Below are 118814 nucleotides of genomic sequence, written 5' to 3'. Positions count from 1 at the left end.
CATACAATGTTGTATCTACCTGAAATGAAACCTCTGATCTGGGGTACAATATCACTGATGTCAACATTCCTTTTCCCATCTATTTCCAGGCAGACTGAAAATACCAAAGCAGTGTCTGGAAGAGGGCCAACAAGTTGAAATTTAACCTAGACAAGATGGAAGTGGCCCTGCTGAGTAGAACTATAGATCAGGAAACAAGATTTTGGTTTATTCTGGATGGGGTTATACTCCCCGCAAAGAACCAGATTCACAGTTTAGGGATGCCCCTTGACTCTGCTTTGCTTCTGAATGCTCAGGTGGTGGCTGTGGCAAGGCGTACTTTTGCCCAGCTTAGGCTGGTGCCAATTGTCTTTGTTCCTTGGAAAGGCAGAGCTGGCCATGATGACACATGTTTTAGTTACCTCCACACTGGAGTAATGTGCTGTATGTGGGTGTGCCTTTGAAAGGAGTCTGGAAACTTCAGCTATGCAAAATCCTGCAGCAAAAGGGCTGTGCAGGACTGGTCCTTTGGAATACATGACTCCTTCATTCCAACTGCACTGGCTACCAATACATTTCTGTGGTAAATTCCAAGTGTATGTCATTACCTTTTAAATCTTCTGATCCCAAGCTTTTTAGAGCTTTAAAACTCTTTAAACCTTCTCCCATATGAGGCTACCCCATTTCTGAGGTCCCCTAGAGATGCTTTCCTGCATATCCCACCTTTATCTAACAAATATATAACAGGTGGGCAGCTTGTGGCCCTCCATATGTTTTGCCTACAACTTCCATCAGCCCTAGAAGCATAATGCACCCCACACACACAATCTTTTCACCATCTTAAGACTTTAGTTATGCTACCTCTCCACACCCAGAAAATGGAACACAGAGACGGGCAAAAGGGCACGTTCCAGGGGGCGTGGAGGAGAGGAGATGGGGGTGGCCGTGATACCATGTATCCTATGAATACTCCAGCCTCCTTCCCTACTCCTCTGAGGCACCACCAAGCAAATCACCTGTCTAGCAGAAATGCCAGGCAGCTGGAGCATAGAGGCGAAGACTGCCTCCACTGTCCTCCAGCCTTGCACTGGATACTCTACAGCCTCCAAGTTCAAAGGCTGCCGGCAATCCACATAAGATTGTGCCCTTAGTTAAAATAAAAGGGGTTCACTACATGCCAAGATCTTGCCAAACCCACCTCTGAAGCAGAGCCTTGAACAAATTCTATATTGCCAGATCAAAATACTGCATCGTTAACCAGGTATTAGAACTGGGTATTTAATCAAGGTTTCTATTCCATCACTGCAAACTTGTAAAATACATCATCTTGGAAACACACAAACTGAATGATAAAAATCTACAGGCTAAGCTAGGAACAAAGGCTACTGGTCATATTTGAAAATTAGTGTGTTAGGCTATTTGGCTAATTGACATTTTACACAAAGCAGGACAACTTCATGTACCTATACTTATAAATAAAATATACAGTTTATTTTTGTATTTTACAGAGCAGGAGGCTGATTTTATACATGTTTATGTCTTCTGAATCATCACCTGAAATTTGCCTGCAGAGAAAAGAAAAAAAAAATGTTACAGAATATCCACCTTATCTAGCAGAAGCAACTTCATCTAGTTGAAGAAGTACAGTTACAACAACTTATACTATAATCTCCTATAATATACATCTAACTATATTTAACCAAATCAACTTTCAGTATTAAGGGGATTGGCTCATTTGTTTACATGAAGTATAGTCAGTGTAATCCTATAACTGTCTACTCAGAAATAAGTCCATTGACCCAGTTCGCACAATCAAAATAAGTCACCATGGCTTATCTAAGCCTGGTACATGCCATGGTGGCTTATTGAAATCACAGCACATGCCCGCTGTATGTGAGGCACAATTTCTATAATTTCCGAACCTGGGCAGCATGGCTTGTTGGAGGGGGAAACAAACCTCCAATAACCCATGGGCTGTTGTAGGATTATTGGAAGGTGGTTTCCCTCTCCAACAAGCCATGCCGCCCAGGTTCAGAGGACATGACAAGCTACACCCAGGTGGTGATTATGGAAATCATATCCTGCACATGTCCGGTACACGCTGCAATTTAAATAAGCCATGGTAGTTTATTTTGATCATGTGAACCAGCCCATTGGGTGCGGTAGAGCTTACTCCCAAGAAAATAGGTATGGCACTGCAGCCTGTTTTATCCTCAGTTGAGTAGTCATGCTTTCTGCAGGTCCTAATTTCTTAGACTTACATTTTAGGGTATATAACAGCAAAATTCTATGCATGTATACTCAGAAATAAGTTCCATTGTTTTCAGTGGGCATACTCCTTTGTGTGTTTAGTACCGCAGCCTTAGAGTATAAATTGAAGAGAGGTTTTTGCAACATCAAGCATGTGTGTAGGGTTCAAGCACGTAGGGTTGTCAAACTAGGCTGAAATGTTCAGGACTATAGTCCTGTGCCAGTCCAAATTCAACACAAAGGCTTAACTGCAGTCTCTTGAGTATTGTTAATGAAAAATTCTTAGGTGAAAATGTTTTGCATAAAGGCAGCCCTAAATGACTTGTGGGAGGGTGAAGAATCTCATCACCTACTCCTGCACTCCAAAAGCTGCAATCACACCTGGTTTGGCTGGACAAGAAAAAAAAATCAGAGAAGTTTGGTATGACATCCATTTTAGGGCTCTGGAAAGATCTGTGGGCTCAGAGCAAATCTAGTCCTGTTAGGCTTTCGGATCTCTAGGCAGAAATTAAGACAGCTCAATTGCCACCTCACATATTCTTTCCTACTGAGCTCCCTGATTTTGCTTTAGATAAGTGCTTTTCTGTCCTCAGAACAATATTTTAAGAGCAAGTGGGGTTTTTTGTTTTTATTGTTTTTAATGTTCCTGTTGTTATTGTTGCAGGGTTTTAGTCTTTTAAACTAGTGTAAAGCCCATGTCACCAAAGATGCTAGTAGTCTGAGGGCGAAACATACTGTTCCTTGACTTGGGCTATGTCAGTCCTCCAGAAGATGTATGGAGGTTACTTTTCTTCAACACAACCAAGGACTTTTGGCCCTTGCTTCCTCACACCCATCGCCACTGATATGTGGTTCTTCTCCTCAGGCCTGAAGCCCACCTCCTTCCCTCTTCCTCCACATTTTAAAACCCAGCTTTTCCTAGGGCTGCTTCTTTTCCTCCTCCGCCATTGCCTCAGAGCATTCGCTGCCACCTCCACCACCATCCCTGCTGCCAATAAGGCCACTTGGAGAGCAGGCTCAACTCGCAAAACCCAGGGCCCTCCCTTTGTCCCTGCCATTGTGTTTTTCTCCCTGCACGCCTGCGTGGCGCAGAGCTATGTGGGAGGTGTAGTTCCCCGACAGCCTCAGGCTCCTGGCCAGGGTGTAAAAACATTGTTGTTCAGTCGTTCAGTCGTGTCCGACTCTTCATGACCCCATGGACCATAGCATGCCAGGCCTTCCTGTCCTGCGCTCTCTCCCGGAGTGTGCTCAAGTTCATATTCATTGCATCGGTGATGCTATCTAGCCATCTCATCCTCTGCCGTCCCCTTCTCCTTTTGCCTTCAGTCTTTCCCAGCATCAGGGTCTTTTCCAGAGAGTTTTCTCTTCGCATTAGGTGGCCAAAATATTTCAGCTTCAGCTTCAGGATCTGTCCTTCCAATGAGCACTCAGGGCTGATTTCCTTTAGGATGGACTGGTTTGACCTCCTTGCAGTCCAGGGGACTCGTAAGAGTCTTCTCCAGCACCACAGTTCGAAGGCATCAATTCTTCGGCGCTCAGCCTTCCTTATAGTCCAGCTCTCACAGCCATACGTTACTACTGGGAAAACCATAGCTTTGATTAGACGGACCTTTGTCAGCAAGGTGATGTCTCTGCTTCTTACTATGCTGTCTAGGTTTGCCATAGCTTTCTCCCAAGGAGCAAGTGTCTTTTAATTTCATGGCTACAGTCACCGTCTGCGGTGATCTTGGAGCCCAAGAAAGTAAAATCTGTCACTGCTTCCATTTCTTCCCCTTCTATATGCCAGGAAGTGATAGGGCCAGATGCCATGATCTTAGTTTTCTTAATGTTGAGTTTCAAACCAGCTTTTGCACTCTCCTCTTTCACCCTCAACAAGAGGCTCTTTAGATCCTCTTCGCTTTCTGCCATTAGGGTGGTATCGTCTGCATATCGGAGGTTGTTGATAATTCTCCCAGCAATCTTAATTCCGACCTGTGATTCATCCAACCTGGCGTTTCTCATGATGTACTCTGCATATAAGTTAAATAAGCAGGGCGACAATATGCAGCCTTGTCGTACTCCTTTCCCAATTTTGAACCACTCGGTTGTTCCATGTCTGGTTCTTACTGTTGCTTCTTGACCCTCGTACAGGTTTCTCAGGAGACAGGTAAGGTGGTCTGGTACTCCCATCACTTTAAGAATTTGCCACAGTTTGTTGTGATCCACACAATCAAAGGCTTTAGCGTAGTCAATGAAGGAGAAATAGACATTTTTCTGGAATTCTCTTGCTTTCTCCATGATCTGGCGAATGTTGACGATTTGATCTCTAGTTCCTCTGCCTCTTTGAAACCCAGCTTGTACTTCCGGTAGTTCTCGGTTCGCATACTGCTGAAGCCTAGCTTGTAGGATTTTGAGCATCACCTTGCTGGCATGTGAAATGAGCGCAATTGTACAGTAGATTGAACACTCTTTGGCGTTGCCCTTCTTTGGAATTGGAATGTAAACTGACCTTTTCCAGTCTTGTGGCCACTGTTGAGTGTTCCAAATTTGTTGGCATATTGAGTGCAGCACTTTAACAGCGTCATCTTTTAGGATTTTAAATAGCTCAGCTGGAATACTGTCATCTCCGCTAGCTTTGTTGTTAGTAATGCTTCCTAAGGCCCACTTGACTTCACTCTCTAGGATGTCCAGCTCAAGTTCAGTGACCGCACTATCATGGCTATCAGGGACATTAAGATCTTTCCTGTATAGTTCTTCTGTGTATTCTTGCCACCTCTTCTTAATCTCATCTGCTTCTGTTAGGTCCCTGCCTTCTTTGTCCTTTATCATGCCTGTCTTTGCACAAAACGTTCCCTTGAGATCTCCAATTTTCTTGAAGAGAACTCTAGTCTTTCCCATTCTGTTGTTTTCCTTGATTTCTTTGCATTGTTCATTTAAGAAGGCCTTCTTGTCTCTCCTTGCTATTCTCTGGAACTGTGCATTCAGTTGGATATATCTTCCCCTTTCTCCCTTGCTTTTCGCTTCCCTTCTTTCCTCAGCTACTTGTAAAGCCTCCTCAGACAGCCACTTTGCTTTCTTGCATTTCTTTTTCTTTGGGATGGATTTCGTTGCTGCCTCCTGAACAATGTTATGGACCTCCATCCATAGCTCCTCAGGCACTCTGTCTATATTATTAGTGTAATAAGCCTTACACTACCATATTCCTGTATAAGAAGACTGCCAAATAGCCATCAGGTTAGTGTACAACAGATAAGGTGGTATATAAATGTTAATAATAAATAGTAAATACTAGTTGCTAACAATCAGTCACTTGTCTCATTGATTTCGTATTCTGAGTTATGCTCTGAACAACTGTTTGCTCAAGTGGAAGAGACAGTTAATACATACATATTATATGTATATAATATGTATGTATACAAATATATGTATTCTTAATACAAAGAATACATATACTTCTTTGCTGATACAAAGTATACTTACATGCAGGCATGGTTGAGACTTCAGCTGTCACAATACTCTTTATTCCCAAGTTTGATAACGCACCTCTAATTAATCCACAAGTAAATGCCAAATACTAAAAAATACATTAAATCAGAATAAACAAAATAAGAATCTAATCATTTGTATGTGACATCTCAACAGTTAAGTTCGTGTTGAGGTTAAACATGAACTTATTCACAGAGCAATCCTACCTGGTCTGGGAAGGCAGAGGTCGTGGTGGAGTAATGGCCAAATCCTAGACTCTTGTTGGGGTTGTGCCAGTAGCGTGGCGGGGGGAGCATTTTCTTTTGTCTCTTCCTAGTGTTCCCAAAGGCAGGGAAATAAACTACACCAGTTCCAGGGCTGGTGTTCCCCCACCCCATTCCAAGGGTGTGCCTCCCCAGTCATTTCCTTTTTGCCCTCTCCCCCTGAATGTTGGCAACAGAGCAGCTACAGCAGGTCCTCCAGTGGAGGCTTCTGAGGGCACACCTTCTCTACCTGCAGACCTCCCTCCCCAGGGCCAGGAGATCCCCAAAATCTTATAGTCCCTGCAACATCCTCCCAGGAACCACAGCATTTCGTCCATAGTGCTCTTACATGGAAATCCATATCATGTAGTACAGTAGTCTACTCCGGAGGTTACCAGAACATAGATAACTGTGATCAGGGTATCTGTCCAGGACAGCATGCAGCTGTTGCACCAAGCACACCTGGTGGAAGACGCTCCATGCCACAGAAGCCACTTGGGTCTCACTCCAATGACAAAACAGGAACATCAGCCCAAGCTGGCGACTTTATTCTTTAGGGGGAGTGGGAGCCTTTCCAGAACAGATTGAATACACCTCTGCAGTGCCAGCTCCAAGTTTTTGAGGGCCTTAGGCAAGATACCCTCAGTGGACACCCTCCCTCAGTGAGTCTACCTTCTCGCCTCCATTGTCACCAGCTGCTATTGCTGCTGCTCCTCTTTCTCATCATTGCTACCACTTGCTTGCTTGACAGGTGGAGAGCCAGTGAGCAAGCAGGCAGTGGCATCTCCTGCTCCTCCTCCTCCTCACACCACCATTGTCTGGGCCAGAACAAAAGGCAGGTGAACAAGCAGGTTGCAATGATGAAGAGGAGCAAGTCTGGGGGCTCCTGTCAGTGCTGGGGTGTGTGCCCTCAGCAGGTGCCCATCCATGCCCATCCTTGATGCCAGCCCTGCCTCCACGAAGGGAGTGAGGATAGAGGACCCATAAGCAAAAATCTCTTGATAGTCCTAGAATAATAGCATGCACACAAAGATGTGGATTTGACAACTAGTATACAATTAATTGATAGGAAACTATCCAGAATTTATGCCAAACGTGCTAAAATTCATATCTACACAGAGTAAAAAAAAGCAATAAAGACATCACACTATATACATGAAAAAAACAGAGCTGAAATACAGCCCATAGTCAAGTGCAACTCTGCCCCCTCCTCACAATATGCACAGAGAAGAAAGTGTAAATAAGGCTTAAGTTACAACTCAATGAAGAACCCTTGTTTTGAACCTACTATTATAAACTACATACGATATGATTACATACCTTAGGGGCATGTTCCAGATACTGTTTTCCAGCAGACATCTGAGTCAGGAGACGGAATTTGTTATCCTGAAGCACATAAATGCCCTGCAGAAATGGGTAACAATAATGTGCATAAGCTAGATTCTGTGCACATAGTATGCACTTGATAGGGAAACAAGTGTAGCCCCATCAATTAAACTGTAATCTCGCCAGTCACATTTGGGAAGGAGAGCGAGGTTTAGTGAATGTGCCCCTCTCCCTACAAAGTGAATCCAAACAAACGCATTTTAAAAATAATTGTAGTGGCCCTTTCTTGCACCTAGCCTAAAATTGTAGAGTCCAGCAAATGCTGGGTGTCACAGGACCGGCTACACCCCAATCTGTGTGTGGAATGGAGACCAGGCCAAATAGAGCAGCCCACTTCTATTTGCCCTCCCCTTCCAATGAGCCTTCCACTGTCACCAGGTACAATTCTTTTCCCAGCTCCCTCCACCAAACTGCCTTAAAACCCTCTGAGTCTCTTGTAAACACATTTGAATAGTGTGGGGTTTGGCCTTTAGGCATAGGATTGGTGACCCAACAAGAAAAAAAGACCACAAAGTTTAAACAACAAAATTTTAAATAATGTACTGAAAAGTATTATTAGGAAAAAGGGTTTAACATCTGTATAGTTACAACACCAATACCAACACACACACACACGGGGCCTGTTTGCATGATCAAACAGCCCACTGTGGTTTAAGCCACGGCGGGCTGCAATGTGTGCTGGCGACCATTTTTAATATTCAAGCTGTGACTGTGGATTGTTGTGTTGTCTGAACCCAGCAGGATAGGTTGTGACAGGGTTAAACAACCCTCACAGAACCCATGGCCTGGTTTAGGGTTATGTGAGGGATGTTTAACTTTCGCACAATTCACTTCTGCTGGCTTCGGATGACACAACAAGCCATAGTCATGGCTTCAATACACAGGATGGTGCCTTTGGGCATCACGGCTCATCATGGCTATCATGCAGACCCAGTCATACACATACATACACACACACACACACACACACACACAGCCTTAAGAGCCAAAAGGGTAAGAAAATAACCAGGGTTAAACGCATCCAGCGTTTAGTTATCCAACTATACTGGCTCTATCTTCTCTGAGTTTTTCCCAGCAATATCTTACTATCACAATTTTCCCTAGCAGGTTCTCCCAAAAGCTCTCTGATTTTCTTTCTCTTTTCATTTCTTCTTTCCTTCCAGCCTTCCTCTATAAAAATTATCTCTTTGTCCTCCAGTTTTTTATATGTTAAAATTAGCCTATGCTCTTATAACTTTGACCAATCAGGAGGGCTCACCTTTACCCTAAATTTCTCCTGCTGAGGTCTTTGCAAAACCAAAGCTACTTCTTGGGAAACTACAGATGCTTCAGCACCACAGTACCCTCCTACAGGCTCCTTATCTTTCTGGCCATTTTTTCAACCACTCTCTTTTCCTCCTCTCCTTTTGTAGACACCTGCAGGGAGGCCTGAACTTTTGACCTTTTGGTTCAGCACTCATGCAAAGGCAATTAACCCCATAACATCCAAAAAATTATATAAAAGAAACATGGAAGACAGTTCTGTTCCTTCACACTGGGCTACATGATTCTGCTGACAACCTATCTCAGCTCTGGGTGTTAATTATCTTAATTCAGGTTCAGAGTTGATATTAATATATTTATCTTTGAAGCTCAATAAAGTAGATATACTTGCAGCTTTCTTCTATGCCAACTTAGTAATGATGTGCAATATTGTTGACTGCTCTACAAATTCATTATACCTGATGGTTGGTCCTGAGGTTATCAATTTGTTTTTTGAACACAGTAGTCCAAAAATCTTTGCAGATAAACTTCATTATATCTAATTCATCCTTGAATCTGGCAGTATCTTTAGTAAACCTAAGAAAAAGCAGTCCAAAGTAGTAGTAGAATTTGATTATCTTCACATAAGTTAAAGTACAGTAATGCATTTAAGTAACAAATTACATGCAAAAATGTTTAATACATAGGATGCTTCCAGATGAGGCTTTTATTGTGCAGTTGCCCTTCCTCAAACACAGAATTTTACAGGGGGAGGGATTCTAGAAGTCATTGTCTTCCATTTGTAACCCTCCCAAGGTTTTCTGCCACTTCTTCCATCTTTTTTTCTTACCACAGAAATTCCGTTAAGAAGGGAAAGACAGAATAGCTATATGATGTCTTTTGATTGGTAGCACTCCATCTGGAAGCACCAATACTTAGTTATGGGTTAAAGAGCCAGAAAAGTAAAAAGCATGGGCACACTCCAGCCAGCCTTATAAACCCACCCAGTGATTTTAATATGAGAGAGTTAGGGAGCAATCCTATCCAGATAGGTGGCCGCCTCCGAACTCGGAGTCGACCGCCTATCCAAAGCAGGGCAGGAGAAGAACGGAGGGGATTGTTCCTACCATGCTTTTCTTGCCCTGCTTTTTTGGCTAGACAGCCGATTGCGGCTGTCTAGCAGCGGGGAGGGCTGCGCGGGGGAGGAGGCTGCTGTACGATGTGTCGTACAGGCATTTCCATCCTCCCCGCCCTGGAACGCCCCCAGCCACGCCCCTTTTTGGCCGCTCCGCACTCCTCTTGCGAGTGCAGAGGATGGGGCTGTTCCACGCTGCCTCTGAGGCAGCACAGAAGTGGAGGGAGGTCAATTGTCCAGGAACTGACCTCGAAGCACAGGCTCCGAGGTCGGTTCCCAGAAAACAACATATCCTATGGCCGTCTAGCCGCTGCCTAGTGGCCATAGGATTGCTCCCTTAATGGACTTTTGAGGAGGGACCATAGCTCAATGACAGAGCACATGCTTTGCATGCAGAAGGTCCCACGTTGAATTCCTGGCTCTAGTTCAAAAAAAGAGAGATCAGATAATGGGAAAGCCCTATCTTGAAGACCCTGGAGAGCAACTGCCAGAAGTAGACAGAACTGGACAGACTAATAGTCTGCCCTGATATAAGGCAATTTCGTATTTTCCCACGACTTAAAACAGCCATGTCACATTTATGTTTCTTACTAGTATACAACATAACTAACTGCATGCATCTTTTTCTCAAAATCAAAAGTTCCGCTATATTACTTAAAGCAATTTTTTCATTCTTGTATGTTTCTTTGACTGTCTAATGTTAATAAATATGCATACCACTCTATGGGATTTCAAATAGTAATGAAATGATATGTCTTAAGCTGCAGTCACAAAAATAAAGGTCTTGGAGTTTTTCAGTACACTATGAACCAAACAAAACATATATGTTCCTGAACAGGAAAGGAATCAGAATGGCAAAACACAATTATGGTCACATTAAGAGCCATGAGTGATTTCAGAGAACCTGCACAAAATTAAAACACTGAATTAAGATTAAGTATATTGGACAGTATTTTTCAAGCTTTTCAGACCAAGGACCCACTTTTATCCCAGAATTTGAACATGGGACAATTTTTTTTTTTTTTTAACCACATCTGTCTCTATTTCACTGCCATCCTTTTCTCTCTCTTTAAAAACACAAATAAAAGAAAATGGCATTAGTGCTGCAGAGTGAAGCCAATTCTGACACAAGCCATTTGAGTGTCACAACTCACAACCTACCCAGCTAATACATTCTTCAAGTCGATGGTCTATTCCTTCTGAAAAACCATAAACGTTCCCTCCAGGCTGCAGACAACCAACACTTCTCACACTCAATCTTTTCTTCTACTCTTTGTGTAAATGTAGAACAGCCTTCCCAAACCTGGTGCCCTCCAGATGTGTTAGACTACAACTCCCATAATTGCCAGTCATCATGATGAATGGTGACCATGGCCTGGAATGATGGGAATTGTCATCCAACATGTCTGGAGGGCACCAAGTTGGGGAAGGCTGATGTAGAGCAAGTATGAAGCAAAGTCCATTAGCAAATTTCTGATTGACTGAATTTGCATGGTGTTCCTAGAAGGACATTAGGAAACCTGCTAGAATATTTGCTACTCTAAGGACAAGGAATATGCCATGAGAGAAGCTATGCATTCATTTCACTCACCTTTCTATTAATCCCTGTCCTACTCTAAACCCCATATTTTCCAGTTTTGTGATGCATCGTCCATTTTCCTGTAAAGTACAAAATGACAATCTTGTAGCAAGCGTGTGTACAAAAAACATCCAACAAAACCCAATAACTTATACACATCCATTTTAAAATTATTGGTTAAGTGTTCTTCCACACTTCTCCCTTGCCTCATCAATTTTAAAGTTTAACCCAAAGGATGTTGTCTGTGACACCTGACATGGGAGAATAGTGGATTTGGGGCAACAAACAGAAACATGTCTGTATTCCCTTTACCATGCTAATAAGTACAGCAATAGTCATGTTAGTTTGTTGTAGCAAAAACAACATAGAGTCATGAGGCATCTGAACGACTAACAGGTTTATTAGGGCATAAGCTTCCATGGACCAGAGTAGACTTCAGATGAAGTGGATTGCAGTCCATGAAAGCTTATGCCGTAATAAATGTGTTAGCCTTTCAGATACCTCATGACTCTCTGCTGTTCTAATAGTGTTACACTTTGAAGGCCTGAAATCTGACCACACCATACATGCCACACTGAAGACCTACATATTTAAAAACCATGTTAACATGATCTCCAACCCCCTGGGCAGTGTAGGATTCTCTAAAACCCCTAGAACAGGTAGTTTATGTCATTCAGATTACAGTCTGCCCCTAGCAGAGAAGAAGGGCAATCATGGTGTATTATAGGAGGGAAGCTTAGAACACAATTCATCAGTCTGCCATGTCGCTTCATTTCACCAATGCGGCGATAAGGATATGTACCAATACAAAAGGAGGGTCCTAAAATAATAAAACCAGAAACCAATCTGTTCAGTTAAACTGCAATCAGAAGAGATGTCTCAGAGAAACCAATGAGCCTGATTTCTAACCTCATCAAGGATGCTTCCGGAGGAGGCTTTTATGGCGCCATCGCCCTGCCTCATTCATGGAATTTTACAGGGGTCCAGACAACACTACCTTCAACTCAACCCCCCCCCCCATGTTTTCCCAGCATTTCTTCCATCTTTTCTCTTACCACAAAAAAACACAACTGTAACGCTAGAAGCCCTCCGTCCGGAACCACCCCAAGTCTTACTTCCATAATCCAGTGTTACTATGTGAGACTCACTGTCCATCTCTGCTGCCACAGAAGTGGGGGACAGGAAACCTTGGTCATCACTGGACATGCCCCAAATGGGCCCTAAACCTGGACACCAAGCGTGGCGTCTTACTCTTGACCAACCTGTTCAGCCACCAAAGCCTAGAAACACCTGGGCAAGGCCATAAACTAGAACTCCAAGACAACGGATACCACGCAGCGAGGGTGAGCGGTGGCACCTTAGGGTGAACACTTTCCGAAATGAGAGGCGCCCACTACGCTCTATGGCGGGGTGCTGCTGGTAGGGAAGCTTCGTTAAAGGGACCCGCAGGCCACCGCGTACTTTAAGTGTTGTCACTGCAGTCCCCAGGCTCCGCCTCTCTCCCCTACCGGGGGAAGCGCCAGGCTCCTGCCCGGAACAGCAACGCTCACTCACCCCGTCGCCTTGCTCCGCGGCGCGGTACAGCCCAGACACCATCTCGTTGTGCAACAACAGGAAGAGCGCCTCGTCCGCCATCTCTGACTTGTTCATGCCGGGCTGCTCCCAGCTAAAGGGGAGACGCAAGGCCCGCCGGCCCACTCGCTCTTCTCCCGGCCAGGGCCACCCCGAGTCCCTCCTTAACAGCCGAGGCGGAGCTGTCAAGGCAACCGGCGGCGGAGGCTTCTGGGGTGGGGCTCCTGGAAGTTCCCGCCTCGGCTATTCAGTCCTCCCGAAATAGGGGCGGGGCGCTCAGAAGTAAATGCGGGCCGAGGAGTGCGGGTGCGGTTCTCTGCAGATTTACCTGGGAATCAGTCCCACGCAGCACCTTGGGGCCGCTGACCTCCGAGTCGACACGCAGCAGACTGGGCTGCGTGTCGTGGCATTCAGGCTGAGCTAGTTTGGGATGCAAACTGAAGTCGTCTCTCTTGCAGGTCGATACTATCTATGCTTGTCCGCTCGGAGAAGCGCCGTCAGTTCAGTGCATGGGATTGCAGCCTAAGGGACGCCTAAAAGCATTTGGGATTTGGGAGGCGAGCTTTCGGCTCGTGAGCTGGAGGAGCACAGGGGCTAAAACTGTGGGGCTACAAATTCAGAAATCCCAAATGACCTGTGCCAAGGACTAACCATTCTGAGCCTCAGCCCTGCTATTTTCAATATAGGGGATGACAATACTGTGCTATCTTACAGAGTTCTTGTAAGGATTATTGTGGTGGTGGTGGTGGTGATGGTGATGATGATGAAAAGCATGTTTCCTGTTTCCACACCGGGACCTATTACAATGATGTGAAAGCTTACCTCAAGGAAATATTTTCCAGAAGGGTAGCTGAGTTAGTCCATTCAAGCAACAACAACAAATGTGTCTTGTGGCACATTAAAGACTAACAAATGTGTTATGGCTTATGTCCTAGGCTCTGGTCCCCAAAATCTTGTACCACAATAAATTTGTTAGGGAAACCCCACCATGGGAGTTTCCCCCTGCAGGCCTCTGGCCATATGCACACGCATATACACACACACAGACACACACACATACAGTATTCTGGAAGCGCCAACTAGCATGCATTAGGTGCCAATTAAAGACCCATTTCTTTACTGAGGCCTTCCTTGAGTGAGTGAGCTGCCCCATTTGTGTTTGTAATTACGGTGTTGTATTGGTTCTAATTGGTTTTAATATTCTACATAAATTTTAGGAATTACTATGTATTTAACTGTATTTTAATGTATTCAGTTTTCTTGTAAATCGCCTAAAGATATTTTTAAATATGGTCAGTGGTATATAAATCTATTAAATAAATAAATGAATCTGCTTCAAAGGGCCCCCCAACTTTCTGGAGCGGATTTCAGTACGATGCAGTAGGGAAGGATAATCCATTCCACCAGCAGGGTCTCTACCCCTGGCAGATGGACACAACTGGATAAAACCCTTAGTATTTAAAGTGCCGGAAGTACAAGCTGGGTTTCGAAGAGGCAGAGGAGCTAGAGATCAAATCGCCAACATTCGCTGGATCATGGAGAAAGCAAGAGAATTCCAGAAAAAGTCTATTTCTGCTTCATTGACTACGCTAAAGCCTTTGATTGTGTGGATCACAACAAACTCTGGCAAATTCTTAAAGACATGGGAGTACCAGACTTTACCTGTCTCCTGAGAAACCTGTACGAGGGTCAAGAAGCAACAGTAAGAACCAGACATGGAACAACCAATTGGTTCAAAATTGGGAAAGGAGTACGACAAGGCTGCATATTGTCGCCCTGCTTATTTAACTTATATGCAGAGTACATCATGAGAAACGCCAGGTTGGATGAATCACAGGTCGGAATTAAGATTGCCGGGAGAATGATCAACAACCTCAGGTACGCAGACGATACCACCCTAATGGCAGAAAGCGAAGAGGATCTAAAGAGCCTCTTGTTGAGGGTGAAAGTGGAGAGTGCAAAAGCTGGTTTGAAACTCAACATTAAAAAAACGAAGATCATGGCATCTGGCCCCATCACTTCCTGGCATATGGAAGGGGAAGAAATGGAAGCAGTGACAGATTTTATTTTCTTGGGCTCCAAGATCACCACAGACGGTGACTGTAGCCATGAAATTAAAAGACGGTTGCTCCTTGGGAGGAAAGCTATGCCAAACCTAGACAGCATAGTAAGAAGCAGAGACATTACCTTGCCGACAAAGGTCCGTATAATCAAAGCTATGGTTCTCCCAGTAGTAATGTATGGCTGTGAGAGCTGGACTATAAGGAAGGCTGAGCGCCGAAGAATTGATGCTTTCGAACTGTGGTGCTGGAGAAGACTCTTACGAGTCCCCTAGAATGCAAGGAGGTCAAATCAGTCAATCCTAAAGGAAATCAACCCTGACTGCTCATTGGAAGGACAGATACTGAAGCTGAAGCTCAAATATTTTGGCCACCTAATGTGAAGAGAAAACTCCCTGGAAAAGACCCTGATGCTGGGAAAGATTGAAGGCAAAAGGAGAAGGGGACGGCAGAGGATGAGATGGCTAGATAGCATCATTGATGCAATGAATATGAACTTGAGCACACTCCGGGAGAGAGCAGAGGACAGGAAGGCCTGGCGTGCTATGGTCCATGGGATCATGAAGAGTCGGACACAACCTAATGACTGAACAACAACAAATTTAAAGTGCCACAGACTCTTTGTTGACAAGTAAATAAAAAATACATCCTATTTGTTTGATGCAATAATGCATCCCTTCCTCCAAGTAGGTCAGCTCAGATTAACCTCCCAGTAACCATGTAAGATAGGTTAAGTTGAGAAAACCCCACTGAAGGGCACATCCATCTGAGTATCAGATCAGGATCTTAATACACGGTACATAGCATTGCAGGCAGGATTTACTGATAACTATCCATTATTGCTGTAAACATATAATTGCTTACAAAATCAGGTTCCTAGGTTGCAATCCTATACTCACTTACCTGAGAGAAAGGTCTATTGAACTCCGTGGGACTCAAGTTATTTATAAGACTGCATGGTTGAACTCATATGAGTAGTCAATTAACAGTGCAATTCTATGTATGTCTACTCAGAGGTAAGTCCCATTGAATTCAATTCAGTGGGACTTACGCCCAAGTAAGTGTGTAAAGAATTGCAGCCGAAAAAGTCTTTCATTAAGTTGTATCTCTATTGGAAACATTTTCTAAGGGAACAGTCCCATGGTACGTATTAGTCATACTTTTTAATAGTTCCATGGGTTAGATACCCTATCGTTGTTGAAATATTAATTTTAAACATTGTGTCAGACTAAAATTTTGTAGTTTTCCCCAAGGTAAGACTATGTCTGGAGAATTTTCTCTTTGAGTTTGTGTGACTTCCCAGCACCAAGTAATAAGTAGAAAGGATCACTGTGTAATTATAAATGATCTTCTTTTCCTTAATACAGTCGTTGTTGTTGTTCAGTCGTTCAGTCATGTCCGACTCTTCATGACCCCATGGACCATAGCACGCCAGGCCTTCCTGTCTTGCGCTCTCTATTGGACACCTTCCGACCTGAGGGGCTCATCTTCCGGCGTCATATCTTTTAGCCTTGTGATACGTTCCATGGGGTTTTCTTGGCAAGAATACTGGAGTAGGTTGCCATTTCCTTCTCCAGTGGACCACATTTTGTCAGAACTCTCTGCCATGACCTGTTCATCTTGGGTGGCTTCACAGCCTAGCTTATGGCTTCACTGAGTTACGCAAGCCCCTTCGCCACAACAAGGCAGCAATCCATGAAGGGGACCACTGCTAAATGCCACGAGAATAGAGTAGAACCACACATAAGTCTCCTTGTATTCACACAATCCACATAAAGAGCAAAGACAACCATGCTGGTTCTATATAATCTGTGTTGGACCTTATGGCTACAACATCTATTTACTATTATTGCTCTCTTTCATTTTTTTCTTCTCCTCCCCAACTTTGCATAACATTCAGCCTGATGAAGGGTTTTGGAGAATTCAACAGCTTGCTCACTATTTTGTGAAATTTTGGTTGATCCAAGTAAAGGTATACCCCAACTGTAGATTTTGGAGTTTCACATAATGCAAGTAAGTTAAGACACAATCCTAAGCGTGTTTAGACAGAAAAAAAGGCCTACAGTTCCCAACATGGCTGTCTAGGACATGCTAGGACATGCTAGGAGCTGTAGGCCTTTTTTCTGCCTTTGTTGTTTATTCGTTCAGTCGCTTCCGACTCTTCATGACTTCATGGACCAGCCCACGCCAGAGCTTCCTGTCGGCCATCGCCACCCCCAGCTCCCCCAAGGTCGAGCCCGTCACCTCCAGAATATCATCCATCCTTCTTGCCCTTGGTCAGCCCCTCTTCCTTTTGCCTTCCACTTTTCCTAGCATCAGCATCTTCTCCAGGGTCTCCTGTCTTCTCATTATGTGGCCAAAATACTTCCGTTTTGCCTTTAATATCATTCCCTCAAGTGAGCAGTCTGGCTTTATTTCCTGGAGTATGGACTGGTTTGATCTTCTTGCAGTCCAAGGCACGCTCAGAATTTTCCTCCAGCACCACAGTTCAAAAGCATCTATCCTCCTTCGCTCAGCCTTCCTTATGGTCCAGCTCTCGCAGCCATAGGTTACTACGGGAAAGACCATTGCTTTAACTATGCAGACCTTTGTTGTTAGTGTGATGTCTCTGCTCTTCACTATTTTATCAAGATTTGTCATTGCTCTCCTCCCAAGAAGTAAACGTCTTCTGATTTCCTGGCTGCAGTCAGCGTCTGCAGTAATCTTCGCGCCTAGAAAGACAAAGTCTGTCACTGCCTCCACGTTTTCTCCCTCTATTTGCCAGTTATCAATCAAGCTGGTTGCCATAATCTTGGTTTTTTTTAGGTTTAACTGCAACCCAGCTTTTGCACTTTCTTCTTTCACCTTCGTCAGAAGGTTCCTCAGCTCCTCCTCGCTTTCAGCCATCAAAGTGGTATCATCTGCATATCTGAGATAGTTAATGTTTCTCCCAGCGATTTTAACTCCAGCCTTGGCTTCATCAAGCCCAGCACGTCACATGATGTGTTCTGCGTACAGGTTGAATAGGTAGGGTGAGAGTATACAACCCTGCCGTACTCCTTTCCCAATCTTAAACCAGTCGGTTGTTCCGTGGTCTGTTCTTACCGTTGCTACTTGGTCGTTATACAGATTCCTCAGGAGGCAGACAAGATGACTTGGTATCCCCATACCACCAAGAACTTGCCACAATTTGTGATGATCCACACAGTCAAAGGCTTTAGAATAGTCAATAAAACAGAAATAGATCTTTTTCTGAAACTCCCTGGCTTTCTCCATTATCCAGCGGATATTGGCAATTTGGTCTCTAGTTCCTCTGCCTTTTCGAAACTCAGCTTATACATCTGGCAATTCTCGTTCCATGAATTGCTGGAGGCTACCTTGCAAGATCTTGAGCATTACCTTACTGGCATGTGAAATAAGTGCCACTGTTCAATAGTTTGAACATTCTTTGGTGCTTCCCTTTTTTGGTATAGGGATATAAATTGATTTTTTCCAATCTGTTAGCCATTCTTGTGTTTTCCAAATTTGCTGGTATATGGCATGCATCACCTTGACAGCATCATCTTGCAAGATTTTAAACAGTTCAGCTGGGATACCGTCATCTCCTGCTGCCTTGTTATTAGCGATGCTTCTTAAGGCCCATTCAACCTCACTCTTCAGGATATCTGGCTCTAGCTCACTGACCACACCGTCAAATCTATCCCCGGTATTATTATCCTTCCTATACAGATCTTCCGTATATTCTTGCCACCTTTTCTTGATCTCTTCTGCTTCTGTTAGGTCCTTGCCATCTTTGTTTTTGATCATACCCATTTTTGCCTGGAATTTACCTCCGATGTTTCTAATTTCCTGGAAGATGTCTCTTGTCCTTCCTGTTCTATTATCTTCTTCCGCTTCCGTGCATTGCTTGTTTAAAAATAATTCCTTATCTCTTCTGGCTAACCTCTGGAATTTTGCATTTAATTGGGCATATCTCCCCCTATCACTGTTGCCTTTTGATTTCCTTCTTTCTTGGGCTGCTTCCAGTGTCTCAGCAGACAGCCATCTTGCCTTCTTGGTTTTCTTTGGGACGTTTTTTGTGGCCGCCTCCTGAACAATGTTGCAAACTTCTGTCCATAATTCTTCCGGGACCCTATCTACTAAATCTAGTCCCTTAAATCTATTCTTCACCTCCACTGCATATTCATTAGGAATATTAGTGAGCTCATATCTAACTGATCTGTGGGTCTTCCCTATTCTCTTTAGCCTGATTCTAAATTGTGCAATAAGAAGTTCATGATCTGAACTACAATCAGCTCTAGGTCTTGTTTTTACCGACTGCATAGATGTCCACCACCTTTGGCTACAAAGGATGTAGTCAATCTGATTTCGGTGTCGATCGTCTGGTGAAGTCCATGTAGGACTCTTAGGTTGTTGGAAGAGAGTGTTTGTTATGCACAGTGATTTGTCTTGGCAAAATTCTATCAGCCTATGTCCTGCTTCATTTTGTTCTCCCAGACCATGCTTGCCTGTAATTCCAGGTGTCGTTCGACTACCCACCTTAGCATTCCAGTCTCCTGTAATGAAAATAACATCTTCTTTTGGCGTACTATCCAGTAGGTGCTGCGGATCCTCATAGAACTGTTCTACTTCTGCTTCTTCAGCATCTGTGGTTGGGGCGTATATTTGGATCACTGTGATGTTAAATGGCTTACCCTGAATTCAAATTGAGATCATTCTATCATTTTTTGGATTGTATCCAAGCACTGCTTTAGCCACTTTATTATTAATTATGAAGGCTACTCCATTTCTTCTGTTGTCCTCTTGTCCACAGTAGTAGCTCTGGTGGTCATTTGATGTGAAGTGGCCCATTCCAGTCCACTGACACCCAAAATGTCTATATTTAATCTTGACATCTCCCCAATAACCACATCCAATTTGCCCTGGCTCAGAGATCTTACATCCCAGGTTGCTATGGTGTGTTGATCTTTAGAACAGCAGATTCGTCATTCACCACCAGCACCATCGGCTGCTAGCTGTCCTTTCGGCTTTGAGCTAGCTGCGTCATCACATCTGGGGCTAGTTGAACTTATCCTCTGTTCCTCCCCAGTAGCATTTTGACCATCTTCCGACCTGGGAGTCCCATCCTCTGATGGCATACCGACATATCTCTGGTTGTACTGATCCATTTATTTTTCATGGCAAGAATACTGGGGTGGGTTGCCATTTCCTTCCCCAGTGATCGTATTTAGTCTGACCTCTCTGCCATGACCTTCCCGTCTTGGGTGTCCCTTCATGGTTTAGCTCACGACGTCATTGAGGTGCTCAAGCTCCAGCACCACGACAAGGTACCAATCTCCTTTGCTGGAGTTTTTCTGTCTAAACATTTATAAGTTTGTGCCCTTAATGTATAGCAATCACACACTAGACACAGACTAGGGTGTTTAGGCTATACAGCTGTATCAACCCAGTTGCACTTGCATCACTGTCTCTCATGCAAAACAAAAATTGTTGGAGAAGCCCGCAGGATGGGGAAGAGATGGAGGAATTGACTGTTTATGTGGCATTCTATATACTCTCCCATAACTGGGATGGATTCTTGCGCTGGCACAATTCTGCATACTCAAATCATGAGCGTTGGTAGAAATCACACCACTGTAACCCAATGCACAGCCCCAGGGATATGTGGGTTCTGCCTATGGAGTCGCTATGGGTGTTGTCCATGGATGATGCCATGGTTAGTGGAATAGCTGTACAATCGATATGGATTCTTTGGAATCAGTTGCTTATCACTATTCCTGGATTGATTATTCTTTCTACATTGTTTATGTCTTGTTGAATTGCTGTTACATTAGGATATTAAACTTCTCACAGCAACGCAGGACTACAGGATCAGTTTGCACTGCAGTCAGACACAATCGTAAAAACAAAGGATGTTTAAAAGGTTTGCACTGTTCTGTAAAGTGATTTGGAATTGTAATGGTCTTATGTGTTTTTTTATGAGACTGCGATAATCTGTATTTACGGCTAAATCGTCACGTGGGGCATTGCTGGCCTGGGCCCAAATCTATTTCCCAGGACCCCAGATCTATTCCCCAGAGCCTTGACTGTCCAATGGTGCCAGTGGAAGATTTTTTTTTTTGGCTTAATTGCTATTCAGGGGACAATTTTCAAGGGGGATTGCAGCTGGGAAGAGAAAGGTCAACTCTGTTACCACTGTTCCTGAATGTATACTTCTTGTTCTTTATTCACCAGTTAGATCATCACTTTGCCAGGACATAGATTTCAGGAGCCCCATCCCTGGAGAATGGATCTTACTGGACTGCAGAATCTCTGTGGAATTTTTCAAGTCTTGTTAGTGGCCTTGTCACTGACCTGGCCCTTGTGGATCACTGGAATATGCAACTGATCACGGCCTTCAACAGGACTGGTCATGCTGGTTCGGGATGATAGGAGTTGTAGTCCAGCATATCTGGAGGGCAGCATGTTGGGGAAGGCTCAAAGCTGGTCTATTCTGTGGCTCTGAGATCAGCAAAGCAACAGTCATACTGTTCCCACATCTATTTGGTGACCCAGTGATCCCACTACTTACATTTTTGGCTCTGTAGCCAGATAAATAGATAATACAGCAGGTACAAAGAAGGCAAGGGCACTAATTACTGGGGACACATTTATTAATAGTTACAGTCCATCATACCAATTCTGGTTTATGCTATTTAACTCCGCTCGCTTTTTGCATCCTGATCCTGCGGTTGTTGACAGAAGTAAATGCCAGAGTTCCATGGAGTTACTCCAGGCATGTAAGAGTGCATGGGATTGCAGCCTTATAAAATCTAGACATCACTCGCCCTTAGAAGTCTGTTTAGTCCTGCTCCTTGCACTTCGAAGAACCTAATGACTCGAGCGCGCGAAAATAAGTAGGTCTGGTCATGCGGTAGGGCGGGAAGAATAAAAGAATCTACCTCCGATCCCTGATTGGTTTACTTGAAAGGCTAATTTACCACTTGGTTGGTTGGTTAGATGTCATTCTGCTCTGGCAAGTAGGGATTGGCCGGAGAGAAGCAAGACGATTGTCGAGTGGTTGGGAGCAACGTCGCTCCATCGATATGGGTTCCTCACTGGCTAAGAAGAGAACTGCTGATTGGAGCAACCTGGTCGCATTTAATCTTACAAGGTGGCGATTGGTTTGGGATTGCTCGTGCCTGTTGGGTAGAGACGTTGTCGCTCTAAATCTTGAGCAGCGATTGGTGGATTGCTTGGCGGAGCCACGTTACGTGAGGGTGGGCTGACTCCCCCACCCGCCTTTGCCCCCGCCGTGCTTTCTGCCGAGACCTGGCTGGCTAGGCCGCGCTTGTGGTGGCTGGGATGGCGGTGGCTGTGCGGGCGCTACAGGAGCAGCTCGAGAAGGCTAAGGAAAGCCTCAAGCACGTCGATGAGAATATCCGCAAGCTCACTGGCCGGGACCCCAATGATGTGCGGTGAGGCCGCAGGAGAGGAAGGGGGGCTGGTTCCGAAGATAAATGGGGGGGGGGAGGCGGTTAAGGTTGTTCCCACCGATTATGCCGGCGGTGAGCGGGAAGCAGAAAGGAGGCGTCTGAGGCGGGGAGAGGGTTGCCTGGAAGGAATGGGGAGAGCCTGCACCGAGGGAGGCCTGCTAGTGAATCCGTTGGTGGTGCCCGCGAGAGTTGGGAGGTGGCGGCTGCGCTCTAAACACGAGGTCTCTAGCGCCGTTCCTTGGATTGAAGGGTTGGTGCGGGGGTTTCTCTGCCTCCCCCCCCCCCGGCTGTTATACTTTATTTGTGCGTGTGTGTGTGTTTTTCTCTCCAGGCCCGCTCAAGGTAGATTACTGACCATCACAGGCCCTGGTGGAGGTAGGGGGCGAGGAAGTATATTGCTGAGGTAAGAACCTATGGACGGGAAAATGACGCCAATTATGTTTGCTGCTGCTGCTGCTGCAGGCAGCTCCTATGCTTTGTGAAATGCTGGCTTCCGTTTCGACTATTCAGCCATGGCTCATGGAGAAGTCGATATGCATTTAAGGGCTAGAACTTCCAGAAGCTTAAGTATTGTGTTAATTTCTAATTTAATATTTTTAGAGTCTGTGCTCAACTGCTATAGCTGTGCTGGGGGTATAGAGGGAGAAGATCTGCTCACAGCCTCAAGCATCATACTCTTGGGCAGCCATGCAAATAACTGGGATGCTTAACCCATTGGTTGCACTGCTTCTGGTTCTCTCTGCCATTGCTGCCCTAAAGTTGGGTGCCACGGTACTTCTGTTTATTCTAACCATAGAATAACCCATTTCAAATCAGGAGAGAGAAAGTGTGTAGTTGCCTTAATGTTGGATTGGCAGACTGCTGTGGAACCTGTGTAAATGGCTCTCTGCGGAGAGTCTAGCATAGGACGTGTGAAATGTGCCATTTGGGCTCATCTTTGGACCATTGTTACTGCCCAAGGATAGGTAAGCTACTAGCAATTTCAAGGCTGCTCTAAGAGCTACAGGTCTTCTGCAGTGTTGCAGCCAAATAGAGCATGGTATGTCAACTGGGTATGCCTTTCTTGGTTCACATGGGATGGTTCATAGCTCTAGTTTTGGAGATGATCAGGCTGTGATCTTAATTTTTAATACTGGGAAGTTTAAATTGCTGCATTTATTCACTTATTAAAGTATCTGTTGAAGGCTGGTAAAGCCAGGAATAGGACCGCGGTGGCTTAGTGGTTAAGACGCTGAACTGCAGACCGGAGGGTTGGCAGGATAGCAGTTCAAGACCCAAGTGCCGCATGACAGAGTGAGTCCCAGCTCCTGCCAACCTAGCAGTTCAAAAGCAAGAAATTGCAAGTAGATAAATAAATACCGCTTCAGCGGGAAAGGTAACAGCGTTCCGTGCACCTCGGTGTTCAGCCATGCCGGCCGCATGATCACGGAAGCGTTTTCGGGCAGCGCTGACTCTTTGGCTTAGAAATAGAGATGAGCACCACCCCCTAGATTCAGACACGCCTGGCTGGGGACACCTTTACCTTTTTAAAGCTAGGGATAAACTTTTGAGCTAGTGGCATCATATGACTTAACAAGCAGTCTTCTAAGTTTTTCAGCTACTATTGATAATTTTATATACAGTACTTATAGGATCCCAGTATAAGTAATACATAAGAATTTAGTGGCTACTGCTTTCAGCTGTCCCTTTGCTGCCATGACATAATTCTGAGTGCCTCTCCCAGCCGAAAACTGGCACTGGGAATAGAGCAAAGTGCATAGCCACCAGAGTGCAAGTCTATAGTGGCTGAACATTTGGTTCCTGATGTCTGTCTGTCTCATAAGGGCTACATGTTTGAAATCTTGATGTGAGGTGTGTGTCCTGGTAGTACTTCATTACTTTAAATGCTATTGCATTCTGGAGGCTACACGCGCAATTCTATCCCTCTTACATAGGCAGCTGTTTCTCACCTCAGCTGAAACAATTGTATGGCTGTTCTAAAGTTTGTTACATGCAAAGCAAGACATTCAGCTCTGTAAAGTATTATGGGTTCTTGGCTTTAAAGTTGTTTGGGGCATGCTCATCTGATCTGTTTGGTTTCAGGCGTGGATTCTCGGATAGCGGAGGAGGACCCCCAGCTAAACAGAGGGATTTGGAAGGGGCGACCAATAGGTGAGTAGAGAGTGAAATAGGCTTAAGAATGGGGTAACTGAAAAACTACAGACGCAAATGGCGTAGTTTGCGACTGTATAGCCCGTAGTTTGGCTGCATTTAGCTTAATCTAAGAGCTTTAGGGCCGCAAATGGCGTAGTGGACGCCATTTGCATCCGGAGTCAGCCTCAGCCAGCGATACGGCACAGCAATGGTGGCCGTATCGCTGATGCTCCGAAGCCGACGGTGGGGAGGATTCTGCAGGGAGGCGGAGGTAAGGGATCCTTTCCACCACGGACTCCAGAGGCCGGATTCTTTTGAATCCGGCCTCATTGGGGTCCATGGAGGATTTCTCTGACATCCCTACTTTTGACACTTTGTCTTAAATTTAGGTTGGCTGGGGAACGTCGGACAAGGAGAGAATCGCGCCATGAAAGCGACGCAGAGGAGGATGATGTTAAAAAAGTAAAGCATACCTAAAAGTTTGTTTGGCGTTCGGGGGGGGGGAACATGAAGAAGTTTTAATTAATCTAGCTTTTCCCTATCCTTGCAGCCAGCATTGCAGTCTTCTGTTGTTGCTACCTCCAAAGAGCGAACACGTCGAGACCTTATTCAGGATCAAAATATGGATGAAAAGGGGAAACAAAGGTATCGTACATTCTTTCACGTGACAGGAATGTTTTCAAATTCTAAGGACACTGTTTGATACATGAAGAAGCATAGGATACAGGAAAAGTCAGAATCTCTCCCCACCCATTTTTTAAAGAGAGACAGCCTGTTCTTGTCTCGTTCTTTTTGAAAGGGGGATGTGGAATGCTGGCTATTTCTGAATGCTGTGCTTGTTCATGTATCAAACATTGGCAATTAGTTCACACTGTCTTTGCCTGTTTTTTTTTTTTAAGATTTGTGTGTGCTCCACCAGGCAACTCATTTGAGATTGGTGTTTGAAAGATAGCTAAACCCTGCATGTGTCAAATCTGGGCCACAGCTACTGGAATATTGTCTTCATGTTGCCTTGCACAGTTCACATTGCCTGTTCATATGCAAGACAAAATAAAACTTTGATAAAGATACTGACACTCTGATCTCAGACTATTGTTTGTATATATTTAAAAGCCATTTTAGGGATTTATATCCCACTTCTTTGGGGTGGGCAGGCAATATACAAAGCGGCATACAGAATTTCTAAAAATATAAATATGCTCCTGTTCAGATTTGGCCTGTGGGAGTTCCATTGCCCTATCATATTCTTGTTTGTTTGGCTTCTCTTGCAAGGAAGTCTATGACCTGGCTCACACATAATGCTAACCCATGGTTTGTCCTGTCTAACGTTTGTCTGGCAGATGGTCGAACAAACTGTGATTTGTTTTCTCAGTCCCTGGATAGTTGATTTCCTTCATCCTTCACCTGCTCCCTTCCTGTATCCCAGATGCCTTTGGATGACTGTGGTACCGGCACGTAGAGCAGCTGGGTTAACACTTTTGCCTGCTGCCTCTGTAGCTTGGCCAAATAACCCAACAGTAAATCATGAGCTCTCTTTCTGGGTTGTCTGTGGTTAGGAAACCATGGTTTGTTAGCATGGCTGTGTTCACACATTACAACAACTCTGAATTCAACAATCCATGGATTAGCATTAATGTGTGAACCACGTTTGTTTATTTATGTATTTATTAGCCACCCATCTGGCCAGTTACCCAGCCATTCTAGGCAGCATATGGTACAAATAACACAAAATACAACAAATTTACATAATCAACTAAACAGAATAACATTACTGTAAAAAAACTTACATGTCCTGACCTTGATGTCTAGCAATGAAACCTAATATCTTGAGTTGTCTTGAGCTATTTTTGCATCAATTTTAGATTTGTAGTTTGTGGGAAAGTAGTCTAATAACTTGGATAACCTCGTAAACTAATCCAAGCATCTTTAAGTGTTGCGGGCGGTGAGAGAGAATTGAATGCTGTGAATTATTTTGCTCCTTTATGCTTCTATCAGATTTGGGCTAATGAAGGAGGAATTTCCAGTATAAGCCAGGAATGTGGGTCTATGATACCAGTATCTAATCGCTCAAGCTGTTCAAACAAAATGGGTTGCTCAAACAAATCTGTTTATTTTTATAAAGAAAAGCAGCATATACATTTCTAAAAAATGATTTAATCCAACCTAGGATTGTAACCAGAAGGTGATATAATCCTATCTCATTTCAGAGTATGAGTTACTTTGTACATATATATGCAAGAACACTGAACAAAGCAATTTGCCATCCAATCCTACAAATGTTTTTTCAGAAATCTCCACTGAGTTCAGTGGGACTTTTAGTAAGTGTGCAAAGGATTGTAGCCTTATTTTACGAAGCCAAAGCTGGTATTTACTGGTGTCTTTACATGAGATGGAAAATCATATTCATGGGACCTTCATGTTTTGTAAAACCATAGGTATTTATAGCTGAGAGCGATAAGCAAAATTCAGAGCTTAAACAGGTAGATGGTGTGAAAAAGAGCATGCAGTCCCTCAGATGGTCTTGGTGGATTATCTTCATAATATACACAGTGATGGTTCCCAGAGCCTGGGGCTGGATCTCTGTGACTTTGCAGTTCTGGGCCCCCAGTATGTGAGACTAACAACAGCAACATGACCTATTGTACTATGCTGATATATTTGATCTCACAAGCCAGATGTTTTTGTTAATTTGTTTTTTATTTTTAGTTTATTAACATTTTTTTCTCATTTTTTTAAAACAAATTATTTGTCTTGTTACACACACTTCCATACCAGTGGGACTCTGTTTTTAACCTGCAATGAGTAGAGGACCAGGCACTACTCTTGAACAACCAGAAAGCTAGACACAAAAAGGGAAAAGAGACTATGGAAGGACAAGACTCCAGTGGTGGTGACCTGCAAGGTGTGTGCCATGTTTGTTTTCTTGCTTGAGAACAACGTGGCCTACCCACGCAACAAGTTGATCACAGATCACACTACTGGAAGAAAGAGGACTGGACCGGAATAAGAGAACACGAAGAGTTCTTGGACAGAACGGTGGAACTACAGCAGCAAAGCAAAATATAAGAGGTAGAAGAGCAACAGCAAGCTGAGGCAGAAGAGGAAACTGCTGAGGTGAGGAAAAATGAAGGAGAGGATACAGGAACAGAAGAACTAGAAGACACTTGGCACCAGTGGAGGCAGTGGAACTAGGGAACCATTTCCAGGTACTTGAAGATGAGGTTGGAGGACAGCCTGCAGAGGAAGAATTACAGGGGAACCTGCATGAGAGTGAGCAAGAGGCTGAAGGTACGCCAAGCAGAGGCGATGAAACCAAAGCCTACAACAACAAGAGAAGAGTTGTAGTAGCAGGAGACTCCTTGCTGTGTGGGATTGAAACCCCAGTATGTCATGAAGACCTGTGGACTCGCCAGATATGCTGTCTCCCGGGAGGATGGATTAGAGACGTGACGAAGGGTTGCCTGCACTCATAAAGCCCACTGACAGGTATCCCTTCTCATCCATGTGGGAACAAATGATACCGCCAAGCAGAGCTATGAAGAAATCACATCAGACTTTGAAGCTTTGGGAAGGAAACTCAAGAACTTTGAGGCCCAGATAGTTTTCTCATCCATCCTTCCAGTAGTTAGAAGAGGGATAGAAAGGGAAAGGAAAATACTCTGGCTGAATGACTGGCTATGAAGGTGGTGCTGCCGAGAGAGATTTGGATTCTGGGACCACGGGCTATACTTCCTGGAAGATAAACTGTTGGCAAGGGCTGGGAAGAATGTGTTTGGCCACAGCATGAAGAACTTTATCAGGAGGGCTTTAAAGTGAATTCTGCGGGGAAGGGAGATGTAATGTTGGGGGTAACAATGGACGAAGGCTCATGCACCGCAACAGAGAGAACAGCTCTAATAGCGCCCAATAATAGTCTTCAGACACATGTAGGAAGAAAGCCAGACCATGAAGCACATGGTCTTCGATGTCTATATACTAATGCCCAGAGTATGGGAAACAAACAGAATGAACTTGAACTCTTAATTACAGGAGGCAAATTATGACTTGATAGGTATAACTGAGACTTGGTGGGATGACTCTCATGACTGGAATACAGCAATTGAAGGATATAACTTGTTCAAAAAGAACAGGAGGAACAGAAAGAGAGGTGGGGTTGCACTATATGTGAAAAATACATATCTGCACAGAAATACAGAAGATGAGCTTGGTAGCCCCATCGAGAGTATGTGGGTTAAAAAAATTGGTGCAAAGAATAAAAGGAACCTGGTGGTCAGAGTCTACTACCAGCCACCCAATCAAGGAGAAGACGAGGATTAAACTTTTGAAAAGCAAATTGCCAGTGTTTCAAGGAAGCATGATGTAGTAGTAATGGGGGACTTCAATTTCCCTGATATTTGTTGGGAGACAAATTCTGCAAAACATGGCCCTTCTAGGAAATTCCTGATTTGTGTGGTGGATAACTTCCTCCTACAGAAAGTAGAGGAAAAAACTAGAGGATCGGCTATCCTTGACCTGATCCTAACCAACAGAGATGACTTAGTAAGTAAAGTAGCAGTTACAGGAACTCTGGGGGAAAGCGACCATGTTGTACTTGAGTTCTTGGTTCTAAGGGAAGCAAAAGCTGAGTGTAGCCAAACTCGTACCCTGGATTTTAGGAAAGCTGATTTTAATAAACTCAGAACAATGATAAGTAAGGTCCCATGGCAAGAGACTCTAATGAGAAAAGGAGTCCAAGATGGGTGGGAATTTTTGAAAAAGGAAACTCTCAAGGCAAAATTACAAACAATTCCAACAAGAAAAAAGGGTGGAAGACAACAGAAGAAGCCAGTGTGGCTTCACAAAAAGCTTAGAGATGACCTGAAAACAAAAAAATACACATATAGGAAGTAGAAGGAAGGCCAAGCAACAAAGGAAGACTACAGGCAGGTAGCACGGAATCGCAGGGATGGCATCAGGAAGGCTAAAGCTGAGAACGAGCTGAGGTTAGCGAGAGACACTAAAAGCAACATACATAGTAAAAGACAGGAAAGAAATGGTGGTTCAACTATTAAATAAGGATGGCAAAATGATAACAGATGACAAAGAAAAGGCAGAAGTGCTCAATTCCTACTTTGGCTCAGTCTTCTCCCGAAAGAGGGAATATGATCCCCCTGGCAAAGGCGAAGTATAGGCTCAAGGGGCAGGATTGCAGCTTGAGATCGATAGGCATATAGTCAAGGAACACCTAATTACTTTGAATGATTTCACATCTCCAGGGCCAGATGAACTGCATCCTAGAGTAATAAAGGAACTGGCAGAAGAATTCTCAGAACCACTGTCTGTGATCTTTTGAGAAATCATGGAGGTTGGGGGGAGTGCCAGATGACTGGAGGAGGGCTAATGTCCCTGTCTTCAGAAAGGGTAAAAAGGAGGAACCTGGGAACTGCAGACCAGTCAGTCTGATATCAATCCCTGGGAAAATTCTGGAGCAGATGATAAAGCAATCCATCTGTAAGCACCTTGAAAACAATGCGGTGATGACTTGAAGCCAAGATGGATTTGTCAAGAACAAATCCTGCCAGACAAATCTGATCTCATTTTTTGATCAAGTAACCTTCCTTGTAGACTGTGGGAATGCTGTGGACATAGATGTCAGGGTGGATATTGAGCCCATAGAGCCCCAGACTAGTTCTGATTCTGAGGAGGACCAACTACCCGTGGGAGAGGAGCTCGCTCATCTCTCACAGGCACAGCAGCAGGGAGAGATTCCTCCTGCCTGCATTCCTGAGACAGAGAGTGCCCCTAGCAGTGAGAGAGCAGGGGATGGGATCTTGCTGGATGCTCGGAGGGAGTGGCGCCTGATGGAGGGCACTGAGAGGCGGTGCTCTGCCCGCTTGGCGCTAAAACAGCGGTTGCGTCCCGAGGATCCCCAGGTAAGAGGGAGGACCTCTCCATAGCCCATAAGTTCAGAGTTTTCCCGCTCTTCCCCTTCAAACGGGGACCAACTGCCTTACCTGGAGCTTAGGCTACTCTGCTAAATACCCCAGTGCGTTTCCTTGCTTAGTCGCTGGTGATTAGCATCTGAAAGAGTCATTAAATTGTAAAGGAATAAAGCCTTGGAAAGAATCCCTTTAGTCTGTGTCGTGAGTTGGCTATTGGAGGGGACTTAAAGAGGCAGCTAGGGTGCTCTGACAATATACCTCGACTTCAGCAAAGCTTTCAACAAAGTGCCCCATGATACCCTGATGAGCAAACTAGCTCAAAGTGGGCTAGATGAAACAACAATCAGGTGGATCCACAGCTGGCTACAGAATCGGACTCAAAGAGTGCTTACCAATGGGATCTTCTCAAACTGGGGAGAGGTAACAAGTGAGGTACCACAGGGCTCAGTCCTGGGCCCAGTGCTCTTCAACATTTTTATTATAATGACTTGGAGGAGGAGGTGCAGGGAATGCCAATCAAATTTGCAGATGACACAAAATTGGGCGGGATAGCTAATACTTTGGAAGACAGAAAATTCAAAGTGATCTTGATAGACTGGCACACTGGGCAGAAAACAACAGAACGAAATTGAATAGGGATAAATGCCAAGTTCTGCACCTAGGAAAAAGAAACCAAATGCACAGTTACAAGATGGGGGATACGTGGCTCAACAACACTACAAGCGAGAAGGATCTTGGAATTGTTGTCGATCACAAGCTGAATATGAGCCAACAATGTGATGTGGCTGCAAAAAAGGCCAATGCTGTTTTGGGCTGCATTACTAGAAGCATAGCTTCCAAATCCCAGGAAGTACTAGTCCCCCTCTACTCAGCACTGGTTAGGCCTCATCTGGAGTACTGTGTCCAGTTCTGGGCACCACACTTTAAGAAGGATGCAGACAAACTGGAGAGGGTTTAGAGGAGGGCAATAAAGATGATCAGGGGACTGGAAACAAAGCCCTATGAAGAGAGACTGAAAGAACTGGGCATGTTTAGCCTTGGGAAGAGAAGACTGAGGGGAGATATGATAGCGCTCTTCAAGTACTTGATAGGTTGTCACAGAAAGGAAGGCCAGGATCTCTTCTCGATCATCCCAGAGTGCAGGACACGGAATAATGGGCTCAAGTTACAGGAAGCCAGATTCCAGCTGAACATCAGGAAAAACGTCCTGACTGTTAGAGCAATACGACAATGGAACCGATTACCTAGGGAAGTGTGGGCTCTCCCACACTGGAGGCATTCAAGATGAGGCATCTGTCAGGGATGCTCTGACTTGGATTCCTGCATTGAGCAGGGGGTTGGACCTGATGGTCTTGTAGGCCCCTTCCAATAAATCATTATTCTATGATTCTATGTCTTTTCTCTGGCTTATTTTTATGCAGAAATGCTGTCTAACTCAATGTGCCTAAATACTGAGTTTTGACTGTTTTCTGCAGTTGCAGAAAAGTTGTAGGATTCACCTAGTTCCTCTCAAAGGACATGTATGTGTTGGAATTTAACTCTGGCAAAGGTAATCCAGTGCAGTCATGATTTCCAATGAAATTGTTGTAGTGAGAGGCAGACATTTGAATGTATTAATGTTGGGACCAATTTCTTTCCCAGCATAGTACACCCCTGCTGCCTATTTACAAGTATGTTGTCTGAGCCAAGGTTCTCAGATTTCTACAGCTAGCCATCAACGAAGACTTCAGTAAAAGGTGGCTGTAGGCATCTTTGTACTGAAAATGTAAATTGGTTTAACCTCTATGGCTTGCTGTCATTCCTGAACATTTTGGGGATATCAGAGATTGATTAGGGATTCTGGCTGAGTTTATTATTTATTCAGAATATTTTTGAATTGCTACTCCACTCAAATGAGCACTCAAGGATGTACAATAAAAAGAATAAAATGTGTCTCACCAAATTACATTCTTGTGACTTTCCACAAAGAATCCCAACAGATGTATTGTTTTTAGTGAAATAGATCTCTTGCATGTATCATCTTCAGCTTTAGGAAAATGTCCAGGCTGCATTGCTAGAAGTATAACCAGAGTTATTTATCAATAAATGTCAGGTGGGATGGATTTAAATCACCAAGAAAAAACATCCCCCATTTGCTGATTCCCTGCTCCTTTTGAAGCCCCTAGCATCACTTCCCCCATTAATCCAGAGGGGCCCCCAACCTTCCAGGGTAGCTTTTCAGGATGGATAGGAGACTGCAGGGGGAGGGGGGAATGAGTAAAGATTGCTTCCTCCCTTGTTAGCCAGCAGAAAAGCTCTGCTGGATCAAAAGTCTCGTACCGATGGAAGGCACCCATCCATGTGTAGGAGGCTTTTGCTGGATCCAGCCTAAGATATTTCAGCATCATGAACCAACAACTTTATAGAATGTTAACATTGTGTAGTAAATGATAGGTTTTTGTTGAGAATGCTGTCTGCTCACCATCTCCAGTTACCTTCCCGTGTTACTGTGGAAACTTACACCATCTAGTGGCTATGTTGATTTTATAAAAATAGTGTTCTCTAGTATTAACTGCCAGAAGCCCTGGAAGATTTTGAAAAGTTTTATTTTGTTTCTAATAAAACTTATGAAAATTTGCAGTATAATCATTCTTTTCCCTTTTTCTGTCAGGAATCGGCGTATATTTGGTCTGTTGATGGGTACTCTTCAGAAGTTCAAACAAGAATCAACGGTTGCTACTGAGAGGGTATTAACTTAATACCTAGTAAATTGTTTGAGAGGGAAAATGTAACGGTTTCATACAATTGACATTTCTATACTGTCTTTTGAGAAGAATTTTACTTCTACTGGCCTAATGGCTTTCTAGCCATGTATGTTGCCTCACTTTTGAAAGTGTTAAGACTTTCAAAAGGTCGTGTGTGTGTGTGTGTGTGTGTGTAAAGGCAAGCAGGGAGAGCTCCTAAACATGATTTCTTAGAAATTAGTCCTGTTAAGTTTAATAAAATGTAATTGATCTACAGCTACAGTCCCAAGTAGTCACCGTAAACTTAATTCTGGCAATCAGCAGAAAAAACTTCTAACATACTTGCCAATATTACCCATTACTCCTCCACTTGAAATTGCCTTGCTCGACACGCGAGGAGCACCTGTACTTCTGTGGAGTAGGAAGTGAGAAAGCGAAGCCTCACGAGCCACTAAAAGCAATAGTTGGTTACTATCTCCAGCCAGCCAGAATGTGAGGACCTCTGGACTTTCTAGTAAGAATTAGGATTCCACCTTAGGTAAAACTTATTGTATCAGGACTTCAGTGCTGACTTGAATTCAGGATCACAGGGATCAGAACAAGTTATGCAGTACATGGATTGTATCTATCTATGTCATCTGCTAGCGGACGGAGCTCCTTCTCACAGAAAGAATCTCCACCCAGTCTTCAGGAATCCCTTTTCCCTCTCAGCTTCCTGCGTGCCATAGGAGGCAGAGGCACCAGGGAAATTGTAATTACTGACCAGATATTGTTAGGAAACTGTTGCTTTTGCCTGTAGTATGTGCTTATGCCATAAAATATTTGGAATTAATAGTTTTATTTGACTTTAAAAATTGAATTTGTTACGTTTGCATGTTGTGATAATCATACTGTTATTCTGTAAACCACTCTCGGGGCGGTTTACAGAAGTTAAAACATTAAAAGACAATATACAGAGTGTAAAAGCCATTTACATAAATGGCTTTTAAACTCATATTAGTAATAATGGTATTACTGAATTAACCTTAAACAAATCTGAAACTGTTTCTCCACCTCAGCAAAAAAGACGGCAAGAAATTGAACAGAAACTTGAAGTCCAGGCAGAGGAAGAGAGAAAGCAAGTCGAAAATGAGAGGCGAGAACTCTTTGAGGAAAGACGTGCTAAACAAACAGAGCTGCGGCTATTAGAACAAAAAGTTGAACTTGCTCAGTTGGTGAGTGTGCATTCAGCAGCTGCCATCTGTTTGTGTTTTGGATGATAGTGAAGAAACAAATTTTCTTTTTGTTTACCAGCAAGAAGAATGGAATGAACACAATGCCAAAATAATTAAATACATAAGAACAAAGACAAAGCCTCACCTGTTTTACATACCTGGCAGAATGTGTCCTGCTACACAGAAGATGTTTGATGATTCTCAAAAAAAATTAAACGGTATGTTGTGGCTGGTAGAGTAGATGTATTCTTCTCCAATCTCTAGTTGCCCTGCATTTGCAGCTAGATAACTGATTTCGGCTGTCTAGTTGCAGGACTTTGGAGTGGGGGTGGGGGGATGCTGGACGACGCATAGGAAGCGTCATACTGGCACTTACGCCCTCCATGCCCCCTTTTGCCCCGCTCTGCGCTGCTCATCCGAGCATGGAGCCCAGGGATGATCCACACCACCTACGAAGGGGCAGGAGGCAGTTTTCTGGGAACAGACCTCAGAGTGTGGGCTCCAAAATCAGTTCCAGGAAACAGAACAATCATATGGCCGTCTAGCCCCTGTCCAACAGCCATAGGATTGCGTCCTAAGTTGCTTTATGTAGAGGTAAACAAGTTTTCAATGTAAAGAGCATATTTTAGCTTTTAATTCTTACTGCTGGGTAACTAACGTATAGCTTGTAACTTGTACATTTGTAGTGTGGGTAATGGGTTTTTGCAACAAGTCCACATGACAGACATATATGTGCTTGTCACATGATACTGAATTGCAGGTTCATAAACTTTTTGCATGGATTATCATTTTTCTGAAACTTTCCTTGTGTGAAGTGGCTCAGATGGTCTTTAAGTGAATCAGAACTCTGTTAATTATCTATGCCAAGCTTACTGTGTTCTCTCTTTCTTCAGCACTGTTTGAAAGTAGGCGCATTGAATTTGCTGAGCAAATTAACAAAATGGAAGCCAGGCCCAGACGACAGTCTGTGAAGGAAAAAGAACACCAGGAGGTGCAGAAAGAAGAAAAGAAGGAAGACCAGAACAAGGAGCAGGAAGAGGGTAAGGCGGTTCAGCAGGTGGAAGAGATGGAGACAGGTAATCAGAGCAATGATGTAGAAATAGAAGATGTAGGGGAAGAAAAGGAGGTAGGTGCTAGTCACAGTGATGGGGAGATAGAGCAGGAGGAGGATGAACAGAAAGAGGAAATGGAGGTTAAGGTAGAAGAGGGAGCTGCGGTTAAAGAGAATGACAGGCAGCAGGAAAATCAGGAGGAGGAAGTTGTGTTAGTAAAAGAAAGTGAAAGTATTCTGCCAATAGATGGAGAGCAGGATGTGATGGAAACTAATGAGGCAGATCATGAAGAGCCACTAGAAAATGAGAATAGTAAAGAAATGGAACCAGAAGTGGAGTGTAATGCTCAACCAGAACAGGAGGGGCCTATTGCTGCCCTGGAGAAAGAGGAAGCCAGCAAGCCAGAAGTTGAAGCTGAACCAGAGGAGGCAGAAGAGAAGGAGCTTGAATCCACTCCAGTATCAGAGGCTGAGGCCCAGCCTCAGTCAGAGGCTGTGCTTCGGCCACAGCCTCCACCACTGTTGGAATCCGCTCAGGATCAAGAGCCTCAGGTAGACAAAGAAGAATCTGTAGTGCCTGAAAAGCTGCCTGAGATTCAGGCAGACCAAGTCCAGGCAGTAACTGTAGAAACCAAGAACAAAATTAGGAGCAGAAGCAGGGGTAGAGCAAGGAACAAAACCAGCAAGAGTCGAAGTCGGAGTACTAGTAGTAGCACTAGTAGTACTAGCTCTACAAGTAGTAGTAGTGGCAGCAGTTCTAGCAGTGGCACCAGTAGTAGTCGGAGTAGTTCCAGCAGCAGTAGCAGCACTAGTGGAACTAGCAGTCGAGAGAGTAGTAGTAGTTCTAGTACTAGTGAGAGTAGAAGTCGAAGCAGAGGGCGTGGTGGGCACAATAGGGATAGAAAGCGTAGAAGGAGTTTGGATCGGAAGCGAAGGGATAATTCAGGAGTAGACAGGAGTCACAAGTCTTCAAAAGGTAGCAGCAGAGATGCAAAAGGATCGAAGGATAAAAGTTCAAGGTCGGACAGAAAGAGGTCTATATCAGAAAGTAGTCGGTCAGGCAAAAGAACTTCGCGGAGTGAAAGAGACCGTAAATCAGACAGGAAAGACAAAAGGCGTTGACAGAAGAGACCAGGCTCCCTAGCCTAATCTTTGCAGCAGAAGATTACTTGAGTGAAAGGATTCCATGTGAGGAAGAAAAGGCTGCCTTAATTGCATGCTGTATAAAATCTTTTGGAGAAATGCAGACTGTTTACCAGGCAATTCTTGTGCTTTTTACATGATTTTGTAAAAGGTTATCAAATTATGTGAAGATGCAGATGTGTACAAATAAAAGAATTGACAACCCCTCCATCTTTTTAAATATGATCTACTTAGGAGTTTCTGTATATTTTAATAGATTCACCATTACATTTGTGAGATTTCAATTCTGTATCATAAGTCTTTTTGGTAGAAATAAATGTGCATTTTACAGAGGTTTGAGAGAGCCTGTTGCCACTTCATCTTGCATAGAAATCTTTCTCGCTTTATTGGCATACTTCATGCAGAACACTATTATTCTAGTCAGTAATCCCCTCACATTGCAAATAAAGTAAATTCCCAATCCTTATGAAGGGGCACACACCTGTGCATAATTCAGGTTTTCTTTTCTGTGCTTTCACTATACAGTGATTTTAGCTTTTACTAATGTTCCTTGATGAGCTAACTGTCCATATATATATCAGAGCAAAATAGGTACATCAGGCCAATTCTAGTTTAGACATCTAAAATCTGTTTAGAAATTCCTGTAGGTATTCCCAAAGCCTTGGTTTTCCCCTAGTGCTAGGGTAATGCTTGGAACATTTTTTTAAACTTCTGTGCTTTGCTGTATAGTGGAGGAAGGCTACAGGTAACCTTCAAAACTAAATTATTGTTGGCCACAGACTAACCCTTCAAAGGCCAATAAATTAATTGGAGACTTACATGTATGTTGTGTTTTAAGAATACCTGTTGAATGGAGAAACTGGACTCAAACTTGGAATTTCTGTAACAGCTAAAGCAAATAGATGGCAATATAGCTGCTGTAAAGAGGTGACTTACTGTTTTTAAACTTTCTATAAAATTACAGTGTATTCATTGGCCTGTTCTGTAAAGTCCAAATAAAGGTAGCTTTATATACTATTGGCTGTATTCTGCATTTACTGATAATAAAAAGTGCTTTATACCTGTTAGTCACCTGTCCATACGAAATGCTGACACAGATTAGAATTCTCACTCCCAATCATAAACGCGCATTAAAAGGACAGCAGAAAATCTTACTTTGTATGTAATAGCCCACACTGTAAGTATGAGGTAGATTACAACTAGTCAGTATATTAACATATGATCTGTAATCCTGAATGACGCTGGGAAAGGGGTTGCAGGATAGAAAGTGGTTTAAAGGTGAGATATTTTAACTGGTTTCTAGTGAGGTGTTTTTTGAAGAATGCCTTTTGAAAGCATTTATAGGTAGGCCTCCACTCTAGCTGGAAATCTTTTAATGGAGTAAAACTGATCAACCATAGCAAGCTGCCATTGGTCCATCTAGTTCATTGTTTTCTACATTGGCTAGCAGCAGCTCTCTAGGGCTTCTTTCAGATGGGTCTTTCCTAGCCCTACTTGGAGATTCTGGAGACTGATCCTTTGCCGTTCTGCATCTAAAGCATATGCTGTACTGCTGAACCTACAGCCCTTCCCCTATCAAATCTGCATGTGGGTGAAAACTATTTCCATTGGATATTGAAATCTCCTATTTAAGCAATTTTATTTGTTTACCTGAATTTTGTCCTGTACTTCAGCAACCATTTTGTCTTATCACTGTGTCTGAAAGATTTTGGTTAACATTTAACATACAAAATAGAAGCAGCAATAATCCAATTCCAGTTAAACGGTGAATATATTCAGAAAGCTAAGAGATCTTAAAAGCTTGGCAAAATGTTATTTCCTAGTGCCTAAGAGGTGTGAACATAGGTGCCAGGTTGGACTCCCTGGGTAGGCCATTCCAAAGGTGAGGAAGAGCCACCACTAAAAAGGCTTTCACTGGTTGACTCAGGGCAGTCGCACCTTAGGTGGCAGGGGCGCTTGGACAAAGGCCTTAGATGACAACTTCAGTGGACAGGAGGATTGATCCAAGAGTAGTCCACCTAGTAATGACTGAGTTGATACTTTTAATAAGGGTCTTCACAACATGCACTTAATCACTATGCTAGTTTGTTCTACATCTGTTCTGCCTTTCCTTGAAAGTAGTCCCTATCCCATTGTTCCTCCCAGACCAATTTGTCACCGTAGCCTTCGTTTTCCCATGAGTGACTCACACGCTGTTCAATAGTGACTGAATATCAAACTAAGACTGATGCAGACCACGTAAGCACTTCCAGCATCCATGTAAGTTTGGCACATTAAAGCTTCCAGTGGTCCCAGCCACAGGGAAGTAGTAATCTGTATACTGAAGGAAGTTCCTAGAGCTTATGTGTATTGGTGATTTACTAGTTTGGTGAGGTAGACAGTAGATGGGAAGAAGATATACTGGATTAGGTTAGTCAGCTGTTCTCCAGAGATGAGAACATGAATGGAGAGGCCAAATGGAGGAAGTGAGGCAGAGGTTGGGATGTGAAGGTTTGTGTGGAGAGATAAATGTCAATAGCTAAGAACTAGGATGAATGGGGAGGATGAAAGGAGTAAAACAGGAATGGGCAATTCATGTCCCTCTAGGTGTTTTGGCCTAAAACTCCCCATCAGCCCTAGACAGGAGGGATGATGGGAGTTGTATGTCATAACATCTGGGGGAGGGGCATAATTTGGCAACCCCCAGTCTAAGGAGTAGATGGAAGTGACAAGAGGAAGAGATGATGCTTTTGAGAATATTGGAACTGCAGGTCACAGAAGGAGCAAGAAGCAGAATGTTGAGAGGTGAGCGCCACACAGTGTCCGCTGAACTCAGTAACACCGGTGAGAGAACAGGAAGTAGATGTTTTGAAGTTCACCATCCAGCATTCCTGACTATTAGTTATGCTTATAGAGACTTCTGGGATTTTTAAATCCAAAACATCTAGAGGTCTATCTTCTGCCCATCCTTGTCCTAGGCAGTCTATGGGAGTGTGTAAAGCTGGAGGTTTGGGAGGCTGGGTCAGAAGGATTATCAACATGTTGATCTCACCAAGGAGCAAAGTGGGGGTGTTGTCGGAAAAGATATGCCACTTGAGAGGGAGCCAAAGAAGTGATTGTTGTTCAGTCGTGTCCGACTCTTCATGACCCCATGGACCATAGCACGCCAAGCCTTCCTGTCCTGCGCTGTCTCCCGGAGTGTGCTCAAGTTCATATTCATTGCATTGGTGATGCTATCTAGCCATCTCATCCTTTGCCATCCCCTTCTTTTGCCTTCAATCTTTCCCAGCAACAGGGTCTTTTCCAGTGACTTTTCTCTTCGCATTAGGTGGCCAAAATATTTGAGCTTCAGCTTCAGTATCTGTCCTTCCAATGAGCACTCAGGGCTGATTTCCTTTAGGATTGACTGATTTGACCTCCTTGCAGTCCAGGGGACTTGTACATCTTCTCCAGCACCACAGTTTGAAACCATTGATTCTTCGGCGCTCAGCCTTCCTTATAGTCCAGCTCGCACAGCCATACATTACTACTGAGAAAACCATAGCTTTGATTATACGGACCTTTGTCGGCAAGGTGATGTCTCTGCTTCTTCCTATGCTGTCTAGGTTTGCCATAGCTTTCTCCCAGGGAGCAAGCGTCTTTTAATTTCATGGCTACAGTCACCGTCTGCGGTGATCTTGGAGCCCAAGAAAATAAAATCTGTCACTGCTTCCATTTCTTCCCCTTCTATATGCCAGGAAGTGATGGGGCCAGATGCCATGATCTTCGTTTTTTTAATGTTGAGTTTCAAACCAGCTTTTGCACTCTCCACTTTCACCCTCAACAAGAGGCTCTTTAGATCCTCTTCGCTTTCTGCCATTAGGGTGGTATTGTCTGCGTATCTGAGGTTGTTGATAATTCTCCCGGCAATCTTAATTCCAACCTGTGATTCATCCAACCTGGCATTTCTCATGATGAACTCTGCATATAAATTAAATAAGCAGGGCGACAATATACAGCCTTGTCATACTGCTTTCCCAATTTTGAACCAATCGGTTGTTCCATGCCCGGTTCTTACTGTTGCTTCTTGTCCCTCATACAGGTTTCTCAGGAGACAGGTAAGCTGGTCTGGTGCTCCCATCTGTTTTAAGAATTTGCCACAGTTTGTTGTGATCCACACAATCAAAGGCTTTAGTGTATTCAATGAAGCAGAAATAGACGTTTTTCTGGAATTCTCTTGCTTTCTCCATGATCCAGCGAATGTTGACGATTTGATCTCTAGTTCCTCTGCCTCTTCGAAACCCAGCTTGTACTTCCAGAAGTTCTTCTCGGTTCACATACTGCTGAAGCCTAGCTTGTAGGATTTTGAGCATGACCTTGCTGGCATGTGAAATGAGCACAATTGTACGGTAGTTTGAACACTCTTTGGCATTGCCCTTCTTTGGAACTGGAATGTAAACTGACCTTTTCCAGTCTTGTGGCCACTGTTGAGTGTTCCAAATTTGTTGGCATATTGAGTGCAGCACTTTAACAGCATCATCTTTTAGGATTTTAAACAGCTCAGCTGGGAGACTGTCATCTCCGCTAGCTTTGTTGTTAGTAATGCTTCCTAAGGCCCACTTGACTTCACCCTCGAGGATGTCCGGCTCAAGTCCAGTGACCGCACTATCATGGCTATCAGGGACATTAAGATCTTTCCTGTATAGTTCTTCTGTGTATTCTTTCCACCTCTTCTTAATCTCATCTGCTTCTGTTAGGTCCCTGCCTTCTTTGTCCTTTATCATGCCCATCTTTGCACAAAACATTTTTAAATGTAGGAAAGCAGAGGGATGGGGGTGCAAGGACTGGAACCAGAAGTTGGAAAGATGGCCAATACCATTCTTCACCATCTCTAGCTTCTGCATTTCAATTCCCTCTATACAATTCCATACACACTCCGAAGCAGTATGGAAATCTGCCATCTGATGAAGTGGGCAGTGTACATGAAGCTTATGCCATCATAGTAAATTTATTAGTCTTTAAGGGGCCACAACACACTGTTTTTGCTGCAAGATTATCACAGCTATCCCCCTGAAAATGTTTTCTTACTGTGGCTCCCTTTTAGATTGGAAGTCTAAGGGCAGAGAAATGTTTAGGTGCTTCATAAGTAATAGTAATGTTCAAGGCAAATGGTGTGAGAAAAGGAGACGGCAGCTAAGACAATGTCTGAGGGAGGGAGCCAAGTTTCAGTGAGGCCAAGAAGCTGGAGGCACGGGAGAGGAAAAGTTAATGGAATGAGGATGCTTTCTGGATAAGGGAGTGACAATTATAAAGGAAAGGCAACTAACAGAATTCAAAGAAGGGGTGATCTCACCTTGCTGTAAGGGGCTCCTTGGAGGCCTCTCTCAGTCTAATCCAGTAGCCAAGTCCAGACAGACAAAGGGATTCCTTTCAAAGCTTTATTCTTTTATAACTTAACAACTATACCGTTTGCAACTAGATCTGAGCAGCACAGTACTTATGCCCTAAGTTGGAACAGTTGGTCCCCGTTCGAAAGGGAATTACTGGCAGACCCCTGAACTTAAGGACTAGGGAGAGTCCCTCCCCTTTTCCCTTGGATCCTCTGGGCACAGCCGTTGTTTGCGCACCAACCGGGCACTACGCCTCCTTTCCGCGCCCTCCATCTGGCGCCGCTCTCTGCGTCGGCGTTGCGCATCCACCAAGTCTGCTATCTGTGCTCGGTCACTCCCTGGACTGCTTTCTAAGCTAGGAATGCTGGTGGGAGGAATCTCCGTCAGCTGTTGGCCCTGGGAAAGAGGAGCGCGCTCCTCTCCCAGGAGCGACTGCTCTTCCTCAGAATCAGAACTACTCTGGGACTCCATGGGCTCAGTGTCCACCCTGACACTTGCTTTCTTTCTGGCACCATATCAAAATAATTTTTGATATGATGCCCAAGCATTTTAAGTTTTAAATGTTCTTTTAGTTGATTTTTTTCCTTGCTAGTTGAATAGTTTTTATACTTAGTATTTTCTAAGTGTACTGTAATGTTGCACTTGTCTTTTTATAATGTTATGTACACTGCTCTGGGATACCTTGTGGATGAAGGGTGGTTTATAAAATTTAAAAATAAGTAATAAAAGAAATAACAAGCACTAGGAGGCTGGGAAAAACATATTCTGCTTTAAAAATGTCTATTCCACTTCATTGCCCCAAGAGGCTCGAAGCACCTTACAAAAATTTCTCACAATAAAGTCCCAGAAAAATCTAGTGTTGAATGTCCCACGAGTCAAACAGAGAAGAGAGGTGTTCTCTTGAAGCGTCTTTCTTTTGGTGGGTCTGGAGTGGCCATTGCCTGGATGGTGGGTGCTCTACTCTTTTCTGGAGCTAGAACTCTGTTTAATGCCCAGAATCCAGATGCTCTTTTGGTTGTATATATGTCACACAACTAAAACATAGCCTTGAAGGAAGACATGTGGAGAAATGGGAAATAAATGTACATTTATTATGCACAAAGGACCTTGGTTATCTTAATACCCTGTTTTGTTTCAGTGTTGAGATAACCTAAAAAAAGGGAAAATACACGATGATGGCAGGCACAGAAAGGAAGACAATTATGCTCTGAAATGTAAAGGAAGGGAATCAGGAAGGGATTATGCTCTGAAATGTGGAGGAACAGATTATTAGCCTGTCCTGCCCAAGGCAGAGAGTCTGTAACAATATTTTTTTGCTAAAAGCATTCTAAAACAGAATTATAGTCATATCTGTCCCTCATAAATTGCATGAACATCCACTGAAGTCAAGCCAAATGAAAAGAATTCCACTCCTTTTGGAAGATACTTGGACTTTGATTTGTCTCCAACAGAAGGAGTTTTTCAGCTTTGAGGATGTCCCTAAGAATATCTCTATGTTCTGTTTATCAGACGGCACCATTACAAATACTAGGGAGGCTAAAGTTAAACAATCAAGATAAATAACAGGAAGAAAATGAAGTTTAACTAGGACCAATGAGAAATATTGCAAAGAAAATGAAACAAACACTCTTGTGTGTAAGGTGGCAGACTAATTTAGTCTTTCTTTTGTTTTTTATGTAAAAAATTGAGGAAGGGCAGCACCAAAAATGGCCCCAAAAAGGGAGGAGAGATTAAAAAATAATAATTTACTAATATAGTATAGAGCAATCCTACATACCTGGTGGGGGAGGGGAGAGATCCACAGTGGCTGCATCCAAAGCCCTGCCAGCTTGCTGTGGCCAGGGCAGGAGGTAGGGGGTGGTCTTCTGTTTCCATTCTGGTTTGGGTTTTTTCTGAATTAATTACACCCGTTCCTGAATAAAACTGACGAGGTTTCCGGGTATAGATCTCCCTCTCCAGGGGTGAAAAGAGCAGTCCTCAGTATCCTGAGCCAACCTCCTAGGGATTTCTCCCTAACAATGCAATCCTATACATGTCTATTTAGAAGTTGAATTCAACGGAACTTACTCTCAGGTAAGTGTATAAAGGATTTCAGCTAAATAACCTAACATGTTTCATCAAGGGCCCATTGAGGTGGAAGTTGCAGGTTCTTCTATATCACAAAGATGCTCCCCAAGTTAGATGACACAGCATGTGCCTCAAGAACAACCGAGTACAAAGCAGTGCTTTTCAGAGCTATTTCAGAGTTATAGTGGATTCTAAACTGTACCTGAAACAGCAATGTAATGCCTGGAGCAAGTAACATTTTACTTTTTTCTCTATCAACTGTTGTAATCGCCTATTTTGAGACAGTTATCTGAAATTTGGAACTTTGGAGTTGACCAATGAGAGGGCAGATTTGAATGGGAGTGGAAAAGAATCTTGGATAAAGAGGAGTTGGAAAAAGACAGTTGAGGAGAGAAGACTCGACAGGTAACAGGAAAGAGAAGATGAAGCAGAGCTGTCTGGGGAAACCAAAGGCATGTGAGCTGAGCCACGTACCACGTTAAAGCTGTAAGCTTATGCATGCCACAGACTTGAGACTTAGGCCCATTAGAGACAGGTTAACTTCCAATCCATGCATAGGACCAGGCTGTAAAATATAACGGGAAATATAAATTGGATAGTGTGTTGGACCTGCACTGGATAGAGCTGGGTTCAAATCACTACTCAGTTCATTGGGTGACCTTGGCAATACCACTAGTTTTCACCTAATTTACCTCACTGGATTGTGATGATAAAATGACATGACTCCATCTACACCATTGTGAGCTCCTTGAACGAAGGGTGCAATACAAATGCGAGAAATCTGTGTAAGGCATTTTTACATATCCAGCACCACAGAAGCCTCATGCAACCTATTTAAAGCAGATAATTTATAAGGTGAACTGAAACTGGGACCTCCAACTGTTCATTCATTAATCTTCAGAGCATATATTTTGTGGAGACAAAACTGATCTGTGAACCAGCCCAATGACTACTACTACTGATATAATAATAATGATGATGACGATAACAATAATAATGCAGCCCCTGTCTCAGGCTTATAATCTAAAAGACAAGACAAAATGGACTGGGAAGGAGGAGAAAAAAAACAAACCCAGGCACTAATTTAGGGTAACGATATGACACTGCCCCCTGTGTGGATGGACTTCTTGCCAAGGGCTACTCACAGTTCAAAAACAGCCTTGGCAGGCCTCCAAGAAATGGCTTTGCGTCCTGGAAGAGGCTGTAATACGGGTGGACATTGCTAGCATTACAGGGTGGGGCTTTCTGGGGCCTTGCTGGAATTTGCTGTTGTCTCATCACTCCTACTATAGCAGGAAAGATTGGGGAAGCCTAGACAATACCATCCACTCCAAGAGAATATGGTCTTCTAGGGTGGCCAAGTGTGCTACTTTACAGAGGACAGTCCTCTATTTGAAGGACTGTCCAGTCCAAATCAGGTTTAAAGATAATGAACCATAAGAAGGAAGAGCAGGGAGGGGCCTTGAAGTGGCCTATCAGCAGGCACTTAGGTTGCCTGATCTTCCCCACTGTGTCTTCCCAGCTATAGTGAGATTTATTGTATTTCTATTTAAATTATAATAATTATTTCTAAATGCGCATCTATACATATAAACTAGGATATGCAATTTTTGTGCATCCTGTGCCCTCTTTTGTACTTTATTTTGTGGCACTGCGTGTCCTCTTTTTTTGGTGATGTGATTGTCCAACTTACTTCCTCACAAAAAAGTGGTCAGACAGTCAGATCTTTCTGTCAGAGTACGTAAGTATTAAGACAGCTGTGTAGGCATCCTCTGCTTCATTTGCAGTTCAGCTGCCAATGTACAAGACAAAAGAGTAAATAGCTGATTCCTCAGCCACCATCAATTATGAGGAAAAGAGATTTCCCCCATCCAACATTCCTCAGCCCTGCTTCCAACCAAACTTAAGTGTTATTGTATGCAAATAAACACAGCATCGCATACCAAATTACTTGCTAAACATTTTTGAAAAATTATTTGAACAGCCAAAACAAAAATAAAATTAATAATTGGAAATAACATATTTTCTTTAGTATTTCCTGTTAATCAACGTTGTATCCTTTTCTGTACAATGTTTCATAAAGCATACCAATAACTTGTTTATACAAATGAGTTTATTGGAATATCTGAATTCTACAGTTTGACTGAAATCAGGTTTTTTATTTCAGAACACTGGTCTGTGTTATCAAACACAGTTAATCATTAAGCCACTTAATCGGGACATTTGACTCGGCAGATTGTTGAAAGGGCATTTCTGTGAGCAGAGTTTGAAGAGAGAAGGAAAATGGAATTGGAAAGATTTATAAAATTGGATACTAACTAAATAAGGGAATGAATAATGTCAGCTACGTCTCTTGACAAAACACAATTAAATCTGTTTTTGGGGTTGTTAAAAAAGTATTTCAGGATTAACTCCTTTCATTTTTAGGATGTTGGAGATTTTAGACATCAGAATTTTGCTTTTAATTCTTTCATTGCTAACAAACATCAAGAGTACAAAGATGTTGTCAGGCCAGAAAAAATGTGGTGATCCAGAGTGCGAAAGTAAGTACAAAGGTCTTTATTTTAAGTAAGCCTTTTCAAAACTAATTTAAATACAATGCAAAACTATAGAACAAAGTCCTGCAAGAAATTAATTTGAAAACACAGTATATAATCTTAAGAAATGCTTGTAAAAATATTAGCCTTACAAGAGATTGATCTGTGTGTTTTTAACGCAAGGAATTGTTTCTGGGAAACCATTCAGTAGGATTGTGGTGTAGCATATGTGAAAGGGCAAAGTTCAGTAGAAAAGCTTGTTAGCAAATCTTGGGACTAGAACCTCAGATTTATCCCAGTATTTACAAATCTCAAACCTTCCGACAAGGAGTTATTAATATTTATGATATTTAATTAATTTTATTTATATGGGAGAATTGCTTGTGTCCATCAAATTAGGACCTCTTTGGCTGTCTGATTTTCTTTCTTAGTACCTTATCTAGCTTTCTTTTGGTACCTTGTCTAACAACTCTGCTATTAAGGCTGCAATCCTATACACACTTACCTGATCGTAAGTCTAACTGAGTGCAATGGGGCTTATGTTTGAGTAAACATGTATAGGATTGCTCTATGCACGTGCAGGACTAATATACTAGTGAAATCCCCATCAATACGACTGTGGGGGGAGGGTGACTTTGTATATTACAATGGCCTATGCACTTGGTGTACAGAGACACGTTGCCTATATACGTACCTCAGGGTCTCTGTCAGTGGAAAATGAGTGTGTCAGGGGTGAGTGGTGCACAGGTGTGTTTTTTATCCCTACCTGTACCATGCCCTCCAGCATTTCACAGTTAAAAATAGGGCACTTCTGCACTGGGGCAGAGACAGTCCAGGGAGTGGGGCCTTGCAGATAACTCTAGGTCAGGAGGTGGTGCCAACATAATCCAGTCTATAAATGTGCCACAAGCAGAAGCTAATACATTTCCAAATAACTTCAGATGACAGAAGCAGACGAGCTAAATCACACATTACATTATGTAACTACAGGGTAAGTTAAAAAAGTAAATAATGTATGTATATACCTGTATATTACAGTATATATACAGTATATATACAGTAGCTATATATAACAAGCATTTCTGCTACTGGAGGTAATCTAGAAGACATTGATCCAATTTTACACATGGTGAATACTGGGGTTTACAAATAAATGACTTGTCAAGACCACCCAGGAGTGTCCATGGCAAAGACTTCTCAGGCAGAAACAATGGCATTACTGTATGTACGCCAGTGATATTTCACTCATTTAAGTGTTACTTAGACTGCAAGGAGTAAACCCCACTCAACATAGTGGTCCTTACTTTAAAATAAACATACACAGAATTGTGTTTCAGTTGTACATGGTAATAAGGTTTGGGGAAAGTGGATGATGTATACTGCAGTGCCAAATATGTTGTTGTTGTTCAGCCGTTAAGTCGTGTCCGACTCTTCATGACCCCGTGGACCATAGCATGCCAGGCCTTCCTGTCCTCCGCTCTCTCCCGGAGTGTGCTCAAGTTAGTGCCACATATACACCATCCTAATGGACAAACTGATATCTGATAACTGCAAATAAATAATGTAAGCCATGTGCCAGTATCAGGGAATGTATTGTGATTTTTACATATGGCAGGATGTTAATGTAAAAGAGAGTAGATAATTCAAGACAGGATTTTAAACAATTGGATTGTCTATTGCCATATACACAAGATTGGTATTATTTTTAACTATTGTTTAATGCATTTCTTAGCTGCCTTTGAAGACTGCAATCCTCTGCAAGGCATCTTACAATATAAAAGATACAATTATATCAATATAACAAGTTCATAAAATAATTAATTTTAAAACCTGCTTAACATGAACAAGAGGAAGGAGCCATAGCCCAGTGAAGGAGAGCCCCTGCTTTGCATGCAGAAGGTCCCAGGTTCTATTCCTGGCATCTCCAGGTAGGGCTAGGTAGGAATCCTGCCTGAAACCTTGGAGAGCTGCTGCCAGTCAGTGCTGACAATACCTAGGTGGCCCAAGGATCTGACTCAGTATAAGGCAGCTTCCTACATTCCTGTGTTCTCAGGCAACAAAGGATTACACTTGTATTCTGCAATAATCTCAAGCTACTTCCACATCCTGGTTCCATACTCATAATCATCAAAGAGTATTAGTTGGCATTCCAACTTCATCCATAAGCATTAAATGAAAGGATAGGTTGGGGAAAATCCACCCTCTAAGCATTTTGTTGAGACTGATAGGGTGGTTAAAGAGGGAATAACTATTCCACTAGATGGAGTAATCCTGTGTCCCCTAATCAGCATCTGGGGGACATAAGATTTTTCAGTTTCTGGGCTCCAAGGTTGGAACCAAGGCCCTGACCTCAGAGCCCAGAAACCACGCTCCCCTCTCCCACCCCCTCATAGCCAGCACAGTTCTCTCTGCACCGGCTGTTTCCGCTCTTGGAAATGGAGTGCAGAGACAGGGAAAAGGGGGTTGTCCCGGGGGCGGGGAGGGGAGGAGACCATGGAAGCCATGTTATGCAGCTTCCTATGTGCTGCGCGGCCTCCCCCCCTCCCGCTCCAAAGCGCCCCAGCTAGACAAGTGAAATCGCTTGTCTATCCAAAAATGCAGGGCGCCCAGAGCACAGAGGCAAGGATCACCTCTGTGCTCCAGCTGCCCTGCATTGGATAGTCGTCAGCCTTGAAGTTCAGAGACTGACTACTATTGCCATAGAATTGCGCCCTAAGTCAGTTACCTCTGACTCTATAACTATTTTATGCAAATGATGTAAAGAAGATACAGAGAAGCCATAAAGGTAAGAAAGAGAGTGGAAAAGGAATAAGGGAGTTTGGGGTGACATAGGTGATAGTAAGAGAGACAGAAAAGCAAATAAGGAAGAAAGAGAAAAGATGATGCAAAGCAGCCAAGAGGTAGTTCAGAGTGGCCAAGGGAAGTAGCAGAGAAATAAAAGCAACAAAGGAGCTTGAAGAGGTGGAGGAGAGAGCAAAAATATAGCAGGAGTATTGTAAGCAACAAAAAGACTATTAAACAGGCACACATCCTCCAGTATTTCACAGATGAAAATGGGGTCAGTCTATCTGTGTCTGTATGCAATATCAGCACACACCAGAGCCTGTCACCATAGGGCACAATTCCCTGGTATGATCATGTTACACATGCACACACCAGCAGCTGAGTTTAAATGTGACACAGAACACATTGAGCTCTGCACGGATAAATTTTGTTAATATACTCAGGGTCAGGCTAGTTTGTCTTGGAAATGCAAGATTTAGTGCTTGTGTGAACAGGAGCTTTAAAAACTAGAGCTGTGCACAAATGGCCTCTTGAAATTCTCCACCTTATGTATAGGCAGAGAAATTTGGGAGGCAATTTCATCAAATTTCTCCAGCGGGAGGAGAAATTCTCAACCATTTCTCATAGATAGGACTTCCCATTTGTAGGGCTTGTAGCACAGCTTCTTTCTGTTTTGGTTGGGTTTTTTTGTGCTGCCACAGCATCAACTGTCTTGGCAGGCTGGCCCCCAATTTGCATCCACCACAATGCAGGTGGGGGCACTGTTGTGTCTGATTTCAGGGATGAGGTGCTCTGTCAAAATCTGTCTTCCAATTTCCTGAAAGTTTTCTTTCCCCATGAAAGTGGCTTCCATTGTTCTGCCTCATTCAGGATCATTTATGTTTGCGGTGTTTTTGAGCTTACCTAATCACAGCTAGCCTCCCAGGCTGCCTGCACATCCTGATCTGAAAAACGTCCTGTGGGAGGAATTATCTCATGGTGCCTTAAACTGGGCTTTAATTGAAGTGTAGGAAGCTGAGAAGACTACAGACTGCCAGAGAGATGATTGTACAATGAAAGACTGGACACTTGTGCTCACTCCTTGGGCTGACCTCCTAAATGAAATAAATTAAAATTTCAGCACAGTACTATTAAAAACTCTGTGCTCTCCCTCTCCAGCACTGCAGTACAAATCTGCTCTGGTTTGGGGAAATGATGTATGCTCTCCTGTATGATGTATGAAATGTATGCTCTCCTTCACAGCAATGCTGTCCCCCATCTCATGCCATTATTTCTGAACTTGATATTGCATGACTATTTTTGAATCAGAGACTATTGCAAAATGGTTGGAGTACATGTTCACTGACTAGATAAATCTTTGCTTCTGTTAACTTGGTTCTGTTCAATTAATTTGTTTTGCACATCTTGATTAATAATATCACAATGCTCTTCAAATGTTGCCTCTGTTTGTTTTTACATATATCCAGCTTCAATGAGCAGAGTGCTTGCCATTAAAGACTATACAGGGCCTGACTGCCGCTATCTGAACTTCAAAACTGGGGAAGAGATAATGGTGTACTTCAAACTTTCCAGGAAAAGGGAGGATTTATGGGCAGGAAGTGTAAGTATTTTAAAAGGCAACGTTTTCTTTATGAGCAATCCGAATTCAGTTATATCTACACTTTTTTTTTTAACTAAAGCTACAATCCTATACATTCTAACCTAGGAGAAAGTCCCAGTGAACACAGTGGGACTTACTTCTAAGTGTATAGGATTGCACTCCACAAGTGGGGTTCTTGATATCATGCATCCACGGGCACCGCAAGGTTGGTGAGTGGGTGTACCTTATGTTGTATCTGCCTTAAAGAAATAGTAGATATGTATCTCTATGTTCTTAGATGTCACATACATCAGAGGGTGTTGCACTCCCTCTGAAAGATCAGGTTCGTAGTCTGGGGGTACTCCTAGTTCCATCATTGTCGCTGGAGGCCCAAGTGGCCCAAGTGGCTCAGAGTGCCTTTTACCAGCTTCGGCTGGTTTGCCAGCTACAGCCTCTCCTGGACAGGGATAGCTTGGCCACAGTGGTACAGGCATTAGTAACCTCCAGGCTGGATTACTACAATGCACTCTATGTCGGGCTGCCCTTGAGGCTGGTCCGGAAGCTGGAGCTAGTGCAGAATGCAGCAGCTCAGCTGTTGTCAGAAGCTGCCCCTTTCCAGCATGTAACTCCTTTGCTGAGGCAACTGCACTGGCTGCCTATTTGCTACTGGGCCAGGTTTAAGGTATTAGTACTAGTGTACAAAGCCCTAAACAACTTGGGACCAGGATACCTGAGAGAGTGCCTTCTTCTTTACCAACCTGTTCAGTCACTGAGGTCATTGGAGGGCTTGTTCCTGGTGGTTCCATATAGACCTATGGCCTGGTTGGAGTCCATCAGGAAGAGAGCCTTCAGCATAGTGGCCCCCTTCCTGTGGAATTCCCTGCCTTTGGAGGTCAGGCAGGTGCCAACGTTGTGTTGCTTTCGGTGCCTCCTGAAGACGTTATTATTTCTATAGGCTTTCCCTGAGTGACCAGCCGTGGTTTATTATGTTCAGAATCGGTTCTTTGAAAATTTTCTTTGAAAACGTTTTAATTGTTTTAATTATGGGACTTTATTCTTTTATCTTGCTTTTCACTTTGATGTGGCGCGGTATATAAATATTGTAAATAAATGTTTTAATGTTCTGTATATTTTAAATTGTTTTATTGTGGGCTGTTTGGTTTTAATTTTTGTGAACCGCCCAGAGAGCTTCGGCTATTGGGCGGTATGGAAATGAAATAAATAAAATAAAAATAAATAAATAAAATAAATATATGCAAACAGATCGAAGTAATGCTGCTAGCCTGTTGTGACTGCTTTAGAGTACTTAGAGTACTGCCACACTCATAATTTATGGGTGGTCTGCGCTCAGAATCAGAGCAGCTATCATCTGCAGACCACATGTTCGGTCAAGGACAGAGTCGGACTCTCCTTACAATAAGTCTTCGTTCACATTAACTCACAGGATCAGCATGTGCAGAACACATGTGATATGCTTTATCTCTTGAACCTGTGGACCACTGTGTCATTGCAGCCAGTGGCTCATCGCAGGGAGCCATTAACAGTGTTACTGGTGCTCACAATCTTTTGTCCTTAATACCATGCAATAATGTAAAATGTAATTGTCCAGGGGAGCCGTAACTTTTTTCATGCGTGGATAGTGTGGCAGACAGTGACATCCTTTTAAATCCCCTTTACATTGACTGTAATATTTTCTGATAAAATTCCACATCAGAAATGTAATTTAACATTGAGAGTGTGCACCCAGGATTACATTACTTTGATCTATGTGAACTAGTATATTTCTATGCCATTTTATGTCATATCCCTATTTCTAGTTATAGTAAACAGAATTTTTACCAGAACCACTGTGGAGCATGATAAGACCATTATTATATACAGTAGTGCTCAAATGATAGTTAAAAGTTTGTTACAAACGTTATTAAATATTATTTTTATTGATCTGTTTTTAAGGGTGCAATCCTGTCTAGATAGGCGGCTGCCTCCAAACTCGGAGGCAACCGCCTATCCAAAGCAAGGCAGGAGAAGCACGGGGGGATCATTCCCTCCACGCCTCTCCTGCCCTGCTTTCTCTGCTAGACAGCCGATTGCAGCTGTCTAGCCACGGGGGGTGGGGGCAAGCAGGAGAGGAGGCTGCTGTAGGACACATAGGATGTGTTGTACACGCAGTTCTGCTCTCCCCGCCCAAAACGCCCCTAGCCACACCCTTTTTCAGCCTCTCTGCGCTCCTCTTGTGAGCGCAGAGGATGGGGCTTCTCCGCATGGGGAATGGGGCTTCTCCAAGGCAGCGCAGAAGTGGAGGTAGGTCAGTTCCCAGAAAACAGCATATCCTATGGCCATCTAGCCGCTGTCTAGTGGCCATAGGATTGCTCCCTAATTTATGGATTGTTATGTTTTAATTATTATTTTGTATTTTATCTGTAGTTTATTACTGTTAGCCAGCTTGAGCAGTATTGTTAGTGGAAAGTAGGATATAGATTTGATCAATAAAAATATCATAACATGCAAGAGTAATTTTAATAATATGTAGAGCAATACAAATGTAAAGTTCTACCAGTGTACTTTTAAGAAGAGAGAGAGAAAAATTTTCTGAGGCTAGATAAGAGTTTTTATTACAAATGCAGAGGTTCTTATAATTGTGTCACCATTTTCAAATGCAAAAGCACAGTGCTTTTAATATATAATAAAAAGTGGAATGTTCAATTCTTATAGAAAGGCACAGATTTTGGATATTTCCCAATGGATGCTGTCAAGACCGAAGACATTTTTATTACAAAAGAAGTAGAAGTGCCAACTAAGGTAAAGTAATATATGACTATCAACATCTTATGTTCTTGGTAGGTGCTACAAATAGAAGAAACGCGAGTGTGTTTTTGGCTTGTTTTTCTGTTCTTATTATACCTTCTTTTTTCCATTTGAGCACCACCTTGGTGAGTTTCAGAACGGTGGTACGGAAATACCTTAAATCAGGAGTGAGCAACTTGTGGCCCTCCAGATACTGTTGGACCACAACTCCCATCGGCCCTAGCCAGCATGGCCAATGGTGAGAGATTATGAGAGTTAAGAACACAAGAAGCTGCCTTGCACTGAGTCAGACTATTAGTCTATCTAGCCCAATACTGTTTGACACTGACTGGCAGCGGCTCTCCAGGGTTTCAGGCAGGATTCCTTCCTAGCCCTACCTGGAGATGCCAAGGATTGAACCTGGGACCTTCTGCATGCCAAGCTTGTGCTCTACCACTGAGTTACAATGCCCTCCCTAGTTGCAGTCCAACAATATTTGGCAGGCCACAAGTTGCCCACTCCTGCCTGAAATAAATAAATATAAGTAAGACTAGCTGCACTGAAGGAATGTGGCACTCTCCTTTCCTGAGCACGATCTAGCTAGGCCTGGTGTGATCTGATCCTTCAGGCCTGCCTTGCACAGAGGGCTTGGTCAGGCTAGGCCAAGGAAAGGAGAATGCCCCCTTCCCTGAGCACAGCCTGGACTTCACTGTAAAGGGGCTGCTGCCATCCATATGCCATTAGTGGTGGAGAATAAACAGATAGGGTGCAGGAGAGTTAGGATTTTTTTGAAGATGTGGAGCATGGCTAGGAACAACACAAATTGAAGCTCTGCTTATAATGTTTCTAACGTCATCAGAACGTAGTGATTTATGAGTATCTGTATAGATATGCATTCACAGACTATTCCTAAGCCTATATAAACACCACTGAATTAAATGGGATTTACATCCTGGCAGGTTTTATTTGATTTTTCAGTGTTTTAATCCCATTTTCTTTCCTAAAGCAAAATAACAGCGGCAAACTTCAAAACACATACACATTACACTAAGAATCATAATAATGTACAAGGGGTCAGCAACTGGTGCCCCCTGAACCAAATCTGGCATACCAAGTAAAGCCATCTGGCCCCCTAATTGCCAACCATATGAGGGTAAGCAGCATACACGAAAACAGGACTCGACAGCAGACAATTTTGCCCTCCAGAAAAACTGGTTATTAACTAGTGACATACGAAAAATAACTGTATATGTAAATAAATCTGGCTCAAATCAACTAAATAAAATCAGATTAAAGTAAATACCTGCTTAGGAGCATAAGAAGAGCCATGCTGGATCAGACAGAAAGCCCCCAAGCAAGACATGAGCACAATAGCATCCTTCTGCTCATCTTCTCTAACTCTAACTCTGAACTCAGACTTACTTCTGAATAAAATAACATAGGACTAAGCTGTAAATGACATCCTAATATTTTGCATGACATTTGTGGTTCTAATTCTCAGATTATGGTATAGGTTTATGTATTACTAACAATACATGCTAATGCTATACATATGTGTAAAATATGCTTTAAAGTTCCCTTTCATATGCATGAACTACCCAACTTTGTCTCATAAAAACAGTAAAGTTGCTCAGATTCAAGTACTACCTAAGTGCTTATTTGTAATGAGAATGTACATCTCACAAAGTACTTACTTGCTGTACAATCCTGTGCATGTCTACTCAGAAGTAAGTCCCACTGAGTTCAGTGGGGCTTACTCCCTGGTAAGTGTGTACGGGATTGCAGCCTTACTAACTTCCCTTTTTTAACATTTGCATACTTTTTGAAATGATTAATGATTTTATGTTAAGAACTTGAAGAGAAATAGGACTGGAGACCCTACTGCAGCTATCTATAAAATCTTACATGTGTAGTGGTAATTTCACTTCATGCATGTTCTTATTTTTAGGAAACGGATTTCCTTTGTTTTGATGGAGAGGAATATGTCTTTGAAAATGAGGACAGCATACTTAATTATCATGATGAAGAAAATGAATATATGTCTCTTCACAGAGATGAACAAGCCTCAGAATTTAAAATTTCTGAAGATGAGGTCCTAAAACCTCCAGGTATTTCTTTCCAAAAGGCATATAAAGAACCATTTCTTGACAATTATGAATTTGACAGCAAATCCAAAGACCTGAATACTCTGGAAACTACAAGCCATGGTGATTCAGGAACTGGAGATAGCAAGATTAAACAAGGTGAGACTATTAAGCAAGAAGACCAGATTAGTCAGACTCTGAAACCAGCTCCAGCTAAGTCTACTGGGATTGTTTCTGGTATTGCAGGTTGGCTTGGTTTGGAAAGCAAAGAAAATGAGGAGGCTGCTAGAAAAATCTCACAGACTACAGAAGAAATTACATTCAGGCGCAGAAAAATAGCAATAACTGATGATAGTGACTTAAAAAAACTAAATGAAGAGGGTAAAATTGAGACAACAACCTCTAGCTGGTTTCAAAGTACTTTGACAGATTTGCTGCATTTTGGAAGTGAAAAATCAGGAGTTGGTTTGCTGTACAAAGAAGATTATCCAGAAATCCATGACAGCTCCACCACTGCTGGGAATGCTGACCATCATGGCAGTACTACAGTATCAGAAACAAAAAAGGAAGGGGATAGTTATCCTGAACAATCTAAATCAAGTTGGTTTGATCTGGAGTTACGTGATGTTTTAACTTTTGGGTATACAAAAGAAAATGAAATCAAAGAAAAGTTTGCAGGTGGAGAAGAAGCAGATCAAAATGAAGAACTACCACCTCCAAGTGCACAGTCAACTTTAATGGACGAAGGCTTAAGAAAACAAACAGATGAATCAAAGCTCTATGAAAAACAAGATAAATATGATAAAGAAACTCCAAAGCAAATAGTCAAATCAACATTCCATGAAGAACAACACAAAGAAAAATATGATCAAGAAATCCCTGGCACAGATGTTAAAAAAGCAAAGGAACATACAGATTTCAATGCAGCAGCTTCCTCTTTCTCCACTGAGCTTGTTGATGAAATATTCAAGTCTCCCTATGCAGAACAGGATTCAGTATCAGGTGATAAAGTTATGGAAAATGTTAACATTAAAGCTATAATGGAGTTAGAAAGAACAAATGACCAGTCAGGTTGGTATGAAAGTGTGTTTAGCAGCATAATTGATTTTAATAGGGTCACATCAGGTAATCAACCAGGGCATGAGTCTGTAGCTACTCAGAGCTCACAGGAATCAGTTGTAGATCAGCTTACACCATCTCATAGTATAGGTCAAGGTTTTGATCCAATAGATAGCCAAACTACAAGGGAAGAAAACCCGGAGAGTACTCAGTCCTTCTTCTCTATTAGTTATTTTACAAATGTACTGAATTTTCAGGGGGTTATATCTAAAGGAAACACAAATGTACAAGATGCACAAAAGGATGTAAAGTCTATTGAGGAAACCATCAAATCTAAAAAGGGTGATGAAATATTACATATAGATAAAGAAAGTAAAGAACAGTTACTATTAAATCCAAATGGTATTGAAAAGGTGTCAGAAAACAGGCATATTGATTCTTCTCAGGAAAATGTTTTGCTTTCTTCTTTAGCAGCTAAAAGTAATGAAGGAAGTAGAGAAACAACTCAGGATAGTGAATTAACCAAAGGTAATACACCACATATTCCATCAGTAAAATCTAAGTTAGAACACAGACACTCTTACAATCAGTGTATACAAATAACTAAGTATATAAAGCCTAAGGACTATACCTCAGAGAGTTTGGAAATACAGGGTCATTCCCATATAGAAGATAAAAATATCGTTCGTTTTCTGGAGGCCAAACAACCTGCATCTTTAGAGCTAGTTGATTCACTAGAGCAAAAAGATTATACTAGTGAAGTCATCTATTCCCATGAAAAACCTGCCCTAATACCATATGATGAGAAAGCAATTAGACCAGATAAAATTGAACAAGTAAAGAATTCACTTTTGCAGGCCTCAGAAATGTATCTAGAGAGGAAATCAAAAGGAGAAATGACTGAAAGAATGGAAGATGAAGAAGAAGAAAGTAGCCTGGTAACACATAAAAAGGTACTGAAAGAATATTCAGATAATTTTTCACAGTCAAGTGACAATCCAGGTGAAGATGAAATCATTCTTGATGTATCAGATGGAACTAATCCAGTTATACAAGGGACAAGAGAACAAATGTTATCAGAAAAATCCCAGCTAATGGAAAACAATGAAGTAGAAGAGATGGTTAGGAAGCCAGATGGCAAAAATAGCCAGATAGACTTTAATAAACATTCCTCCACTGATATCACAGATGTTAAAGCAAATCTTTTTCATAATCAAAAAAAGGAGGAAGAAGGAGTTTCTCAAGATGTCCAGAATGCAGATCAGTTCCCATTTTCTTCCAGCTCCTCTCAAGACATAGACTTAACACCAACCTGGGCCATGCTGGCTGGGGATTATGGGAGCTGGAGTCCAATGCATATGGAGGGCACCAGGTTGGGGAAGGGTGACTTAAAAGATGCCACTAATTCTGAAGAAAAGCCCAGCAAGTTTGAAGAGCCCCAGTGCCTCCTTTCCTTTAGCCATTATAAACATCTGCTTAGCTTTCAAAGTTTTACAGATGAAAATAAGAATTATTTGCAAAGATTGAGCTCCAAGGATGAAAATAGCCAATCTACAAGTAGTGTTGAATTACTACTGAGAATCAAAGAAGTAGGAGAGAAAAAACAGTCCCATCAGAAAAAGGACAAAGAAGCAACTGTGAAGGAAGATTTTTCCAACAAAGACATTTTGTTACCTTCATCAACAATGCAAAACAATAGAGACAGTGAAAATGTAATAAAAGATGCTCAGTTATTAACAAATACATCTCCAGCTTCATCTGAAGAATATTCATCAGAGCGCATCATAGATTCCTTGTTCAGGAATCAAAAGCCCAAGGAAAAAAGTACTGAGGAGAACAAAGAAGAATTTACTAATACAAAAGATAACAAATCATTTTTATTGGAACAACAACATGAAGCACCAGAATTAAAATTTAATGTACAACAGTCATCAGAACAGTACAAGATGGTTAACAGAGATTCCAGATCTAGCAAACAGAATGCTAATGAAAATAAGTATTTAATCTCAAAAGTTTTGGATGGGAGTAGACATACACCTGTCATAGATTACAATGACGTTATGAAGAGGGTTCAGATTTCAGATCCATTGTGTTCTTTTAAATTACCTTCAGAAACACATATAAACAACGTTATACAGGAAGATGATGTTATAGATTCTTACAAAGAAAATGAACTTGCCGATGTGAAACGTATAGAAAGTGTGTCACCTGATGTCATCAAATATTATTTTCCTATAAACAACGATGATGAGTTGAACAAAAGTGTAATCGCTAAGGAAGGTATAAATCACTTTGCTCAAGAAAGAAGAGCAAAAGAACAAATGCATTTTTCACAACATGTTTCAGAACCTAGTGAGGGGAAACAAGGAAGTGATAAGCAAGATACAGACAATAAATCAAACAAACAAACAAATGAAAAGGTTCCAAATATATTAAAAACCCAAGGACTATCTCCGGTGGCTGCATCTCCAGAAGTGTTTCAAAGTGAAAAGGAGTTTTCTGGGCATGCCAGACATATAATGAGTTATGAGTCTGTCACCAATGATATGCAAATAGAAGACTCTCAGGACCCACAAGATGAACAAAGTACTGAAAAGGAACACAGTTCAAAAACAGTTGAAGAACATTTTGATCATGCTCACGTTAGTGATCCTTCATTAACAGCAAAGTTTACTTATGATCATGGTCTGCAAGAACAAACTCTCTTATCTTATCCTAGCTCTGGCACTTTTGCTAAGAAAAGTATGCATTCACCTCAAATCCTTGTAGGTTTGACATATCAGAAGGAAGATAAACAAGAGTTAAAAGATGAACACGAAATCTCATCTTCCCAGCCTAAGCTGTCTGAGGGTGAAGATAGCAATATCATAAGTTTAGGGCCTGATAAAAAGTGCATAAATCAGATGGTATGTGATACAAAAAAACATTTAAGAGCTGATTTAGAAGAGAAGAAATTTAGAATCTCAGCTAAACATAAACAAATAGATGGCATTCTAAATACTGAAGATACTAAATCTGAATATCAGCAAACAGTAGTGTATGCAACACCAAAATTACCTGGGCTAACCGCTCAGAAAAGAACTGAAGATAGTTTAGTGAAAACTACCTATAGTAGTTTAATTCAGAAACAGCATGATGTAGTTGAAAGTACTCCTAATGAAAATTCAGCACTGCACATAGAAGTGCAAAGTAAGATATTTGATACAGACCATAATGATAATCCTAGCAAACTTTTCTCACATGATATTCCCCATCATCTTGAGGCTGTGGATCATCATATGGACCACATACCTCTACATACTAAAGATGGCTTGGACACACACCATTTAGCTTTAGATCCTGATGATGAAACATTTGCCCAAGACGAAATTGCTCTTCTTCCTAAAAATCTAAACCATGTAGAAAAAATAACTTATTCTGGGCATGCAAGAGATAGCCAACAACCTCCCCGCAAAGATCTAGAGAGTGAGAAAGAAACAGAACACAAGAACATAGATGGCAGAAGGGACAAGACCGGGGAAGGAGGTGTTGTGAGTAATATTTTTTATAAAACATCGTGGTTACTTGGGGAGCTATTTCAAAATAAATATACAGAAGACTCTACAAAAAATAGTCAAAATATTATTGTAACCCAGATTAAGACCAAGAAGTGGGAGGCTGATGTAGTGGGAAGTGACTCTAAACAAGACAAAGGTGAAGTTCAGAGCACAAAAATTATTCATTATTTAGATAATGTTAAAATGATGGAACAGGAGCCTCAGGGGGAAATATATAGCCACTTCCAGGAAAAATCTATTACTGCAGACTCAAGAAATGACAACCAAAAAGATGATACACCTGTCACTCAGGAGGCAGAGTCTGTTTTCCATGAAACAGTTCATAATGGTAAAGTGATAAATGATACAGAGCTGGACTTGAAAGAAACCAGTGTCTTCAGAGGATTCCGGAAACATTATTTAAAGCTAGTTGAGGAATCAAGAAGGATTCTTCAAGGAAATATGTGTGAACAACATGAACAACTGGAGCACAAGTTTGAAAAGCTTCATGATGACATCACAACTTTTCCATGTGAAGACATTTACAGGGAAAGGAAGCAAGCAGACACTTCAATGGAACATGCAAATAAATTAAACATTGGGCGAGAGAAGTGTTTGAAGGACAAAACGAATTTACTTCCAGAGCTACAAGGCGTTGTGCTGGACCTCAGAAATATATGTGAAGTCCAAAAGGCAGAATCAGGTACTAGACCACTGTTTTGGTAATAAAAGTTGACAAAGCAAGAACAATACTTTGCTTAAAAAAAAACAAAAACGAAACATCTGACAGATGAGATACTGGGGGGGGGGGGTCAATAAAATGTGGGAAGAAACTGATGCCTCTTCTAAGCTTACAGAACAGCAAGATAATACCCCACTCAGAAGTGTAATATTAATATCATATTGCATCATGCTGTGTCTAGGTTGCAGGCAACATGATTTAGAAAAGAAAATACAAATGGAGAATATATATTTTTAATTGGTATAATAATTACATGGGTACTGGGAAAATGCAGTATCCCCACAACAAAAGCTCAGTTTCAGCAGGTACACAAGCAGGGATATCAACCAATTAAAAGCTTTTCACAGCACAACCCTATGTATTAGGAGGCTTACTCAGTGGTAAAGTGTGTATAGGATTGTAGCTTAAGAGCACAATCCCTTGAATGTTTAGACAGAAAAAGTCCTACATCTCCCAGCATTCCCCAGCCAGCATGGCTGGTTGGGGAATGCTGGGAGTTGTAGGACTTTTTCTGTCTAAACCTGCATTCGATTGCGTCCTATGATGCTTAATTATCTAGATTTTAATCAATTACAGTTTACTAAATATGTAGATCAGATTATATGGAAAGGTCATATTTAATTCTTTATCAGTTTGGGAATCTGGAATATAACATATTCCTTGTCATAGTAACACACTGGAGATAAAAAGGCTTACAAAACTGAACAGGTTTAGATTCCATCAACATTACAGAATTAATTCCACTATACTGATAATCCTTTCTTATTTTTGTTTGTATTATTTATTACTTGTTTCTTTTAAGAGCCATGCTGACTCTTCTTGTAATAGAGAATAATCAGTATTTCACACTCACAAAACTGAGTGGTAGCTATTGTCTATTAAATTAATCACACACTTAGGAGAAAGGGCTCCTATTTTTTAGGATCCTCATAAAGGCCACTCCACTGATTGTGGCTTGGATCCTAAGAACCATGAACGATGTTGCACCTATAGCCCAGGGCTTTCCTGCCCCCTCCTTCCTGCTGCAGCCCCCACTGGCCATAAAAAACTGATCCTAAGGCTCTTGGGACCTTCAGGAATGGTGGTATTTTTGATATGTTGTTTCTTTTTAGCCTAATTACAGCCTTTGGGGCCAAACTAGACATTATCTTGGCAGACATGTGGCCCCAACATCACTTCTGCAGAGATAATGGGGAACTGGACAACAGGTGGAGGGCAGGGCACTTGCAGAGTATGTTCACCTGGCAGTAAGGAGGGGTGCTTAACTTCTCCTATACTTGCTCACCCTACCTGCTCTTCCCAATGGCTACCCAAAGCAGTTTCTCTCCAGCAGGACTTAGCTCTTTTGGTGGAAAATTCCAAAGGCTGGGAGGGCAGCATTTGCAGGGGAGAATCAGAGGACAGAGGAAAAAGATAGGTATCCTTTTCCACTCACCAATTCTTCCCTGCAAAGCTGTCCCCTCCCCGTCCTTTCATTAGTGTTATGAAGGAAATTCCACATTTCCCGCATCACACCTAGTTTGGCCCTACGTCTTGCCATTAACAACTACTCAATTTCACTAAAATGTATATTTTTCCAATACCACAAAACATTACTCCACCCTCTTATCATATCCCATGTGGTTTACTGCAAAATTAGTTGTCTGCACTCCCTTGTTCAGTCGTTAAGTCGTGTCCAACTCTTTGTGACCCCATGGACCATAGCACGCCAGGCCTTCCTGTCCTCCACTCTCTCCCAGAGTGTGCTCAAGTTCATATTCCTTGCATCGGTGATGCTATCTAGCCGTCTCATCCTCTACCGTCCCCTTCTCCTTTTGCCTTCAGTCTTTCCCAGCAACAGGGTCTTTTCCAGGGAGTTTTCTCTTCACATTAGGTGGCCACAATATTTGAGCTTCAGCTTCAGTATCTGTCCTTCCAATGAGCACTCAGGGCTGATTTCCTTTAGGATGGACTGATTTGACCTCCTTGCAGTCCAGGGGTCTCGTAAGAGTCTTCTCCAGCACTACAGTTCGAAAGCATCAATTCTTTGGCGCTCAGCCTTCCTTATAGTCCAGCTCTCACAGCCATACATTACTACTGGGAAAACCATAGCTTTGATTATATGGACCTTTGTTGGCAAGGTGATGTCTCTGCTTCTTCCTATGCTGTCTAGGTTTGGCATAGCTTTCCTCCCAAGGAGCAACCGTCTTTTAATTTCGTGACTACGGTCACCGTCTGCGGTGATCTTGGAGCCCAAGAAAATAAAATCTGTCACTGCTTCCATTTCTTCCCCTTCTATATGCCAGGAAGTGATGGGGCCAGATGCCATGATCTTCGTTTTTTTAATGTTGAGTTTCAAACCAGCTTTTGCACTCTCCACTTTCACCCTCAACAAGAGGCTCTTGAGATCCTCTTCGCTTTCTGCCATTAGGGCGGTATTGTCTGCGTATCTGAGGTTGTTGATAATTCTCCCGGCAATCTTAATTCCAACCTGTGATTCATCCATCCTGGCATTTCTCATGATGTACTCTGCATATGAGTTAAATAAGCAGGGCAACAATATAAAGCCTGGTTGTACTCCTTTCCCAATTTTGAACCACTCGGTTGTTCCATGTCTGCTTCTTACTGTTGCTTCTTGACCCTTGTACAGGTTTCTCAGGAGACAGGTAAGGTGGTCTGGTACTCCCATCTCTTTAAGAATTTGCCACAGTTTGTTGTGATCTACACAATCAAAGGCTTTAGCGTGGTCAATGAAGCAGAAATAGACGTTTTTTCTGGAATTCTCTTGCTTTCTCCATGATCCAGCAAATGTTGGCGATTTGATCTTTAGTTCCTCTGCCTCTTTGAAACCCAGCTTGTACTTCTGGTAGTTCTCGGTTCACATGCCGCTGAAGCCTAGCTTGTAGGATTTTGAGCATAACCTTGCTGGCATGTGAAATGAGCGTACGGTAGTTTGAACACTCTTTGGCATTGCCCTTCTTTGGAATTGGAATGTAAACTGACTTTTTCCAGTCTTGTGGCCACTGTTGAGTGTTCCAAATTTGTTGGCATATTGAGTGCAGCACTTCAACAGCATCATCTTTTAGGATTTTAAACAGCTCAGCTGGAATACTGTCATCTCCGCTAGCTTTGTTGTTAGTAATGCTTCCTAAGGCCCACTTGACTTCACCCTCGAGGATGTCCGGCTCAAGTCCAGTGACCGCACTATCATGGCTATCAGGGACATTCAGATCTTTCCTGTATAGTTCTTCTGTGTATTCTTGCCACCTCTTCTTAATCTCATCTGCTTCTGTGAGGTCCCTGCCTTCTTTGTCCTTTATCATGCCCGTCTTTGCACAAAACGTTCCCTTGAGATCTCCGATTTTCTTGAAAAGATCTCTAGTCTTTCCCATTCTATTGTTTTCCTTGATTTCTTTGCATTGTTCATTTAAGAAGGCCTTCTTGTCTCTCCTTGCTATTCTCTGGAACTCTGCATTCAGTTAGATATATCTTCCCCTTTCCCCCTTGCTTTTCGCTTCCCTTCTTTCCTCAGCTACTTGTAAAGCCTCATCAGACAGCCACTTGGCTTTCTTGCATTTCTTTTTCTTTGGGATGGATTGAGTTGCTGCCTCCTGAACAATGTTACGGAACTCTGTCCATAGTTCCTCAGGCACTCTGTCTATCAGGTCTAATCCCTTAAATCTATTCCTCACCTCTACTGTATATTCATAAGGGATATGATTTAGGTCATACCTGAATGGTTTAGTGGTTTTCCCTACATTCTTCAATTTAAGCCGAAATTTTGCAACAAGCAGCTCATGATCTGAGCCACAGTCAGCTCCAGATCTTGTTTTTACTGACTGTATAGAGCTTCTCCATCTTTGGCTGCAAAGGACATAATCAATCTGATTTCGATATTGACCATCTGGTGATGTCCATGTGTAGCGTCGCCTCTTATGCTGTTGGAAAAGAGTGTTTGCTGTGATCAGTGTGTTCTCTTGGCAAAACTCTATTAGCCTTTGTCCTGCTTCATTTTGTACACCAAGGCCATGCCTGCCTGTTATCCCGGTGATTTCTTGACTTCCTACTTTAGCATTCCAATCCCCTATGATGAAGAGGACATCTTTTTTTGGTGTTAGTTCTAGAAGGTGTTGTTGGTCTTCATAGAACCGATCAACCTCAGCTTCTTCGGCCTCAGTGGTTGTAGCATAGACTTGAATTACTGTGATGTTGAATGGTTTGCCTTGGATTCGTACTGAGATCATTCTATCGTTTTTGAGATTGTACCCCAGTACTGCTTTTCCCACCCTTCTATTGACTATGAGTGCTACTCCATTTCTTCTAAGGGATTCTTGCCCGCAGTAGTAGATATAATGGTCACCTGAATTAAATTCGCCCATGCTTGTCCATTTTAGTTCACTGATTCCCAAGATGTCGATGTTCAATCTTGCCATCTCATGTTTGACCACCTCCAGCTTACCTTGATTCATTGACCTTATATTCCAGGTTCCTAAACAATATTGTTCTTTACAGCATCGGATTTTCTTTTCACCACCAGACACATCCATAACTGAGTGTCCTTTCGGCTTTGGCCCAGCCGCTTCACTCTTTCTGGCGCTACTTGGAAATACCCTCTGCTCTTCCCCAGTAGTATATTGGACACCTTCCAACCTGAGGGACTCATCTTCCAGTGTCATCTCTTTTAGCCTTGTGATACGTTCCATGGGGTTTTCTTGGCAAGAATACTGGAGTGGGTTGCCATTTCCTTCTCCAGTGGACCACATTTTGTCAGAACTCTCCGCCATGACCTGTCCGTCTTGGGTGGCCCTGCACAGCATAGCTTATGGCTTCACTGAGTTACGCAAGCCCCTTCGCCACAAGGCAGTGATCCATGAAGGGGCTGCACTCCCTTACCTCTTATCTATCTACTCTCTTTTCATGTATCTTCTTATGCTCTTTGTTTCTCTAGCACTGGACGTTTTCTGAAAAATACAGGATAGCACCATGTCTTGCCTCTGCACTTTCACACTTGCCACCTCCTATGACTCAACTCACAAGTTGAATATGAGCCAACAATGTGATGTGGCTGCAAAAAAGGCAAATGCTATTTTAGGCTGCATTAATAGAAGTATAGCTTCCAACTCTCATGAAGTACTAGTTCTCCTCTACTCAGCACTGGTTAGGCCTCGTCTTGAGTACTGTGTCCGGTTCTGGGCACCACACTTTAAGAAGGATGCAGACAAACTGGAGAGGGTTCAGAGGAGGGCAACAAAGATGATCAGGGGACTGGAAACAAAGCCCTATGAGGAGAGACTGAAAGAACTGGGCATGTTTAGCCTTGAGAAGAGAAGGCTGAGGGGAGATAGGATAGCACTCTTCAAGTACTTGAAAGGTTGTCCCAGAGAGGAAGGCCAGGATCTCTTCTCGATCACCCCAGAGTGCAGGACACGGAATCATGGGCTCAAGTTACAGGAAGCCAGATTCCGGCTGAACATTGGGAAAAACTTCCTGACTGTTAGAGCAATATGACAATGGAACCAATTACCTAGGAAGGCAGTGGGCTCTCTGACACTGGAGGCATTCAAGCTGGACAGCCATCTGTCAGGGATGCTTTGACTTAAATTCCTGTATTGAGCAAGGGTTTGGACTCGATGGTCTTATAGGCCCCTTCCAACCCTACTTTTCTATGATTCTATGATTCTAATTCAAATTACTATTCAAAGGTGTATCCTGTCCAATCTTGCCAACCCCTTCTCTTATGTCTTTCTCCATTTTCTGTGTGTTTCTTATTATTTAAATTTGAATTTGTCTGATGTCAGGTCCTGTTCTTGTTATTTTTTCCTGTGTACAGCAACCAACCAACTTTAGCTGTGATGCTGATGTGAATATATTAAACGTCAAACTAATTAAAGATTAAAGAATCTTTAATAAGTTGACATCCCTAGTAAATAATAAATAATAATGAACTTATTGCCATATGACAGTGCAGCCCTGTACACATCTACTTAGAAGAAGTAAGCCCCATTGAGTTCTTACCCATAGATAAGTGTATATAGCAGCCTTCCCAATTTGGTGCCCTCCAGATGTTTTGGATGACAACTCCCAGCATTCCTGATAATTGGCCATGCTGGCTGGGGCTGATGGGAGTTGAAGTCGAAAACATATGGAGGACACCATGTTGGCAAAGTCATTCTGTGTTACTTGTGGATGTTTCAGTGGATAATACCTTACAGTGCAATGCTATGCACGTTTACTCAGAAGTAAATCCCATTGTGCTCAATGGGCCCTATTCTCACATAGGATTCCAGCATTAATGTGTAATTTGGTAATTTGTTCAAGAAGGTTTTTTCCCATCTTACACAGATTTTAAAAGTAACACTTTTTTTCAAATGTTCTTACTAGCTGTATGTTGGGAAATCGAATAGGAGAACTTTATGGCTAAAAGACAATGAGAGATATGGATTGTGATACTGGAAACAATCTGCTAAAACCTCAGAAGCAAAGAGTAGTTGATGAGACAATTAAATATGATACCACTTTACAATTATTTGTAGATCTAACCAATAAGAGAAAATTACCTGACAATGCTCCAGAAGAAAAACTTCCTTTGAATTCAGATAAGGAACTTAACAGTGACCAACATTCAGAAACAAACAATATGCCTCCAGTAAATACTGAGGAAAAAATACAGATACCCGTGACGAATGATCAACATCAGCTGGATTTGAAAGAAAAATTAACAGGGGACCATCTAATGCTTCAAAACTATACTATCAGTAATGGTAAGCAATATGTTTAATCTAAAAGATTACCTATTTTAAAGCATGAATTTATCAGTAAACAAAAGAAATGGTAACACCCAGTCTCTCTTTTCCTCCACTTTTATATGACACAGAAAAAGAATGGCTATTTCAGATAATCCTTCATTTGAATGACTTCTGTACCCTTATAACATCTGGATTTTCAGCAATGACATCTACTAGCATAAAGGTGAGTTTCTTTACTTTGGCTTTCTACCGCAAGCAGGGCTTTATCATGGTAATAATTAAAATGCAGTAGTTACACCTTTAGAAAGGTATCTTCAACAGCCTTTCTTTGGCATATGCAAAATACCTTTTAAGTTTGCATTTTCTAGGAATTTTATGGGCCGTTCAGACATCTTCCATTCCTAACCCTCCTGTATTTTCCCACCATTTCTTCCATCTTTTTTCTTATCACACATACACAAAAAGTTAAGAAGAGAAAGATGGAATAGCTGCACAATGCCTTTTGATTGGTAGCACTAGAAAATGACCGTCTCGTCTGGAAGCACTTTGTGTTAGAGTTGAATTTGCTGTTATACACATATATAATTTCAGTTGCAAACCTGGAAAGAACCAAGGCTCAGTCTCGGGCTGAGGGAGCTGTTGTGTGCTCTCTTCAACATTAGTGCTGAGATTAACATGATTTTTGTGGTTCATCCTCGTTCATATGGGCATGTTATAACTTCTGTGTATACACATATAATGACCAGCACAAGTTTAAGGGGGCCTTTAACCAAAGGTGTGGATTTATGCATTATGCTCTTACTAAAATGGGCAATAGTTAATAGCAGAAATTAGCTCAAATACCGTTTCAAAATCCAAAACCACAGACTGTCACATGGGCCAGTATACCACTTCTAACAGGCCTAACTAGGAAAGGTAGATAAAGACAAAGATTGAGAAAATTAGTGTTTACCACATAAGGAGGGGAAGCAGGTACTATGGAAATAGCAGAGCAGACGATTTGGTCTGGGGGGCCATAGGATACTTCAGATTCCTGGATCCAAGCTCGGAGTCAACACTCTGATTTCGGATCTAGGAGTCCGAGCTTCCTGCCCCCTCCCCCACCTCCTCACAGCTGGTGCAGAGAGAACTGCACTGGCTGCCTCTACGAAATCGCATATGCAACCTTGGAGGGAAAGGAAAGGGGGCGTGCTGGTGGGCGGGGAGGGCAGGAGACTGGGGAGGCTGGCTGATGCCGTATCCAGAGGCCGCCCCAGCCTCCTTCCCTCCCCCTCCCTGATGCCTCAGCTAGATGGGCAAAAACACCTGTCTAGCTAAAATGCGGAGTGGGGGGAGTGCGGAGGTGAAGATCATCTCCACACTGCTCCTGCTCTGCATTGGATTCCCATCAGCCTTCAAGTTTGGAGGCTGAGAGGAATTGTGATAGGATTGTGCCTGAGTAGGCTTGGGAGCTTCTGAAAACAGTGGGCTCTGGGGGTAGAAATGGATAGGAGGAAAGGAAAAGAAATAGAGCAGGACTGGCTATAATTACTTATAATTATAAGTATGTGTATATGTATATGTGTGTGTATGTATGTGTGTGTGTGTGTGTGTGTGTATGTGTATGTGTATATATATATATATATATATATATATATGAGGCCTCAGAGCATGGGGAACCTAAAGGAATTCACTTTCTGGTTGGTTGCCAAAAATTAGAAAAGTGCTATGGGCATGGACCACCCTTGCGTTTCTTGGCTTTAGGTCCAAATTAAAAACTGGGGCAATAGCCCAAGCTGCTTTGGTCTTGTTGACAATGAGCTACACCATGTTGGTGGGCTGGAACCCTACATTGCACAGCAAACCAGCCTTTGTTTGGGCAACAACAATAAAGCAAAGAAAACCTGCCCACCATCCAGCACATTTTCCCATTCCTATTTTTGCTTGAGACATGCTGCCCACACTGGGAACTGCTACCATGCTTTGCAGATCAGTGCCATGCTGAGCAACCTGAAATCTCACATACACAGTATGTGTACAAGAGAGCACAAGGTCTCATACCTTGTATGGAGGCCATTGATTTTTGTACGTGTGCAAGAATTCTCATATGTCGCAGCATGCAAGCTGTAAGTAACTTAGCCTGTATAACAGGTTTGTAGGAAGTAAAAACATGAACAACCAGCTAAGAGAAGGACAAGAACATGATAGTCCCATATTCAGTTAAATTTAAGTGCAGAAATTCCACTAGTACCCCATGTTTATCCCTGCAGTACAAGGTAGAAACTACTGTGGAAGTTACTTTTATAATTGAAATCACCTTTTCAATGAAAAAGTGACATTGATTAGAATGTACAATTAATGTTTAAATGGTTCTCTTCTGCTTTTTGTCTTGCTTTAATTATTTTCACACGTGATGCATTCCAGAGTTTAAGGCAATCTCAGGGAGTAAGCCTAGCTGAATTCAATGCAGCTTACTTTTGAGTAGGACTGCGCTGTTCTTATCAGTTGTGAACATGCACTGTGGGAGGTTTTTAACATTACCAAAAGCATGAAAAGAGGAAGTGTGAATGAGCTGTGCTTCCTTTTTTACCAACGTCCAGTAACGTGCAGAGCAACCTTGAGGGGCATTATACACAGGGGAACAGGCAGGACGGTTGGAAAGGAAGTGGTGGACTTTGGGGCAAGGAAAATAGAGATCCCTTTTTAGACTATGGGTTTTGTATTTGGCACTGTGGTTTTATTAATCAGGTATGAATTTATTTATTTATGTATACATGTATTTATTAAGGGATTCTAAATAAAAATAATCCCAGGGTGTGTTCACAAACACACAAAATCAAAATGCAATTTAAAAAAAGTAGTCAGCATCAGCAATATAAAAATGAACACAATAAAAAAACAATATAAAGAACCAACTCAGCAAAAGAAGCAGTAGAAAACTAACTCCATCAAGGACTGAGAATGAACTAAAATGCCTGGGTAAATAAAAATGAAACTGAAAAGGTAACAAAACAGTCACCAGGCGAACCAACAGGGGACAGCATTTTCCCACTGCAGAGAAGTCCCACTCTCTCAGTATCTTCTGCCTCTATGGCTGGATTAACCATTAGCCTACGGGGGGAAGTAGCCCCCCAGCCCGCCATCTCAGGGGGGCCACTAGCTAGCCCAGATTCCCAGCTTTAAAATAAAAAAGCAAGTCTCTAGCCTTTGTAGAAGCCAAGACGTGAGACAAAATCTTCGGACACAATTCTGTCCAAGCATTTTGTGAGAAATGAGCCTGTTACCACCTATAATTGACATTTGGCCATGGAGTGACCACTTGTCTGCAGGAGGGGCTTCCTGGTTCATTTTGACCTGACCACCCATAGAAAACAATTGGTAAATCCAGAATTTTAGTGTAGCAGTGATTGGGCAGTGACATATCCAGTCCCAAACAATGGACAGCAGGAATAACAGGAGTTCATGCCAAAAAAGCCTTTTTTAAAAAAACTTCTTTTTCAACCATTAAAACCAAACCAAACCAAACAACCCTTGCCAATGTAAATAGTCTGTCATTATACCCATATTATGTGTGTGCATGGGGGGGGGGGGCTCTGTGATTGAGCATGGGTTATGTCAGCCCTGCAAAGTAGTCCATGATTATTATACCCATATTGCTGGGAACTGGAAGGAGAGTAGTGTATGACACCACTGCAGTGTAGTCCAGAATTGTTATCTAGTCTGTTAGTGGTTTGGTTGTTTTTAAACGAGAAATGCAGTTGAGAGAGGGGTTTTCTAGTTGAGGGCTAGGAGAATGCTTGCATAAAGTTAAGAAACTGCACATCTATATATATCAAGTAAGATAAGGATGCTCCATTCAGCTTAATTGGCCTTCGTCCCAGTAAGAGGGTACAGGATATATCCTCTTACCTGGGAGTAAGCCTCATTAAGCTCAGGGACTTACTTCTCTGAGCAGACATGTAGAGACTGGGCTCTTTTTGCTCCCTGTTTGTTCCCTCTGAGCTCAGCTCAACTGTCCTCCCCTAAGAGTATTCTCTGGCTATTCTTTGCTCCCCCCCCCCCGCCCCCATTACTAGCAACCAGTCTAGAGGCCTGCCTACATGGGAGGTTTCCTCCAATGCTGCTGTGGCTTAAAGTCATTAGGGACCCATGATGTCGTAGCCAATCCACAGCCAACCAGCTGCATCCCTCTTGAAAAGCCGCATGTTGTGAAAGTCCTTTCACTCCGTATTTTTAACTTAAAGCGGCTTCCAGGTGGTTCCCCTGCACTATGCCCCGTCCCTCTGCATTAAATCCTGGGCATGCCTCTGTGACCTGGCTGTGACATGGCAGTGAAGTGGTCAAGGGGTGAGGCCACCACCACCCCATTCCCTCTTTTTCCCCATTTACTATAGGGCTGCTTTCACAATAAGTAGCCTCCTTTTCCCATTGAGAATATCAGTAGCCCTGTTTCATTAACAACAGTACCCAGTTTACATATAGTACACAATAAAGAATAGACAGAGCAGGAGGAGGAGAAAGAGCAGCCAGCTGCTTTTTTGCAGTTGTGTGATACACCTACAAATAAGGAATACACAGAGGAGGGAGGAGAAAGGGCAGCTAGCCACTATTTCGCAGTGGCAATACACCTGGAACTTCGCAGTTGCGCGATACACCTGCAACTAAAAAATAGACAGTACTTCCCCAGTAAGAAGTAAATCTTGCTCCCCTGCAGTCTCAAGCAGGAGGGTAAGCCCCATTGAGTTCAATGGGGCTTACTTTCAAGTACGCCGTTGTGGGAATCATGCCACAAGGTTTGCTTTTTCTCCAGATACAGGGCAGGGATTCACCCCAATGCTGGGGTATGTCCATGAGCAATTTACTCTGAGCTGGCTGTGTTGGGAGATCATTAGGAATACATGACGTCGTGGTTATCCAGCAGCCACCCCGGACCTTATCAGGGCAAAACATGATTTCCTGAGGCTGCTTAAAGTCCAGTTATTTTCCTTAAGTCAGGTTCTCAGCGGTATAGTTGTTGTGTGCCCCAACCCCCACATTTACCTCGGGTATGCTAGCCCTGCCCAAGGGTGTACCTTTTACCGTGACCCCAGTCAAGGGGTGTTTCCTGTCCTTGTGTTTCCCAGCACAAACCAATTAGTGTCTACTCAGAACTCCCACTGTGGTCAATAAGGCTTGTCCCCCTGAATGTGCACTCCAGAGATTCCCCCCCAATTGAAATAACACATTTTAAAGCACGAATCTCCTAAAGGCTGTAAAGTGCTTTCCCCAAGCTGCGATTCTCCCTTATTTAGTTTATTGCCTTCGGAAGTAACTAATTCAGACCTTCATTCATGCACAGCATTGGGTTAGAAAGGGGGCTGGTTTCCCCTTCCTTTGTTTCTCCTCCCTGTCTTTCCCAGAACAAACATATGTGTGTCTACTCAGGAGTAACTCCCACTGTGGTCAATGAGGCTTGTTCTCAAAATGTGTGCCAAGATTCCCATGATTTGAAATAATGCATTTAGAAAGCCTTGATGTCGAAGCTTCAATTGATCACAGCAGGGCAGCTAGAATACTGTGTTCTGGAAAGGCCTGTTTATTTAAGGAAGTAAGGGGAAGGGGAGAGAGAGAGAGAGGGAAGGAGTTTGTTCCTTCCCCCTATGTTTCCCAACACAAACCAGTTAGTGTCTATTCAGAAGTAACTCCCATTGTGGTCAATGAGGCTTGTCCCCTGAATGTGGGGTTCTCTTATTCTCAAGGGAGAAAGGGGGGGAGCCTCTCTTATTGGTTGAGCAGCCCCTGCCAGTCAGATTACATTCACTCCAACATGTGCCCCCTCCTTGGAAGTATGTTCTGTGAAGTGACTTTTACTGGTGGGATACACTCGCTTGTGAAGCCCTGCGCAGAGCGAAGCTGGCTCCTTGAAAAATCTGGGTAAGCCATGATTGGCTTCTCCTTCCATCTCCTTCTGTTGTCATGGAGACACCCCCCTGGATGAGAGGGGAGAGGTGTGGGGTCAACTACAGGGGCTTACTTCAGGACTACCAGTAAACTTCCCTGAGCAAGGGAATGTGGACAGGGGTGGGGAACAACTCTCTCATTCACTCAGCAGCACCTACGGAGTTGATGATGTTTTTCAGGAAATCAGCTTTGGCCCATCAGGGGCACACAAAGCAAGAAAAGCAGAGGGTTCAGTAGTGCATACTTGGCTTTTCCTGCTTCATCTGCTGCTGACGGACCAAAGCCAATTTAATAAAAATCCAGATACTACTCCAATGTGCTTCTCATTCCATTGTCATGAACATCCCCTCTGGGTTTCTCATTGGCCTTTCAGCTGTGCCATCCCTTCCCAGGAAACTGGGTGTGAGTACACACGGGGAATTTGAAATTGTGGTCTTTGTGAGCTTTTTGCTATTGATAATGGCAAAGGTGTTCCCCTGCCCAGTCAGCTCCCCTCTCCCACTCATTGCAGCAGGAAAACTGACACACCTGCTCCCCAGTAAGTAAGGGTGTTCAGCATTTAAATCCAAGTCCTTTTATCCATTGAGTTCTTTCTGTGCCTTACAATAACCTGAAGAAAGGAAAGCGGGGGCGGGGAGAGAAGAGGGCTTTAGGCTACACTAGGCAGAATCCACTAGTGGAGCTGGGCACCAATTCTGGTCCACATGCAGCCAGCCCCGCCAGTTACATTCTGTTCCTGCCCCCGGAAGCGCTAAATCATTGCTCTGCAAGCAGTAGGGGCTGCTTCCGGACTAGAAGTGGCAGGCAGCTTTGTAGTAGATGGGCAGCATTGGATTCTGTCCAATTCTATGCACACTTACCTGGGAGTAAATGCCACTGAACATAATAGTACTTCTGAGTATTATGTATTTACAGCATTTTTACCCCGCTCTTCAGCCAAAAAAGGCTCCCAGGGCGGCTTACAAAGATTCATAATAAGATAGTCCCTGCCCTCAGGCTTACAATCTAAAAGACATGGCACAAAAGCAAAAGGGATTGAGAAGGGGAGGAAAAAAGCTGAACTCAGCCCCAATTCTTAGTTTCAAAGTTCTTATATACATCCTTTCTGGCAGGGCAGGGAGAAAAAGGCTCCCTGCAGCTTTTGTTTCTCTGGCAGATGTATGGGGCTAGGTCAGTCTTCTCCTACTGTGATGTTTATCCTGGGAGTGCACATGTATAGAGTTGCACTGTTAATAAAGTTTATTTGAGTTGATGTTCATGCATGAGATAGAGGCCTATGGGTGGGGCATATGAGAAGCAGGAGGATGTTTTTCAAATTTTGAATGTTTAATATGAGTTATAAGGTTGGTGTTAGTGTTCAGGCTCCCTCCCTAGGGTCTCTCTAAGATCAATTTCCAAATGAGGTACTGGATGCATTTTGTCTCTATTGCACAGGAATATAAATGAGTGCACACCATAAGGCAGCATGCAATGCACATTTGGCCATCTTCCATGCTAGTGAGGCTTACTATGAACACAGTGTAAGGTAGCTGTATTTTTCTAGTATCGAATTATTTATTTTATTTCATTTCATTTAGCCTTTCCTCCAGGAGTGTGAGTTAGGTTAGGCTGAGGTAGTGACTGGGCCCAAGGTCATCCAGTGAGAAATGAAAGGCATTTGCTGGTCATCCTCAGGCAGCAAAATGTCCTGGGGTAGCCCTGGCTGCACACATGTGTGTGCGTGTTTGTCCTACTCAGCTGTCATGTCTGGCTGAGTTAGGGCACAGTCCTATGCATGTTTAGACAGAAAGGCATCCTACAACTGGCTGGGAAACATTGGGAGTTGTAGGATGCTTTTCTGTCTAAACAGGCATAGGATTGCACCCTTAGTGAGTCAGTCTGTGCCTCTTACTTGAGCGTGTGTGAGAGAGATTCAGTGTGTGTTTATGTTTATGTGTCTGTATGCTGTAAAATGGGAAGCTTGTGTTTGTATTTGAGTTCTCTGCCATGGACAGGATACAGTCTTTTGCTATGACTGGGTTTCAGAATGGGACTAGTAAATTCTGGGTATAAGGAAAGGTCACTCCAAGATTCATGTGCATCTAAGGGCCAATTTAAATATAACCATAGAAATTTGAAAGTTGCATTTACCCATGAAGGAACTCCATGTGGCTGGCAAAGAATTTTATCTCCTGTACTTAAGCACATATGTGCAGTGTATCACTCAGGAGGATGCTATGTTGGTGTGCTAACATTGGTGTATACATATAAGTCAGTGCATGGGATAAGAAGACACTATGGTCCAGCTGCATGACACTATGGTGTATACATATAAGTCAGTGCATGGGATAAGAAGACACTGTGGTCCAGCTGTATGAGTAAGCGATTTTTGCATGGTCACCATCACTTTAAATGCATTCTGAGCCATTGACACATTAAATTCTTTGTATAGGTCACCTAGCTAAAACGTTGGTAACCTCTTGCAGTACATGACATGAGGGAGTGATGTGCATCATGCATTTTACTTCCTCAACTCAGTCCTTTACTTTGGAGGAGTGATGGGTTTGGATGGGAGAAGCCAGGCGGAAATCCCTGCTTAACTCTGAAGCGTACTGAGATGGCCTTGAGCAACTTAAGGCACAATCCTATGCATGTTGAAAAAGAAAAAAGACCTACAGTTCCCAGCATTCCCCAGCCATGTTTTCTGTCTAAACATGCATAGGATTGTGCCCTTACTGTCTTTCAATCTGGCCTACCTCACAGAGTTGTTGTGAGGATCAAATGAAACAAGAATATATTGTAGCCTGCCCGGTGTCATTGGGACAAGATGAAAAAGAAATGTAAACAAATACAAACCAATTCAAATATACTCAGTAAAATGCACAATCTTTAACTGCCCAATAGAAATAAGAAGGCTCTAAAATTTCAGAATCTTTCTAGTTGCAACAGCTTCCCTATACAGCCCTGATCCAGGGTTCCTTAAATAGTAACCCTAAGAGATGCAATGTATATGGAATGTTCTGAAGGAAGAATGACTGATAGCCCGAATTTAAACATGTTTATTTGGAAATTAGACCCAGGTTGAATGGAAATAACTTCTTATAAAGTATGCTTAGGATTGCATATTGCAATATTTAGATAATTTAAATTGCCCTAACGAATTGAGGTGGGTAAGTAGGAATAAAGTTTTTAAAAATTACATTCTAAAAGAGAATAAAAAACTAGCATTGCCATGTGGGTAGGATATATGTATTATCATTCCACGCTAGCTTCGGCAGTTTGTGAATATGATACAATAGTTTTTCCAACTGAGTCAAGGTGTCTACCTGTTTCACTTTACATGTTGGTAAAACAAACAAACAAACAAACAAACAACAGTGTTATCTAAACCTCTGCTAGCAATGCCTTTTGAAATACTTGTTGCAAGTATTAAACCAAATATTTAGATTATGGGAATACTTTACTTTAAGAAAGTCGTTTGTCATTAACCTCCCTTTTGCACCCACCTTCCTTTAAATGCATAAATGTCAAAACAAGATCTCTTTTCCATTTGGAAACATACCCCACAGAAGCTGTTACTATCTGGATCAGGATTTCACTAAGGAACTAGAGTTAATTTAATCTTATAGATGTTTTAAAAGTTCTTTATATAATTATGGTTCTTGGTCCACAAATGGAGACAACAGAGGAAGAGGTAGGCTTTTCTAAAAGTAGTTAAACTTTAACTATAGTGAAACATGGAATTTTGTATCTACAGAGTGCCAAACGGCTCAGCTGCCACATAGACACTGTACTGCGACCTATACAGCTGTTTATTTTTCTGTTGGTTTGTAGTTTTTCTTTTGGTGTTTTGCATGATACCACTTGTAAGGATTGACAGCTGAGAATGGGATGGACTGTTTATATGTTGAGGGATAAATAACCTATACCAACTGAATATAAGAATCTGCAGCAGAAATTGTCATTAGAGTTAATTACATTATGTTCTCTCTCTGTTATTTGTATTGAAAACTCCCAGGCATAAATATAATTTTCCAGAGTCGGATATTCACCCTTTTTTCCTTGCCCCTCCCCCATCTCACAGGCTATTTATCATTATTGATTTCCCCTCATGGTTTAATAGTTTACTGTCTTTTCCTGCCTTCAGTATTTCTGCTCCTGTACACAAGCTAATGAGAACAACATGTACTACAAGGAACATTAACCCAAGTATTCTAGGATCCATAACAAAAGAGGATGTGTTTTTGTCCCTCTAAGTACAAAAACAACAACATGGCCCTTGTTTTGCTTCTTTGCAGCACTTAACTTTGAAAGGGGGATCTGTGCCTGGGGTCACGTGCCTAGCATCCTCTAACCTTGAAGCCCCTTCTCCTAATTCCTCAGTGTGCAAAAGTGGCTGTAGTTATTAAGTGATGAGAAGAAGACATTATGCACATGCTCCAAGGCTCCAGACCTCTGAACTTGGAGTCGGGAACATGTCAGCCATGGATGGCTCAGTTCAAGTTCAGGGTGACTTATACATTCAGAGTGGCTTTCAGGGACAGGAACTGTGTAGCCCTCCAGATGTTGTTGGACTGCAACTCCCATCAGCCCTCAGAAAACTGACCTTCAAACATTACAAAGAAAGGCAGGGAACAAGAAGCACAAGTTGGTTGGGCTTTCTTTCCTTTCCATGTTATGTCAGAAGCTATTCTGATTGCAGGTCTTTCTGATCTTCCTGTTAGGATAAATAGATAATATATATCTTGAAAATGGCAGTCAACCAAATTATTGTTTCAGATCTGTGAGATTGAACAAGCCTCATAGGCACTCACATTCTCATGAAATAAACTTCTAGTTACTAACAGCACAGTCCTGTGCATATGTATTCTGAAATAAGACCCATGGACTTAAATGGGATTTACTTCAAGGTAAGCGTGTCTAGAATTGCATCCTAAAAATACACAATCATACTGTGAATAGTTTAAACCCCATCCTAAACACATTACTTGGAAGTAAATTCTGTAGAAATAGAATTAATTGAATTGCCAAGACCAATTTAATTATGTTCCCCTCCTCCACCTGTAACCTTTATTGCTCAAGGAAAGGCTTGTGTTACAGTAATGACAATGGTTTCCTGTTCAAAGGAAGCAGGGAAGGGTTTTATCCCATTTGTACTAAATGGATGAGGAAATCTCCAGCTGATCTTACTCTCTGCTAGCTTTGAGAACATGGAGCCATGAAAGAGAAGGTTCATCTAGCAAGAATCTTGCCCCACTTTCCATTCCTTTCTGCTCTGAAAAAAACTCTTTGTGTGGTACCTCTGTGCAGCAGAGGAGGATTTCCCCTAACACCAGACAGCAGCACAGTCAAAGACTGCTTCTGTACAGGTGGTGGAGCCAGTTTCCAGCAAGAGAGCAAGAACACAAGGATCTTGCCTACTATGCTTTATGCTACTTCTGTGCGACACTACTTAGGAGTACGTCTGCATGTACTGAGAAGTTCAATGTGGTATAGAATTATGGTCTCAATGTATTTAGACAAAAACAGCTGGTGAATTAAAAAGTAATAAGGCCAGATCTCAAATATAATTTTCTACAGGGACACATGACTTGGAGCAAGGACTGGTTACACAGGTTGCATACTCTGTCATACGCCTGTTATGATAATACTGCTATTATGCTTGGCTGCTGCTAAAACATAGTTGCTCAATTGGCATTTAAAGGAGACAGTGATTAACAATTTGTCAGAAGTCTGAGAAGCGGAGCCACATGTTTAAAATGACTTATTCTGACTTCATAAAAATAAAATAAGTGTACTCTTTAAGAACTAGTACAGAATTATAATTGTAGCCAAGCACATAAAACTGACTTGCACATAAGTTCCCTAAATGACACTACTTTTAAAATACCAACAATCCTAGAGTGGCCTGTCCCTCAGGGCCAGAATGTTCTGTTGAGGAGGTTATGGTTTCAGCCCTGATCTTATCCTGTAGTGGGGTAGTTACATTTTTGGTCCCTGCCCCCATCAAGATTTTATCCCATGAGTCCTAAGATGTGCAGAATGATCCTATGCATACTTAGCACTGAGTTCAATGGAATATACTCCCTGCTGTGGTGAAGGTTTCAGCCTTAGGTCAGTCTTTTTAGTAGGGAATGTTTGAAGTTGCAAGCTAAGATACAGGCAGTGAAACAGCATATATTATTCCTTGGAAATGCAGGTGCATGCATTCAGTGGAGGTTGGTGGCTCCAATGTCAGTGGGGTGGTGATTCCACGTTGGGTTTCAATCAGAACCTGTCAGAACTCTAAAGGGGCTATCCAAGGTGTGACATTGGAGCTAGCAGCTTCCACTGCATGCATTAGTCAGTTTGATACAGAACAATAGCAACATGCATATATGTTATGGCAGGCAAGTTCTTTCCAGAGTGGAGGAGGGACAGTTTTAGGGATCTAGGACAGAATAGTGAGTGTCTAAAGATAGAGCAGGGCAGGCTTAGGCTCACCTTGTGGGTGTCCAGTGCAGCCAAGCCAGTCTTCCTCTATTGGTCACAACCTCTGATCATGGATCTTTCTCTGAATCCAGGGGGTCCTCTGAGTGTATTCTCTGTGGTGGTCACTGGCATCTCTGTTGGCATGGTGGGATTAGGTGTGCAGACATGGTACATACAATGGCCTCCAAAGTGCAAGGTTACATAACAAATGAAAAGTAGAAAGAAAAATGATATGCTGTGGATAAGTAGGAGGTAGGATGCTTTGGAAACATCTGGTACACAATTTCTTCTCCAGGGTTAACTGTTGGTAGTGTGAGAGAATTCATTTGGTATAGAGTCCAGTGTGGACTGTTTGTGGGGAGCAGGACGGGGTCTAGCCTCAATTTTGTTGGCAGTGGCAGTGTCTTGGAGCTGTCTGGCTTCTCAGTTGTCTCAGGGTCTCCAAGAAGGGAAAACTTCCACCTGGGAAAACTTGCTGGGCTTGTCCGCAGTATGGGGTTGCCTCCAGCTTCCACCTTGCACTGAGACTCCCAACCCCCTTGGGTAGGGAAGCAGTTTGTGGTTCTCCCCCCTCTGTGCATAACAGTCCATATCTTCCAAGCTTTCAGAGATTAAAGAAGGGGTTGGAACACCCCTCTTCTCATCCAAGGATCACTTTGCAAGCCCTGCCTCCTCCACTATGAAACATTGTTGAAAGCTCTTCACTCCTTTTCATAGGCTGTATTCGTGCACTGTCCTCCACTGATTTAAAGCCAAGAAGCTGATTTGTCTTTGGCAGGGGCAGGCAACATGTGGCCCTCCAGATGTTTTTGGCCGACAACTCCCCTCATCCCTTACCATTGGCTATTCTGGCTAGGGCTAATAGGAGACGTAGGCCAAAACATCTGGAGGGCCACAAATTGCCCATAACTGCCCTGCAAGATGTTATCAATAGTTCAAAATATACCTCTGCAGCTGCAGTGTGGGAACATGCCCAAATAGCCCTTAGGATTCTTAGCATGCTATGCAATGCATGGTGCCTTTGTGTTCATGTACATGTATTTACATGCACATGCACCAGAGACAAGAAGCATCCATTCCCTCAGAAATTCGATTTCTAGAATCCCTGGGGGTGGGAGGGAGCTGAACCATGAAGAATAACAATGCTAACAACTCACACTTGCAAGGTTAAGTAAGCATCCCGCAAAGGACAAAGTAGGACAGCGGTTTGACAGGGGCATGTTAACCCCCATTCAGAACAATATGAACAGATACAGAAGATGGCTGCTATACTGATTGCTCTACAGGGATTGTTTGCTGTACCTCAGTCAGGTGCTTGGTTTGCAGCTTCCTTGGGGCAAGGACTGTTTTATCCCATACGTACGTGCATACGTAAGAAACAATAACATGACAGTTATTATTATATTAACCTATAATCAGCTATTATTGCCGTACAATGGGACAACTGAAAAGGCATATGAGCCGCCTCCTGCCCAAGCACTGTCTGCTTCTCTTGCAGTATTGCCTTCTCTTCCACGCATCATATATTTGTTTGTTTTGGCGACGGTGGTGCTGGCGTCTTAGCAACTGTCCGCTCTCTTTCGCTCCCCCCCCCCCGCAGCTATGGTTTCTCCCTGTCTCCCCCTCTCCGTGACCGTTACTGGTACGTCCCGTTGGTTGGGCAGCAGTCCAGGACAGGAAGAGGCGGTGCTGCCGGCTGCCGCTGGGGCTCCCGAGCTGAGTCGCAGTTGCTGCAGTAAGATGGCTGCTGCCGGCAATGCAGCTGTTGCCGGGGGCACCCCGGAGGACGCCGGGGAGGCCGTCGCCGGAGGATTCGGGCTGGATTGGTGGGAGGGCGCTCAGCGCTACTGCGGGCTGGTCTTGGAGAGCGCTCGGAGCGTGAGTGCGGGGAAAGAAAGGGGGCCGCCCGCGGTGGGGGGTGGGGGAGGGCGTGGAGCCATCGGCCTTTGCCGGGGGTTGTCCTTGCTTTGGAGCCGACTCCTTCTCCCTGCTTAGTTTCCAGAACGAGAGGTACCCGAGCCTCCTTGCGGGTTGTATCTCTTGTCCTGGAACATCACGCTGTCGCAGACCCAAATACTTGGGGATGGCTGCTGTGGTGGCCCAAGTGATGAGGGAGTTGAACTCTGCATGTGCTCAAAGGCGTATTCTTACTGCTTCACCTGTCCTTGGTATTGAAAATAATTTCTAGGGCAAACCACTGGTTAAAGAGAAGTTTATAGGTTGTCTCCACGGAGATGGTGAAATCCTTCCAGGCAGGGATGAAATCTCCCAGGTGCTGGCTGGGTGGGCGTGCTGCTGTTAGCAATTTAACCCCTAAATTAATTTTATTTATTACATTCATATACTGCCTTGCAAGGAACTTAAGGCAGCTTACATGATCCTCCTCCCCATTTTATTCTCACAGCAACCCTGTGTGGTAGGTTAGGCTGAGAGTCGGTGACTGGCCCAAAGTCACCCAGTGAGTTTCATCCCTCGAGTTCCAGTCCAACACTCTAACCACTACACCACACTGGCTCTCACTAAAGCAAGTAGGGTTGCCACCTTTTTTGTGGCAGGCTTACTGTGCTGTTAACAGCTGAGATAGCAATAGATTCAAGTGAAGCTTTCTCCATCATTCTGTGCCCTGAAAAGTTGCCTTGCATTTGCCCTGGGGTGCTGTTAAAGAGATAGGAAGCCTACCAGGCAGAAGAAAAAAGGTATCCCCTCTAAAAGTCAGAGTGGTTCTTTGACTTGGTGGCTCGCCTGCATATTTTTTCCTCCTCTTCTGTGTGAATTACATAGTGTGAATTCTGATGTGCATGTTTAGCATTCTGTGACTTGGCTCTTTGAAACACCTGCTTCAAATCAGACACTACGGCTCGACCTTCCCCAATAATTGGCTCAAACACCATACTTTATGTGGAAGGCAATTCACACAAGATATTCTGTGATGATGAGACTTGTGTGTGCGAATCAGCTCATGGAGTGGATTCTGAGAGGTTGAGGCCCAGGTGCCAGACCTGTATCCTGCTTGGCCAGCTCACTGTCTCTCAGGCTAACTTTCCTCTTAGGCTTGTTGTGAGGACAAATGAGGTAAGATTTACAATGTACTTGCCCAGAGAAGAGTGCTGTAGTAATTATTACTATTAGAAAGGTAAGGGAATATTGCTATTTCTATTTGCTATTTCTTTAACAGTTGCATGTAAGAGGAGTTTTGCCAGTTGGGGCTTCTGCTGTCATTGCAGCATTGTGACCAGGCAACCTGGTTTGCATGTAGCTCTGGCAAATTGTGGGTTAATTAATCGGCCCAGTTGTGGGTTGAATATTCAAAAAGGCCATGATGCAGCAAATTGTAGGTTAATTAACATGATTTGCTGTACTTATGTGTGAACAGTCTCATAATGTGAGAAAGCAGGGGCTGAATTTCACCTGTTGGTTTCAGCTCCAAATCTTTTGATGCTTCCAGATGAGGCGTTTATTATGAAATCGCAGCCCCTCATTAATGGGATTTTAGGGGGGTCCAGATGTTCTCATTTTCCACTCACAATCCTTTCATATTTTCATATTGCTTCTTCTGCCTTTCTTAATAGAAAAAAATCTATTAAGAAAAAATGAAATCACTGCATCATGCCTTTTGATTCTTAGTGCTTGGAGCCCTCTGTCTGGAAGCACCCTTTGGCTTCAGGCTTCTAGTAGAATTTTATTTCTTGTTATTTGCTGTGTTGCCTTTCGGGATAGGACCACTATAAACATGAGGATCTACAGTGTGCCAGTTTTCATGATTGAGCAGTCCACCATGGCTTATTATTTTTTTCTTGTTTAAGCCATGGTGAGCTTTGGTGTGCGCTGGTAGTCATTTTGAATATTCAAATTGTGGTTGCAGCTTATCGTGTTGGCTGAACCTGGGGACTGTGGGTTATGTGAGGGTTAAACAACCCTCACATAACCCAACAACAGACCTTGTTTAACCCTCGCATAATCCATGGTGCCTGGGTTCGGACAATATGAAAAGCTGCGGCCACAGCTTGAATATTCAAAAACCACCCGGTATGCGCCACAGCTCACCACAGCAACGTGATCATGCAAACTGGGTTGGTGTTGGTCATCTTGTTAATAGGTGTTCATAGTTCTATAATTTCCCCCATCCTTTATATTGTTGTGTCTTCTCAGTATCATTATTTCTGGTGGCAGTTTTGAAGTGGACTAACAGTTTAATCTGATGCATATTTTCTTGGGGATTAACCCATTCATTTTAGTGGGATTTATTTGCCAGTACGTTTGTTTAGGATTGCAGTTTAGGGCCAGAGCCTTTTGCACACTTACTTGGGAGCAAGCTTCATTAAAATAATGGGACTTACTTTGGTGTAAACAAGCATTGTATCAGACACTATTTGCCTTGTTTAGGAGTATGGTTAGTAGCAAGGTAATAACTCTTGTCTTCTCTTGAACAATAACAGTTAAATAAAATCTCCAAAACAAATACAGAGTGTCTGATAACTATATATCACTTTTTAAAAAGTAAATATACAAGACTGGCTGAATCACTAAACTGTAGAGTTTGCTTTGCTGATAGTGCTCAGCATTTATATGTACAATTGCTTATCATAAGGTAACCCATTCCTTTTCTCTCCAACTTTTCAGTAGTATTGATGTATAGCTTGATTTTTTTAGTCACTTGTTTTCTGGAATAATCTTGAGTTAATATGATCAAAGACATAATTGATCTTAAGACTGCTGTCAAATGTTGGAGGGAAAAACTTCTTGTCTTTCTGTTTTAAAGGTTGTTGCAGCTTTGCCTGAAAATATGAGACCTGGTCCAGATCTTTATGGCTTTCCATGGGAAACAGTGATTTGTGGCGCTGTTATTGCCATTTTTACTATCTTACTGCTAATATGTAGGAGCTATCAGTCAGTAAGTATGCAGTTTTGACCATGCAGAGTTGTACCAGACTGTGTTACAATGCTTTACAAATATTAGTACTAGGCTTCTAGCTAGAGTTGTATAGCCCAGTCCCATCCATGTATATTTGGAAATATGGCCCATTCAGTGTGGTGGGGCTTATGGTTGCAGCTGTAGAATTATACAAAAAACTATGCTGGGTGATGTTCTAATGTTTATGTTTATCTAAACATAAAAGAAAGTCTCATACCTTGTTTGTATTTTGGCCACTTAATATTTCAACTTTGTATGTGAAATGTGTTAAAAAGTAAATTGAGGAAAACCCACTTAAGTGTTTTATTGCATTCATTAAATTATCAAAACCAGTTTCTATTTATTTTAATAATAAATTGCCTTTGATTTGAAACTCTCAAGGCACTATAGGTTAAAAATTACAAGATTATATTTATTGGTACAAACTGCTACTCCTAATTACGTAACTATCTAATTTCCTCAAACTAGCATTTTTATCTCTATCTTGAAGCATCTCTTTCCAATCCAACAGTCTAGCTACCGTTTTCTTACCGCACCTTATATAAATATAGTCTGAAGAATTGTGCAAACTTGAGATTGTGTGTTTCACCAACAAGATGATACAACAAATAACATTTATATTTTTATTATGCTTGGGATACCTTTGTTTTGTGGCTACGTTTTTGTGCTTTGAGGTACTTCACCATATACACTCAAGGTATATCTAAGATAATACCTTTCCTATCCTATTTCAATGACTATGACAAATTACTATAGTTCTGCTTTAATTAGACACGCAGAAGTTTTTAGTTTTTTATGCTTCTCAAATGACCATTGCTGGAATATTGTATTGTCCATATCAGTCTGAAGCTATAAATCAAGAGTTTTGGTGGGAATGATAATGACAGTGATGGAAAAAGGTAGAAGGCAGAAATAATCTCTGGTGTGTATAAGTTGTGTGTGGGGGTTTACAGATGGGAGGTTATGTGGATGAGTAGCAGGGAGTGCAGAGAGGAAGCAAAGGGGAAAACATACATGTCAGAGCTGTTTACAGTGTGTATTCACAAGGTATTTGCCATTGAGTCAGAGTTAGACATAATGACTGGGAGTGGACTGTAGGATTTCATGCACCCTCTCTAGAACCATGTGTCTTAACCTCAGTTAAGGGATATGATTGCAGCAACATCCACTGTGATTAAGGCTAACCAAGTTTCTTGCTCAAGCAGGGTTATTAACCTGCCCCATACGCCATTCATAATCCTGTTGAAGTGAGTGAACCTGTGGTTAGTGTCAGCTAACCTGTGGTTAATGTCAGCAGATGTGTCCTTTAACTTTTATTAAAGGGGAGGCATTTTGGGGAGGAGATGTGTGATCTTGCAAGCTGTTTTTGACCTCTTACCTGAATCAAGAGGACCCTGATGTTATGTTTCCCATGACCCTGGGAATCTACTTGTTATTGACTATGCTACTCTAATCTTTCCTTAAGATTTAAGTTTGAAAACTGAGTTTCAGTGCTATCTAACGCTGTAAACAAACTGCAATATTTCCTCTTCTTTTGCAGATTAGAAGTAGACTTTATGTAGGTAAGTTGAATTTTTGTCTGTGGGTTGAGGTAGCTGAAGAATTGAGTTGAAACCATTTTCTCTCTGTTAAAGGTTACCACATATAGCTCTTCCTCTTTTTAGGAAGAGAGAAACAGCTTGCCAGTAAAGTCACTGAACTAGTTGAAGACAAATGTAAAGTACTGGAGAAACTCAGTCTCTGCAAAAAAGAGGTAACTTTGATTACTGTAGTGCTTAAATTTTCAGATGATTCATTATTGTTTCCACTGAAGTTTTTAAAGTAGTAGAATATGGCCTTTCATGTTTAATTTTCAGATTATTTGAATTATCTCTTTTGTCTTGTATTTGTGCAGCTCAATCCTATGCATATTTACTAGGAAGTAAATTTCTTTGTGTTCAGTTGGGCTTACTTTGGGATACGTGTGTATAGCTTAACACTGCAGTCCTATGGGAAGTGAATGCTCCCTACTATCATTTTTTTCTGCACAGGAAAATGAATAGAAATACATCAGCAAAACTTATCCATAAAAATGCATTCACACTGCAAGGCCAATGATGTAGTTTTCTATAAATACTTCATAAATAATCACGCATGCCAATGACTTTAAATGATACTGAATTATTACTTGTAATGGCCTTGCAATTATTTTAAATTTGATGAATGTTGTGGTTTTACTCTGGGCCAAACACATAGGCCAAACTCAGTGTGGTTTTGAGAAATCTATGAGGGTTTTTTTTTTTTTGTTAAAGGCTAAAAGAAGCTGCTGTAGTGGGGAGTGGGATTGGGGGATCCCAGTGATGGAAGAGGGGGAAATAGCACCCTTCCCTCATGCCATTTTTCTAACCTGAAATGTGCCTCTGACACTGTGTTTTGCCTCGGGAAACATACAGGTCACCTTCTTAAAAAGTGCAGGAGACTTGACCATGGATCTTCCAAACTCATGTTTAATTTGGCCGTTAAACTCTTATCACAGTGGTCATGTTTTTAGGGCACAGCCTGCTTCACCTCAGTGAGACTTTGTAGAAACAGCACATATTGAATTGTGTCTGGGAGGCCAATCCTATGGTCCCACTACATCAGTACGTGCTAATAAATTAAGATCAAAATGGTTGTTTGGCGCACTTTTGTGTCTCTGGGCTGGGTACAAATGAAACGAAATTGGTGAGGCCTAGCTGTATTTATTATTAAGGACTGAGAGTGAAGGGTCCCAAAGAAGTGTAATCTTTGTGGTAGGGCCCATCCCTTTCTTAATCAACACAAGTTTACACACTCTGCACGACAATGCCACTGCCATTGTAACATGTCTCTGTGATTTGTGTCTTTACCTAATCCATGTCCATACCCATGGACACACCCTGCTTCCTTACCCTTCCAGGAGAAAGAAGAAAAAACCTCCCAAATGCACTTTTTAAAATTAAGTCCAATATGTTTTAAACAGTTGGTCTTCATCCATTGGGATTTTTGCTGCTAGAAATACTGCGACTGCTGTGCAGTTAGGAATTGAGACTCTGTCGTAACCCACTAATAATTTAAGCAGTCTGCTTAGCCTGGTTTAACCAGTCTGATCATTAAAAAAACTGAAATGGCAGGTGTTTTCACTAGTGGAACAATATGAGGAGTGCTGACATAGGTTTTCTTATTTCTTTTTGATCCTAAAATGGAGTTTTTGTTTCAGTATGAAGAGTTAGAAAATTCCCTGAAAGATGCCAGCCTTCGGCAAGGGTCAACCACTGCATCAGATGTCAAGGTAAAACCTGAATGGAAAAAAGTATTTGCATAATATTTACTTTTATGAAACAGGTTGTGCTTTATAGCCTCACCCGATGCATGTTTTTTGAGAAGACTCACTGTGTTCGGGGGTGGCGGCATTTAATACCAAATAAGTATGCATTGCATTGCAACCCTCAGTAGGTTTTAAATTGTTCTTTATAAACCAAACATTTACTAAACTCATTGCTCGTTGTTAAGGTCCTGTGATATATTCAGTAGTCAGGGCTGGCTCTCTCATGAGCCACGTGGTTCAGGCAGTGGATCAGGAAGGTCAGTGGATTGTGCGCCCACCATCTGCTGCTTGGAGGGGTGCCTGCCACATCCGCATTTCATCAGTTGGTTGTGGCTGCTGCTGCTGCTTCCACACCCACCTGCTGTGCAGCGCCACTACTTGCTGTTACGGCATTTGCTACATCAAGAAAGTGACTGGTGGGACTCTCTAGAGTGCCCACCTCATGCCTCACTCTGAGGGGTCTTTCCTCAAAACGATGCATTGTGGGTGACATGACCACAGGGATCCCTTGTGCTGTCGCCACTTTATCATGACAGTGGGAAGTACTGTTTTTAAGTCACTTTAAACAGTATTTGCTGCTATTGTGGCAAAGAACTGGAAGCGCGGGAGGTCTCAGTGGCTACCTCCTCCGCAATGCGTTGCCCTAACAAAGGACCACTCAGAGTGAGGCATGCGAGGGCAAAGCTGAGGGGGCAGTGGTCTTCCTGTTTCAGACAGATAGCTTCCACCAGCCTTGACAATAGTCAGGTTGCAATTTTACTGCCCAAATGTGGGATGTAGAATTGTGGTGATCACAGTTGTCGTTTATTGTTTTTAAATGAAGGTTTCAACCCTAGTCTGTGTAAATAAGCTTAATAAAATGTAGGAAATGTCTGGTGAAACTCCAAAAGAAATGGAGAAGGCCTGAGCAAATTGTATGAGTGTTCAGAAAGTGGGATGTCAGTACTCTGCATAGGCTATTCTATTTCAGCATGGTAGTAGAAGTAAAATCAGTTATTCAAAATGAAGCAGAGTATGCACACTTTAATTTGCATGATTTCTTCAGGTTGCAGAATTTGATTTTGGATATCTTTATCCTAGGCACTGGATTTTTTAGGCCATGTAATATGCAGTCTTGAGATGTAAATAATTTAAAAATTGATATAATGAATACATCCTAATGCAGCCTCATCTGTGGAGCTGCTCCTAATGCTTTTGTAGTACATAATTAAAATTAAAAGTGTTCTGTTAACTACTACTATGTTTTAGATTGCATTTTGTAGTTATATAAGTCCACAGGTTATTTTTCAAAACTTGGTTATTTCAGACAGCATATGAAGAATTGAGCAACTCAAACTCTGCACTCAAGAATGAAATAGAATGTTTAGAAAAAGAACTAAAAGAAGAGAAGTCTAAACGATCAGAACAGGATAACTTGGTATGTCTTTTATTTAAAGCAGTTGTTCTCAGGCAGAAGGTATGACAGTATAATTTCTGTAATACATTAAGGTTAGTGTTCTGTCCTCGATCTTGCTCTCTTTTTAAAAAGCAGATAACAGGTTATAGGGAGACATTTTTCTTGCTCTCTCATAATTGGTTGGTGGTTAAGATGAATGTGCAAGAGTAATGAATCTTTCAGTATGAAAAGGCTAATGACGTTGTGGGTTTACTTGACCAGCATACATAGAATCTTTTCATAGTGAACATCTGTCTTTTGAAGGCAGTAGAGCCAAATGATTTTCAGAGGTTACTTGATCAAGCCTTTAAAGCATATTTTAGAATAGCTACAATTTTAAAGGTATCTCCAATATTCTAAAGATGGTACTCACCCCTCCTGACAAATTGGCTCACAAAATATTTTATTAGTCTGCCCACATGGCCATGTTGTACCTAGGTATCACAAGGTGGCTTGAACAGTGGGGTCTGGCCAGCTACATACTTGGAAGAAATTATTCCTTGTCCCAGGCAAATGGGTGAGTGGCTATCTGCAAAGCCAGTTTTGCTTTATTATAATATTTAAAGGAGTATAAAATAAGAGAATGCAAGAAGAAGTCAAGAGTGTGACTCTCCCTTTCATGCAACCTATATGTTGTCCTAACAATAATAATTGACAGTAAAATAATTTAAAAGATACCCTGCAAAGATGATTCTTTGAAAAATATTTAAATATATTTCACTACAATGTTAGTCTACAGTTATTTTGGTTAGGCAGTATCAACCACACTTAAGGGCGTGTTTATATAAAATTATTCTTACTATCTTTGTAGATGGTTGAAATACAGAGAAGAATGGAATCTTTAGAGAATGAAGCAAAATCTATCCAGTTGCAAGTAGCTGAAGTAAGCCAATATTTAGATATTGACGTAAATGTCTTAGCATCATAGTTTCAACATGCACTGTAGCAAAATCTTGGAACTTGTTATCAACATTTTTAATTGGTTTAGGCATGTCTGTTATGTCCTACTCAATGTAGACACATCTCTTTTGTGCTCAAATTAGATGTCCTTGATTGCCATTGAAGGTAGCTCTCTTGTTTTGACAGTAATTTGGCATTTTAGGAGAGTCCATAACTTCTTATTGATATTTTGATATATGATTCAGTACTGCAAATAATTCAGGGTAGGCCTTCTTCTGGTACATTCTCCAGAAATGCCTCTCTCTCTCATCCAAAGACGGGGAGATGCCTTAGCACTGCATCATGAAAATATAGTGCTGTGTTAAATCATCTTCTCTTGCTTGGACGGAAGAAAGTTTTGTGCACAGCCTTTTTACTGTAGTTCCATAGCTCTTCTAGAGGAAAAAGAAGAATGAGAGAGCCACATGGGCAGTGCTTTGGAGGCTGAGTGCAGTTCTTATTCCTGTAGCAGTGGGGGCTCACCTGGAGGTAACTTTTATTTGTCATAGGCCAGGTATGGACAACTTCTGGCCCTCCAGATGTTTTGGCCTACAACTCCCATCAGCCCTAGCCAGCATATCCAGTGGTGAGGGATGATGGGAGTTGTAGGCCAAAAGGTCTGGAGGGCCCCAAGTTGCTGAGTCCTGGCATAGGCGATCAGATGATTAGCTGATTATGAGCCAGTAGTACTGAATTTCCATGGCTGTTATTTAGACCTAGGTGCACGCTTAGGACTGCTGTTAACAGTTTGGCAGGTGGAGTTCTGTATGTAGATGAGGTACCTTCCGCAGTCATGTTTATCAGTGGACAAGCCCTGCTTGTTTAATTAAAAAAAAAAAATCAACATGTACAGATAAATTACTCAATTGCAGTTTGGTGGTCCAGTCCATCAAAGAGTTTCTTTGTACAGATCACATGCCTATAACCTATGCAGTTACTGCTGCTGAAGAAGGTAAATCTCCCATTCGGGATTGCATGCATTGATTCCCCAGATACACAGAGCTGCAAGTTGAGCAGAAGGCTATGCACCTGTTGCTATTCTTGCAGACTGTCACCTGTTTAGCAGGGGGAAGGTGGGCTCCATGACCACAGCTGTATTTTGTGGGTGGGTACATAAATGTATTACCAAGCAAGTATCACTCAACAATATAATTTTGCTGTATTGGGATTAGGGCTGTATTGTAACAAGGCTAATGCCTAAAGGCAATCAACAGTATCCTGAGAGAATAGGAGCACCAGCTAAAATAATAGATTGAAATAACCAAGAATGTATAAGTGGTTCTATATATCTTTGTATATAGTAACGATATAAGCAGCTTCACTATGTTCCATTTCACTTAGGCCAAGACTACATTAAAAGTATATGAGATTAACAGACAGAGACTGAAGACGTCTGTGCAAGATGCACTAGAGGAAAACAGCCATCTTCATGAAAGTGAAAAACAGGTATGTTCTTTCCATGGTGTAACTTTGTAGAGTGATTTAAAAAAATAAGGGTCTTAGCTATAAATAATTTATATGATTTTGAATTCTTTTAATGCAGTGGTGCTCCTGTTTAAACTATTAGATAGCATAATGAAAATCAGAGGCACAGCATGCTGAAGCTGTTCAGCTTTGTGACCATGGGACAAATCCGTTCAACACTTAATCCTCTATGGCAGAGTTGGGCAACCTGCAGCCCTTGGCCTAATTTCACGTGGTCCTCAGCTTAATTTCAAAAGCTCTCTCCAAGTGATCAGTACAGAACTCTGATAAGAATGATCTGTCCCTCACTCAGCAGTCTGTTGGGCAGGGAGGAAGGGAGAGAGAAAAAGAGGTGGCAGAAAAAGAAAAGGAGTGGCACTGCTCAGCTTTGGCCTTCCCCATCACCAGCATGCAGCCCCCAACAGATTATCCCTGAGGGAATGTGGTCCTCAACAGAATAAAAAAGTTCCCCACTACGCTCTGTAGGCAACCTGATGCTCCAACCTTCATGGAATAGCAGTGGGATTTTCTTATTCCCAGCATGACTGCTTTTCCTGTATCAATGTTAATTGTATTTTATTAGTACTTTGTCTTAGGCCCTTCGGTTGCTTATTTGCTGTCAGCAGCAGTTGGACATGTTTGTCTTTGTTGGTTCTTTGTCCTTCAGATTTCTTCTTTTTTTTCCTGTCTGTCTTCCCTACAGAGGTTTTTCTAAACTGACATGTCTGGGACCAGGCCAGGATAATATCCCTGAGTGACTTGCTCAGCTTTTAATAATTGTCTCACTAGTTGGGACCCCCTTCATAGTTACAGCTTTCGGGTGATTAATCATAGGCTGGACTATATCCTGCTAACATGTAGGCTGTACTTCTTGCCACCAGTCAGTTTTTTTGCTCTAAATTACTAACTTTATATTGCCCCGAATAGTCTGTTCCCGGCTTTTTTTAAAAGTTCAGTATACTTTGTTTGAAATGCCATGTGTAACAAGTTTGTGTAGAGGAGCTTCAACAGTTAGAAGGAAAAACATACAGTGACACTGTTTGCACGTAACAGCTAGCCATTATTTGTTGTTGGGTTGAAACTCTGGGTTGTTTCTCCCTCAACAAACCAGAATGTCGGGCTGGCGAGCTGGAAAGCAAGTGGAAATGGTGGGCATGCAGGAGGCAGCTCACTCGCTTGCTCCAGTGTGGCCATGGCTAACTATGGGTTGTTTAGCCCATAGTTAGCCATTACGTGCAAACTGAGTCAGTATATCAGTAAAATGTTAAATGGTTGAGTCTGTCAGGTTTTGCTGTATCATTGACCCAGTGTTAAGAAACTTAGGGTAAAGTTCAGATCTTTTAGAGTTAAATATTGTTTAAGTGTAATAAATCTTTGTTATAGATTAAGTATTGATCTGGCAAACTTTTACTTTCAGCTCTTGCAAGAAGCTGAAGGATGGGATGAACGTTTTAGTGAACTAAATGAACAAACAAAAATGTTTGAATCCTCTAAAGCAGATATGGAGGAAGCTCTTAAAAACAAGGGAAGTCAAGTCAAGGTAAAAGTCCTGTGATTTAGTAATGAGTTGTGTAGTGCAGTAAAAGTGGAAAGAGGCTATTCAGGTTGGTGTAACTTCTTCCAGTAGTTCATTCTGAGTGACAGCCAAAGTTGCATGAGTGGACATCCTCTCCTTCCTCTGTACCTCCTGCATGTCCCCCAAATCTGCTCTGGAGGGTGCCCTAACCCTCAGGAGCAGACTTAGGGGGCAGCAGAGGGAAAGGGAATCAGTTCCACCAATAGTGTCTCTTCTGCTGGTGTATGGACAGCATTGGATTTTACTCTGTTATCTGTGTACTAATAAAGAATTGCCAGGTTCTGTGTGATGTATTATTAAAGTGCTTAGCAGTGTTAAAATCAATAGCTGGGGCAATATTTGCTGTCATGGTTCACAAATGGCCAAAGGTTCCCCGCTATGGCTGACAGAATTGCTGTGGCTCTCGCTTTGCTTAGTTCAGATAGGTATATGTGCATTCAGTGCATGTCCAGTATGACTTGGGACACAGTAAACAAAATTATCTTCATTGTTATATAGCCACGCATGTGCACCATGAAGAGGGGGCTACAGAACATTTAAAAATGGCAGGGAGGGTTCCTGAATTCTGGGAAGGGGGTGCTGGGTGTGCTCCTTTTTCCTCTTAGTTGTGTGCCCAATTCCTGCCACCCAGCATCCACAGCTCACACTGCTCTCTTTGGGGATCTTTGGAAAGATTTTGATGTCTCCCACAGGGACTGATGAAACGTCCTGACACTGTGTTTGCCTTGTAGCTTCATTGATTCCTAAGGAAGCCACCTGTGCCAAGTCCAAAGCTCTGAAAAGGAGTATGGCAGGCTTGGCAAGAAGCTGGGGTCTTTTTAATCAGCTGAGCAGCGGGGCTCCCTGCTTAAACTTGGTGGAGTCTTCACTTTTCCCCTTTTAAAACATTGCATAGCGTAAATGACTTACTTACGAGGAGATTAAAATTCCTGGCAAACAATTAGGGCTGAGAAATGTCATTGATTTCTTAAGGAATCTATTAGCACCCCCTTCCAAGGTTCTCAAATCCATACATTCTCAAGTTTATACATGTTCCAGCAAGTTTTAGTGGAGGTGAAAGTGTCTTTTTCAGAGATCAAGGAAGCTACTGTTCAAATACATATTCAGACCGCTGAAAAATATGCCTGCAGTTATATTGGGGTTCTGCTTGAATGAATGAAAAATGGCTGATCTAGGTGTGCTATGAGTTCTGCAAATCCACATTTTCTGACTTCGCAAGAGGTCTAACTACCACAATAGTGTGTGCAATTCTAAAAAGTTTTTTCACTCGGGGAAGTTGTTCATATGGAGCAGGCAACATTCCTGTAAAATGATATGAATATAGATTTGAATGTTAAGTAGGTTAATTTGATATATTAAATGAATAAAATCTCAATTTTTTGTGTGTGGAGAGAAAAGGTTCATTCCTGGTTTGTTTTTTAAATATTGTACAGTCATTGACTGAGTGCTTGTTGAAGATGAAAGACTGGAGCTGTGCAGTAGGGGAGAACGCTGCTGCTGAGAACAACCACTGGGATAATGATATCAAGAGTGAGACAGAAAATGGGGAGCATTTAGGTAAATGGTTTCTCTCCTATGTAAGGGGGGGGGGGGAAGGACAGATAATTTTATTTTCAAATTCCAGAAGCGTAGCCTGCTTTCATTGTAACCATGTCTTTACCAACAAAGAGGAACCAAAAACAAGTGTGTGGCAGCCTTCCGCAATCTAGTACCCTCCAGGTGCTTTGGACTTCAACTCCCATTAGCTCTAGCCAATCTGGTCAGTGGTCAGGGCTGATGGGAGTTGTCTAAAAGGTCTGGAGGGCACCAACCTGGGAAAGGCTGGTTTGTGGAATGAGCATTTGGAAACAGCAGCCTATTTCATTCAGTGCATAAAGTGGATTTTCACCAGAGCTTTAACTTGATGTATGCTGGATTTCTCAATTAGACATGGTACTAAGATTGGTTGAAAATGGATGTTCTCAGGTCTCCCATTTAGAAACAACAAACCCAAGTCTTTGTATCCTTCGCTTCCTCTCGGCTGCATACCTTATCAAAATACAAACTGTTCCTTCTGAGAATCCTCCTAGCCTGAGGATAAGAAGCCCACCCAAAAGATCAGGGCCATTAATCCTGAGGAGTATGTCTGTTGTATTGAACTGATTAAGGGAGCAATCCTATGTAGAGAGGCAGCTGCCTCTGAAGTTGGAGGCGACTGCCTATCCAATGCATGGTGGGAGGGGTGCGGAGGGGATCATCTCCTCCGCACTCTAGCTGCCCTGCATTTGTGGCTAGACGGCCATTTTCAGCTGTCTAGCCATGGGCCATCGGAGCAGGGAGGGGTTGCTGGGGGGGCGGACAATGCATAGGAAGCGTGTACCGGCACTTACGCACTCCCTTCCCCTTGGACCGCTCCCTTTGGACCGCTCCTATGAGGTGGCGGGGAGGCAATTCCCAGAAACCAACCAATCCTATGGCCATCTAGCCACTGACTAGTAGCCATAGGATTGCGCCCTAAGCATATCAAACGTGTTTCCGAATGCTACTGCTCTTCTGAAGCTTAGTCAGATGAATAATGTCCCTATCTTCACACCTCTACTTCTTAAAAAAAAGAAACAATTTGGGGGGTGTGTGCAAAAGGATTCTTTAGTATTCAAAGTGATAAATGTCTTTTATAAAATCCAGAATGTTTTTTCTGTGATTGGCTGTTTTTTCTTCCCTCAAACAGATGATGAGGAAAAACGAACTGTAAGGAAGCTGATTTATGCTGCAAAGGTAGCTAATGTAGTAATATTGTGATGTTAAAAATTATAAAACCTGTAGTGAAGATAAGCAGAAGAGAACGGTCAGGGTATGCAGTCTTAATCGTGTGCATATCTTATTGCAATGACAGAAGTTATAAGAACATATTAGCAATTTGTACATTTTGTTAGTCACCTTGGAAATGTTTTACATTGAAGTGCAGGGTATAAGGTTCATAAAATAAATATTTTTAACATAATTAACTTTGTTGTATAGGCCACTTTTCAAAAGTTATGAGTTGGATCCAGAGTAGCCCTTCTGCGAATGGAAAGACTCCTTCCATTCATGGAAGGGACTGAGATCTAGCAGAGGTTCTGACTGGGAGGAAGGGAGAGGTGATTTTCACCTATTTCCTCCCCTTCCCACATGCCACCTCAGAACTGTTCTGGAGGGTCCTCAACTCTGAGGAGCAACTTTTCAGGGGGTTGTTGGGGGGAAGGAGGAATTGCCAAAAATGACCTCCCCGCTCTTCCTCCAACATGAACATCCCTGCTAAAATTTTGCTCACAGGAACTCCTGATCTAAGCCAGTGAATTTCTAATGATGTGTGTGTCTACTAGGAAAAAAAAAAAAGCCTGAGTGGAGTCCTTCTCACATTTAAGTATAGAATGCTGCCTGGCTTTGCCTTGGCATTAATTAGTTACTGTTGCAGTCAGAAAATGACCCAGAAGTAAATGGTAATGTATGTTCGCACATCTACATTACATTAGTAGTCTCTCCTTCAATTGCAATCATAAATTATTTATCTTTTTTTCTTTAATATAGCTAAATGCTTGTCTAAAATCCTTGGAAACAGAAAGAAATCAAATATATTCAAAACTAACTGATGAAAACAAAGCAAAAGAAGAGCTTGCAGGTAATCACAGATCATAGATTTAAAATGTTTTAAGAAAATGAATAAGGAAAGCTACATAGACTGTTTTTATTCATTGAGATTTTAGGAAAATATACACTATCTTGGCTTCATTCATTTGATAGGAAATCTATTAAAGGAGCTAGTATTATTCACTGGAGTGAGATGTCTTGAGAAAGTTGTTAGCTCACATAGGAACAAAGAATCTGAATTTTTACATCTGAGCTGGATGAATTTATTAAATCAATATCCTTCATTAATTTAACCCAAGTACCTCAGGAATGTGTTTTCTGGGCCAGTATCCAGTGTTGCCCATGTGCTAGCTGGACTCACTGCTAGTTTATCAGGAAGCTAGCAGATCCTGTAGTGACTGAAAATGAGAGAAATGCTCTTTTCCAAAATGGGGCAGGTCAGTGGAGCTTCCAGAAGGGAGCTCTGCTGACCTGTCCCATTGCAGAAATTAAGAGTTTCAGTGATTAGTGTTGGAAGCACTATTTCCTGTTGGGCAAGAGGAGAGTCTGCTAGTTCAACAGAAACGGTGAGAGTGCAGTGGCAACATTAAATAGTGTCCTCTGTCTCCTAAACCATGATTTGTGCTAATTACAGTTTGGTGTGATGTCCAAATTTATAACTCATGATTATGCTGTCATTCCACCTCCAGAGGATGAGGCCCCATGGAAATGGGACTGAGTTCGTGAACACTGAAGCATTAAAGCAGGTGTTTGGATTTTTCCATCTATTCTGTCTCCCCACCCCACCCCAAAAACCAAAAACAGGGATAATAAAAAGTGCTTGAATTTTGTTGGTGGTCATTTCTGCGTAGGAAACAGAAGATTAAAAAAAAACCTGGATGTGCATGCATTGTCATAGCCATTGTCCTTATGGATTGATATGTTGAGCGTGTTAGTTGGAATACCCTTGCTGCTGTTTCGTGTGGCATCAGTCTTAAAAATGACAAGTCTGTGTCACCGTGATAAAGCTGGTGTGTGTTTCTTTCCTTCTGCCCCCCCCCTCCCCCCCGGTAGCTCAAACATATTGCGTCTATGAGAGAGACAAAAGCAAAATTTGGTCTACACATCTGTGTGGGTAGTAAGCATTTTATTTATCATCTTTGTGGGATTTCCAAGGATTTTTCAGTTATTAATATACAAACAAATGAGTTTAGTAAATAAAACACAAAAAACAAAAAGCTCTCTGGAGTCATGGTACAGGAACATCATTGGTTTTTTAAGTTTACTGTGAACATTTTCAGAAATCTGTTTTCACCATTAGAATAAGATACTATGTTCACTTTTCAACATGACTTTCTTCATTGTATGGCTTTAAAGTATCAGTTACTTGTAATTCACTCTCTAATTGTGACAGAACGCATTGAAAATCTGCAAAAGGAGCATGTCGTGTTGCAATCGGAAAATACAAACTTTGAAAGTGAAGTTCAAAAGCTTCAGCAAAAGCTTAAAGTCATGACAGAGCTATACCAGGAAAATGAAATGAACCTTCACAGGTATTTGTAATAGTGGACTAATTGTTTAATGAATGTTATTTTCCGTTGGGCTGGTTCGTATGTCATGATAAACCACTGTGGATTAATACACCTGCGGGGCTCTGGGATGTGCATTGGCCACCATTGTGAATACGCAACCTGTGGTGGTGGGGAGGGGGTGCTGCAAGCCATAATTGAATCTTTCTGTTTAGTCATTACTGTTTAGACATTAAGTTATATGTAGCTTGGGTCTGCCAGATTACTTCACTACTTGTGTTGGTACTGGGACCTTACTACCAAATCTTCCTGTTATTTTCCCATAAGATATTTCCAAGAGAGAGATAATATACATTTTCAAATGTTTACTTCCTATAATTTATATTTGGTTTCTTGAAAATCGTTTTAGTATGAAATAGCATCCATTCTCAAAATAAATAAATCTGGTGGCTAAAGGATTGAACTTGGGCCTGGTAGTTCTGTAACCAAATTGTAGCTGAGCTTGAACATACTGATCCAGTTTGCACGTCAAAAACAGCCCACTGGGCCAGTTCACACATAATGACAGCCCATGGGCTAAATAGCCCATGGGCCTTCAGAGACGAGCAAGAGAGAGCAGACACTTTTAACCTGCAGACCATGGGTTAGCCACGGGGTTGTTTAGCCTCGAACAACCCAGTGTTCTGGGTTCACACATCACGCTCAACAGCCTATGAACTGGCTGATCGTAGGTTGTTGAATGAAAGCAGAAGTGGTGGCTATGCAGGAGGTAGTGCACTTGCTCTCTTCCACTTGTACACGATAGCCCATGCATTGTTTAAACCATGGGCTGTCGTTACGTGCAAAACAGATCACTGTTTAACTCTGCATTGTTACAGTGAAGTGGGAGCAAGAGAGTGTACTGACACTTGACTGCTCCCACCAAGTTAAACTATGCAGGGACACTCTATCCCTGGACTGGTTTCCTGATTTTTGAAGCTAGAATTGGAAGTTGTTGGGGGAAGAACAACCTAGACATGTTTGTTCTCGGGTTTCAAGTCTGGGTTGTTTTTCCCCTAACAACCTCCAATTCTGAGTTCAGACGTCACAAAAACAACCCAGTGACACTGTGTCTTTGGGTTGTTTAACACAGTGGGAGCCATCAGTCAGGAGCCAGCTCACTCGTTCCTCCTTGTTAATGGCTACCCATAGCTTGTTTAAACTGGATAGCTATGACATGTGAACTGGGCCACCGTGTGGCCTTGAGTGAATAACCTTGATCCACAGGTCTTTGTAATCAGCAGTTATCTGTATGCATACGCCCCCCTCCCCACAGATGGCTTGTGCAGTCAAGTTCCTATAGTGCCAGTTGCTTCTTGGATGCAAGGAGAGCAAGTGATGGTTGCTCTGGATTCAGTCCCGGTCACCATTGTTAGTGAATGTGTATATAAACCTGTGCCAGCAAAGTTCTTCACAAATAAACTATTTTTCAGAGTCATTATTTGAGTAATGCATTCTTCAAGGAAGGTATTCCACAAGTTCTTTACAGCCCTGTCTTATACCTGTTTACTCAGAAGCGCCACTGAGTTTAGTGGGGCTGGCTCCCAAATAAGGTGGACAGGATTTAATGCATGGATGTTAATGGTTGCTCGCTCTGTATGCAGTTAATGATCAGACTATATGAATAAATATAAAATATTACAAATGTCAGTGTTGGTTTTGTAAAAATACCTTTAGGTTTTTCTGATGATGGTTTCTTTAAGAAAACTGGAAAGCGATTGATTTGTGGCTAATAAAAGGCTTTTTTTTAAAAAAGGAAGTTAACTGTCGAAGAAAAAGAGCGTTTGCAGAAAGAAGAAAAGCTTTCCAAAGTTGATGAGAAGATTAACCATGCTGCTGAAGAACTGAATGCGTATCGGTAATGGTGATAAATGTTGGCAATTTCCTCTATTGAATCCAGGAAATTCAACAGAGGATTATGCTGAACAACTTGAAACTTGTGAGAAATCGCAGAGGATGGGATAAAGAGTACTTGGCGCGTATCCCCAATCAGCAAGCCAGTGTAGCCCCAACTGAAGCCCCTTTCAGTAGTGTTATGAGAGGGGTAGGGGATACTCACCCAAGGAGCAATGACATTGCCCAGTAAATTTTTTATTTATTTTATTTATTTATTATTAAATTTATTAATCGCCCATCTGGCTGGTCACCCAGCCACTCTGGGCGATGTACAACATACAATAAAACAGTTTAAAACAATAAAATTCAACAATAAAAACATTTTCTAAAATACCCTAACCCACCCCAAATGCCTGCCTGAACAACCACGTTTTTAATGCACGATGGAAGCTCATTAAAGAGGGGGCATGACGGAGTTCCCTAGGGAGGGAGTTCCACAGAGTGGGGGCCACCACAGAAAAGGCCCTCTCCCTCGTCCCCACCAGTCTAGCTGTCCTGGCTGATAGGGCAGAGAGAAGGCCATCCGAGGCTGATCTTGTTAAGCGGCCTGTCTGGTGCTGCTGGAGGCGCTCCTTAAGATAGGCTGGGCCGGAACCATATAGGGTTTTAAAGGTCAAAACCAACACCTTGAATTTGGCCCGGAAAACAACTGGTAACCAGTGCAACTCCTTCAGCACTGGAGTGATGTGATCTCGCCGGCGGCTGCCTTTAATCAGGCGAGCCGCCGCGTTCTGTACCAGCTGCAGCTTCCGAACCGTCTTCAAGGGTAACCCCACGTAGAGCGCATTACAGTAGTCTAAACGAGAGGAGACCAGGGCATGTACTACCGATGGGAGCAGATGGTCAGGAAGGAAGGGGCGCAGCCGCCGTATCAGATGGAGTTGATTCAGCGCTGTCCGGCTCACAGCTGACACCTGAGCCTCCATGGACAGCTGGGAGTCCAAAGTGACCCCCAGGCTGCGGACCTGGTCTTTCAAGGGTAGCCGTACCCCATTCAACACCAGGTCAACATCCCCCAGCCTCCTCTTGTCTCCCACCAAATGTACCTCGGTCTTGTCAGGGTTCAGCTTCAGCCTATTCCTCCCCATCCAGCCACTCACGGTCTCCAGACATTTGGACAGGGATTCTACGGCCAACCTTGGTGAAGATTTGAATGAGAGGTAGAGCTGCGTGTCATCCGCATATTGATGACACCGCACCCCAGACCTCCTGATGATAGCCCCCAGTGGCTTCACATAGATGTTAAATAGCATCGGGGAGAGGATGGAACCCTGTGGCACCCCACAAGTGAGTGGCCACGGGTCTGAAACCTCCTCTCCCAGTGCTACCCTCTGGTACCTGCCGGAGAGGAAGGACTGGAACCACCGCAGTACGGTGTCCCCAATGCCCAACCCCTCCAGGCGGTCTAGGAGGATACCGTGGTCAACGGTATCAAAAGCCACTGAGAGGTCGAGAAGAACAAGGAAGGAGCATTCACCCCTATCCAGAGCCCTCCTCATATCATCTACCAAGGCGACCAAGGCCGTTTCTGTCCCATGCTCAAGCCTGAAGCCCAACTGAAATGGGTCTAGATAATCAGTTTCTTCCAAGTGTGCCTTCAACTGCACCGCCACCACCCGCTCAATCACCTTGCCCAAAAATGGCAGATTTGAGACTGGGCGAAAGTTGTTCAGAACTTGAGGATCCAAGGAGGGCTTCTTTAAGAGCGGTCTTATCACTGCCTCCTTGAGGGCTGATGGCATCACTCCCTCCTCAAGGGAGGCGTTCACCACTGCCCTGATCCCCTCACCCAGTCTCTCTCTGCAGCCCATAATGAGCCAAGATGGGCAAGGATCAAGTAAGCAGGTGGTCGGCCGTACCGATGAAAGCACCTTGTCCACTTCATCAGAAGGAAGAAGCTGGAACCGATCCCACAAAACCGGTTTGCCACAGGCCGCCTCTTGCTCACTAACTGTATCCACAGCGTGCAGAGTAACACACCTAATCTGATCAATTTTATCTGCAAAGTGCCTTGCCAAGGCCTCACAGGAGGCCTTAGAATGCTCCAGTAGTTCCGGAGCCACAGGACCAACCAGGCTCCGGACCACTTGGAACAGCCTCCTGGAACAGCACTCTGCAGACGTGATAGAGGCAGCATAATATTCCTTTTTTGCTGCCTTCACCGCCACGTGATAGGCTGAAGATACAGCTCTAGCCCGTGTCTGATCGTCATTGTAAACAAAGTGGTTTGGATCCAAAGGTTTCTTGTGTAAGTGGTAAGGCACTTCTGCTCATGCACAGCAGCCTCCCCATCCCCAAATTCTGGTGATTTTTCCTCATCCTGCTGCAGCCCCTTGTGTCACATCACACGCCATTCTAATGAGTCCCTCAACCCTAAGGAGCAGCTGGGGGGTGTGTGCAAGGAGCTGCGGTTGGGAGGAGGAGCCAGTAAAGCCCTGAGATGTGGATGGAGTTCCACTCAGACTTCTCTGACCCCAGAACCTCCCCTGAGAAGCAGGGAAGCTTAGCATCTTGTGGGTTTTGACTGTCTGCAGATAGGCTGGGTATGTTGTCCCCTTTTGAATGTGCTAGATACTAGAGTGTCCCTTCTCCCTCGGTGAGGAGGCATCCTGAGATGGGTCGTTACTCTCACTTGCTCCACAGGCAGGGGTAGGTCAGTCAAAGCAGCCTCTTAAGCTTTCATTGAAGGAGACCCCATCCAGTTCCAGTCCTGTCTCATCACAGCAATAGGGTTTTGAAGGCAGGCTCACAAATAGAAAGGGATTGCAGGAGACAGGTTTTAATCCACATCAGTTGATCCCTCATATGTCTGGTGTGCTCTGCCTTCTACTTCAGTAAGCCTTGATATTAAATTAGATTATTTAGAAAATTAACTGACTTACTGTTGAAGTTGCTTGATAATCCTTGGTGATAATACCTGTTTGTGCAAAATTATCCTCAATGTGTAATAATTCCATTACAGACAGCGGGCTAAAGATCTAGAAAAAGAACTGGAAAGAACTGTTCGCTCTTACCAGAATCAGGTATATAGATATATAGATATATATTGTTTTCTTAATTGGTACTTCATGTACCATGGGATGTTACACTTGATTTGCAACTTTGGAAAAGTTGCCAGTTTGAAATTACGCTGCTGTACTGTGTAGACTCCTGGTGATTTTGGTTGGATTTACTTCAAAGTATGCACGCTTACGTATTATAGGCAATCTGGAGTGTGTATTCAGTCTGTTTCAGTGGTGTGAATTGCTGGGAAAGAAAAAGCCTTGTGTGCTGTTATTTAACTCAGCAAAGAAGAATAGAGATAAGGGCAGGGTGAAGAAACAAACAGCAAAAATATGGTGGGGGAGTGAGAGAGAAGTAGGAACATTATGGGACACAAGGGAAAAAGGGGGCAACGTGGAATGCAGAGACCCATGGGGTGAGGGAAAAGAAAAAAAGTGGGGGGTAACAGATGGAGGTTTATACAGTGGGGTGCAGTAGAGGTAGGGCTATGGAGTGGAAACACAGGGAGATTAACAGAAAGACGTACAGAGACAAGAGTGAAATGGCCCTGGGATTTTTTTAAATGCAGGGTGGGATATAAATGGAAATAATAAATAAATAATGTGACACTTTTCACATTTAACATACCAGTGTGACCCTCTTGAGTTTAAAAAATATTCATGTCCATCAGATTGACTTGATTCTGTGTCCCTGAACTAATGAGTAGTTCTCTCTAATAGATCATGTCACATGAGAAGAAAGCTCATGATAATTGGGTAAGTTGCAAACACTAAAACTCTTCTATCAGTCTGAAACGTATAATGTTTACTACTGTAAGCTGCGCTCAAGAGGGGAAAGTGCACATCTGTGTGAGCAGTATCTGGATTTTTCTGACGTGTACTGCACCTGTCCCAAAACAGCTCTCGAACCATTTCTTTAAACTCCATGTTTAGCTCTTATGCCAAAGGAACTGAGAAGTGGTTTTGAAATCAGGCTGTGGAAGCTGCTGCAAATTCAAGTGTGCACATGGATGCTGCTGACCTCTCTAGATGGTGATCTTAATCGTTTGCCAAAGCCATTAGAGATTGCTTTATTTACAGAAACACTTCTAACTTGCTGTTTTCAAAGAAGCATATCTCAATTTCTTTCATCTGATAAAACTCTCTGTAAAAGTCTGGTGCTTTTGCTGTACTGTACTTGGGTAGCAGGGCTTAGGATTGGCTGCAGGGCTCTATGTACTATTCAGTGGCGCTTCAGAAGGAACTCTTCCAGGACAGAGCGAGACTGGAGATTGGAATAAGGCTTCCTGCAGCCCTTAGTGCAAAACAGTTGGAGAGCCAGTGTGGTGTAGTGGCAAGAGTGTTGGACTAGGAGCTGGAAGATCCGGGTTCTAGTCCCCACTCGGCCATGGAATCTCAGTGGGTGACTTTGGGCCAGTCACAGAATCTCAGCCCAACCCATCTCACAGGGTTGTTGTTGTGAGGATAAAATGGAGAGGAGGAGGATAATGTAAGCCGCCTTGAGTTCCTTGCAAGAGGAAAAAAGGCGGGGTATAAATGCAATAAATAAAAATAAAATAAATAAAACTGTAGGGCTGTAAGATTGGTCCTATTAATTTAGTGCCAGTACAAATTTTCCCAGACCAGAAAAGGTATATCTAGACAACTCTACCTCAAAACTTCATCACACAGCGCATAGTTAAACTATAGAATTCGCTACCACAAGATGTAGTGATGGCCACCAATTTGGATGGCTTTAAAAGGGGTTTGGACAAATACATGGAGGAGAAGGCTATCAGTGGCTACCAGTCCTGATGGCTATATGCTACCTCCAGTTTCAGAGGCAGTATGCCTATGTACACTAGTTGCTGGGGAACATGGGCAGGAGGGTGCTGTTGCACTCATGTTCTGCTTGTGGATTTCCCATAGGCAGGTGGTTGGCCACTGTGTGAACAGAATGCTGGACTAGATGGTCTGATCCCACCCGGCCCTTATGCTCTTAGAAGAGTTGAGGCTTATGGCAGGAGGCAGGCTCAAAATCAGTATGTGCCCATAGATTCTGTGCAGCACCCTTGCCGAACCTCGCCCCTTCCAGATGTGTTGGACTGCAACTGCCATTATTCCCGGCCAACACGGCCACTGGCCATGCTGACTGGAAATTATGGGAGTTGCCGTGTAACTCGGCTAGAGGGCACAAGGTTGGGTAAGGCTGCTATACACATCCCCCTCTGAATCACGTCTTTCAGAATCATTCTTTCAGAGTAACAGTCCGTGTTGTTGTTCAGTCGTTAAGTCGTGTCCGACTCTTCGTGACCCCATGGACCATAGCACGCCAGGCCTTCCTGTCCTCCGCTCTCTCCCGGAGTGTGCTCAAGTTCATATTCATTGCATCAGTGATGCTATCTAGCCATCTCATCCTCTGCCGTCCCCTTCTCCTTTTGCCGTCAATCTTTCCCAGCATCAGGGTCTTTTCCAGGGAGTTTTCTCTTCGCATTAGGTGGCCAAAATATTTCAGCTTCAGCTTCAGGATCTGTCCTTCCATTGAACACTCAGGGTTGATTTCCTTTAGGATGGACTGATTTGACCTCCTTGCAGTCCAGGGGACTCGTAAGAGTCTTCTCCAGCATCACAGTTCGAAAGCATCAATTCTTTGGCGCTCAGCCTTCCTTATAGTCCAGCTCTCACAGCCATACGTTACTACTGGGAAAACCATAGCTTTGATTATACAGACCTTTGTCGGCAAGGTGATGTCTCTGCTTCTTACTGTGCTGTCTAGGTTTGGCATAGCTTTTCTCCCAAGGATCAAGTGTCTTTTAATTTCATGGCTACAGTCGCCATCTGCGGTGATTTTGGAGCCCAAGAAAATAAAATCTGTCACTGCTTCCATTTCTTCCCCTTCTATATGCCAGAAAGTGATGGGGCCAGATGCCATGATCTTCGTTTTTTTAATGTTGAGTTTCAAACCAGCTTTTGCACTCTCCACTTTCACCCTCAACAAGAGGCTCTTGAGATCCTCTTCGCTTTCTGCCATTAGGGTGGTATAGTCTGCGTATCTGAGGTTGTTGATAATTCTCCCAGCAATCTTAATTCTGAACTGTGATTCATCCAACCTGGCGTTTCTCATGCTGTACTCTGCATATAAGTTAAACAAGCAGGGCGACAATATGCAGCCTTGTCATACTCCTTTCCCAATTTTGAACCAATTGGTTGTTCCATGTCTGGGTCTTACTGTTGCTTCTTGACCCTCGTACAGGTTTCTCAGGAGACAGGTAAGGTGGTCTGGTACTCCCATCTCTTTAAGAATTTGCAACAGTTTGTTGTGATCCACACAATCAAAGGCTTTAGCGTAGTCAATGAAGCAGAAATAGACGTTTTTCTGGAATTCTCTTGCTTTCTCCATGATCCAGCAAATGTTGGCGATTTGATCTCTAGTTCCTCTGCCTCTTTGAAACCCAGCTTGTACTTCTGGTAGTTCTCGGTTCACATACTGCTGAAGCCTAGCTTGTAGGATTTTGAGCATCACCTTGCTGGCATGTGAAATGAGCGTAATTGTACAGTAGTTTGAGCACTCTTTGGCATTGCCCTTCTTTGGAATTGGAATGACCTTTTCCAGTCTTGTGGCCACTGTGGAGTGTTCCAAATTTGTTGGCGTATTGACTTTAACAGCATCATCTTTTAGGATCTTAAATAGCTCAGCTTGAATACTGTCATTTCCGCTAGCTTTGTTGTTAGTAATGCTTCCTAAGGCCCACTTGACTTCACTCTCAAGGATGTCCGGCTCAAGTTCAGTGACCGCATTATCAGGCTATCAGGGACATTAAGTTCTTTCCTGTATAGTTCTTCTGTGTATTCTTGCCACCTCTTCTTAATCTCATCTGCTTCTGTTAGGTCCGTGCCTTCTTTGTCCTTTATCATGCCCTCTTTGCACAAAACGTTCCCTTGAGATCTCCGATTTTCTTGAAAAGATCTCTAGTCTTTCCCATTCTATTGTTTTCCTCGATTTCTTTGCATTGTTCATTTAAGAAGGCCTTCTTGTCTCTCCTTGCTATTCTCTGGAACTCTGCATTCAGTTAGATATATCTTCCCCTTTCCCCCTTGCTTTTCGCTTCCCTTCTTTCCTCAGCTACTTGTAAAGCCTCATCAGACAGCCACTTGGCTTTCTTGCATTTCTTTTTCTTTTGGATGGATTGAGTTGCTGCCTCCTGAACAATGTTACGGACCTCCATCCATAGTTCCTCAGGCACTCTGTCTATCAGGTCTAATCCCTTAAATCTATTCCTCACCTCCACTGTATATTCATAAGGGATATGATTTAGGTCACACCTGAATGGGTTAGTTGTTTTCCCTTTGTTTTAAATTTAAGCCGAAATTTTGCAACAAGCAGCTCATGATCTGAGCCACAGTCAGCTCCAGATCTTGTTTTTACTGACTGTATAGCGCTTCTCCATCTTTGGCTGCAAAGTACATAATCAATCTGATTTTGACATTGACCATCTGGTGATGTCCATGTGTAGAGTCACCTCTTGTTCTGTTGGAAAAGAGTGTTTGCTATGATCAGCATGTTCTCCTAGCAAAACTCTTAGCCTTTGTCCTGCTTCATTTTGTACACCAAGGCCATGCTTGCCTGTTATCCCGGTGATTTCTTGACTTCCTACTTTAGCATTCCAATCCCCTATGATGAAGAGGACATCTTTTTTTGGTGTTAGTTCTAGGAGGTGTTGTAGGTCTTCATAGAACTGATCAACCTCAGCTTCTTCAGCCTCAGTGGTTGGGGCATAGACTTGAATTACTGTGATGTTGAATGGTTTGCCTTGGATTCGTACTGAGATCATTCTGTTGTTTTTGAGATTGTACCCCAGTACTGCTTTTCCCACCCTTTTGTTGACTATGAGTGCTACTCCATTTCTTCTAAGGGATTCTTGCCCACAGTAGTAGATACAATGGTCACCTGAATTAAATTCGCCCATGCTTGTCCGTTTTAGTTCGCTGATTCCCAAGATGTCGATGTTCAGTCTTGCCATCTCATGTTTGACCACCTCCAGCTTACCTTGATTCATTGATCTTACATTCCAGGTTCCTAAACAATCCGTGCCTTCTTGTAAAAAATAAATCCTTTAAGCCAGATGTCCTCTTAAAATGTTTGGCTTCACAAACCTGTCCTGGCCTTGTTTCAGTGCTATTTTAATAAATGTTTTGGCTGTTCTCTGCTGCCTTTATCTAACAGTAAAACAGTCTGTCCTGTGATAACATTCTGCCAGCAGAACAAAACATCATTGGTTTTGCGATCTTTCCTTTATGACAAAAAAACAGAACCCTCTCATCCCATTATTATAGGGCACTCCGCTTATATCAAGGGATTCACACAAATGCAATCTAAAGGCTTCCTCCCACAGATAAATTAGCATGGTAGTGTTAAACCAGAAGGTAAAATGTCCCAACTAGCACCGACAGCTTCCCAAATAATCACTGTTTTGGACTGTGCCTCCTCTATGAATCCTGGACAAACCACTGTTTATTATTTTCACCCGCAACAACAGAGCTAACACCGTGTAACTTGTGGGTGTTGGGGATGCTGGCATTTAGTAGCTACACCATCAGGGAGCACTCTAATTAAAATCCAGGGTTTTTTTCCTAGTCCATTTATCATTTGCTAAATCTGCTGGCAAATATGAATGTATTTACATCTTTAACCTTAAAAACCATAACGAAATTTGACTTCAGTTTTACTGCCAAGGGCAGACCTAATGTTATGTTGTAAAGATCATTGCCTTGATCCAGAGATCAGCGTATATATAATTGCGTTGAATAATCACCTGCCTGTGCAGGCTGTCCTACTTATTTAAGTGCATGGCCTCTTAGCTATGCCTGAATATTCCATCAAAACGAATGGGGAAGCTCTTACTGGCAGGGGAACTTGCATCAGTTTTTCAGAGCTCCCTTGTCGTCTGTCAGTAATAACTGGATGTGATTATTTGTGATTAAGGAGGCAAACAACAAGTAACTAAAGGCCAGAGTTAAGCCTTGACCCTAAATGTAGTCATGGTGGTCCAGCACTCCAGCATGTATTGGATTCTGCAGAGCTTTGGAATATGGCCATTACTCATAATCCAGTTACATGTGTGAGCTGGTTGTGTGTACTTCACTTTTAGGGTCATGTAATTAATGTATTGGCCTTCTATTAGACTGCTGTTCTAGGATGCAAGTTAAAAGCTTACAAACTTTCATCTGGAAATGTTTTTTGTATTTTAAGGAATGGTAATATTTGATTATATATATATATTTTTATTTATTTATATAGCTGACAGCCCGGGCAGCTGAAAGACAACTTAATGATAAAAGAAAAGAAAATTTGGACAGTAGACAAAAGTAAGTATAAACATCTTCATGCTGAAAAAAACATGATTTTATTGATGTGCTAAATAATCATTCAGTCTATATGGCATCAGGACTCAGGTTTACCACTTATGTGTTATCCTTATGACTTTTTTGGCCATCTTAGAACCAGCACAATTATGCTTTGTACACTTGAATAATAATAATGGGTTCTGATGGAATTTCAACTGGCAAGTAGCGCTGCAGGATGGGCTTACTTGACCAGGGATGCCACGTGAGCTGCATCAGAACCACCCACTCTGTGTGTCAGTTGCAAGTACACTGACCAGAATCACTGAATCAAGTTACATGTGGCTTTAAAAATGTGCTGCCAACTGCTATATTGAGCACAGTTAATGTGAAAATACATTAGTTCTATTGAAGTCATTGAGACCAGTCTCCTTGTAAATGTGATTAGTTTAGAGGGTAGCTTACTTAGGTTTTTGTAAAACTTTAAATAAAGTTCCTCTCATTTAATTGAAGTTCGTAGTAACCAAACATTGACTATTCAGATGCTAGCGTATGAATTGAATTCCACTTTTTTAAGGGCCATACTAAACATATACTCCTGAGTATCTGAATGTAGATAGAATGGCTGGGACCAAGAGGGTCCTTTATACAAGTGGCAACGACTTTCCTTTGCACTAGCTCATCTCTCCCTCCCCCCAATTTCCACTAATTTCTCCCCTTGTGATGCAGCCTTCCACACACTGTTCAGGAGGGTCCCCTGGCCTTCAGGAACAGCTTGGGGGATGGTGTGTGCAAGGGGCTGCAGCAGGAGGAAAGACCCATTGCATGTACTGCTGGTGCTTCTCTGGATCTAAGCTATTTACATAATAGTTTGAGATGTTGTGGCAGTAATTCAATTCTAAGTGCTTATTTTTTTGACACTGTAACCTTTTGGATCAGACTACTTGTATTTTATTTAAATAGACCCTTCTGACACTTGTAATCTGTTAGATTAACTGATTTTAAATTTTGCATCAGCTGAAAAATTGAGTTATAGAAAAATATATAGAGGTTGATAATGTTTACTTCTTTCTTTTAGATTAACAGAAGCAGAATTTAAATATGATCTTTTGGAAAAAGATCCTTACGCCCTTGATATTCCAGTTGGAGCATTTGGCAGAGGTACATTATTAAATGTGCATCTTACTGTAATATGAAGAGATCCTGACTAAATTTACAGAAATATTTATAGAAACATAGCTGGCATTTTATGCATGCAGACATCATTTGCATTTAATTGAATTGCACCACCAACTGCATATTTTGTTTTTTATTCCCAGTGTAATCTATATTCTCAAACAAAAATCTGAAGCATCGTTGGAAGATTCCTAAAAATGGCTTCTTTAGCTCTTTTATGCCAGGGCTGATAGTAAAATCAACAGATGGATTTTTCTTGTGTCCCAAGTTAGTTTTAAACTTAGAACCTGAGTTGAGAAGCAAACTGTTATTCTATATATACACCCATTAACTCTAACCTTGTGAATTTTAGCATTTTGTTTCAACTGTTCCAGAGCAATCCCCATATGGACCCTCACCAATGGGCAGACCTTCATCAGAAACAAGAGCTTTTCTTTCCCCCCCAACCTTATTGGAGGGTCCCTTAAGACTTTCACCTGTGCTTCCAGGTGGAGGAGGAAGAGGTACAATTCTTAAATTTGAAAACTTAATTATTATGAATTCTCTCTCCTCTTAGTCTATCCCTCCTTTCTTGGTGATGGATCTGTGAAAATATACTAAAAAGAACCCTTCTAAGCTTATGCTTAAATTATCCACTGCTCTCTGGCATATAGTTTAGGGCAGCAGTAGCAGTTACGACTACAGGATTTTATGTACTAAAAGTTATTTGTACTAAACAGTGGGCTCAATTCAAAAGTGTCTTTCTCCATGCAAAAGAAGTCCTCTGCTCATGGAAGGACTCCTTTATGCCTCCCCCTAAAGCATTTTGAGAAAATTGGAACTAAGACTACGCTTCCATTAGCACTTGTACAATCATTCATGGAACTGTGCTTTTGCTATTTGTTCTTTGTTCACAGTTCTTTTGAACCAACCTTAGATGAGCAGACAAGCTGCTTTGGACTGTTTTCTAATTTGATAGATATCTGAGGGCCAGTATGTAAGGGTTGTTTTTTTTTGCTAGCTAGATGGTTCTGCATTACATTGTTTGGGTATTGAGGTGGGTGCCCAAGCCAAAAAACATAAAACCAAAATTTGTTTGATTAAAAAAAACACCTAATTTACTTTAAAATTAATACTGCCTATTCATTTGACTAATAAAAGTGAACCGAGTGGCACCTTTCAAAACTAGGAAAGTGAGATGAAAGGAAGAGTAGGTCTTTCATAACACTTTGTAGCAAGAATGTATGAGTCTATTTGCATTTTAGGCTGTTTGCAACAGAAGAGACAACGAAGGATTTTGTTTTTAACTGATAAAAATTGACAGCATGTGGTGAATTAGGAGTGGTTTCATTTTTGTTCTGGCTTTTGTTGGAGAGGATGGAGGAAACATGTCAACTTGCTGGCGTTAAAGTTTAACTGTACCCTGAAATTGCTGGTGTTCAGTCTGACCTAGTACAAGTACAACAGAATAGGTGACTGACCAACACAAACCACTACTTGGAAGCCAGAAAATAAACCATACTTCAAAAGCATGTCAACAGCCTGAATCGTTAATTAGAAATGGAAAACATTGTAACGTGATTTGAATTATTGCCCTACTTGATTAAAGTGGGGCGTTTTCTTATTCTTCTAAATGAAAAACAACCTTCCTCTAATCTCTTTCAGCTGTCTTCTTACTTTAAAGGTAAATAACGTGATTTAAGAAAAAAATTGCATATGATGGGGTCTCTCCATGCTGGGGTGGACGGACAGGATTGGCCCTGAGGAAAAAATGTCTTTGCCAAGATGTTGCCAACACTGATTAGGCTGATGAAAAAGCTTTAACATTCTTTCTTTCTTTGCTCAGTGAGAAGAATCTGAATATAATGTAGACTTTGTTTCAGAGTGCATGTTTTTTCTTTCTCAAAGGAGCTTAGTGCTTATTGTACTTGTGACTGACTGAGCAGTTGTACCCGTACTGGAAAGAGCACAAGACTGCAAATTGCTAAAGGGTGGGACTTCTGAGGGCCATGCGTGGTGTTCTACAACCTCTCTTAATGGGCTAGTTCAAATGTCATAATAAGCCATGATTTGCTTCCATTTTTTATTAGTTGTAGCTTGTTTTGTTTGAGCCCAACAAACTGTGGTTAATCTTTACTATGGTTTGTTGCATGGATTATGAAGATGGCCTCTTACAACAAACCATAGTAAAGATTAACCAACATTTGTTGGGTTCAGACAGAACAAGCTGCTGTTAATGAAAAACATGTGAAAGCTTCCAGTCTTCTTGCAGCTACACCAGGAAAGGAAGCACTTGAGCCCAAGGTTCACTGCAGCTCATTCCCATCATGATAAGATATGGTTTATTCTGACATCTGAACTGGTTCAGTGTTTTGGGATATCATGGTTTTGGTGCTTGTGGGTTTGATGAGAACTGCTCCAGTGGAGATCTAAAGTGATTGAATCCATTGTACCTTGTTCAATTAGGATCAAGAGGACCAGGAAACACTGGTGCCTATGAAGTTGGTAATGAAAGAGGAGAGATGAATTCTGATAGGTTATCTGATCCCCGCAGACCACCATCTGACACTGGATCTTTGTCACCTCCATGGGACAGAGATCACAGGATAATTCCCCCTCATGCAGGTAACTAAACCTAGTGCATCATTCTTTGGAGAACATACATTTTATTGCTTAAACGGCAATTGCAAAATGAAATATTGCTGGGCTCCATTTTACAGTGGACCTTGCTGCAACATCTGGAGAGATAAGAGCCTCTGCACCAGGAGTTTTGGGTTCAAGTGTTTATGGTATACTTCAGAATAGCACAATAGGTATATTATAATGATTTTAATAACTGTGCTTCAAGATTTCAGCACCATATTGATGGTAGAAGACTTCCATACAGAGTAGTTAGATGTCAGGTTTCTGTTAACTAATTAATGGGAGTTATTGCCCCTTATGCTTTAACTTGCATATTCTATAAGGAATACATGATAAAATTGGCTGGCAGGCATTGCTGAGTAATTCTAAATAAATTGCACCTTTTATTGAATGGTAGGTCAGCTGTACAATGAGCAATCTCTTCCTCCTCGACGACCAGAAAGATTTTATTCCAATCCCCCAAATTCTGGAAGGCTTTCAGGACCAGCAGACCTAAGGAGTTATAACATGCATTCATTTGATAAAACAGGTAGGAATTGCTGCCTTTGTGTGCCTGAATGAAGGAGTTTATTATGAAATTGGCTGCAGAAGTAATCCTTAGAATTGCCAAGGCTTAAAACTCAGAGAGCTGTCAAAACCCAAACCCTCAGAGACTTCAGCACTTTCTTTTCTCTTGTTAGTAACATATCAAATAATGCCAATAATGACTGTCATATTTTGACATTAATGGTCTTTGCCCTCTGTAATACCCACTGTAATCCATGTTTATGATACCAAAAAAAGGCAATGCTGGAAGTTAGGAAATGCCTGTGCATTTCCTATTTTGATCAGACTATTATGCTTTGCTTAACAAAGGTAACATCATGGCTTTATCCTCACAACAGGTGTGATTACACCGGGTAGAGAGTGGATGTATTCAGTAGTTGCACAGGCAGAAGGCAGCTCGTTCAATCAAACGTTCTCTTCCCTTCCTGCCCCTCTGCAGCATCTGTACCCCCTGAAAAGCTTCTTCAGAAAGTTGGGGGGTCCTCCTGAAAACCATGGGGTGTGTTGTGTGGGATTGCAATGGCAATTGCCTGAAATCAGGCGGAGGAACCTGGATAGACTTTTTGAGGGGTGCAGGGTCTGCAGCAGGGGAGGAGTGAAATAGATCAGTTGCACAAGAGGAATTGGATACAACCTAATAAATTTGACCTGAGTTGATGTTTAAAAATCTGTTCATCCAAGATATTTAACCTGAGATGGCAAAAACATTGATTCAGGCTTTGAAACAAATCAACATGAATGGTACTTGTTCTCTGCAGCCAGCATAAGCATTTAAACAATGTTCTTGGTGCTTACACAGAAACTGTTTTGAAATGTTTGCCTGGTAAATGTTCTCTGCAGTAGCCTTAAGATTTTGTTAGCTTCAGCTGGGAAACTGCAGCTCAAAATGAGTGTGAGCAGGGATGACATCATGTTTTAAAGCGTATAGAAGCATTAGTACATTCTCACTTGGCAGTAGTGTTCAATAAATGTGTGCAAACATTATGTTGGACAATGTCTACACCCATCTGTTCTTGGGAGGAAATCTGTTTGGGAGGCTGTTTAATGCTAAAATTCATATTGGGTATTTCCCCACACCCAGATGGACAAGCATCTGAAAATAACTCAAGAGTGGACTTGAGTGGAAATGGAATGAAAGATCATCCCAATGACAGTGTAAGTAATAGACCAAAAGACTGGCAATATGTCATATTGAATCCCATTTGGCACAATTTTGTTTTCCACGTTCTTGCTGAAATTGGCAATTATTAAACTGATTTTGCACAACTTTTTGTATAGCTTTATCACCTTGTGGACATTTCCACAGACTGAGTAAATGTTAACTAAGCTAATGGCTCCATGACTGAATGAATTTACAACCTAAAAGAGCAAGAAAGATAAAAATGCACAAAAGCAATAGATAATTAAAATGGCTAGGCTAGATTTTTGGCTGAGGAATGACACTGGCTTGGATCCTGACTAACACTCCGGTGGGAGTGTCCCCTTAGTGGAGTTGAGTTCAACTCACAGGATGCTCCTGCCAGTGGAAGAGAGTGGAGGACAATTTTGCCCATTCCCCATATTCCCTGCAGCCCTTTACATGCACTGAAAATATGCTCCAGAGGGTTGGGGGACCCTCTGGAATAGTTGGGTGGCGCAGAGGGGAGAGGAAATCTGTAAAGCCTCCCTCCACTTCCTCTAGCAGAAGCCTCCACTGGATTTGAGTCTCTTCTGTAGATGGGAGGAGCTCTTCCATTTTCAGAAGAGAACTCGTGATCCAGCCCATAGGGCAGCATCCAACACTGTTGGTCCACTTACATAAGAGAACTCTAGCGGTGTGCCAATAGCTTAAGCTGGCATGACAAGTTTTTTGGGGAAACCAGTCACACCAACTTCTGCTACTGGCATACCACTGGAGGTCGCCTACGCTAGAGATAGTCAGTAGCGTAAGTGGACTGGCAGTATTGGATATTGCCCATAGTGTCTTGCTTTAATTAACTTATTTCCATTTGTAACCTTTGAATTTGGTTCCATTACATTTCAGTTAGCTCATGTTTCTGATTTGGATTGGGCTTCTGCTTTGACCTTCCCTCTTCCGTGCATAAGCCACTTCCAATTTATGTAAACAACCTCCAGTTGCCCCAGTCAGTTGTGAATGTGAAGTGCAGAGCCAGACCCCTGGGTTGTTTAGGGCCTAAACAATTAACACAACAACAAACCATGGGCTAATTGCTACGCTGTTCAGCCCCTAAACAAACCATCAGTCCAGCATTGCACATCACGTTCACAACCTTCAGTTAGGCCCATCGGAGGATGTTTATAGAACTTGGAAGTGGCTCGCAGATGGCACACGTCCCTGCAAAATGTGGGTGAAATAACCCGCAATTTGCCACCTTGACATGCAAACTCAGTCAGCTTCTTTCCAAAGATTAACTTGCCCAGTTTCCTTTTCACACAGACAATGCTCAATATGTTGGATCAGTCCTTTGCACCTGAAAATGAAACCGTTGGACCGGGAGTTGTACCTCCACCACTGTCCTTATTTAGAGCTCCTCTAATGTCAGTGGAACCAAGAGGACCTTATATGAGACGAGGCCCCCCATTTCCACCAGTGCCTCCTAGTGCTGTGTATGGACCCCGTGAATATTTTCCAAGAGATTTTGCTGGTCTGCCACGTCCTCTACTGCCAAGTATGTACTTGTTCTTCTTACGCTATATTTCTTAAATATGTTCATAGGACAATGTTTGGAAACCACAATAACCTGAGGCACAATTTAGGAAAAGTTATGTGCGTCTTAAGTTCCACTGAAAATACTGGGCTTAAGCTAATAAAGGCTAAGCCATTCTATTGCTTTCAGTTAGACTGAGTAGCAACTAACCCATTCTGCCTAAGTACTATTAACATACAATTTTTCCAAGTTTAAAACAGTTTGAGGAGGTTACAACCATTTTTAGTGCAGGATACAGTTAAATTTTAGCTCAAATGTATATCAGTTTATGGGCATAAAAGACATTCTTAATTTTAAAGGAAGTTTCTGGGTATCAATCATTCAGGGAATTCTGTGGTCTGTCTGCTATTCTACGACCCTTGCCACGTGAAGGAGCAATATTTCCAAGCTTTCCAAGACCCTCCACAGTAAAATGTTCATGAGTGAAGCACAGTGGTATAGCTTTAGAGCAGCCTCCCCCAACTTCTGCCCTCCAATATGCATGCTGGCTGGAGGTGGTGCCAGTTGTAGTCTGAACACAGGTTGGGGAAGCTGCTTTACAGGCTCGTATCCATAGTGTCCCTTGTGAAGTTGGCCCTAGCAACGGCCACTCAGTAGTGATTAGCAGAGGCATTAGCTGTTCAATCTTTTTCCCCCTCCCCTCTTCAACAATTGGTTATAGCACAATGGAATTGTGTTACCGAGGAAAGTTTCTAAAGTTGTCCCTTAATGGCTGGTGGTATTGATGTCAGTGGTGTGCGCGCATGCTTCCAATATAAAGTCTGTAGGAAGGGAGCTCCGTTCTGAATTAAGAGCTAAAGAAGATTTTGATCATTCCCTTTAAACAGTGAGAGGTCCATTTCCTATGAGGCCGTTTTCCCAATATCCACCTCCAAGACCTGGATTTTTTCCGCCACCGCCACCTGATAACAGAAATGAACTGCCTGCTGAGTCAACACATCTATCAACTGTGTCTTCTACAGATCAAGAATTGCAACAAGAAACTTGATTCTAATTTAAAGTAACTATCCTTTTTCTCTTAACTCAATAATTTGCTGTTAAGTAACTATTGTTACTTAAGCAACTCTTATTATAGTATTGCTCAAATTGAAGCCTAATAGAGTAATTCTCAGGAGAGTGTTCTGTAAATAATGGTTTAACTGTGAATAAATTGATCATCACTGTACAGCAGCAACTTTTAAATTATTTTTAATTCGCATATCTAGGAGATAACATTAGTTCCACCTAAGAACTCCAGTTGTTTTTGGACACATCTGGTCTCAGAAAATCATTGCATGTGAAAAGATACTTATAACAAAAGGCAGTTGTGAAAAAATTAAAGGATTTTAATAATTTGTGGTATTTTGACTATTTAACAAGTGTCTCCTGCCTCCTTTCTGTCAGTTCTGAAGGTAGATCTCATGGTAGTCCTTAGAGGTTCCACGCTTTCTCATGGTCTACATATCCACTGGTATTGTAAATACTGTCTGAAATACGTTAGACAAGACTACTCCCACAATGTTTTCTTCTTAGTGTCATTTAATGTTTTGTGTTTTATAATTCTTCAGAGATAAGGCAATTCTCCCACACTGTCACT

General features: G+C 42.4%; 3 protein-coding genes and 1 long non-coding RNA gene across 7 annotated transcripts; 2 read left to right on the top strand and 2 right to left on the bottom strand.

The window, feature by feature from the left end:
• Window positions 1-1439: 1439 nt before the first annotated feature.
• Window positions 1440-13023, bottom strand: TRAPPC6B (trafficking protein particle complex subunit 6B). Of its 4 annotated transcripts, none has more exons than XM_084843073.1 (6): window positions 12740-13023; window positions 11291-11358; window positions 9044-9161; window positions 7257-7340; window positions 5689-5782; window positions 1440-1544 (listed from the first exon to the last, which is right to left on the bottom strand). In XM_084843073.1, exons 1-6 carry the CDS (start codon window positions 12926-12928, stop codon window positions 1513-1515), a joined length of 585 nt encoding a protein of 194 aa, XP_084699199.1. In that variant the 5' UTR covers window positions 12929-13023; the 3' UTR covers window positions 1440-1512. The 4 variants fall into 4 exon arrangements, with proteins under 4 accessions (XP_084699199.1, XP_084699210.1, XP_084699230.1 ...); XM_084843084.1 differs by having other exon boundaries at window positions 12833-13023; XM_084843104.1 differs by having other exon boundaries at window positions 12394-12780.
• A 9145-nt stretch (window positions 13024-22168) lies between these two features.
• Window positions 22169-37566, top strand: PNN (pinin, desmosome associated protein). The gene is made up of 9 exons (XM_084842944.1): window positions 22169-22346; window positions 22696-22767; window positions 24447-24515; window positions 24887-24959; window positions 25048-25142; window positions 33069-33144; window positions 34200-34355; window positions 34435-34573; window positions 35249-37566. The coding sequence occupies exons 1-9, from the start codon at window positions 22234-22236 to the stop codon at window positions 36526-36528; spliced, it is 2073 nt and encodes a 690-aa protein (XP_084699070.1). The 5' UTR covers window positions 22169-22233; the 3' UTR covers window positions 36529-37566.
• Window positions 35381-118592, top strand: MIA2 (MIA SH3 domain ER export factor 2). The gene is made up of 30 exons (XM_084842929.1): window positions 35381-35395; window positions 46392-46507; window positions 50752-50885; window positions 53577-53663; window positions 55597-61030; window positions 67582-67809; window positions 67923-68017; window positions 84923-85054; window positions 86616-86637; window positions 86740-86828; window positions 88293-88364; window positions 89707-89817; window positions 90647-90718; window positions 92116-92220; window positions 93656-93778; window positions 95248-95371; window positions 96522-96568; window positions 97361-97451; window positions 98814-98952; window positions 100724-100825; window positions 103826-103886; window positions 104586-104621; window positions 110143-110210; window positions 111265-111347; window positions 111737-111865; window positions 113808-113966; window positions 114382-114513; window positions 115612-115685; window positions 116968-117199; window positions 118066-118592. The coding sequence occupies exons 2-30, from the start codon at window positions 46393-46395 to the stop codon at window positions 118224-118226; spliced, it is 8457 nt and encodes a 2818-aa protein (XP_084699055.1). The 5' UTR covers window positions 35381-35395; window position 46392; the 3' UTR covers window positions 118227-118592.
• On the bottom strand, window positions 77764-81794 carry LOC146357224 (uncharacterized). The gene is made up of 3 exons (XR_014789018.1): window positions 81466-81794; window positions 80176-80345; window positions 77764-78409 (listed from the first exon to the last, which is right to left on the bottom strand). It is a non-coding gene; the product is annotated as an uncharacterized LOC146357224 (long non-coding RNA).
• Window positions 118593-118814: the final 222 nt, after the last annotated feature.

This window comes from Heloderma suspectum, chromosome 1 (genome assembly GCF_057233095.1).
Source record: "Heloderma suspectum isolate Gila_16-S chromosome 1, 16-S_ref, whole genome shotgun sequence".
NCBI lineage: Eukaryota > Metazoa > Chordata > Lepidosauria > Squamata > Helodermatidae > Heloderma > Heloderma suspectum.
Note: the sequence above shows the minus strand (reverse complement) of the source record. Positions and strands in the feature narration are given on the sequence as shown.

Excerpts from the sequence above, each read along its gene's own strand:
- TRAPPC6B (XM_084843073.1), bottom strand. The coding sequence starts at position 12,928 with ATGAACAAGTCAGAGATGGCGGACGAGGCGCTCTTCCTGTTGTTGCAC. Across the intron at positions 9,162-11,290 it reads GGACAGGGATTAATAGAAAG|GTTTACTAAAGATACTGCCA; the intron begins GTGAGTGAAATG and ends GCTTTTTCTTAG. Across the intron at positions 5,783-7,256 it reads ATCTGGAACATGCCCCTAAG|TATTTGGCATTTACTTGTGG; the intron begins GTATGTAATCAT and ends TGTATTTTTTAG.
- PNN (XM_084842944.1), top strand. The coding sequence starts at position 22,234 with ATGGCGGTGGCTGTGCGGGCGCTACAGGAGCAGCTCGAGAAGGCTAAG. Across the intron at positions 24,516-24,886 it reads TTGGAAGGGGCGACCAATAG|GTTGGCTGGGGAACGTCGGA; the intron begins GTGAGTAGAGAG and ends TCTTAAATTTAG. Across the intron at positions 34,356-34,434 it reads AAGTTGAACTTGCTCAGTTG|CAAGAAGAATGGAATGAACA; the intron begins GTGAGTGTGCAT and ends TTTGTTTACCAG.
- MIA2 (XM_084842929.1), top strand. The coding sequence starts at position 46,393 with ATGTTGGAGATTTTAGACATCAGAATTTTGCTTTTAATTCTTTCATTG. Across the intron at positions 111,348-111,736 it reads AGTTGGAGCATTTGGCAGAG|AGCAATCCCCATATGGACCC; the intron begins GTACATTATTAA and ends CAACTGTTCCAG. Across the intron at positions 114,514-115,611 it reads GCATTCATTTGATAAAACAG|ATGGACAAGCATCTGAAAAT; the intron begins GTAGGAATTGCT and ends CCCCACACCCAG.